This window comes from Carassius carassius, chromosome 3, assembly GCF_963082965.1.
Source record: "Carassius carassius chromosome 3, fCarCar2.1, whole genome shotgun sequence".
Classification (NCBI taxonomy): Eukaryota; Metazoa; Chordata; class Actinopteri; order Cypriniformes; family Cyprinidae; genus Carassius; species Carassius carassius.
In genome coordinates, this window is record NC_081757.1 from 27,322,061 (window position 1) to 27,466,239 (window position 144,179).

The window sequence follows — 144,179 nt, forward strand, 5'->3', positions numbered from 1 at the left end:
AGTTTGCTCTTCTATATGGTTGTATGTTCAGTAAAGTATGCACTGAGGCTGAGCACAGTCCGGTGGAGTCAAAGGTCAGCTCTGGAATCAGGTTGCAAAAACTCCTACTGCACAGTTTGCCACTCTGCAATTTATCCAATGTTTTAGTGTTTTTATTACAACACTTGGACTTAGAAGCTGACATTACTTATGAGCTTTTGTTTGTTGCATAAATTACACGGACAATTAAAAACACAAACTGCACAAAAGCTCAGTTTACAGTAGCAGAGTAATTTAATCTCAGTGTTAAAAAATTTAAGTCGGTCTTGGTTGTGAGCAGAGACTGTATAAAAACAGGTTGTGACTCTATAACCTTTTGCCTTAACTACAAAATACGCAGAGATGAGGGCTTTTGGTGTGGTTTAAGGAAAACTTCGTAACATACTAAATAAAGGTTAATGATATTCTGTTTATCACTAGCTCTGCTTTGCCCTCCAAACGTGGTGCAAAAGGACAGACGCTAACATGATTTCTTGACAGAAGTATCCGGAAGCAGCAGAGCCAATCAGGAAGCTCAACCTGCTCGTTTCACCCAATGAGCGCACAGGAGACCTGTAGGTACGGTCCCACAGTGAGACCAAAAAGGACGCCATAGCGTTCAAATGCAAGTCATTTATTCAGTACACAACACACTAGGTATTATCATATATCCGTTAGTAAAAAGTATCGGATAGCTCTTACCAAGAATTAATTCAGAATACGAAACACAATGCTGAGTTTCTTGACTTATGCGAGATGAAGGTCAGAAGGATGCTGAATGTTTCGTTTGACGGAGATGCGCTGTAACTTACTTGATTTAACTCTGATCCAGTGGCTGCTAGAAATTGGCTTAAAGACGATAAAGATAAAGGCAGTCTCTACTACCGATATCTGTCGACACCTACATGGCTTAATATCATGATGGCTTAATCTGCAGTGTGTCTCTTAACAGCATGACCTCCATGTGAACGGATGTGACTATGTGCGCGCGTGATCGTGAGCACTGATCTCATGGCGTGAACTGCAAGAATGCATTTAGTCCATTAATATTATTCTGACAGTCTGAGGAGGGTCCAAACATGTTTCATTCCACGTGTATTAAAATTCTAATAAAAGTAATTCAGTCTCTTTAAATGTAACATACTGGTCACAGAAAACTAAAGACGGATTATTTGAAGTTCTCTTACCTGGCTCGAATGGGTAGCGAAGCCAAAGACGGTGTCAAACTCCCAACAGAGGATATGAACTTGGACGTCTTGAGGAGAGCCATCGCTGCTGCTGCTGTGTGTCGGCTGAAGCACTGAAGCGAGCAAGAGTGTGTGTGTGTGTGTGTGTGTGTTAATCAAGAAAAATGCCGAGGGACAGCTCCATCTAGAGGGAGGTAGATGATGAATACATTTACATTTACATTTACATACATAGCCATTTAGCAGATGCTTTTATCCAAAGCGACTTACAAATGAGGACAGTGGACGCAATCAAAAACAACAAAAGAGCAATGATATATTAGTGCTATAACAAGTCTCAGTTAGCTTAAACACAGTACACAAAGCAAGGGCTTTTAAATAATATAATAAAAAGAAAACAGAATAGAAAAAGAATAGAGCCAGCTAGTGTTAGAGTTCTTTCTTTTGCTTTTGTTAATTGTATACTAAATGAAAAGAAAACAGACAGAATACAAAAAGATTAGAAAGCTACTTAGATTTTTTTTTTTTTAAGAATAGAATAAGAACAGAGAGTGCTAGAGTTAGAGGGTCAAATAAAGATGGAAGAGATGGGTTTTAAGCCGATTCTTGAAGATGGCTAAGGACTCAGCTGCTCGGATTGAGTTGGGGAGGTCATTCCACCAGGAAGGAACATTTAATTTAAAAGTCCGTAAAAGTGACTTTGCGCTTCTTTGGGATGGCACAATCAAGCAACGTTCACTTGCAAGCTTCTAGAGGGCACATAAGTCTGAAGTAATACATTTAGGTAAATGGGTGCCGACGAGCCAGTGGTGGTTTTGTAGGCAAACATCAATGTCTTGAATTTTATGCGAGCAGCTAATGGCAGCCAGTGCAAATTGATAATCAGAGGTGTTACATGTATTCTTTTTGGCTCATTAAAATTTTTTCTTGCTGGCTGCCTTCTGGATTAATTGTAAAGGTTTGATAGAATTGGCTGGAAGACCTGCCAAGAGAGCATTGCAATAGTCCAGCCTGAACAGAACAAGAGCTTGAACAAGGAGTTGTGCAGCATGTTCCGAAAGAAACGGCCTTCTTGATGTTGAATAAAGCAAATCTGCAGGACCGGACAGTTTTAGCAATGTGGTCTGAGAAAGTTAGCTGATCATCAATCAAAACTCCAAGGTTTCTGGCTGTTTTTATGTTTTTCTGGCTGAGTTATGGTTAATGTGCCTAACTTGATGGTGAAATTGTGATGAAACAATGGGTTTGATGGAATCACAAGCAGTTCTGTCATGGTAAGGTTGAGTTGAAGGTGGGGTCCTTCATCCAGCAAGAAATGTCTGTTAGACAAGCTGAGATGCGAATACCGTCGGATCATCAGGATGGAATGAGAGGTAGAGTTGAGTGTCATCAGCATAGCAGTGGTATGAAAAGTCATGTTTCTGAATGAAAGAACCTAATGATGCCATGTAGACAGAGAAGAGAAGTGTAAGTATTGAAGATTTGGATTCCGCTCTTGTCAGTCTTAGGGCTTCAACAACTGAGAGCAAGGCAGTCTCAGCTGAATGTCCACTTCTGAAGCCAGATTGGTTGCTGTCAAGGAGGTTGTTTTGTGTGAAAAAAGGAAATTATTTTAAATATTTTTATAATTATTTTATAATTATTATTATTTTGAATACAAAATAAAACCATTATTTCTGTTGGTTTTTGACACTAAATTATTGTAGGGTTCACCTTTTAAAAAAATTTTTTTTTACCACCATATAATACTAATTAATACTTAATACTAATACTAATGGTGATTCAATAAATGAAAATTTGACCTATAAAGCACACAAAAAGAGTTAAATGATTTCACACAGTTGTCAATAAATATCAGATATAAACAAAACAAATGTGACTGTCTGTGTTGATTTCACATGTGCATTTTTACTTTGGTTGCAAAAAGTTAAATGTTTAGTTTAACTTTAATGTTTTCATTCAGTGTGTCAAAGCTCCATAAAAAAAACAGTCCATTAAATACGCATTATTTAGACTGTCATGTCTTATTGTTTGTATATAGCAGGTATTATACTAATAGCATGTATTTCAATAATTTGTTTTATTTTGTTAAGATAACGGATAACATTGTGAATTATTTGAAAATCTGGAATCTTAGCGTGCAAAAATTAAATAAATCTAAATATTGAGAAAATTGCTTGTCCTTGGCAATGCATATTAATAATCAAAAATTACGTTTTTATATATTTACGGTAGGAAATGTACAAAATATCTTAATGGAACACGATCTTAATGTCCTAATGATTTTTGGCATAAAAACCAAATTGATAATTTTGACCTACACAATGTATTGTTGGCTATTACTATACCCGTGCTACTTGAGATTAGTTTTGTGCTCCAGGGTCACAAATGTTTGTCAAGATTACCAAAATATTTGATATCCTAAAACACAAGCCACACAGTCTATGTTTTTATATCTTGATTTATAGCCTACCCCTAAAAGGCGACATCCTCTGAGATACAAACATTTAGAGACAGATTGCAAAAAAGTAAGCATTAAATTAGTAAAATTTCAATGTAAACCTAATAAGCTAATGCTGAACAGCTTTTTAAGCAGGTAAGTCCCCCAGTTACACAATGTGTAAATACATCAACTTTTATCGGAGGGTGAGTAGATTTGTGAGCTAAACAAAGAATGTAGAAACTAATAATGTCACCTCACCTAAATATTCACAACAAAATGAAAACAAGAAATAACACCCCTAAACTTTCAGTGCTTCTCCCCATAGCTTCTCAGAGTTTGTACCCCCGAGGCTACTTCGCCCCTTTTAGGGTTAAACAGGTCTCCTGTAAAGACCAAGTCTGCGTCCCAGTGTGATATTAGTAATTTTCCATAGTATTTAAGGCAGATAGGGACGCAGGGGAACTGTGTTCTGCACGCAGGAGCGAAACGTATCGACACGAAATCAACGCCGACGTCAGGTAATTGGGCATGACGTCACACGATTAGCTGCGCCGCAAAAAGGTTGTCACCTTCAGGTCACAGGTGATGTTTAGGTTGAATTCCGGCCGCTGATTGTCTTAGACGATGGTAGCCTTTCAGGTGGCACTCGTCTATACGAGGGGCTGAACATGAAGGCTACCAGCAGTCACACCTGTCTGAGACTCTGTTTGTTTGTGCTGCACATTTCTACGCGCGTGGCCGGAAACATGGCCTCTCCGACCCAGTTTGGCGTCACCAATACAGAAGTTCGCCTAAATCGACACCTCAAACAGAGGAACTCTTATTTTAGACCTTTCAAAGAAAGCCAAACTGAAGACGAAGCTATGCGACTCATGTTACGTCTATACAGGATCGCGGCGGATGCAGATGGACGACCAAAACAGCACAAGTTATTCGGCTCCAACACTGTGAGGCTGCTTCAAGCGTCCACCACTGAAAAACACTTTGTCCCGACCTCAAGCGGTAAATAACTCCGTCTTTATCTCATACACATCCTTCACAAGTACATCTAGAACACATTATGCCTTAGGTTAGAAGAAATGCTTAATCTTTTTGTTCACATTTAAAATAAAAGTTCTAATGTTCCATGAAGAACCTTTTACATCTATGGATGTTATTATTGCACAAATATAGTGGACCAATCTGTTTCGGATGGTTAAAATATTCTTCACACTCAAACTGTTCACTGAAAGGTTCCTTTGGGAGCCTGAAATGGTTCTTTTATAGCATTTATGCATTAAAACTCTTATTGTAATGTTTATTTTTAAGTTGTGTTGAGCAGTGTAGCCCTTACATTATTAAAACATTTAGGCCTATTGTCTGATTATTTGTTTTCTTTGTCTCTCTTCTATCTGTAACCCCTACTGGACTAGACCTTCAGTATACCTACACAGTGAAATATGAACTGGAAAACCTCTCGTTGGACAAATTGGTGAGGGCGTCTTTTATGCACCTAAGGTCGCCTGTGTCATCGCATCTTTCTTTTATCTGTGAGGCAAGAGTCACGTCACTTCAAGATCTTCCTACAGGAGAACGTGTCATCATGGGTCCTCGAAGCCTGTGGACCGAATCTGATGTCACAAGACACGTGTCCGAGTCGAAAGATGGCCATGTGTCCCTCTTTGCCCATTATCGATGCACACAACAAGAACACGCCAGGTCCATTACACGACGGAAACACTTCCCACCTCAACACCATCTTCGAGCTCCAGTTTTGCTGCTCTTCTTGGAGGAGAACAAGCAGCCTGTGGAATGGGGGAAGCACTTCACTCCCCTTTCTCGCCCCAGGACCCGTCGGTCCAAGGAAGCTGGGAGCATCGTCTCTGACATCCCCAACTACAAGCAAGGGCTGAACAGTGTGGCCAAAAACCAGTGCAAGCTGCACTCCTACCCTGTGGCCTTCAAAGATTTGGGATGGGACCACTGGATCATTGCACCCCCCAAGTACAATCCTCGTTACTGTATGGGAGACTGTCCTCGTATCCTGCATTACGGCTACAATTCACCCAACCACGCGATCATGCAGACATTAATCAGCGAGCTTGGTGCAGCAGATATCCCGTTGCCCTCTTGTGTTCCTTACAAATACAAACCTGTCAGTGTGCTGATGATGGAGAGGAACGGAAACATAGTTTATAAAGAATATGAAGACATGATTGCAGACTCCTGCACCTGCAGATGACTTTGGGCTCAAGGTCAGTCAAGGACAAGAACTAAATGGTCCTAATGGACAATGTGAATTTCTACTAGCACAGTTGGAAAAAGAATGGCTATGTTGGGTTTGATTTGCCTGTTGCCATTTCTCGTGCAGTACTAACAGCATTCACACAGAGATGTTTCTGTAAGACTTGAATTGTGGAGAGTGACCAATTCAGTCTCATCTCTCGCAGTACCCAACTGTTTGGGGATGTAGGGATGAACAAATGGATTCTGATTGGTAAATGAATGAGCTAATATAATGCGTTTTTTTTTCTATTTACTCTTTGTCTATGTATGTTTATTGTTTTCCGTCTTGTGTGTATTAATGTTGAATCTTTCATTATGTATTTATGCAGGGGAATGGAGATGGAAAATGTTGGCACTTTATTAAAGACACTGTACTGAAAAGTCTGTCTAAAGAAAATCGGAAAATGTAGAAGAAGAAAAAAAAAAAATGAAGCATGAGAGAGCCCTGTCTGTTGAATTCTAGGCTTTAATGCTGTTGTGTCTCTTGCATTTGTATTCTCTTTCTGAAAGCAAAGGGCACGGCATTCAAAAGCAAGCGGAGAAAAGGCGCAAATGCCAATTTTGCACTACCTCAAAGAAGACATCCATTAAAGTATATGAAAGAGAGACTTTCATAGATTCATTTCTTAGAGGAGAAACTAAAGTCCATGCACTTAAATGAATGTTTTAATCCCATGATGAAAGATGTTGAAATAAAATGGTTGTTTTGTATAAAAAAAGAAAGCAAACTTACATATACCTGTTGTGTGGTCATTTCTCTCTCTTTTGTTTATGTTAATATTTGGTCAGTAGAGTACGCTCTTTTCCCCAGCTGTGCTTCAGCTTTATTAAATCTCAGAAGTCTGCAGGAATGCTGGTCTGAACTGGCTTCTTTGATGTTATAGAAGTGATGTAACTGTGGGTGAAAGGGCATTCAGAACCTTATGCGAGAGTTTAGCCTCTGCAATATCAGGACAAGATGTTGATGTATCGGAAGAAGGTTTTGAACATTGTCTTTATGCTATAATACCTATGAAATTGTATACCAAAAAAACACGTTTACACAAATGCAGAATACTAGCAACGTTTGCTCTGTGGCATTTTGGACATAAGAAATCAATTCAGCAGCTCAACAGCGCCACACAGCGTCTCACTTGTAGAACTGACCATCACAACCACAGAAACGGTAACAGTCAGAGGCCAATTGAAACATTTCTGTCTGAAGTGGCCGATCAGATAAAGGCTTGAAGACATTACAGAAACTTAAAAGGTTGTGTACTGTCCTCAACAAGTTGAGCAGGTAGAAATCATTAACTAAAACCTGTTAATATAGAGCAGCTCTTACTGTTTACAGTTCTCCAAAAAATATACGTTCTGTCATGATATTCGTCTTCATGTTATTCCAAACACTTTGAGAAGTGCGATCAGAAATATGGATTATGGTCTGTGGACATTGTAGAGAAGGTCTGGGATCTCAAGCCAGAAATAAAGGAAACCATAGTGTCTTACAACAAAACATCACTTAAATTTCCTATAAGAACGGAAAAGTCAAAAGTCTCTATTCCATTTGTTCCAAAAAAGCTGACTTCTCTGTACATTACATTTATGTCTACTGTTTTTTTTTCTTTCTCTGTGGTCTGTTTGTTTTTGTCTGCTTGTGTCGTCTGAAGTGCATTTAGATTAGTTTTACTTCCTTTAACACATTTTACCGATTGTGTTTTAATAATGAGTTTTCTAAAATTTAGAGGCATTTTTTCTTTCTGCTCTATAAACTTGAATCTAAAGACCTTAGATTTAATCTTCATACTTTGTCATAATATTTTTTTTAATATTCTGCTTTATGATAAGGCCAATTTAAGCTTTATCTACTCACACAAAAAACCTTATTGGTAATTTTGTGTTGGTCAGAAGGTCTGGCTCACCTTTATATAACCTTGATGTTATTAATTAGAGAAGCCTATCAACAAAGGTGTCTGGCTATGATGTGATTGACCTTCCAATTTTTCTGTCACAGAGGAGCAGAGAAGTTAGAACTGAATTACATGAGTCACAGTTAAACTCCTTTTCTACAGATGCACAGACATAAGTACAGGAATATTCTATAAACCAAATAAAACTGGATGAATCTGCCAAGGCCCTTTTCTCCTCTTTGGCAACTGATAATTGTTTCACTTCCCAGCGGGATGGTGTACTTGGTCTGAAATCTTTTGACTAAGTGCCAAAACGGACAAACATGCCAAACAGGGACAGCGATCGCTGTCCTTGACCCCGGAGCACTGAAGGAACACCCTGATGAATTGTCTTCATTTGATATAGATCGTTAGTATAATGGATATATATAGAAGTTCTTCCCCTGCAGCTGAATTCCTCAGAAGTTTTCTTAAGGTTACTGATGGAAGAAATTTAGTCTCTTATCAAATGATAGAATGTTCCAGTATTGCTCCATAATCTGTTGTTCAGTTCACAGAATTATCTCCACAAAACCCTCAGGGTTTATTCATCGAATCTATGTAAAGTGAATTCATTTGCATTTTAAACTGCTAGTTTGTGTGATACTAACAGTGACCTGAGAGGAGTCACGTCTGTGCAGGTAGAGCTAGATACAGATCTCCTGGAAGAACTGCACAGAAAAGTTTCCTGATCATTATAAACACATGACTGGTGGTTTTCTGTTTATTAATGCTGATTATTGAACCCTGCTAAATGTTTCAAAGGTTATTTTTGTCAAGCTAGATTTACATTTCAAATGCTGCAACTTATATGTTTTCAGTGACATGAATCACACACCTTATGTCACAAGTTTGACTTTACAAGTAATATCAGGATTTCTGACTTTGTGAATAAAAAAAGAATTCAGATTTATTAACTATACACTGCTGTACAAAGTTTGGGGTCAGTAAGACTTTATATATATATATATATAGGGAAAAAACTTAATATTGTGAAATATGATTACAATTTAAAATAGCTGTTCTCTATTTGTACATATTTTAAAATGTAATTTATTCCTGTGTTGGCAAAGCTGAAATTACAGCGTCATTACTCCAGTCTTCAGTGTCACACAATCCACCAGAAATGTATTTGGTGTTTTACTTTTATGTATTAATATGAGTATTTATTTATTTTATTATTATGCATTACTATCCAGCATCGTCTGTTTGTTGTTTTTCTCCCCCTTGCATCATAAACATAAATATAATTAAATAATGTAAAATAAATTATTTTAAACATTATTTATATGATTTATATATTTATATATAAAGTTTTAATGAAGAAAACTGTTGCACTGCTTCATATTTTTGTGAAGAGCACGGTACATTTTTTTTTTTTAGGATTCTTTGATGAACACAAAGCTAAAAAAAGCATTTACTTGAAATATAAAACTTTTGTAACATTTATAAATGTTTTTACTGTCACCTTTGATCAATTTAACTTGTCATTTCTGAATAAAAGTATTAATTACTTAAAATCCAAAAATGTTTGAACGAAGTGTAAACACCACAAGCATAAAGAAGAAAAGCAAGTCCTAAAAGTGTAGTAGTCAGGAGCCCAGTATGCTGAGCTTGACCTCAATAAACACTTAACCAATATAGATTTAGATGCAACCTTGATCTGAACAAATCATGTTTGCGTCTTTCTCAAGAAGTAACTCACAGAACTTTGAAATTCCAATCTTGAGCTCTATCACAATATTATGAGCAATACAGCGAGCATGCTAGAAATATGTAAAACAAGGCCACCAGCTTATGAAACAGTGCTGGGTATTATTTACGTGCCAATCCCAAGATGATAAGCAGCACCATTTCCAGTAAACACCATGAGTCAGTGCGGAACCTTTGTGATGAGCTGGATCAGTGGTTCGACTCATGTCTGCCATTTTTGCGGCGACTTTTTTTTCCATTGTGTTTTTTGTCCATTTGTTATTCCTCCTTAAAACACAGCAGATCTTCTAATCATCATTGTTCTTTTTCAAGGCCCCTGCGCATGTATATATGATAAAAGGGAGACAGAAGAATTATGTGAAAGGAACTTTGAAGAAACAGGGTGGCCTTAGAATCATATATATATCATCTCAACTACATATTTAAACCTGTTTTTATATTTGTAAACACCACTGCATAGCTGTCTAAAATGTACAGTTCAATAAACTCTGGTAAAACATCACTGAACTCTAAAATGCTGACAAGCACATGTCCAAAATATGACTGATTTTTGTTCTTGTCCCTCATTCCTCTTGTTCTTTCTTATCCCTTGCTTCTCTCAACTCTGGCTGCATTCTCACCCAGAGCCCCAGAGGACAGCTTATCCAAATCAAAAACATTAAGCAAACATGTGCCACATCTGATAATGAAAAAGCAGAGAGACAGATGCAGAGAAAGAGAGAGAGAGAAAGGGATGAGGGAGAGTCTCTCTTCAGCTGATTGGAGGGTATATAAGACAGTATATCGTCTCTTTGGTCAGTGTTACAGCAACTGAAACATTTCTCATCCAGCATGCAGGATCACAATCACAGAGGGGCTCTTCTCGCCTGCTGCCTGGTGTGTTTGGTGCTTGTCCAGCAGGTAATTGTGATAACTTTTTATTTTTCATTTTCTTATTTTTTATAATTGAAAAATGTATTTGTTCACAGCTCTGTAAACGGTTGACTTATGATATTTATGTTATTGTGTTCACTTGGAATTGAAAAAAAAAAATACTGTAGATGACCTAAAATACTACGATAATAAATTATATTAAGTATTATCATTTTTATATTATTGCTTTTTTTATATTATATTTTAGAGTGGAACTATTTTAAAGGAGCCACAAAGCGGTCAAATATAATTTTGTTTTAGTTCTACTTGTATTCATTTAGATTTTGTTGAGAAAATAAAATGACTAATACTCAAAGCATACAGTTGTACAATTTGATCTCTTTTATGAAACAGATATAGCATTTTATTAGTGTGTGTGTTTCAGGTGACCTGCAGTCCTGTGCCAAAGTCGGACACACCTTCAACTTCTGTGCAGGAAGTTCAGAGGTCACTGAAGAGAACAGCTCGAACGACCCCGTTATGGAGGATCATGGGTACTAAACCTCACGGTGCCTACTGCCAGAACAACTATGAGTGCTCGACAGCAATATGCAGGTGAATGTATTTCTGTCCTGCTAACAATACTTTAAAAAATATGTTTTAAAAATGTAAGAACCGATTCTCAAGTTTTATTCTGTTCCACAGGAAAGGCCACTGTTCCTACACCCAACCGATTAATTCCTAAAATGAAGACTCCTTCCTTCTCTGATCTGACGTTTCGACACCATCATGCATGACGAGAGCTTGATTCAGTGAGCAGCAGGAGGCAACCGAATGTGCAATGCAGTTAATCATCACTTAGACATAATTATAAGCCACAAATGAGGCAATAGGTAATGTTCAGCAAGATTATGACTCTTTTGAGAGAGAAGCATAAACCTCATAATCCACAGTGGTATTGTTATATACAAGAAGCATTATGAGTGGAATTTTCAATAGACATATTTCAGGTGGTGCTGGGAAGGTGATACAGTTGTTGGGGCCAGTTTCCCTGAAGCAAATGAAGTCCAGTCCCTGTCCTGGATGTCCACAGAGCAGAGTGTAGCCTTTGGCACTAATTGGCAAGTGTAGGCAAACACATCTGCTAGTGCCTTAGCTCAACCCGAATGTTGTTGAACCAAAGCTAGTCTGGAGAAAAAGGGACAGAGAAAGTGCAAAGGTTACCATTATTGATTGTGCCTAGATGTTATTAACCATTTGCCTCCATCCTTTGCCTTTATCTGTTTGCTCATGTTTGTTTTATTACATTTTAGACTTATTTACCTGTCACTATTTACTGTATGTTGTTGTACACAAGCGTTTCCACCTCATCTAATAGATCAGGATTTACAAGCATCGTTTCAGTATGGGACTACTTATTTATTGTATTTCTCTTTTCATTTTGTATGACTCAACTGTTCATTTAAAGGTCCTTTTGTACGTATCTGACTATGTACGTCTATAAGATTTATATGTTATATTTACTGTACTGTAACTTTATATGTGCATGCCTCATATGAGTGAACTTTAATGTTCTGAAATAAAAAATATTCGAAAAAAGAAAACGGCTTTTATGTCATGAACCATTTATTGCATTTACAGTTTACTGCAGTTCCAGGAAAAAAAATTAATTCTATAGTGCATTTAAAAATGTTAACATTTGTGAATTTAGCCTGAATAGTTGGACATCAATCACTGTTATAAATTTGTCATGCAAGCCTCGGTGGTGTGATCAGGGCTTCTGAGCTGAGACCAGAGACACATGCAGCACACAGCAGTCATTTGGCTGATATGGTAGAGGTTAGCCAAGCATGTGCAGTGCAGACCGGGGACTAAAGTTCAGAGACACATAAATCAGATTCTAAGAAGACAACAAACACAAATGTAAAAGTATACTTTTCAAATGGCAATTCTGGGATTTTTCTGGGATTTAGTCATTGACGATTTTGTTGCCAGACAGATGGATCAAGAGATATTAAGATCACGACACATGAGGTCATATGGTGAAGTATGTAAGATTTTGAGCAGCAGCTCAGCACTCAGCCTCGGTGTGCTGTTCACACACAGTCTGAGTGACAAAGTAATCTGATTTTCACCGAACCCTAGTAATTGATCGGTGTCTTTTCTCCTGACTGGTGTAAATGCTAAACACTAGTAGATGACGCATACCTCATGAAGAGCAGTGAAAATAAACCTCTTTCTACACTGTAAAAAACATCATTGTAATTTTAAAGACTAAAAATGTCACAGCAAACACTTTTAATTGGCTAATGTTAAATTTCCTTATTTTCAGGTAGAGTTTGTTGCAATTTATGTTGTTAAATGAATATTTATTGCATAATTTTAGTGTCATGATGAGTTACCATGATGGTGTTTTGTGTTTGTGTGTATGACACTGTGTACCTTATTTATGTATTTACTTATGTTTGTGGAAATGTGATGGACTTTGATTTGACGTATGGCTTTCTTTTTACCATTTTACGATGATGTATTTATTGCCATGTATGTTTACACATACGAGGAATTTGTTTTCGTGATAGAAGCTCCGCAGTACAACAGAATGACAGCCACAGAACATAAAACACATAATAAAAGAATACAAAATACAAAAAATACAAAAAGTAGGTAAGGAATGACAATATACAAATTGACAATTGTAGGCAGGTATATTACATAAAGCAGTTATTTATGTACAGGTATATATGAGCAAAATTTAAGTGTACAAGGTGTGTAAGGTGGTTTGTTTTGACAGTTTTAAACTGAAAAGTGTACAGGTTGTTCTGTAAATATAGTATACATTGTGCTCTCTCTTTTTTTAAACCACATCTGAATACTTTTTTATGTAAAAAGGCAAGGATTTTAAAAAATGAATCATCTTAAACATCCCAACGTGATTATAACTTTTCAGAAATTAGTATAGGTATACACAACAAACTAACAAGCCAAGATTAGCTGTGATAGTGCAAAGAAAAGACAAAATATCCAACTGTCCAAAAATTATTTGGATACAGATCACCTTACAGAACTAGAGCTGAGAGGGAGTTGTAACATTCTGAGATGATGATGGATGGAGCAGACAGAACAAAATCAAACAGCCTAATTATTCTTGAAACTCAGAGGATACAAGATGAGATGTAAGTAAACAAAGAAATGAACAAATAAACTATTCCTTCAAGCAGGCACGTGCAGGGGGGGGGGGGGGGGGGGGGCGTTGTGTGCTTGAGCACCTGCCCCTTTGCGCCCAAAGTGCCCTTTTGTCAAAGCAAATTTTCCGCAATTTTTTTGTAATAACATGCCCTTTTGTGAATGCTATGTACTATGTATTTTTGCTTAATAATGTTATTGTGCACATTTTATCTCACCAAACATTTCTAATGTGCGATATTATTAAGACGTTTGTCTGTGAAATCTGCGAGATCTCTCATGCGCGCCGCGTCTGTCAGTCACACACACACGCATAAGGGGCCGTTCACATATCGCGTCTTTTGCGCGCTCAAGTTCGTTATTTCAAATGTAGGCGCGCGGTATGCGCGCTCATAATGGAAGCGACGCGGTGCGGTGCGACGAGCTAGTTTTTTTCCAGGCGCTTCCGCACCGCATCAAATTAAAAACATCTCAACTTTTCAGAATGCCGCAAGCGCACCGCAGGTCATATAACTTCCTCACCTTTTCCGTAACAACGCTGAAAGCTCAGCCAAGACGATGGGGGAGACAGCAAAACGTTCCAAAGTGTGGTTATACTTCACTAGAGTTGATGCAGACAACGCTGGTTGTCATAAGTGCAACAAAATTTTTCATGTAAGGGCGGAAACACAAGCAATCTGTCAAAGCATCTTTCAAAAGTGCATTATGTGCAGACAGAGAAATGCAAAGTTTTCGACTGCCTAACACAACACAAAGTAACACAACACAAAGTACCAATAACACAACACAAAGTAACACAACACAAAGTACCAATAACACAACACAAAGTAACACAACACAAAGTACCAATAAGAATACCGTTAAAGTACCGGACCCTTAAGCAGTATCGGTAAGAGTAGTAATACCATTAAAACCTTAACTATACCCTACCCATCCCTACTCAGAATAAGGTTTACCATTTGCATTAAGATTATTTTTATTACCACACTGGCATTTAATTTTGCTTAAGTAAAATGCACTTAATTTAGACCCCCCCCCCCCTCCCCAGGAAACAAGACAAAATTTCCTATATCATTTTCTGATATAGAAAATCAATCTTTATTTTATAATTTTTTTTTATATTTGTACTTGGGCAAAAAAAGAAGAAAAAAAAAACACTTAGCAAGGAGAGCATTTTTCCAGCGTGCATTAATGAAGTGTTTAAAAAGGGGGAGGAGACCTAAATAAACTCTGGGTTTATCGAAGAAAACCTGCTCCCCACCAGGTTAGGTTCATAGTGTAAGTTACCATGGTAACTGACTCTGAGTGTAAGTTACCCTTTCTTTCAGAAACGGGCTTGACTTACCCTGCTTTCTCAGGTTTGACAAATCTCCCATTCTGAAACAGAAAACCTAGAGTTTCCCTCATTTCAGGGTAAACATACTCAGAGTTTTCACTTAACCTCCTTTGTGAAACGGGCCCCAGATGAGGAGATGGAGACAGAGGAAGAAAAAGAGGGAAATGTAGAGGCACAAGTGACAGAAAGGGAGCAGGGAACAGCAAGCCAGGAGACAGAGGCTGGTAAGAAAGAGGAAAATGTAGAGGCACAAGCATTTTCTATAGTTTTTACTATAACAGCTGTTCTTAATTATTCTGTAGAACAGAGAAGAAAAAGACATCAGGTTGGGACAACTTAAGACATTTCAGTTTCTGATCCCAGAGCTATTATTAGGTGGAAAGAATTTTTTTTTTTAACTTTTAAACTTAAAATTCTTTTCTATTTTTTATTTTTCAAAACTGCATCAGAGCATTTGCTGCCATATCAATACATAATCATCCATATCGATACGCGAATCAGCAAGGAATGCATCACAATATATTGCTGTATTGATATTTTGAACAGTGCCATTTAAAGCCTTGTTCCATGTGCCCCTTTTATACTTTGAGCACCTGCCTCTCCAAAGGTCTCTGCACGGCCCTGCCTTCAAGTAGATTTCATGATTGGAAAGCTTTCTCAGACACGTTAAGATGTGACTATACTGCCACTAAGTGGACATGTACGAGACACACATCCTTGTGATTTTACTGATGTTAAAAAGTATATAAAAAGTCTTTTGTGCAAAACCGGTTCATTATGCGTTTTTTTTTTTCAAAACAAGAAAACTATGACAAAGAATTAGACATAGGTCTACTGATGATTTAGAAAGTGTGCTTACTGCTACAATCATAATAGCAAGAAAATAACCAATTATCCCACATCTATTTATAAAGGAGATTATTTAAAACAAATAAGTTGTGAGTGGGATGATTCATTCAAATGAATTAACAAGGGAATTAACAATGGATTTTAATTGCTTTATATATAATTTGTTTTCTTTCTTGCATCAGGTAAATTATTAAACAGAATTTTTAAACTTTAAATCTGTTTGTGAATTTTTAACTCTCGTTCTTAAACGGTATAATAAAAAGCCAAAAAATTATTTTTGTTTGTCCAAATATCATTAGACAGCCTACTCATGTCAATGCAAAAGAAATATGGATACACGGATGCAGATGAATGCAGATGACGTAAGGAACGTGACGTCCTCTCTATTTTAACAAGATGTGTATTATTATTATTCGTTTTTTAGTTTAAAGTTTTTACGCCTTACTCCATCACAGTAAGCTTTTTATGAATAGTTAATAAACGTTTTTCCTTTAAAAAAAAGTTTGTCGCTATGTCGCAGTAGGCTCACAGATATTATTTTGAAAAGTAGGAAGATCCTCCCAGCAGACTGTAACATAATCGCGAGTGTGTACGAGTAATTTACTTTCCTTCCGGAATTTGCCTTTACGTGATCAGGTTTGTTTATATTCATGGAATCTATCCGAGCTTTGTCAGAAAAAGCAGATATTGTAAACACTGCGAGAGAGAGAGAGAGAGAGAGAGAGAGAGAGAAAGAGAGAGAGAGAAAGAGAGAAAGAGAGAGAGACTGCATGTCACAGTGTTTGGTCATGCAGCGCGAGCGTTTCTAAACGACCGTCTGACAACTTGGTTTCATGTTCGTCCAGCAGCTCACCTCCTCTTTTTAATATTCATATTGGTTTATTGCAGGAGGATGTTGGCGGTTTTTGAAGCATAACGATTTTTCGCAAACTTGCTAAGACCTAAAATGAGGAGTCGCAGCAATTCTGGAGTTAAACTTGACAACTACGCGCGGATAGTTCATCAGACTATTCTGCGTCACCAAGTGAGTGTCTGCACTTCTACACGGACTCCTTCACTAAAACATGTCTTCATTCTTTATATGTAGATATTTTTGATCTGGCATAGTTTGATCTGCCATGAATTTTTATTCGTGCAGAGAGAAGAGTAGTGCACTTTAGTGTTTAACGCTGTGTTAAAAACTTACTATTTTTATGTATAAAAATATCAAGTCTACACGTGTATGCTAATGAGGGGCAGAGATTTCGCCAAAAAATATATATAATTACTAATCTATCTTAATTTATTTAATTATAGGGCTGGTTTCACAGACAGGGCTTAGACTAAACCAGGATTAGGCCATAGTTCAATCAGGACATTTAAGTCATATTTTATTTATATATATAAACGTGGTTTGGGGGTAAACATTACTTCTGTGCATCTCTTGAGACAAAACAAAGACACTAGTATATTTTAATATCAGTCTGCAAATTTATTTCAGTTGAAACAGCTCAGACTTGCATTTTGGTCTGGGACTAGGCCTAGTCTGTGAAACCAGGGGTTAGTGTGTTTTATTATTTACTATTTAATTCTAGATTTATTTCAAGTATTTGACTTAAAGGGATAGTTCACCCAATAATCAAAATTATGTCATTAATGACTCACTCTCATGTCGTTCTAAACCCGTAAGACCTCTGTTCATCTTCGGAACAGAGTTTAAGATATTTTATATTTAGTCCGAGAGCTCTCAGTCCCTCCATTGAAACTGTGACTGCGTTTACATGCAGCCAATAACCCGTTCAAAACCGGGATATTAGCAATAACCCGGTCGCGCACGGCCATGTAAACACCGGCAAAAACCCGGATATGCTCATATCCCGGTTTTTTAAAAACCGGGATATTATACCTGGGGTACCCCTTTTCTAACCCGAATATTTGGTCTTGTAAACGCGTTTCGGCATATCCCCATCAAAATGTGTGTTCTGCGCATGTTCCATTCGCAAAGAATCTTGGTCTTTTGAGTAGAGACGGCGCATAAAAAAACCCCGCGTGCAGTATAGAGGCACAGTAGTGTCAAGTGCTGCTGGTGGATCAGTACCAGTGCCAAAGTGCAAACAAAGACTATCGCAATCTGCCCCAAACTATTCATTATCCGCCTGCTGCTGCTGTTGTTGTTGTTGTCTTTGGATACAGGAAGAAGAATCAGAAATGACGCATATTGCGTCTTGTTGTTCGTACGTCCAGACGCTAACCGTGCGTCGCCGTTTACATTGGGATTGGTAACTCTCTCTGCTCACGCATGTAAACGGGTTGTCCCGAATGTTTCAGAAACCCAAATAGTGACCTTAACCCGACCATAACCCGAATTTTAACAGCATGTAAACGTAGTCTGTGTGTACGGTATACTGTCCGTGTCCAGAAAGGTAAGAAAAACATAATCAAAGTAGTCCATGTGACATCAAAGGGTCAGTTCGAATTTTTTGAATCATCGAAAATAAATTTTGGTCCAAAAATAGCAAAAACTACAACTTTATTCAGCATTGTCTTCTCTTCCGTGTCTGTTGTGAGAGAGTTCAAAACAAAGCAGTTTGTGATATCCGGTTCACGAACGAATCATTCGATGTAACCGGATGTTAACTTTTTTTAATGTGGCTGACACTCCCTCTGAGTTCAAACAAACCAATATCCTGGAGTAATTCATTTACTCAAACAGTACACTGACTGAACTGCTGTGAAGAGAGAACTGAAGATGAACACCGAGCCGAGCCAGATAATGACTCGTTCACGAGTCAAGAACCGGTTGCATCGGTTTTCGGATCACCAGTAGTTCTTCACCAGTAGAAGAGAAGACAATGCTGAATAAAGTCGTAGTTTTGCTATTTTTGGACCAAAATGTGTTTTCAATGCTTCAACAAATTCAAACTGACCCTCTGATGTTACATGGACTACTTTGATGATGTTTTTCTTACCTTTCTGGACATGGACAGTATACTGTACACACAGTTTCAATGGAGGGACTGAGAACTCTCGGAATAAATCTAAAATATCTTAAACTGTGTTCAGAAGATGAACGGAGGTCTTACAGGTTTGGAACGACATGAGGGTGAGTTTTTGATTTTTGATTATTGGGTGAACTAACCCTTTAAGTAAAAGACATGTTCCATGTTTTTATGTGGATAAAATAATGTACCTTCACAAGGGAAAACTGCCCATGAATATAAATTCAAACGTAAGTTTTTACACAGGAGTATATACAGTACTATTTAAAAAGTATCTTATGCTCACCAGTGTATTAAGTTGATGAAAACTACAATCATATATATATATATATATGTATATTTATATAGTACATACAGTACAGACCAAAAGTTTGGACACACCTTCTCATTCAAAGAGTTTTCTTTATTTTCATGACTATGAAAATGGTAGATTCACACTGAAGGCATCAAAACTATGAATTAACACATGTGGAATTATATATGGAATTATATACATAACAAAAAAGTGTGAAACAACTGAAAATATGTCATATTCTAGGTTCTTCAAAGTAGCCACCTTTTGCTTTGATTACTGCTTTGCACACTCTTGGCATTCTCTTGATGAGCTTCAAGAGGTAGTCACCTGAAATGGTCTTCCAACAGTCTTGAAGGAGTTCCCCGAGAGATGCTTAGCACTTGTTGGCCCTTTTGCCTTCTGTCTGTGGTCCAGCTCACCCCTAAACCATCTGGATTGGGTTCAGGTCCGGTGACTGTGGAGGACCCCATCACTCTCCTTCTTGGTCAAATAGCCCTTGATGCCTTCAGTGTGACTCTACAATTTTCATAGTCATGAAAATAAAGAAAACTCTTTGAATGAGAAGGTGTGTCCAAACTTTTGGTCTGTACTGTATATTTTATATATATATATATATATATATATATATATATATACAGTATGTATATAGTTATAGTACATATGTGTGTTTGTGTTTATGCTTGCATATTTATTATACATATAGTGCAGTACCTGTAGCACTGGATATTTCTAACTAGCTGTATTGATAACTTGTAGGACCCAGTGACAGGTCTGTTACCAGCAAGTAAAGAGCAGCCTGATGCTTGGGTGAGGGACAATGTCTACAGCATCCTGTCTGTCTGGGCTCTCAGTTTGGCTTACAGGAAGAACGCAGACCGCGATGAAGACAAGGCTAAAGCCTATGAGCTTGAGCAGGTACAAAATGGGATTTATAATTTTTTTGGCAGTGTGTTGGTATTGATTCTGTTGTTACCTGAATGAACTGAATGAGTTCTCCTATTAATCCAGTACAGATTTTACTATATTTGTTCAGTATACGTCTGTTCATGAGAAAAACATATTATACATAATCCTACTAATTATGGTCTGCTGGATGAATATTTGTGATCACATGAGCATGTGTGGCAAATGTTGTTTTATTTGAATGATCTTACATTAAAAGCATACCAAAATATTCACCACTGTAGGGTATTATTTACTTCCAGGCGTGTTTTTTTTTTTTTTTTTTAAGAAAGGTCAGTTGTCTTTTCATGACTGTGTGTATGTGTCAGTGAAGTCTGTTTCTTTACAGTTGCCCTGAAGTGTCTTGTTACTCTTGCCTGTGCTATTAAATAGGAGCTGAAAGGTCACAGTTGAGCATGTGACCAAGTGTTGTTTTTGGTGGCAGTCTGTGTGTCTTGATCTCTTTTTTTCTTCTTTCAGAGTGTGGTGAAGTTAATGAGGGGAATTCTTCAGTGCATCATGCGACAGGTGATGCCCACCATTAACCCTCAGCCTTCACACTATATGCTTAACAAATAAAAAAGAGACAGTAGTAGTAAGAGATACAACAGCCAGACTAGTCTGTACATTGCAAAACATGCATTTATAGCACCTTCCTTTTTTTAGTTGCATTTTATTTACCAATCTGCCTGTAATTTAGGCCATAAGACAGTAAACATGCATACATACATTACCCTTCTGAAGTTTGGGGTCAGTAAGATTTTTTTTTTAAAAGAAATTAATAATTTTATTCTGATTTTCGTCTATTTCAAATAAAATATTTTTTTATTATTATTAAAGAATACTGAAAAAAAAAAAAAAAAATATATATATGTAAATATACTTTCCACAAAAATATTATACAGCTAACTATTTTTAACATTGACAATAAGAAATGTTTCTTGTGCACCAAATCGGCATCGTTTGAAGAATCATGTGAAACTGAAGAGTGGAGTAATGGTGCTGCAAAATTAGCTTCGCCATCACTGAAATATATATTAAATATATAAACTGCATTTGAAAATATATTAAATTATAAAATGGTTATTTTAAATTATAGTACTATTTTACAGTTTTACTGTTTGTACTGTATTTTTTTGGATCAAAGTAATATACAGCCTTGGTGAACATATCAAATTTTTCAGAACAAGCAAAACCTTACATACCCCAAACTTTTGAACTGTAGTGTACATGAAGATGTCCACACAAATATACAAATGTGCGCACATAGTTATGCAATCTGTCAGTCTCATACGCACCCACTTCAGTTGTGTCACTTTGTCTATTACATATTGTCTGAAGTGTTCTTTTGTGCTCTAAAGTGCGCTCTCTCGTCCTCTTACATTTTATCAATGCAGCTGGACAAAGTGGAGAAGTTCAAATACAGTAAGAGCACTTTGGACAGCCTCCACGCCAAGTACAACTCTAAGACCTGTGCCACTGTGGTGGGTGACAAGGAATGGGGGCATCTCCAGCTCGACGCTACCTCAGTCTATCTCCTCTTCCTGGCTCAGATGACTGCCTCAGGTACTCCAGGTCTCACTTTAGAGCTCGCCTCTTAGGGGAACTCACGTCTTCCTCTAAAAGTGTGCAAGTTTTCTTCCTTTTTCCTCTTTTTGTCCACATAATAAAGTATTTAGTAGGCTTGCACAAGTATTATTCATCGAATAAATAATAAAGATTATATAGACTTTGATCAACAGACATACATGGAGCCTATCAAATAAGGTAAACTGAGGCTCAAACTTGCTTGCTCGATACATGAAAACAAGTAAGCACAATGCAATCGAATGAATCCACTCGATTCACATGGATTACTTTTTGGATTAATCAAACAGATTGACAGACAGATGATAGAATTTTTATTTATGAGTTACTTGTATTGTTAATTCTGTCAACGTTTTGTTGTGATTGTACAGCCCTAAACTAATTATGTCTAACTAGTCAGAAATCCTGCTAGGGGAGAAATACTGAAATCTGATTGGACACCGTTAGCTCACTGAGCCTAGCATTAATAGATCTTCTCCCACATATCCTTTGCCTTGTCTTGTGTCCTTCTAGGGCTGCACATTGTGTACACTCAGGATGAAGTGGATGTGGTCCAAAATCTGCTGTTTTATATTGAATCTGCATACAAAGTGGCTGTAAGTCACTTAGTATGGATCACATAGACCTTATTTGTTTGTGTGTTTTAGTCATTTTAGTCTGTAATTGACACTCTGTGTCCCTAACTGGCATTTTCTGCTATGATTATTCAGGACTATGGGATGTGGGAGAGAGGAGACAAAACCAATCAGGGGATCCCCGAGCTTAATGCCAGCTCAATCGGGATGGCTAAAGTGAGTTTAATGAAACAAAATAGACAAAAGAAATGTCATTCTCTTTCTCTCACACACTTCTACTTAATGTAGTCAGTCCTCTTCTGAGCAGCTGTGAATTCTCAGAATGGCATGATGGGAAGGGGGTGTTCATGCCGTGCACTCGTGAACAATGCATATTAATGTGACCCAATGTAACCTCAACATGGCCTCTCTGGTACTAATCTTACTTCCTAGCTTTCCCTGACATCTTGTGTCATCTCTGTTTGTTCCTATTGTGACACTTTGCTCAGAGGAGAAAGGTTCTAGTTGTTTTTTCTCGGTTCTAGAAATCTGAGTACCATTCTAAGATCAGGGAACTAGCCCTTAACCTTGAATTAATACAATATACTGGTTTGAATTGAGAAAAATTCTGTAAGAATTAAATTGTGGCAGCCTCAGTTATGTTAACACTGAACATAAGAGTAAAGGTCATCTCTGGCAGAGAATGTTATGCCTAATTTGTCGTCTGTGGCCCTGGATTTCAGTGCACACTGGATGAATATTGGCTTTGTTGTGACTGTTCAATTGAGATTCTTGCCAGGACAGAATACTGTAACATCCCCTGAATGGACCCTTTGTAACTGCAGGCAGCGCTCGAAGCCCTAGATGACTTGAATCTATTTGGGGCCAAAGGGGGACCTGACTCTGTGGTTCATATCTTAGCAGACGATATCCAACACTGCCAGGTGAGGCTATGGAATTTATAGTGCTCTGAATTTTCCTATGCATGTGTATCATCATCAGTTGACTTGATAAAAAAATATTAAAATGATTACCATCTCCACTCAAGTCCATTCTGAGCTCCATCTTGCCCAGAGCTTCAACATCTAAAGAGGTGGATGCTGGCCTCCTGTCCATCATTTCATATCCAGCTTTTGCTGTGGAAGACATGGAGTTAGTCAATATCACTAAGGAGGAAATTATCTCCAAGCTTCAGGTTAGGACTTGATCTCAGACACGAGGTACTTGTTTATTAACAGCTGTCTGTCTCTCACTGTAGGATGGGGTATATTTGTCACTTGCATCTCTTTTTGTCTGTAGGGAAGATATGGCTGTTGTCGTTTCCTTAGAGATGGTCACAAAACTCCTAAAGAGGTCAGTACATCACACAGTATTTAATACATAGACAGAACTGTATCTAATAAACTAAATTATTCTTTTTAATTGGAAATTACTTTTTTTTTTTTTCTAATAGGACCCCAACAGGCTGTACTATGAATCTGCTGAGCTGAAACTTTTTGAAAACATTGAATGTGAGTGGCCACTTTTCTGGACCTACCTGATCTTGGACGGCATCTTTATCAACAGTCCAGAGCAGGTAATTTCATCCAGACCTTTTAGCCAGTCTGGAAATATGGGTGATGTAAATGTGATGAGATGTTTTCCTAGCAAACCAATTACAATATGTTTTGCATATGTTGTTTGTTTTGATTTGCTTGAACATGAGGCTTAAGATACTAATATCACATAATCACAGAACACATATTGTTTTCATTTGGCTCTGCATGAGTTTACTGTATGATTCAGAGTTTTGTAATAACTCTGAGTCTGTTCAGATAGTAAAACTCGTGTGGTTTAGAATACTGGTGCCTTCTGGCAGCTAGTCTAGAGATTTCAGCAAAGACAAAGCTTGAGAGAGACTTTCTAGAGGTTAAAAATAAGTTTGTGCTGCAGATGCAGGCAGGTTGAATTTCTACATTTCTGTCCTCTCAGGTTCAGGAGTATCGGGAAGCTCTGGAAGGTATCATGATCAAACATAAAGATGGAATATGGCTGCTGCCTGAACTCTATAGTGTTCCTCCAGATAAGGTGAGAGATTCCTAAATAACCAATTAAACTGATCTTTATTCTTTAAAATCTGAATAGCAATGAAGCATTATTGAATTAACGTTTTAAATTATTTCAGGTGAATGAAGAGTATGTTAATCCACACACGGTGGAGAGGATCCCATTGGGAAAGTGCCCTCTGAAGTGGGGCCAGTCCCTATATGTCCTGGGCAATCTTTTAGCCGAGGTGAGAAGTTATAGGTCATGTATTTGCTATACGTCTTGTTTGAAAGCTTTGTACCAAGTTATATTTGTGAAAGTATGTTAAACACCTAAAAATGCTCTTTTTCTTACCATTTCAGGGTTTTTTGGCTCCTGGAGAGATAGACCCTTTAAACCGCAGGTTCTCTACCATCCCTAAACCAGATGTTGTTGTACAAGGTGTGGTTTTTTTTTAAAACCTTTTTTTAACGACTTACACTTGATTCCACGTTATGTATTGCATGTTTGAAATTTACCCTGATGTGTTTGCATTATGTTCTGACAAGTATCCATCCTTGCTGAGAATGAGGATATTAAGGCACTCCTGCAGAAGAATGGGATTTATGTGGAGACAGTGGCAGACATCCACCCTCTCAGAGTGCAACCATCTCGAGTTCTCAGCCATATTTATGCTAGACTAGGTAGGAAATGGTACACCATAAGGTCTCATTTTACACTAGTATGAAAAAATGCAAAACATATATATATATATATATATATATATATATATATATATATATATATATATATATATATATATATATATATATATATATATATATATATATATATATATATATATATATATATATATATATATATTTAAAAAAAAAAATTTTTAAACTCAATGCTGATAAATTATGTTTCTCTAAGGGCGTAATGAGAGACTGGGGCTGACCGGCAGACCTTACCGTAGGATTGGCGTGTTAGGAACCTCCAAGCTTTACATCATCCGCAACACCGTCTTTAGCTTCACACCTCAGGTTCTTCATAATGTGCTGAAATAGGCATTTTGAGGCTTTTGCTGAGGCAGAAAGCCAGAGAAAAATGGTCACAGCTTTTGAAATATATGCTAAATGCCCAATGTTTTTCATATTCTCAGTCTTTACATTATTTGTCCTAATTTCTCTGTTTGTGTTATTTCCCTGTAGTTCATAGATCATCAGCAGTTCTATCTGGCTCTGGACAACAAGATGATCGTGGAAATGTTGCGGACTGACCTGTCCTACCTCTCCTCTCGCTGGAGGATGACCGGCCGTCCTACTGTCACCTTTCCCATTTCCCAGACCATGCTTAGTGAGTGAAAACTGGCACCTCCGATAACGTGGAGTCATCTCAATAAATGTTAAATGTAAGGTGTGAAGTTCTTTTCTTAGTTTTTTGTATGTTACTTCTTAGACCATGAACACACAGACTTGGACCCTGCTGTGCTGGCTACACTTAAGAAACTACAGGATGGGTACTTTGGAGGGGCAAGGTAAGACAATCGGGCTATAAATAAATGTAATGTCATCAACAATACATTTTCAAGGACCGTCACCGCTTACTTGCTTGCTGCTCTCAATTTTGCTAGGATCCAGACCGGCAAGTTATCTGAGTTCCTGACCACGTCTTGTTGCGCTCATCTGAGCTTCCTCGATAGTGGTAAGACACGCTCCAATAGGGGCTGTTATGAAGATGATGATGTTGAGGATGGCTTCTTTAGAGGTGCTGTGCATGACCTGAGCTTCAATGATGGTAAGGAAATAATATCCTAATGAAGAGTTTTTTGATGACTTCTGAATTGGTCAAATACTGATGTTGGTCATTTTGGAGATGAAGTTCTTGATGTAGGTTTGTGATATGAATAGCACACATTGATAAATTCTTAATTCTTTGTGTTTGATATTATATAAGTTATTAGGAATCATTTGCGTTTTCCTCTTTTCACGCATGTTATTTTAATTTTTAGGTACATTTTTAGAGTAAAAGTTCCCAAATTGTATGTATTTTGATCTCTTTGAATCCAGTCTTTAGGGATTCCTTGTAACTAAATGATTTAAACAGGTTGCATAATGAAGAATTTTCTGTAGGAAACATTAACACATCCCTGACTATTCTGTTTTTTTTCTGCCATCATTGCAAGTTGTGTTATCCTTGTGATTGTTTTTTTTTTTTGTGTGTTGATCATTTGCAATGATCACTTGCAGTTTGAAAACAGCATTATGTTGCTCAAAATTATGCATTTCTTCTGCCTTTTATTCAATCCTCATATTCAATCCTCCATTTCATTTAATTTTCTTTTTTTGTGTGTGTTGATCATTTCTGGTGAGTAATGAAATGGAGGATTGATTCGAAATGAACAGTCTGGCTTAACAAGCTTGAATTATTCTCTAAGGAATGCATTTACACTTAACTGTATGCTGTAATGTCACAAAAGCATTTTAGTTGGCTGCATTGCAAAAAATGTCTTGCTGTTTATTGTCGCCTCCAGTCCAACAAACTCTCTTTTTCTCATGTCTCATTTTCTCATTCTCTTTTTTTCAAATCCTGATTCCTAACCATTTTCTCTCAGATACAGATGATCTAGCACAATACCTAGACCAGCTGTTGACTACAGCAGTGCTTCAACAGGGGCTCAGAGTCGAGGCACAGGCAAAAGGACTGAGTCGCTTCAAGGCTGCAGCCACTAAGACGTGTGAGATGGTGTCTCTCTTGAACAAAGCCAAGGAGCTCCAAATCCAAAGTAAGCTGAACCAATATCAACCACTACTGTGCTCAAACTGAAATCATACTTGTTGAGGGCTAATATATATTTAGGGATGCAACAACTTTTTTTAATGGAATTGATCTACAATGAATTGCAAAATTGATTAGCTTTGTCTTTTTGCTTGTATATCACTGTTGTAGTAAAGATGCAAGCATGAGAGGATGTTACATTTAAAATAGTGTAAAAGCTTAACTGTATAGTTTTATGTGTAGAGTGCTTTGCAAATTAGCAGTTCAAGATACCTGATGATTTTTTATCTGTCATCATGTAATTACCATCATGTCATTCAGACAAGACAAGACAAAGCAAAACATTTCTCAAAATATATATATTTTTTTCTACAAAGAAATTTGTACAGGTTTAAAATGACATGATGGTGAGTAACAGACAGAAGACAGAGAGACAGAAATTTTAATTTTGCGTGAAGTGACCCTTTAAAAAAAACATAAGAACTGCATAAGAACAAAGAAACTGTAGATCGATAGCAACACAAAATCAATTAGGCATCTGTCTAACAAGGCAAAGTGTACACCATTTGTCTTTACACAATGTCATCAATTTTTTCCTGTCTTTGTCTGTTTATTGTCTGTTTTCAGATGTGAACATGTATCTTCCCAATAAACTTTTCCACTCCCCTCAGCCTGTGTTTAATCTAAAAGATTTCCCAGGACAACATACAAGTCATGTGTGTATATGCACACACACAAAGGATCTTTTAAAAATGCAAAACTGAGATGACAAAAACCTTTTTAATGTTTCATTGATCTCTGTAGAGTCCCGAGGTGCTTGTGTCCTCTGAGTGTAACCTGCCTCGGGACACTCATGGTGACATTGACTACAGTGGACTAGTCCAGGTGCTGAAAGATACCCAGAGCCTTCATGACCAAGCAGACATCCTCTACATCCTTTTCAAAGACAAGTAAGTTCAAATGCCATATTTAAATCAAAGAAATAAGAGTTGTCTATACTTTTTTTTTATTCAGTCTAATGTGTGTTCTCACAGGGGAATGGACTGGGACACTCAGCTGCATGGTAAAGTCATCACTGTCGAGAGTTTGCTGGTGGAGCTCTATGAGAAGGCGGGAGATCTGCGTTGCTGGGATCTCATCCGTATGATTTCAGGCATGCTCCGCAAGAAAGTGGAGGAACTGGACTGGGTAAAGATCAAAATGCAAGCTTGTGGAAAAGAAACTATAACATCGGCTGATATTTGCATTCCACTTATCCAAGAAATGTTACATATGCTCTTTTTGTTAGATTGGCACAGGATGTGTTAATATTGTATATCCTTCATGAATTGTTCTGTATTTTGCCTGATGGTCATGTTTGTAGGCCTGCTCAGATTTGCTGGCCCATCAAAAGCACTTGACAGTGGGTTTACCACCGGAGCCCAGAGAGAAGACCATTACTGCGTGAGTTTTCATTGTCATTCACAGTGCAGATGACACCAAAATGCTGTACTATGTTGTTAGCATGTGAGTGATGTGGATGTTTCTCTGCAGGCCTTTGCCACCTGACGAACTGGCCTTACTTATTGATCAAGCCAGCGAGAACAACATTACTGTTGCCATCCTCACACAGGTTACTTGAAAACATACAATGATTTTACAATACTGTTCAAAAGTTTGGGGTCAGTAAAATATACTTTTAACAAATTAAGGATGCGTTACATTGATCAGATGTGACAGTAAAGACATTTATGTTCTTACGAAAGATTTCTAGTTCATCGAAATGCATTTAAAAACACACAAAAAACTCTTAACAACCCTAAACTTATGAACAGTACTTTCTGAAAATTATTTGACCGAGCACACATAGAATCTGTAAACTTATTGAGACAAATATGTTCATACGGATGGTGCACAGATTCATCAAATTAGCCAAAATATTTCATAAACATCTCAAATTCAAGTCTCGCTATTAACAAACCATTAACTATGACTTTTTCCTCAAACCCCGAATTTGCTGCTTATTAATAGTTAGTAAGACATTTGTTAAGTTTAGGAACGGGGTAGGATTAGGGATGTAGAATATGGTCATGCAGAATATGTGCTTTATAAGTACTAACAAACAGCCAATATGTTAATAATAGGCATGCTAATAAGCAACTAGTTATTAATGAGAATCGGTCCTTATACTAAAGTATTACCAAATGTCTTTTGATCTTTTAATTTGTGTGAGATCATTATTGTTTTTTTTTATAAGTGTTTGTTTTTGTGCATGCATTAGGAGATCATAGTGTATCTAGCAATGATCATCAGAACACAGCCCAGTTTGTTCAGTGAGATGTTTCGGCTGAGGATTGGCCTCATCATTCAAGTTATGGCAACTGAGCTGGCCCAGTCTCTGAACTGCTCAGGTACTGCATTTATCATTCATGTATTCATAGAGCATTTTAGAATGGGCTTTTCATTTCTAAGCAAAATAATATATGTGTGTCAAAGGTGAGGAGGCAACTGAGAGTCTGATGAAACTGAGTCCCTCCGAGTTGAAGAATCTTCTCCACCACATTTTGAGTGGCAAAGAATTTGGTGTTCAAAGAAGTGGTGAGTATATATAAAAATATAAGTTTAGCATTGATGGCTAATATTCTATGATTGGTTTGGTTGTCTGGATGTGTTCATGCTTGCTGTTCAGTTCGTTCAGTTGAGCCGGGCACCAGTCCTGTTATCTCCATCCACGAGGTCGGCAATGTTGGTGCTACCAAGAGTGAGCGTGCAGGCATCAGCAAACTGAAGAGTGACATGAAGATGGTAGGTGACCGCACATCCGGACTACAGAAACAAAAACATACAGAGGGCAGATGTTACAAAGGCACAATTAAATTAAGTTGTGTGAACATTATAGCGAGCATATATGTCACGACTCTGTGTTTAATAGTTTTTAAATATTTTCAGCTAGAAGAACTTTGACTGTCATGGTCGATACAAAGTAAGGTGATGTGTCTAATGAGCTGGGACTCAGTCTCATGTACGGGTCTAATCTTAAATTAACTTTAGAAACTCAAAAGTCAAGATACAAACTGACATTAGTTGCTTAATTTGGTGGTTAATTATCGCAAAGCTGTGGGAGGAAATCCTTGGTACATCTGAAGCTTGAATCTGTGTTTTACATAAAGGGGAATATAAATGTTTCATGGGGTCAGAAGGTGCATGGCAATGCGTTTAATTCCACAGGTGATGGGAATATAATTGTTGAATGAAGCTTAAAATATTTCTTTGTCCTGTAGGAAGTTCATAAAACTGACCACCCCCATTGGTGTCTGTCTTTTACCTTTGTAGACATTTTTTGGTCAGTCCTTCGACGCTGAGGATGTGGAGTCAGGGGTAAGTTCTCGGTTCTTAAAAGACATTGAACAGGTAAACAGCTGTGATAAATTAATAAAAGGCAGACTAGTAAGTAGATAAATTTACCTGTTCAGCATTGAAAAGGAAAACCTATCGACTTGCTACTAGTCAGCCTTTTATTAGTCCACACATCCTCTGTGTTTATAGTGGCACCCTTGCAAACTATTCTAACTCAAAAGTTCCAACTTCTAGATTTTAAATTAAGATTGAAAGAATTTCGGTCATGTGGCTGTCATGTAGTTCAGTTTTAGTCTATGTTTAGGTTTTTACTCTTGGAAGTTGTATTTAGGTACCAATATTCATAAACGTGAACATAACTTTTGGGTTAGCCTACCAAAATACATAATATCTGTACACATTCTTTGGCCAAGAAACACAAAGTTATTATAATAAACTATATGCTCCACATTCCCACCACATTTCTGTAATGATGTTCCCATATACCAACCAGGATGTTACTTCTTAACTATATTATTAAATCAAGTCAAACTTGGTGTCAGTAAACACCAGAATGAAGTCACATGCCTTCCCAGTCACCACTTTTTTTTTTTTAAACAGATATACATTTTCTTCATGTCTTGAGTAGTGTTCAATACTTGAATTACAAGTTCTGAAGGCAAAGGGGTGTCCTACTTGTAATTTAGTTATTAAGTTAACAGCTGTTTTTATTAATTGCCTAATAGACATAATGTTGTTGTTTGTATGTCTTACTACCAAGCATTTTAAGAAAGAAAAGAAAGAAAAGAAAGTGAAGAAAAAAGAAAGTGAAAAAAAAAGGAAAGTGAAGTGACAATCAGCCAAGTATGGTGACCCATACTCAGAATTTGTGCTCTGCATTTAACCCATCCGAAATGCACACACACAGAGCAGTGAACACACACACACACTGTGAGCACACACCCGGAGCAGTGGGCAGCCATTTATGCTGCGGCGCCCGGGGAGCAGTTGGGGGTTCGATGCCTTGCTCAAGGGCACCCCAGTCGTGGTTTTGAAGGTGGAGAGAGAACTGTACATGCACTCCCCCCACCCACAATTCCTGCCGGCCCGGGACTCGAACTCACAACCTTTCGATTGGGAGTCCGACTCTCTAACCATTAGGCCACGACTTCACAGATTGTTGACCTGTGCTAATAATGTGACTTACAGAGGTACCGGATGCCTTCAATTGATGAATTCGACAGCTCAATCAGTGTTGGTGCGTCTCAGGACAGTCGGCAGGGCCAGTGGCTGCGCAGAAGAAGGCTTGATGGTGCGCTCAACAGAGTTCCTGTAGGCTTCTATCAAAAAGTCTGGAAGATTCTGCAGAAGGTTGGAAGAATTTTAAAGAGGACATTGTTATGCTAATAACATTAAATAGACTGTAAAATTCATAGTATATATTTTTTATGTAGAAGAGTAGACTACTATTAATTTATTTTTTGTTTGTTTTTTTGCTCATAGTGTCACGGCCTGTCAATAGAAGGCTTTGTTCTCCCATCTTCTACTACAAGAGAGGTTTAGGACAATTAAAAGTGTCTTAAAAATAACTTCACCAGTTCCTCTCATTGCTTTCTGTGGCACTGACTGTAATTCTTCTCTCCCTCTCTCCAGATGACCCCGGGTGAGATAAAGTTTGCAGTACATGTGGAAAGGGTGCTGAACCGTGTCCCTCAGCCTGAATATAGGCAGCTACTGGTCGAAGGCATCCTAGTGCTTACAATGCTGGCTGAAGTGGACATTCAAAGCGTAGGCAGTATCATCCACGTAGAGAAGATTGTTCACATTACTAGTGACATGTTCTACAAGGACCAGGTATGGGTATTTATCTCAAATGTGATTTCCCTTGGTATTTCTTATCATCAAATGTCAATTAATTTCCTCTCGCTGCTGCAGAAGGATCTTGGTGCAGAGGACAGTATTTTAGAGAAGGATCCCTCTACGGGCATCTGCCGGCTCCTGTATGACACTGCACCCAGTGGTCGCTTTGGCACCATGACTTACCTCACTAAAGCTGTGGCTACCTACGTCCAGGACTTCCTGCCTAGTGGCGCCTGTGCTGTACAGTGATATCATGAAGTTTTTAAATAGTATAGTTTTTACTGTACAGGGGAAGAGACCACTATTTTAGAGCAGTTTTTAGGTGTTCGTGTGAGTTTGAGTGTGAAAGCAAAATCTGCAACCGTTTTAAACCAGAATAAATGAACTTGTTGTTGACCACATGCTTTGGTAGTTTATGGTTTGATGTTGTCATTCAGAAGTCCTGATATAGGTTTTCCATTGACCTTCGTCAGGGTATCTACGTATTTTATTTTCGACAAGGCTGTGAGGAATGGAAATACAGGAAATGTATTGCAGTGTTGTTTAACAAGTTGTTTGTTGACTGCAAGTTTGTCCTCATACAGGAAAATTTTAGTTAAATTCAGTGTCTATCCTGACTTAGCGCTATTAAGCATGAAACTCCGTTTTTGTTCTTTTTGTTTGTTTGTTTGCCAACGCAAATGAAGAGCTATATTACATAAACTAAGAATGTAGTGTGTTTACATGTGACTACTTGTGGATAGTATTTTACATTAGTGTTTTAGACTTGCATTTGTTGTCTTTACAGCTGTTACCAGCTAGTAGTAGATGTTTGCATGTACTTACGGAAGCCAATATTGTATATTAACTTTTATTTATTTTTCTTAAAATATTACAATTGATTGTAAATAAAAGTGAAATTTAAATAAAATAATTTTACTTATTGAATTACCCAGACATTTGTGGATTTTTATATCAGAAAAGAGCAAAGCCAATACAGCAAACATTATTACAGTATCTTGATGAGAGCAGAGGTCCTTGTTTAAAATCCGGACTTTTATTTTGAAATAACGGACGTTTGTTGTGGCGTTCATCGTCGGGACAGACAGAGGAGCTCACCACAATCTCTATCGGTTTATGAGGTGCTTTGATTTTAATAATTTGATTTTAAATGAGTGATACAAGCGAGAGTAATGATGATAAAAGCAGAAATCGCAGCGTGGTGTATGTGTACAGTCCGGAGTACATCCAGACATGCGACTCGCTGTCTAAAGTGCCAAACCGGGTGAGATGAACTGCACTTTACTTCACACACTCCCAAAACACACATCTGGCTTCATGAAGATAATGAACATTATATGTAGAGACATGAACATGAGAAAGAACCGCGTTTGCTCTAGCTGGTTTGACACTAATGGAAAAATAATGTGTTAGGGACATGTACGTTAACTTACCGTTTGTATAACCCTGGAATTCTTTTAATTATTTTGGAGTATCATATAAATACCATGGTGCAAGAATGTGGTAATCTGCTAATACCATAGAATATATGAAAACACATTCTTGAATGTATTTTCTGAAACCATTATAGTACCTTGGTACTACACAGTATTTTTTTTAACGCATAGCCTAAAGTATACACACGAGTAACTGTTATATGGTTGGTTTTCTTTCCTCTCTCTCTTTCTCTCACAGGCGAGTATGGTGCATTCATTGATTGAGGCGTATGGTTTATTGAAATATATGAGGTGTGTGAAGATATGCGAAATTGTCTCTTTCTCAGTAAATAATGTTAACTGATGTTTATGTTATGTTGAAACTGTTGTGTGTGTGTTTTAGGGTGGTGAAGCCACATGTGGCTTCAATAGAGGAGATGGCCATGTTTCACACAGACTCTTACCTGCAGCACCTGCACAAGATCAGCCAGGATGGGGACAATGATGATCCTCAGTCTGTTGACTTTGGGCTGGGTGAGACCTCAATTCAGATGGTTAGGCGCATGATTATTCTACTACATGGCCAGGAGTATATGGACAACCATTGTTTCTGGCCGCATGAATTAGGACATGAGTATCAATGAGGCACTGATGTTGTTGGCCTGGCTTCAAATGCAACTGCATGCATTTTGTTAAAATTTTCATAAAGCAGGTGTTTTAAATGTTTTGAGTACAGTGCCCCTAAAACACAATAAACCCCTTGCCTCTTTCCTAAAATATAAAAGCAGCTATATAGCTATAAATGTTCATGTAATTTTTTTTTATTAATAATAAACTTGCACTCCATTTACTAACTGCTTGTTTTCTTAATATATATATATATATATATATATATATATATATATATATATATATATATACACTTTAATCTTTTTGTATTCTATCTGTTTTCAAAAAAAGCAAACAAAGGCCTCTATATCTAGTAGTGTTCCTTATTTAATTGCATGCAGTTCCCTCTTGCTTACAGCAGTGGGCAGTATTTTATATAAATCTTTCTCAAACATTTCAGTTATTACAGTCGGTGGTTCATTATTCTACTGGATCACAGCCATGTGTAATTTTAAATGCCTGACAAACTGACACTTCATACTAATCTTCAGGGATAGAGAATAGTGTCATTGTTTTTGAGGTGAAACAAAGCTCTTGCCAAAGGATCTATTTTAATGCAGCTCAGAGTTTATTGTTTATTCTCGCTCTCCCTCTCCATCAGTATCCTTCCTCTCACTTTCCTCTCTACACCCCATCCCATTGTCCCTCTGTGTTATCAACCCCCCTCTTGCCGCTCTCTTTTGTTCAGGTTATGACTGTCCGGTGGTGGAAGGTATTTTTGATTACGCCGCTGCCGTTGGAGGAGCTACTCTGACTGCTGCCCAGAATCTGCTGGATGGAAAGTGTGATGTAGCCATCAACTGGGCCGGAGGGTGGCATCACGCCAAGAAGTAATTTGGCACAATAGGCCTTGTGCCCAACCTCTTGTGTTTCACATCCACATCAATCGTTGAGATGCCAGTGGCATCTTTAACATAAGTACTAAGAAGTTCTGCATGCTTTGCAGTTTAAAAACAAGTTTAAACCAAATTTTGATGTTGCAGTTTGATTGCGGAAGCTTGATATACAAGCTTGTATACTGTAGATGAATGTGTATGTATGTGTCGGACATTGTTCAGTGGGTCACTGGAGCAGCTGATTGAATATGTTTCGTTATACAAGGGACGAGGCATCTGGGTTCTGTTATGTGAATGACGCTGTTCTTGGAATCCTCAAACTGCGCCAGAAGTATGAGAGAGTTCTCTATGTGGATGTGGACCTTCACCATGGAGATGGTAATAACACTTCCATAACAATTACCATAAAAGCCTGTTGTTTTTAATAGCATTTAACATGCGGCTTTTCCACAAGTAGTCCACAAATTGGCTTAAGATTTGTATCTGACTTCCAAATTCACATTAACACCAAGAACAAATGTTAGATGGGTCAGTGACAAGACACTTATTTTTATTAGAAATGTTTAATTAATTTATTAAAAAAGTGCAGTTCATATATACAGTGGTTTCAGTGCACCTTTTCTATGATGAGCGTTTTTTAATTTATTTCTAAATTAAACATCAAACGTAAAAAAGTCAGGTTGCTACAACTGTCCTGATATTGAAATAAGTTCTTGAATGAAAACCTTATCACATAGTATTGCATAATATTTTATTTTTATATCTTAAAAAACAAAGAAATATTGTAACATGTAAAATGCTTCTAAATATTTTAAACATCTTTGTCCACCAAAATAAAATCATGTGATGCAAACAACATTAGGAAAATCTATCATAGAAAGAACAACTGTAGACCCTTATGACTGTGTGTTAAGGTCTTGAAAAATATGATATCATTTTTATTCATAGAAAGGTTTTAAAAAATGTAATACCAGGTAATTTTGTACAATCTTTTCTTCTTTATATACTTTAATTATATCTGTTATCAGTTCTGGTTATTTCTCAAATCCATCAGTGAAAAAGGGCACTTTCTCTAAGCTTTTACTCAGACCTGTTTTAATATCCTTCCCATTGTTTCCTCTCCAGGTGTGGAGGACGCTTTCAGCTTCACCTCTAAAGTCATGACAGTGTCTCTGCACAAGTTCTCCCCTGGCTTCTTCCCAGGTTAGTTCGGCATGCCTCTACGCCTCAGTGAAGACCAGCACTTCTTTTAATTCCCTTAATTGACAGTCATGTTTCAAGCCATGCCAGAGCTGGAGCTGCAGGTTCCACTCCAGCACCCAGAGTCTGATTACTCGGCTGATAACAGAGACTGGAGCTCTGGGGCTTCTTGGAGACTCTAAAATGTCATTTATTCCTGAATTTTCAGTATCCATTACTCCAGTCTTCAGTGTCACATGATCCTTCCGAAATCATTCTAATATGCTGATTTATTGTCTTATTTCTTATTATCAGTGTTGAAACCAGTTGAAAACTGCTCATTGTTTTTGTGGAAACGGTCATACAGGTTGTTTTTTTGTTGTTTTTATTTTTTCTAAAGAACAGCAGTTATTTTGCTATAATGATTTCATGTCAGTTTTGATCCAATTAATGCATAAATTCATGATAAAATGAATTAAAAATGGTCTTACTGACCCCAAACGTTTGAACAATACTGAAAATGACCGCATATTTGCTCAATAAAACTTAATGTAGATAATTGATACTGGCCCATCAGTTCTATCAGTCATATGAATGACCTTTTAAAGAGACCAAATTTAGGTTGTCATTATAATTCTTCATTCTTTAACAGGCACAGGAGATGTGACTGACACTGGGCTGGGCAAAGGACGCTGGTACGCTGTTAACGTCCCCTTCGAGGATGGCATCCGTGATGATCGGTACTGCCAGACCTTCAGTAGGTCTGTAAAGATCCAGTAATTAGCTACTGTATCTAATCAAGTCCTATGCACTGTTTTCTTTGTCCCCATGGTTCAGTGTCATTTAAACAGACATTATTTCTTATTGGGGGTTTTCTCTCAGTGTGATGCAGGAAGTCAAAGCTCTGTTTAACCCTGAAGCAGTTGTGATGCAACTTGGAGCAGACACCATGGCGGGTGATCCCATGTGCTCCTTCAATATGACTCCCATTGGAGTTGGAAAATGTCTGAGCTATATTCTGAACTGGGAGTTACCCACTCTGCTTCTAGGAGGAGGTTTGTGTCATTGTTTTTGTTGAATTGTATTACACTCCCAAATTTTAAAATTCTGTCATCATTTACTCAACCCACATGTCATTTCAAAGACTTTTGTTCACTTTCTGGACAAAAATGAAAATTAGTTTTTCTTTTAATAATACACACATCATTTCTATCCATCCACGCAAATGAATGTTTCAGTCTCACACAGTTTATAAAGAGAACGTAAAAGCAGTTTAGCTGTTTAATCCATGCCATCTGAAGACACATGTTTGGTTTTATGATGAACCGATTTAATTTCTGCTTTTATTCATGCATTGTTCAATGTTAATTGTGAATAAAAGCTGAAATAAAATCTGTTCATTCTCTTTAACCACTTGATTCATACGGATTACGTTTACATTGTCCTTTTGTACTTATTCATGCAAGTTTTGGTTGCATGTACTTTCACTGGATAGGCAAAAATTATTCTGAGATTATCAAATGTATCGTCATTTGCATTTTGAACGATGTGAGTGTGAGTAAATGATGACTGAATTTTCACTTAGGGTCAATTAACATTTCAAAAACACATGTCGATAGATGTATTCAGCAGTGTTGCCTAAGTTTGTTCTCCCTCCATGCCTTAAGACTGACAACTACATCTTCTGTCCTTGTTGCCAGATCTCTGACTCGGCCAAAAAGTTTATTAGTGTGTTGTTACGGCCAGGGGGGGGGGGTTGGGCTGAGAGAAGAAAGTGAACTTTTGTGATTTTAGCCCATTTTGCAATGAGCTCTAAGCTGCAGACCTGCCTAGCCAAGCTCTAGATGAAAGGTAGTAATTACACTAGTACAATGAAGCCCTTTTGCTGACTTGAGTCCCCCTTTCTCGCTCTCTTTCGCTCTCTGCGTATACAAATCTGCCTCTCCCTGTCCTTCTCAGGCGGCTATAACCTTGCCAATACTGCCCGCTGCTGGACCTATCTGACGGGGACCGTCCTAGGACAGACTCTGTCTTCTGAGATCCCAGACCACGAGGTGAGACCCTGCACTCTCTTCTTTCAGCAGCTGTATAAAACTCCACTCTCTCTCCTCCTCTTCCTCTGCCATTCCTGCTGAGTCACCCGGTCTAATCAAAGATGTCCAAGCACCTCTCAATAACAGGGTTTGTTTTCATGTGATTCAGGAGCAGGGAGGGGGGCGTGCGTGTGTGTGTGTGTGTGTGTGTGTGTGTGCACACCAGTGAAGGGGTCTTAACAATACTACTCTGTCCCTCCTGGTTGACTGAGAGGGACTTGTGCTTTTCTTTCCTCAACTGTTTATGCCCCCTCTCTCCTCATTCTCTTTCCTTAGAGAAAGAGAATGTGTGTACCCAATTCTGAGTGAGCCCTTTTAAGAGCTTTTTTTGAGGAGCTTCTGAGGAGAGATGAAGGGCTGGAAAGGCCTTCTGGTTGGTCTGGGAGAGTTTGATATCTCTCTTTTTGTCCAACTCACAAAGAAGGTCTTTTAATGTTTACAGAGAGCGCTTTCACGGTCACCGTAATAAAAGATGCCATTGTTTCAGCTGACATGACCTTCAGCGTCATGTTGACCTTTGACCTCTCCACAAGGCAAGCAACCAAAATAAAGCAGTGTAGATAACCGCCAGGGTGTTGGTTGTGGTGATGATTAATACACAGGAGCTTATAATAAAATAAGATCTCTTGTAAGATTATGAAAGTGTTTACTCTCACTTTTGATCAACTTAAGGGGTTAGTTCATCGAAAAATGAAAATTATGTCATTAATAACTCACCCTCATGTCATTCCATACCTGTAAGACCTCCGTTCATCTTCAGAACACAGTTTAAGATATTTTAGATTTATTCCGAGAGTTCTCAGTCCCTCCATTGAAACTGTGTGTACGGTATACTGTCCATGTCCAGAAAGGTAAGAAAAACATCATCAAAGTAGTCCATGTGACATTAGAGGGTCAGTTAGAATTTTTTGAAGCATCGAAAATACATTTTGATCCAAAAATAGCAAAAACTATGATTTTATTCAGCATTGTCTTCTCTTCCGTGTCTGTTGTGAGCGAGTTCAAAACACTGCAGTGTAGTGATATCCGGTTCACGAACGAGTCACTCGATGTAAACGGATCTTCTTGAACCAGTTCACCAAATCGAACTGAATCGTTTGAAACTGTTTCGCGTCTCCAATAAGCATTAATCCACAAATGACTTAAGTTTTTAACTTTTTTTAATGTGGCTGACACTCCCTCTGAGTTAAAACAAACCAATATCCCGGAGTAATTCATTTACTCAAACAGTACACTGACTGAACTGCTGTGAAGAGAGAACTGAAGATGAACACCGAGCCGAGCCAGATAACGAACGAAAGACTGACTCGTTCTCTATCAAGTTTTGCTGAATAAAAGGATCAGATCAGTTTCTTTAAAAGAAAATCTCACTGACCCCAAACTTTTAAAGAGTGTATGTTTTTCTATGTTTTAATCTTATTGATTCATTGATTGTTGTGAAATAAGTTGGAAAATATACAATAATTACCCAGTGGTTAATACATTATTTTTATGTGCTTTGTAACTTTGTAAATCCTGGTTATAAATTCCTGGTTCTGCTCTCTTCATATTCTTTGGATGATGCAGAGTTCATTCAGGTCTGTTTTTCAGTGTTGGCCAAACTGCTTATTGTCCATTGTGACTCTTATTGAAATCTGTTCACTATTCCTTCCAAGAGGGTTTGTCCAGACTTCACCCAGTTCAGGTCAGATGATCTTTAGTCAGTAACCTACCAAAAATACCTCAGAATCATTGACAAATGGGCAGTAATGATGTATTTTGGTAATGCTTTCACTCTTTCAGCCCCTTTTTGGCAGCCTTTTTAAATTATTTAGTAAAACATTTTATAGTTTAGAACCTTTATAATTAAAACCTTATAACCTTTGGTATTCATAGTTCATTACATTGTAGTCAGTGTACATGGTGTGGTGTGCTTGTGGTCTTTGCCCTGATAATTATACTATTCTATTCTATTTAATAGTGTAAGCATTTATTTGGTTCTAAACATTGTTCTCTATATGATGGCCTTATGAACCGGCCCTTCCTAAGAGCTCTGCCACCACTCCTTCTCCCCCTTCCCCTCATCATCTTCTCATTCTTCTTCTTTCTCTCTATAGCTTCTTTTCCTTTATTGTTCTCTCCATCGGCTTTTCAAAGCATGAAACATTCTCTCCTTCCCTCTTAGAGAGTGGAACCCCATCTCCTTACCAGCGCTGTTATTGTGTGTCCATCCCAGCCAAACAAAACACTATTTAACTGTAGTGTGAGTCCATAAAGACAAAGATGAGAGAGCGAGAGAGAGAGGCAGAGAGCGATAAGGATGTTAAAAGACAGAGGCTGAAACCAATGGGGGTATAAAAAAAGATAGAAGAGTATTGCAGCATAGAAGAAGCTGGGAAAAGAGGTAGAACAAGAAGCACTTTGTACCTGTGCAATCTCGCTCGCGCTCTCTCTCTCTCTCCCCTCGAGCCGGTCCAGCTGCTGAGATTCTGAGGCGGCTCGGTCTGGGTTCTGCCCTGCCAGGACTGCAAACAATGAAGACAGACTGGAGTGGAGGCATACAACGAGCTCATTCAGGCCCTGTCACAGACACAGAGAGATGAAAAAGTGAGGCTAATATAGACAGTCCTCTCACAAGGGAGAGTCCCAGAAAAAAAATGCAGAGCCTTTTATTTAAAGCTGAATTGTTTCTCTTTTAGAAGCTGATGAATTGGAAAAGCTTGTGCTGTGCTTGGGCCAAGACAGCCCTGGTCTAAATAAACGCCATTGTTGGCACTATAAGCACCATTGTCTCCTTTTAATGCAAGACCATGGTCTGTCAATCTAGATACTTTCTGACAACACTTTTGCACCAACTATGCATCTCTCTCCGTTCTCTCAGCTTATTTTGATTTAATCATTGCAAAAACATTGGCAAGATTTAGCCGATTGAGATGTTGTGATAGCATCTCTGGACACACAGTTAGCAACTGAAGCAATGAATTGATTGCCTTTTAGTGTAACTAACATCATGAGACATGCAAGACTCTGAGATGCTGTGGCATTGAAGTTGTTGTGTCACTGGGAAGTATGTAATTAAAGTTGTTGTGTAAAGGTGATGTGTGTAATTTTTGTGCCACTAATAACACCAAATGGAATTCCAGAGAGGTATCCCAAACACGTCTTCTGTTGTGCACTACTGTAATTATTTAATAAATCACCCCAGCCCTAAACTCACAGTATTGATTTAGCTAGAATTATGCATGAGGCATTATGAAAGTTTTCATATCACAACTGCTAAAGCTATCACAGTTTATTATTACTGTACTGAATTACATTACAAATACAGGTTGAGAAGGTAAGCAGACATCAGTGTTGGTCTCATTAAGTTTAAGCACTTTGTTTCAAATACCAAAAAGAACCTTGAACATTTAAATATACAATATTAACTGCACAATATAAATGCCTAAAGTAATGTTTGAAACAGATTAAAGTGCAAAAAAGCACTACTTTAAAGAGCAATGGTGAAGAATCGGAACCCTTTCAACCAGTTTCTTTTAAGGGTTGACCTCTTTTATTCCAGATGAAAATGTAAACATGTATTGGTGTAAAAAAACATTAGCGGTTTATCATACCGCTGTTTGATAAACTGTTTGTTTACAGGGTTTTTGTGATATTTCTACTTTTCTATAACACCTACTCTAAGAGATTGAATTTTACCCTAATGGGTGAACCAGTATCGCAGACTTTCTCAGTGTGACTAAAGCTTTTTTTCTTGTCTAAGAGAAAGAATATTGTAGAGTTGACAACTTAGCATTGTTGTTTACTTGCAAAAATATCTGTTATAAAAAAAAAAGTTAAAGGAAAAGTTTAATAATGAAATCATGAAAATTCATATTGTTCCAAACCTGTATGTCAAGAAAAACCTGTAAAAGAAAACTTTATTTGAAATGTCTTGGTCACACTTTATTTTAAGGTCCAATTCTCAATATTAACAGACCATGTCATAACTATGACTTTTGCCTCAATATACTCCTAATTTGCTGCTTATTAATAGTTAGTAAGATTATTAAGTTTAGGTATTAGGTAGGATTGGGGATATAGAATATCATGCATAATGTGTTTTAAAAGTACTAATAAACAGCCAATATGTTAATAATAGACATGCTAATAAGGAATTAGTTAATACTAAAGTGGTAAGATAGTAATCATCTTTTAAGTAAATGGTCACCAAAACAGCTTGGTTACAAACATTCTTCAAAATATCTTTTAATACAAATTTGCAATGTCAAAAGGTTGAGTAAATGATAACATTTGCAGTTTTGGGTGACCTGTACATTAACATTATCTGTGTTAGTTGAAGGGTTAGTTCACCCAAAAATTAAAATTGTCCTTTGTGACTCACCCTCATGTCGTTCCATGTCGTAAGACCTCCGTTCATCTTCGGAACACAGTTTTAGATATTTTAGATTTAGTCCGAGAGCTCTCAGTCCCTCCATTGAAAATGTATGTATGGTATACTGTCCATGTCCAGAAAGGTAATAAAACATCATCAAAGTAGTCCATGTGACATCAGAGGGTCAGTTAGAATTTGTTGAAACATCAAAAATACATTTTGGTCCAAAAATGACGACTTTATTCAGCATTGTCTTCTCTTCCGGGTCTGTTGTGAGTGAGTTCACGATGCTGTTGACGTAAGACGCTGCTGCCGCCACAGCAGTGTTGTGAACGCGCTCACAGCAGACCCGGAAGAGAAGACAATTCTGAATAAAGTCATAATTTTTGTTATATTTGGAACAAAATGTATTTTCAATGCTTCAACAAATTCTAACTGACCCTCTGATGTCACATGGACTACTTTGATGATGTTTTTCTTACCTTTCTGGACATGGACAGTAGACCGTACACACAGTTTCAATGGAGGGACAGGAAGCTCTCAGACTAAATCTTAAATATCTTAAACTGTGTTCAGAAGATGAATGGGGGTCTTACAGGTTTGGAACGACATGAGGGTATGTCATTAATGACATAATTTTCATTTTTGGGTGAACTAACCCTTTAAGAGGACAGGAAAGTGTTAAATCTACAAAATTCCTGTTGATGGCCAGTTTGGCTAGACTGGGACCGTGTGGCTTTGTTCTGGTCAAATCTTATCAGTGAGTGGTAGGAAATTTGCTGTGTTTTTGTTTGAGTGCTGTCAGGGACTCAGCTCAACCCGCGGGTGGAAACGGCCCTCACTGCTCTGTGGTCAGGCAACATCTGTACATCCTCTCCTTAAAAAAAAAAAAAAAAACACCCTTATTTTCACTTGTTTCTGCCAAGTTATTTTCAGCACAGTCCAATGAAATAACAAACACCCAGAGCTCTGTTTCCCCCCTGCAGCCAGTCAGTCAGCCAGAAAGACGTCTGATCCTCTCTCTCTGGTTCTTCTTTTATTGAACTCCACTACACATGAGAATTCAGAGCGGGGTTACAAAGAATTTACAATCTGCATCACTTCTTCCACTGCCTCTTACAGACAAACTTCAACATACCATTGAGCAAATGAAGTACTCCATCCATGATCTCAAACACTTAGCCACTTAGAGTTTACAGGTGTATCGTTCATTAATGAGCTCAGACAACTAATATGAACACAATCTCAAGATGACAGCTGTGGTTACGCTAGTCAAACAGTGCTAAAGGGATTGTAAGGTCTTCTGTCCTGTCTGAATAACTTGAGGAGGGGATGAAGACCCCACCAGGCACAACAGGAACAGACAGCACAGACCATTTAGAGAACCCGAGTATGGGTGGAGCCATTGTAGATGGGCTAGTTGCCTTGCAAATTGATTTGTATTGAGTCATCATGCACAGCAGGGTAGACCGTCGTCACAGTTCAGCTAGTTACTTGTCTCAATGTTACAGCATTTTAAATCTTTTTTTGATGCACATACACAAGTTCTCATTGGCTGCCAGCTTTTTCACAGCAAGTTCAACAGGATGTTATGGGTGCCAGGAGTGTTATGTTTGCATTGTCTGTAGTTTTGCCCCTTGAACCAGGTCTGGTACTTCACTGTAAAATGCGAGACAGACAGACTGTCAGCACAGGTTTGGTGCAATACTGCCCGCACGTACTGACCAATCTAGAAGGGAAGTGTTTCAGACAGTAGATGCTGTTTGTCCGCCCATGTTATTGACTTAAGATGATACTGAAAACACCTTGTGTTCAAATGATTTAGGGTTTGTTTTTGAGAGCTTATGATTTCTTAAAGCTTTTATCAATATCAATTTGAGACTACAGGTCTGCAGGTGTTCCTTAACTCCTCCAATCTCATTCATCTTGAAGAAAACTTGTGAAGCCACAGCAGTAATAGTTAGTGTGGATTCTGTATCTTCTTCTATGGGTGGGACTGTTTGTGCCGTTGCGTCTAGGAAGTAGCTGGCTCCCAGAATTCCGGAGTGGAATAAATGCTGGAAATGAGCATTGGGGAAGTCCATAATGAATGCTGGGTGGTGTTGATAGTTAAGGGTCAAAGTTCAAAAGGTAAAGAGATGAAACCTAAAGTCACCTTTATGATGGGACACTGAGAGACAATGAAGTGTTGGGTCATATTTTGACTCTGAGAGTGGATCATTATTGTTTTTTCCTTAGTCTGTCCTGTTGAGGAGAGAGCTACTGAGCTTATTCTGTATTGTCTAATTTGATCTGACCGAACTTTATTTGTAATCTATTTACATTATTTTCTCCATCATGGCAAAAGTTAAAGGGATAGTTCACCCAAAATAAATCTTTATGGCCAGTTCAAATGGATTATGTTCTCTATATTTTTATGCATGTATGGATATATGGTAGAATGGACATTTAATGGAGTGACAGAAATCTCTCAGGCTTCATTAAAAATAAACATTTGTGTTTTGACGATAAACAAGTCTCATGGGTTTTGGAACAGCCTGAGTAATTGATGACAGAATTTTCAGTTTTGGGTGAAGTAACCCTTTAAATAAAGAGAGTTTCAACCTGATCTTAGCGTGGTCCAAACCAAACAATCAACAGAGCTGTGGACAGTGCTGTTTCAGATTAGCCTGCTTGGGAAAAGTTGAGTTCATGGGAAAACAAGTGGCATGCTGTGGTGTCCCATCTGTGTGAATGCTTACTAACAGCATAATCAAACTAATTATGTGTGCAAAAAAATTAAATGTCCAAGTGCATCCTATTTCAGCATTACTTAGGCCTGTGTGCATAAAAACGTGAGACTGCACACATTCACAGTCTCATATGTTGTATAATCCCTAACATGTTGGAGCACACTGGGACCGGAGGTAAGCCGGATAAACAAAAGACAAGTAATTGAAAGCAGAGCTGAGCTAATGCATGTAACACACATACAACCAAATCTGATCTCTATCCAATTTAAACAACAGAAACTTTACCAACACAATGCAAAGAGTGTTTTTGAATGCCTGGCTGTCTTTCTGGCCAGTTCATAAAGTTTCCATTTCAAAATCATAATGCAACACTAATTGTAATTCAGATGCAATTCACGATAGGGGAAACTTTAACTGTTTTTTTGGCTTGCCTTCTCAATACAAGGGTCAGAACGCTGTGACAGACTAAGCACAGCTATCCAGCAAGCTGATGTATATTTGTGTGTGTGCGTGTGTGTGTGTGTTTGGAAGAAAGTGGAAGTATGACTAAACCTTTCCAGATTTACTTAAGTATATGCTGCTTCCTAGCTGAGAAACTTATTTTATTGAAGGAAACCTAGGTCACATTAAAAGGTCATTAGTTAAAGTGTTTTTAGCAGATATCTGTTCTAGCTGGAGAAATGTTGGTTTGCCTGCATGCTGGTCATTTGCACTTCTTTTGAGTGCAAGTTATAAGATGTGTGAGTAGCATACACATAATTACACATATTTAATTAAATGGATAGTTTGACCAAAAATAATCATTCTCTCATTATATACACTTGCCCTCCTGTTATCTCAAACTCATAATTCATACATGTAGTAAAAGAAGACTTTTGAAGACATTTAAACTGTGACACTGTGGTGAAAGACAACCTCTTGAACATAAAAAACCTTGTGTTTCATGGATTTGGACAAAAATAAGTGTGCAAATAAATAATTTCTAATAAACGCTTGAGTAAAAAATTGTCACTTTAAGTGAAGGTGACTTTAAGTATGTTTTGCTTATCTCTAATCCAGTACTTCACCGAATACGGGCCGGATTATTCTCTGGAGATCAGCCCGAGCTGCAGACCCGACCGCAACGAGAGCCAGCATCTGGAACGGGTCATCAGCACCATCAAAGGTAATCACCATGACGACAGCCAGAAACTCACCAAACACCAACACCAACCCTGAATATCACCCTCTCTCCACACTTAATCCAATACCATTTCCACAGATGGAATGACTTTTGTCCATTTCAAAGCTGGTTAAAATATTTAAAGTAAGGGTCTGTTTATTTGGAAAACTGTTGATGATGGGTAGGATGGCGTGTGAGTCATTCGTTCATCCAGCTGTCCCTCAGGCCTCCTCAAGAACTTTGTGTCCCACCCCCCTCCAGTGTCCAGAGAGACCTTTAAACCAACCACAGTTGTCCCCTGTGACAGGCTGTCCTCAGCTGTAGAAAAGAGAAACATGTCTGTTTGATGTCCCCGGTCATCAGTAAACAAATAAGCAAAGCATTCTTAGAAACTTGAAGCTGGAGTCTCAAGAGAGCGGCTGGAATGAGAATGAGAACGGGCTAAACTAGGAACATTTGCACACATGTACGTGCAGGATCCCAGACACGCACTTATCCACACATTTATGAGATGTTCTGTGACAAAGTGTCTGGTTTGTTCCTTTGACACAAGGTTTTGTTTTTATGTTCTTCTTGTTGTAAGCCAGAACTTTAGTGTATTTTTATGGCTGCCATTGTGCATGAACTCTGTGTGTGTGTGTGTGTGTGTGTTTGTTTGAGGTTTCAGCAAACTCTTGCCTTTTCACCTTCCCCAGGGACAATAGTCTTAAGACTCAAAACATGTTGCAAAGCTATGCTGAGAACATTTCAGATGCCCATTGGATGTATAAAATCAAGATTTTTCCTTTTGAGCTCATTCTAACATCTGTGTGAATGGGCAAAAACCTGGCAGTGAAAAAGGAAAAGCAGTGTTCCGAATATTAACACATGGGCATTGTTTGTGTCTAAGAACAAATGTATGGGATGAAATTAAACTCAAAATGAATAAAATAGAATCGATTCAGAAGAGACGTGAATGAATGCACGTGCGTCGCCTGATCCACAAATGAACATTTTAATCCCTACATGCACAAATTATGATAATTTGTAATACAAACTATAACATTTGTATTCACAAATATGTCTCTATTTGAACAAAATGCTGCACATTAATGTAATTCTTAACTCTGCAGACACCGGTTGAAAAGCATTTGTTTGTGTAGTGATGCACATTCACAAAATTTTCAAATCGTGTACACGTTAATGAATTGCACTGGGCCTTGTTCGTTAGTAGTTGTGTGTGTGGGGGACGTGAAATGCTGAAAACTGAGATTGAAGTCAATGGGGACCAGCAACTGAAGGTGAACTATCACTTTAAAGTAGCTCATTAGAAAAATACTTCCATAAAAGTATTTATAAGTAACTGATATTAAAACTACAACTGGTTGTATTGTTGGCAGACTAGCTGAGTGCTTGGTTGCTGCAGTCTGTGTTAGGATATAAATATCAGCATTAACAAACGTTAGGGAAATTGCTCACCTAAAAATGAAAGATCTTCATTTCATTATTTCTTGTCATGTTTGTCATTGAAATATTCAGTTTTATATCCAAAAATTGTTATAATACCAATGAATGAATATCTGACAATGATATGTCTGTGTTCATGCAGCCATAAACTCCTAATTGAAAGTAATTTTGACACAAAGTGCATATACTTTACATGACACAATATACAAAATGTGCAAAAGTAAAAATATATGTGACCCTGGACCACAAAACCAGTCATATATGGAAGCATATGGTTAGCATTATTCAATTTGTCAAGACACTTACGATTGCATTTTCATTCAATGTCCCGCAATGAATGTAGCAAAGTTCAATGTGCACATTGAAAATGCATTCCGAGCCGATCACGTGTCCGCCCCCTCGCGCCATGTCAATCACTGCGTGAACAAGGCAGGGCTTGCAGAAGGTCAAGAGACTCAAGACTCAAGAAGAGGATTCAAGTGAGAGAACATTGAATGCGGGACATTGAATGAAAATGCAATCGTAAATGTCTTGACTGTGAGTGTTAATGCAATTAAGTAAAATAGCATTTGAATGATAATTTTGCCACAGTTTTTGCTTGAACATGTTATACATATCTAATCATTTCTGTAATACATTTTCATTTTATTCGTATTCATTTTACAGATTAAAACTAGTGTGTGAAATGGCAAATGAAAATTATGTAATTTATTTTTCATTTTCATTTGGCACCATACGTTGCACAAATGTATTGGAAAATGTAAATGTAAATACAGAGATGCATTGCCATTTTACATATTACATTGTCATTTTGCATATTACATTCCAAATTGAATAATGCTACCCATATGCTTCCATAGTCATAAGGGTCAATTTTAAATCATCTGAATGCTGAATAGATAAGCTTTCCATTGAAGTATGATTTGTTACTATGGCCTAATGGTTAGAGAGCTGCACTAGTTACCAGAAGGTTGCCGGTTCGAGTCTCGGTGCTGGCTGGAGTTGTAGGTAGTGAATGAAAATCACCTTTAAAGTTGTTCAAATTAAGCTCTTATCCATGCATCTTACTAATCAAAAATTAAATTTTGATATATTTATTGTAGGAAATTTAAAAATATTTTAATGGAACATGATCTTTACTTAATATCCTAATGATGTTTGGTATGAAAGAAGAATCGATCATTTTGACCCATACAATGAATTGTTGGCTATTGCTACAAATATACACCAGCGACTTAAGACTGGTTTTGTGCTCCAGAGTCAAATGAATTACCATTACTGTAACATTCTTTAACATAAAAATGCTGTGCTTCTCGAGATTTAGATTCAGATTCATAATTTGGATTTAAAATGCAGTCCGTAACTTGGCGCTCAAGTGGTTAATAAACAGAACTGCATGTGTCTTGCGGAAGAACATTGTAGCCGGAGCTTCTTCTCTCTGTTTATGTCTATGCCAAATCATGCAGGTACTGGGCTATTCTGCAGCTGTACCTACCCGAGCCAGTATAAATAGTCATAATATAAACCCTATTATAGGTGTACCATAGTGATTTCAAGACAAGCCAAAAACACTGTTTTGAAAATGGATTCATGGTGTACTTACTTATTATAGGAATTTTTTTAACACAAAAAAAAGTTACGGACTGCAGCTTTAAGTAATGTTGTGCTTTTGTCATTTTTATTTTTTTTCTGTTTAAATTTCATTTAATTTGTAATTTCAGTACTTGATTTAGATTTATTTATAGTACTTATAAAATAACTTATTTTAATTAATCTTAATTAATTTTCTAATGTAAGTTTTATTTAATATTTTATTTTACATCAGCTTTATTTTAAATAAAGCTTTATTTATTTATTTATTTTTATTTAAGTTTACAATAACAACACTGCTGTGATGTGTTAAGTGAGTAGTACACCCAAAAGGACAAAAGATATTTTATGATATTTTGATAACTCTTTTGGCCATACAGTCAGAGGGGACCAAAACAGCATTGGACCTTCATAGTAGAGATAAAATCTTTTTTTTGTGAATCATGAATGAATAGTAACGGAATCTTCATATTTGTATGAACTATCTGTTTAATGAAATGAGTGTTCATCCCTCTTAACCACCGTTGTTGATGAGAGAGACAAGAGAGGCGGTTTGTGGTCTCCTGTTCTTATCACCTCACTCCTTATGGGATGCAGTTGACTTGTTTAACCACCCTTGACTTTTGTGCACCCAATGAGTTAAAATACTCATGAACAAGCTGAAGAAACAGACAGTCACATCTGCTCCACCTTAGCATCAGTCTACTTAGTGGCGTTTCAATTACGACTAAACATTTCTCCCCCCATTTACATCTCATTGATCTCTCGCTCGGCCCCTGCTCTGCTTAACGTCTTCTCCACTTGCTCGTCTTGAGAACAGGCATCTTTGCTGCTAACCTAAAGGTCCCTCAGAGGTCACCACCTCATCGTACGAGGAAACGGTTAGTACAGTCTGACAACTGACAGCCTCGTTTCTGACCTTCACTTTAACTTAAGGCTGGAATACACTAAATGTCTTTTACAGACTGAACAGATTTAAAACTACTTTCGTCAACTAGTATCAAAATGTCCAGACTGTAAATTGAGGCAAAAATCTAGGCAAAAGTTGTATAGTGTATTATAGCCATGTGTTGCTTTACACATTTAAAGTAACAATCCACTGTTTTTGAAAATAGGCTTATTTTCCAACTCCCCTAGAGTTAAACAGTTATGTTTTACCGTTTTTGAAACCATTCAGCCGATCTCTGGGTCTGGCCGTAGCACTTTTAGCTTAGCTTATCATAGATCATTGAATCTGATTAGACCGTTAGCATCTCGCTCAAAAGTTACCAAAGAGTTTCGATAGTTTTCCTATTTAAAACTTGACTCTTCTGTAGTTATGTCATGTACTAAGACCGACGGAAAATGAAAAGTTGTGATTTTCTAGGCTGATACTCTGGCTAGGAACTATACTCTCATGCAGCAGGCGCAGTGATATTACGCAGCGCCTGAAAATAGTCCCCAGCTAGTTTGTGTAGTTGCAACAATAGCAGAGTTGCTGGGGACTATTTTCAGGCGCTGTGTAATATCACTGTGTCTTAGTACACGATGTAACTACAGAAGAGTCAAGTTCCTTGCACACAGAGTCTGAAATTGTCGGATGCGTTTTTTTGTTTGTTTTTTCGTATTCGTCATCCTTTCCTATCGAAATGCTTGCTACGGATGCAAAAACCCAGAAAATCAAACGTGATCCGAATGTTTTTATGACGGACGAAGGTTTTCAGAGGCAGTGTGTGAACATGATTGACACAACGTGAGGTCGTATTTATTTTTTTACGTGCTAAAAATTTTGACTCAAGTCTGCAATGACTTTAACAGAACTAGATAATGTGATTGTGAATCAGCTTTATCCAGCATGTATGCATAGTAAATGAACTACAACTGTATAAACAGACCAAATTTGAATTTGTTAATTGCTGAAAATAATCCCCTTCCCTATAGCTCTCAAATTTGAGGTGCATTTTGACTGGGCATGTTGCTATCCAGTCATTTAAATGGGAATCTGTGTGATTAGGAGTTTCTTGTGAGGGCGAAAAAAAGTACCCCATGTTGATTTCACTTCTCCCCAAAAGAAGGCTTCTTAGTTTGAAATTGACTGCTTCAAGCGATGCTTCATGCATCATTACATTACACTATATGCAATAGACAGTGGAGCTTTTTCCTGTGAAATTTTACTAAAATGTGGCATATGTGACAATACCTTAAGCTTAAAAGAGATTTAAGAGCTACGGTGCAGTGAAATGTTACCTTTGTATGTCACATATTACAAAATATTTGATATTTCTATAAATTTTTCAGAAGATATATTCATAAACAAAAATTACACTTACTTCTAGAGAGAGTTTTGCTTATTGCTTAAAAAGTACATGACAAATATGCACAAACATGCTTATTTTGTGTGCCTATGCGGCATGGGTAGCATACATGTTTGCTCTGTCCCGCAGCTCTAGGGACTAATTAAAAAGGGCTTAAGGCACAGACTGCTCAACTTCCATTTTAGGGTTTCCACCCATCTCTTAAGACTGCTATATACGACTGCTATATGTGCAAAGCTATCACACATGAGCACAGATTCCAGATCAGTTTGGCTTGTAGGACCTTCTGCTTACAGAGGGTCATAGTGAGTGAAATAGTGTACAGAGGTCAGCTTGTGGAGCCAGGTTAAGTGTTCTGTGCTGCACGCAACACATCACGTCTTTAGTTTTATGAGAACTGACAAACTCCTGTACTTAGATTCTATATGGCTTCTTTAGGTTAACCAGTGTGTTTATATAGGCATGCTTGACTTTTCAGTGGCATCTGTTCTGCCATGTTGAAACACAGGATTTACATGTGGTATGTTAAATGTGCTATGTAAAACCTCTAACTATGTCTCAGATATAATTGTTTTGGGGTATTTTTAGTTTAAAATGTATTTTGATGGTGCAATTATCTGTCTGTAATTTTACTTGTACGTGGCACATCTTATGTAAGGTATCTAGAGTAGGTTCCTGAAATCGAACATGTACAAAGACAAGTTTGTGAATTACAACAGTTCAAAAGTTTGGGGTCAGGTCATATGGGTCATATGATGTGATTAAATTTTTTTCTTTCTCTTTGGAGTGTAACAAGATCTTGGTGCGTAAAGAAGACCTGTAAAGTTGCAAAGACTAAAGTCTCAAATCCAAAGAGATGTTCTTCATTAAAGTTAAGACTCTGCCCTGCCCCCTTAAAGTGGCTCATTCAAACACGCCCCCACGTCTACATCACTATGTGGAAATATTTGCGTAATGCCGCCTAAATGTTCACGCAAAGAAAGAGGTGTGGTTTCAGTAACCACAGTATGCTGTGTGTATCTAGGCGAAAGCAAAAACACTTTATTCGGCCTTACCGAAAGTAGATGCATTAAAGAATCTTTAAGATTACTTACAACAGAACAGCAACGCATTTTATGGACGACCGTTTTGTGAACCTAAGAGAGGAGGTAATTCTGACTTTGCTACGACAGTTTGGCGCTTGTGATTCAGCTATTGTAAGTATGTTTTGTTATTAGATTTACGTATTTGCTATTGACTGTTCAATGCAGAGTTTTGCTCGTTATGTGTGTGTGTGTGTGTGTGTGCGCGCGTGTGTGTGTACGCATGTGTGTCTGTGTGTAAAAGAGAGAGAGACCGGGTCACTGAAGTCACAGTTGAGTCAGCTGTCTTAACCGTCTGTGGCTTGTATTCTGCAAACACATACGAGCTTCATCACTGTGTCTGTCACACGACTGTGCTTCCCTTTCAGGCTTGAACTGATGGTAAAACTAAGGCCATTATTAACAGGTCTTTACATTTATTTTGAAAGATGAAGCTCGCGATTATGGAAAGGGCATTACATTTCCGCTGAGTGCTTGTGATGTTCGGCCAATCACAATGCACTGGGTCAGTTGGCCTGTTGACTGTGCTTGTCTGAAGGAGGGACTTTGTAGAAAACGACTCATTTGAGAGAGGCAGTGTATAGAGGACCTACAACAATGTACAGTATTGGAATTTTTATATTTGATAATGTGTTTTAACATTAAAGCATGTCAACATATTCTGTTACACCAAATAATGTGCATTTTAAATAAATGCTGTTTTTTGAACTTTATATTCAGCAAAGGATCTTTATCAAGTTTTCAATGAAAACAAAAAATTCTTGATCACCAAATCAAAAAAATCTGATTGGTTTCTGATGATTTATTACAATTAAAATGTTGTAATAATTTATAAACAAATTAAAATTAATACATTAATTAGGAATAAATTAAAATTTTAAATATATGAATATAGAAAGCATTTATTTGATCTTAATTTTAAAAATAACACTGCAGAGTTTCAGTTAACGCATCAAAAATGATTAACACAGATGGATTAAATAAACCTTTTAGTCTATTTGTATATCTATATATATATATATATATATATATATATTGTACGTGGATTGAACAATGGAATTAAGTTAGGACAAAATGTATAGTAGGGGTGTAACGGTACGTGTATTCGTACCGGACCGTTTCGGTACAGGGCTTTCGGTACGGTGCACATGTGTACCGAATGACCGAATGCAATATTTTGATTGCGGAACATAGGTACATTTTCGTGTTTCCAAACTAACATATTAAGTGGCAGAAGTCTCCACGTTCAGCGCAAATCCCGCCCTGCAGCTGATTCTAAGGCCGATGACACACTGGCTGCGTGGCGTGAGCATGGCGTTTCTGCTGCGTGTCAGTTGCGTGACGGCTGCTTCACGTTTTCTGTGTCTTTACACACCAGAATGGTGCCTGACGCGGCACTGACGCGCTGCTGCTGCTGTATGTGACATAGAGGGAGGCTGTCGACAGACCAGAATCTTGTCTTCACGACAACAATATCTATTCTTCATGTTGAGCATAAATATAAAGCCTACTGATAAAGGACACCGTCAACAGTATTGACGGCAAAATAGACTATGTTTGACAGGTGCAATATGCCAGTGTGTCACCTGCCTAAGGTTTTCAAAAGGCATCACGCGAGTGTGAATATCACTACAAATAGGAAAAAACTATTGTAATTCAAACGCAGCTCCCGTCGGCATTTAAACAGACTTTACACTTTGGAAGAGTTATATATATTTTTTAAATATGAGCAGGCCTACAAGCTGGGATTGGTAATGCTGCACTGTAATCATAGTTATTTATTTATATTTTTCATTATATTTTATTATATGATATTGGTTTGAGACTGAGAGTATTTTATTTAGTGGAGAACTTTGCAGCAGTATTTTATTTCTTAGTCTTTTTTTATTTTATATATATTTTATTAAAAAGTATTTTAAAAATTTGTAAACCAATTGTTAAAAAAGTTTATAGTAATAAACAACCTGCAGTTGAATTTTTCATTTCTTTCCCTTACTGTACCGAAAATGAACCGAACCGTGACTTTAAAACCGAGGTACGTACCGAACCGTGATTTTTGCGTACCGTTACACCCCTAATGTATAGCAGTTGTGTTGCTTTTGCTCATTTTAATCAAATAAATTGAACAGGAATGAATGAATTAAAAAAAAAAAAAAAAGTTTACTAAACAAATTTCATGAGACATCTATGTGCCAGGTGAATTGTATGTGGTGTTACACTTGGCCAGTGGTTTGGACTAAGCACTATTTGTATGGCAGTTATTTTGTGGTAATTGTAGTTTTTGTTTGGATAGTCAGGTCAGTGGAGCACACTGGTCAATAGACGACAAATGGTTGGGTTTATATTAGGAGGAAGTAATTGTTTGTGATGAGGGTTTTATTAGGCACTAAATTGCACCACTGAAGTGCAGGGTTTTCTAAAGACTCCTGTATTGTTTTTCAGCAAGCTCGCACAGCCCCATGTGCCTCAGCTGAACAGCTCACATCAATGAAACTCTTTAATTAGGATTTTCTGTTGTGCTCTGTGGTTGGATGTATATCACATAAGCGCCGTGTTTATGAGGGAAGGGCAACTGTGCAGATGAGGGATAAGACGAATGCCGACCTGTTTGATGAGAGTTACCTGAAGTCTGTTTGCCTGACCCTCCCAAACAGTCGATGTTCTGACCATACACACAACCATTTCTCTGTGAAGAACTGCGATTGATTAATGCAGGTAATAAATAGAGAGGCTTGCAGTTGTTACACATTACTGGAGTTTTCAAGCACATCTGGGTAACATTTACGACACTCTGCCTTGCGTTATAAAATGCTGAGAAAAAAAGAGACAAAAAGGAGTAAACACCATACATTGTTGTTTTCGGTGGTTCTGATCAGCAAATACTGCAGTTTATCGATCTCATCTTGAAGGCCATATCATTTTAAACAGTGGGTGTTAATAGAGACGTATTGTTTGTGCATATTGTAGCCGACTACAAACAAACTGAACATCTTTGTTGATTCCATCCCTGAAAACAATCCATGATTGAAAAGAGCATGCATATGTAGGCCTGAAAGATGCAGACGGGAGATCATCAGACATCTGCTGAATTCTACATGTAAAGAGATTCATAAACATTTACGGGTTTCCTTAATGTGAAACCACTTGAGTTTTAGGAAAGGAAAAGCCTGCTCCTTTCAAATGAGAATTGAAGGTAATTAGTTCCAAGGGCTTCGGAACCACAACCTTCAAAGTCAAAGAAACATGTTGCATTTAAAAATAGTGTTAAATTGTCACTGTAAATGTATGGCTTCCGATTAAATCACTAAAAATGAGGGAACGCTTTTTGTCCACAGTCATAACTTCATCTACATTTCTTGACAAACTTTGGATTAAAATGTCTATTAAAAGAGATTACATTTTATTTAATGATTATAAAGTGGCTTTGTATATAGTATGGTTTCCTATCGATTCCTTTTTTTTAAACCAGGATTTCCTTTAGTGCCTTAAATTCAAATTCATTGGCCAACCATAATGTTATCAAAACACCAGCTGGTTGGGAACAAAGGGGACGTCCTTTTTCAGCTCAACTGTATAGTGTTCGTGTGAATGGCAGGCACAATTCCAATGCAAATCCATGTAAATTGATTTAGGTTTAGAAATATTTGAATAGCCTGTGCTTCCATAAGAGATGTCATAGGAAATCCTGTCCAAATCAACTCAAATTTGAATTCTCTTTTCTTTGTTTCAGTTTGTGTCATTGTGACATTAAAGTGGGGTAGGTTCATGTTCAGGTGGACATCTTTCGGTTTGTCAGCACTGATTTCATCTGTAAATCTTTCACAGTTACATTCATTAAACCAAATGTCTCCATAACTGTACTAATATTGCTCAATATGTTTTCTGTAATTCATTTCGACCCATTTTTAAAAATTGTCTCTATCTCCTCCCCTGCTTGTTTACAGGGAATCTGAAGAATGTAGTTTAGGAGTGGGCTCCCGGCTCATGTTTCCAAATCAGGCCCAGCTCCTCTAATGAAGACGGTATGTCGGAGCCATCACCAGAGGGGAGCTTGGAAAACATTACTTGAATGTTTCCAGGGGAATTCTTTTTTTTAATGCAGAGATGGGCCACTTTTTAGTCAATGTTGGATCTGGTGCAAACATTTAATGGGTGTACTTTTTTACAGAAATCCAAAGCCATTTTCGGATCAAATGTGAAGCATAAATGCAATATGTTGTGGGTGCAGTATGTCACAAATAACATGCTTTTGTGTCACTCTTGCTGTTTTTTACTATATGGGATCGTTTGAATATGAGATGCTGTCAAAGGGTTGAAAAAGCCTTGTCAAAGAGGCATGGCAAGTCACGGTTTGGCTTCACACTATTAATGAAACTATCTTTTATGACTTTTAACTGCAATATCTTGTCCCGTTATGGACTTGATAAGTGAAATTGAATGGGCAGACTGACCAAATTCCAAGTCATGTTGGCTTCATGAACTTTTTTTTTTTTTTATGTTGCCTATGGCAGGCTTTTTACCACAATGTTTATTTTCTTTTGCTTGATGAGTGAGTCAAAAAAATTGCAAATGTTTTCAAGCTGTCAACTTTTATTTTATTTTTTTATTTTATTTTTTGTATAAATGCTTTTCTGTAATATATTAAAATACAAAAAAATAAATGATGTGGCTTTTTCTTCCAGTGAGTGTTGTCCTTGTGTTTCACTGGGGGCTGCCACATGTGGAAGTCCTGTTCTTTATGGATTTTTTGGTTGCAGAGGTTTTTCTGAATGGCACACCAAGTGTGATTCATTAAGTCCTTTATTAGCTTTGAGAGATGGGGGATATTGCATTTTAGGCCAATAAACTGATCCATGCTACCAAAAGAGCACTGTAAAACTTGCAGAATTAAACAGAGACAGGTCTGATTTTCAGCAGCTCGCCCTATTAAAACCCTAATGCACGTAGAACCAAACAGTCTACTCAATACTTCATGATCCTGCTTTTGATTTCTCCTCTGTGCTTTCTGCAGCAGGTTACTTTTGAAAGAATAAATAAATAAGAGAATGAATAAATTTGTTTTGGGGCTGGGGGGTTGGGGGGTGGGGGGTTGAAACATGACACTCTAGTATACGGTTTCATTTCAAGCTTTAATAGTTTAAAATATGCATGTTGAATACTTGCAGCTGTATTTTGAGTCTAAAATAACATGATACCAGGCTTATCTATTAACTTTTCTGTCCAGATTGATTAGGTTATTTAAATGCATTAAAATGCAATATAAAAAATGACTGGAATACAGCTATCCTACAATGATGTTTTCTTCTTCTTTTTTTTTTTTAAGTAAAATTCAGAATGTTTTTTTTTAATGGGGGGGGGGGGGGGTATTATTCCCCGTAAAAAAAAAAAAAAAAAAAATATATATATATATATATATATAACCTTGAAAAAAATCTTGACATTTCTGAGGAATTGTTTTTAAGAGAAAGATTTAGTCTCAGTGTTAAAGCAGGCTATTTTTTCCCCTTCCACCTTTGTCATGACTCTTAAACTGCAAAGTTGTTGATCATCTTGTACCTGGACTAGTTTACGTTTCTACTGGCATCTGATGTTTGACATCCCAACGAATTTTATGCAAAGTGGCCCCCATGGCTTCCCTGACAACGTGTTCAACTTTCAGTCTGACTGATCTTCTATTCACTCCATTGATCACAAACAGATTTATACTACATCATGTATGTGTGTATACTGTGTATATTTATTGTTTATATAAATACACACACACCGTATATATTTTGAAAATATTTCCATGGTATATATTTATATTAATATTATTGATACGAATATTTTGAACCTATAAACAACATATTTTCTTAAATCTATACATGAATGTTTGTGTATTTATACATACATAAATATACACAGTACACCCACATTTAGGCCTATTCTGTAAACAAAACTTTTATTTGGGATGCGATTAGTCTTTTGACAGAATGAATAAGAGTTTTATATGGAGAGTTTTTGTCAGCAGCAGTGGACTGAAGGATTTGAGGAGTGTGAGCCATTATTCTATACAAAGTGTACTTATTGACATTAGTTCTCGAGTTGTGACAAACAAAGGGCATGCCAAAAACGTTAGTCTTCATTTGCATAACGTTTCCCACAGGGGTGAAGCAAACCCCTGCTCTTTACTCGTCACTTCCCTCCTAATCTACATGTGAAGTGTCTTCATGAATGACGACAGATGCGGCCTTAAACCCGTTAAAACGGAAAAGAAAGCAATTCGTTTTTAATCGATACTGAGTCGAGCAGCTCAAGTTTTCTTAGACGTAGCTTGCGATAGTTTCGGTCGAAACAAAGTTTTTTTAATTGATACAATTTAATTCCTGATTCAGTGAAGAATGACAAAAGTAAAAAATTCCCCTTTTGTCTGTTCGTTATAGATTTTGCAGCAGCTCTTTGCTGCATGTAGCCTACATTTGTTGTCTGATTACCATACTGTGTTTAGAAGATCTGTACGACTCAGCCAGGAATAATTGTCTCGATATAGCGATATTTGTTATTGTATTTTGCATGTCTATGAATCTAATTATTAAGTGAGCAATTATGGCAAAAGTGATTGAGGTGTGTCGTGTGTGGCTGAATAGTGAACGTGATAATTCTGCTCTGTCCGCGCACTTCATGAGCGTGAAATAAAAACACACGGATTAAACTCCACTCCGGCACACGGATCCTATTAATTTATATCCTATACACATCAAACACATTTCACAGTTTCCAATGAAACCGTTAAAGCAAAATGTATATTATTATGTTAATTCAAATTAAATATTCGTCTCAGAAAAAAGCTTTATCACATTGCCTCAGAATACAGTAGCAGGATTAATGTACTGTACTTTTAATGTAATGATTAATGTAATGCTACTTTTTATAGTTGTATGGTGCCAGTAACGTTACAGATTTAGCTTCTGTATCTCAAATAAGAAAAATATGGCTTTGGCGAGTAAATAATTACAGAACATTAATTCAAGTAATCCTTCGTGTGCTGTGATTATAAATTGTCCTCGACTTGACACAGTCCAGTCTCGCAGATGATCCACGCCATGTTTTCGAGCGGACTCAGGTCCCTCTTGAGAGCGTCGAGTGTGTGTATTTAGGCTAATGCCTTTGATTCAGTAACAGTTCATTGAGGGTGCTCTCTCTCCTGCAACAGGACGGGAAACATTTCCGTGAGTTCACGTCCAGAGTCGACTGCGTGTCTGTCTTTGCCAAATACAACAGCGCCATATTTCAACGGCTTTATATTCACGCAGTGCATTCTCAACGCATATAGTCATTTCTGTAAATTATAAAAAAGTCTTGTCCTTTAGTCATACTGGATTCGCAACACGAACCCAAGTTGACCGCTTCTCCTGTAAAGGTAAGTTATCACATAAACAGTTGCATTTGTTAATTTACTGTTGTTGTTGTTTTAAACTTTCATATATTTCCATTCTGTAGCCTAAATTCCAACATTTATTTAACTTTTTAACTTTATTGTTAAAAACCCTTTAAATGTTGTTTATATGACGCAAGAAAATAATTATACAGAATGATGCACATACACTTTTTTATTATTATTTTTGTTCATAGAGCTTACATATTTCTCTTCCTCTCTTGAATAGTAAATATGGATATATTTATTACGCAACACGTTTATCGCTCTGTTTTGGGTCTAATCACTGGTTGTAATTCAGCTGTTTAAATCAGTTAGTTGAGCGTCACCAACTAATGTTTTCATCTTGTTTGTGTCCTAATTGACTGTTTAACTGACACCACTAACCCACATCTCCCTGACTAGTGATAGTAGGAAATGAGAAGTTATCTGTTCTAAACCACACATACTGTGACCCTAAAAAAGGTAATCAATTTGAATGGCAAATATAGAAAAATAATATTTAATGTAACTAGAATAAACATTATGCTTTGTTACATTACATTTTGAAGAGTCCAATTTTAAAGTTGGGCTTCGCAGATAACCACAAAATATGTTTTTTACATTTGTCTTGGTCTAATTAAGTTGTAAAGCTCATCGTGTTTTATGTGACTGCTTCCAGGCCATGAATAATGAATACAATGAGCTAAACACAAAGATCTCGAGATGAATGCCCTACAGCTGTCAGTGTCTGAGATGAGCCTGTGTGCTGCTCGTTGCTGGAGGTCCATTGCAGCTGCATGCCAGCTTTCAGCAATTATGCCTTCACCCAAAAAGAATGGCTTTAAGTGGGGATTGAGGAGAGTGGAGCAGCACATATGATTAAGCGCCTCATTACTTGTCCTCCGTGTGTGCGAGCACATGTGAGACGCAGGAGGATATGGAGTCACAGGACGCTGTCATGTACTCCATAATAACCCCACATCTGAGGGATTATGAATGGCTCATCTCTACAAATAGTCTTGGAACGTCATATGACTTGCTGCCTTTCTGATCCATTGATAAACTCTTGCCTTATGATCTCAGTTAAAGCCATAGTTCACCCAAAAATCACTACACTACAGATTTTTTTGGTCTTAGATTTGCAGTTCAATTCAAGTGGACAGATTTCACAGTAATCCGTGTAGTCTATGATGAACATTGATTGATACAATTTAATTCCTGATTCAGTGAAGAATGACAAAAGTAAAAAATTCCCCTTTTGTCTGTTCGTTATAGATTTTGCAGCAGCTCTTTGCTGCATGTAGCCTACATTTGTTGTCTGATTACCATACTGTGTTTAGAAGATCTGTACGACTCAGCCAGGAATAATTGTCTCGATATAGCGATATTTGTTATTGTATTTTGCATGTCTATGAATCTAATTATTAAGTGAGCAATTATGGCAAAAGTGATTGAGGTGTGTCGTGTGTGGCTGAATAGTGAACGTGATAATTCTGCTCTGTCCGCGCACTTCATGAGCGTGAAATAAAAACACACGGATTAAACTCCACTCCGGCACACGGATCCTATTAATTTATATCCTATACACATCAAACACATTTCACAGTTTCCAATGAAACCGTTAAAGCAAAATGTATATTATTATGTTAATTCAAATTAAATATTCGTCTCAGAAAAAAGCTTTATCACATTGCCTCAGAATACAGTAGCAGGATTAATGTACTGTACTTTTAATGTAATGATTAATGTAATGCTACTTTTTATAGTTGTATGGTGCCAGTAACGTTACAGATTTAGCTTCTGTATCTCAAATAAGAAAAATATGGCTTTGGCGAGTAAATAATTACAGAACATTAATTCAAGTAATCCTTCGTGTGCTGTGATTATAAATTGTCCTCGACTTGACACAGTCCAGTCTCGCAGATGATCCACGCCATGTTTTCGAGCGGACTCAGGTCCCTCTTGAGAGCGTCGAGTGTGTGTATTTAGGCTAATGCCTTTGATTCAGTAACAGTTCATTGAGGGTGCTCTCTCTCCTGCAACAGGACGGGAAACATTTCCGTGAGTTCACGTCCAGAGTCGACTGCGTGTCTGTCTTTGCCAAATACAACAGCGCCATATTTCAACGGCTTTATATTCACGCAGTGCATTCTCAACGCATATAGTCATTTCTGTAAATTATAAAAAAGTCTTGTCCTTTAGTCATACTGGATTCGCAACACGAACCCAAGTTGACCGCTTCTCCTGTAAAGGTAAGTTATCACATAAACAGTTGCATTTGTTAATTTACTGTTGTTGTTGTTTTAAACTTTCATATATTTCCATTCTGTAGCCTAAATTCCAACATTTATTTAACTTTTTAACTTTATTGTTAAAAACCCTTTAAATGTTGTTTATATGACGCAAGAAAATAATTATACAGAATGATGCACATACACTTTTTTATTATTATTTTTGTTCATAGAGCTTACATATTTCTCTTCCTCTCTTGAATAGTAAATATGGATATATTTATTACGCAACACGTTTATCGCTCTGTTTTGGGTCTAATCACTGGTTGTAATTCAGCTGTTTAAATCAGTTAGTTGAGCGTCACCAACTAATGTTTTCATCTTGTTTGTGTCCTAATTGACTGTTTAACTGACACCACTAACCCACATCTCCCTGACTAGTGATAGTAGGAAATGAGAAGTTATCTGTTCTAAACCACACATACTGTGACCCTAAAAAAGGTAATCAATTTGAATGGCAAATATAGAAAAATAATATTTAATGTAACTAGAATAAACATTATGCTTTGTTACATTACATTTTGAAGAGTCCAATTTTAAAGTTGGGCTTCGCAGATAACCACAAAATATGTTTTTTACATTTGTCTTGGTCTAATTAAGTTGTAAAGCTCATCGTGTTTTATGTGACTGCTTCCAGGCCATGAATAATGAATACAATGAGCTAAACACAAAGATCTCGAGATGAATGCCCTACAGCTGTCAGTGTCTGAGATGAGCCTGTGTGCTGCTCGTTGCTGGAGGTCCATTGCAGCTGCATGCCAGCTTTCAGCAATTATGCCTTCACCCAAAAAGAATGGCTTTAAGTGGGGATTGAGGAGAGTGGAGCAGCACATATGATTAAGCGCCTCATTACTTGTCCTCCGTGTGTGCGAGCACATGTGAGACGCAGGAGGATATGGAGTCACAGGACGCTGTCATGTACTCCATAATAACCCCACATCTGAGGGATTATGAATGGCTCATCTCTACAAATAGTCTTGGAACGTCATATGACTTGCTGCCTTTCTGATCCATTGATAAACTCTTGCCTTATGATCTCAGTTAAAGCCATAGTTCACCCAAAAATCACTACACTACAGATTTTTTTGGTCTTAGATTTGCAGTTCAATTCAAGTGGACAGATTTCACAGTAATCCGTGTAGTGTATGATGAACACAGATGTTTTTCTAGCTTCAGACTGTGAATCCGTAGAGTCCGATGATATCAAACATGTGTTATCATTTGAGCTGATTTCAAAACACATTGTTTTCATTTGGCATCCGACTCCTTGCAATGAGGCACACATTTCTGTATGAGTTTGCTGTGTTCACGATGACTTAAAAGCCTCGGTCGTGTGTGATGTCTAGTTCTTCTCTGGAAACATTTAATGAAATGTATAATGCAAAATATTAGAAATCTGTACCAATTCTAAAAGTCATGTAGTGTATTCAAGCCGTCATTCCGAACATTCTGCTGTGATGTTTTGAAGAGACTTTCATGTTATCGTCGTCTTTTCCTTCAGGTGTTTCCGTCCAATGAGCCTCCTGCGTTCTAGTGCCACCATGAAGGATCGTGACTCTCTCTCTCTCCTGCACTACTCTGGTTCAGGCAAGACGAGCCCTCAGTTCTCCTCCGCTGCCCTCCATCCCAGCTCCCCCGTGTTGGGAAAACCCCAGACGTTCTGCCTGCAGTCCGGCCAACATCTTATAGCCTCCATGCAGCTCCAGAAACTCAACAGCCACTATCAGAATCTGTCCTCTGCAACCACAGCCGGACCCGGTAGAGGGTACGGAGCCACCATGCTGGCCCCAGGACAGATCCCCTCCCCTGGGGCTTCACAGGCACCTGGGATCATTGATTCTGATCCGGTCGATGAGGAGGTTCTGATGTCACTTGTGGTGGAGCTGGGTTTGGACCGTGCCAATGAGCTTCCGGAGCTATGGCTGGGTCAGAACGAGTTTGACTTCATTGCGGATGTGCCGGCTGGCTGCTGACCCTCTCAGGTGCTTCCAAATAACCCCTCGGGCTTCAAAGTCAAAGTGTCCAAATAATGGCAATTAGATATGCCTATGAAGAGAAAATGTAACCGTCAGATATGAACTGTCAAGGACTGTTATTTACAGTTTTGGAGGGCAGACTAATGTTATGTGAGCTGTAGACTTCTGTTTATTGGAGGAGAAGTCAGAGGACTAAGCCACAGACTAAAATGGCAATCCTTTCCCCCTGCCTTTAATATGTCTATATTTCAAAAATTCAAATTCACACCCTAATAAAATCCACATCATGATATGTGGAATGGATTTGAAAAGTCACCTCACTGTGAGGTTAATGGAAGAAGAGATATACAGCAAATATGGTTAATAGATAAAGGTTTTCGGCGTCCCTCGCCTGCTGGCTACCGGTTGCTCTGACTTTGAGCCCCTATTTGGACTAACGGTCGGATGGTGTTACACGTGTGTAATGGAAGGTGGTTGTGAAATTGGTGCGCTCAGCGGAGCCCCTCCATCATTCAAGAGATTCCCTCGAGGAGCCGTGTCATCGCAAGCTTCGCTGGTCACAGAGGAACTCGACCTGGCCGAACGTTTTCCATGGTTAAATATATTAATGAGACGTCTCTGTTTACCCCACAATTTAGGCTGCATGGTCTGATAGTCTTATTTTTATGTTAGGTTGTTTTTTTTCTAGAGATAATTGGTTCATAAACTTAAAAGTTAGTTAATTAAAAAAAAAAAAAGAAAGTATTGCCTACTGTCTTTTTTTTTCCTCTAAATTTTAATGTACTAATTCATTTCTGTTCTCTCTTTTTGTTTTTGGGTCTTGTAGGCTGTACGAATAAAACAAGTTTATTGTAATGTAGATCTGTGCTGGTCTTCTCTAAAATCCAGAAATATGTTAGACATTTTACATGCTTAAAATGCATCCAATTTACCCATTGAAAGAGGACTTTGTCAGATATTCTGTCATTTTTATTTTTTTTAATTTGCTGTCTTTGAAATTTGTGATTTACTGAAGCTTAATCAAAGATTTTTCATTTAGCACTTTTCTTCCATTCATTTATTTTTCTACATAAGAGAGTTGTTCTATTTAAGTGTGTACTTTTCAGTTTTTTCCTGAATGTGAGAAAATAAAGTTACAAAGCACAAGTGTTTGTCTTTTTCTTTCCAATATAAAGACTTTAACAGAATGAAAAACATAAAACGATGATTTCAGGTGAACAAGTGCTGACCAAATAAATGCAAAATCTCAATATAAAAGCTAAGTAGCCTATTTACTATTAAAATATAATTTAAAATTGGTAACAAATAAGCTAATATAACCTGGGTTGTATAAACCTGTTGCTGGCAAAGCTAAAACCGGAAAAAAAGTTTTTTATTTTTTGTTTGTCTTTTTAATCATGTAATTGTAACCAGTGATCAGTTAGTCAGACCCTACGCTGGACAGTGAAAGATAACTAACTGGTTAGTACTGCCACCTAGTGGCCAATTTTATTTAATACACCATCCCGTCTAGCTAATGTAGAAATATCTTCAGATCCGTTTATTTTCAGTTTAATACAAAACCTATGCTTGGAATGCGTTACTCGAGATATAAATGCACATTTATTTAGACTCAAAATGCTACAGAAAAGGCTAGATAAGGCAGTTCAGGTTTGTCTGGTGATGATCTGGTGACCAGTGAATGACTGGCTCTACATCTGCTTATAACACAACCCTGAAATTATCAAGGACTTTTCCCTATTTTAAACAATGAAAGATAATTAGTTTTTTTATGGACTTTCCCCTACAGACACTGTTTTCCCTTTGGCAAACAAGTACAACAACTTAAAAGATGAAAAAAAATGTTCATTGTTGATTTTGATGAAAATGAAGCCAAACTTAATACCACAAAAAATTATATAATTTATTAAATCCATTGCAAATTCTGTCATTCATGCCATTCAAGGAACTGACTGAAAAAAGGGAAAAATTGGGGGCACCTGAAAAAAAATTATAAAACATATTTAATGGCAAATAATATTGGCAAACGTGTTTAATAGGAAACATTTTGATTACATAGAGGGGACAAAAGAACTAGCTTTTACATTTTGCGTGCATAGCACCCAAGTAGTAAAATTAGTTAAAAATCACCCTGATGTTCACTCAATTGTGACATTGTTATAATAGAATACAAACTATGATTTGACTATCTTTAAAATTGTAAGCTGAACTTTTTTCAACAGGCTAAATAGCAATGTGGCAATATGACAATGCTCGCACCAGGACTGACTCCCGTTCATGTAGAAGAATACACTTCTACGTTAAAAGAAATAGAAGAAGCCTTAAGACATCCAGTGAATGAGCACATGATGATCTCAAGCGATGTTTTGAGGTGTGATTACAGTCCTCCCCACTCGATGGCAGACGCTCGCAGAAGCGTCGATTGTCCCTCGTCGGCGCCGGTAGTTGAGCTTATCTTCCGCTGACAGGAAGTGGCTGGTCCTTTTCCGCAGACTCCAACATGGTGAGTGCCTTTCAGTCGCGGTAGCCTCCCAAAATAATCCACAATCATCAACGTTTTAAAGAGCAGAGTCTTCCATTAATGTATAAAATAATGCTCTCTTGCCCCATTAAAGATGAACAACGTGCACATTGTCACGAAACAGCGCAGATGTAATGTTATAAAGGTTAACGGAACATGTTTAGCTCAACCGCCTAGCGGTAAAGAGCACTCGCTGGGTTGTGACGGTGTAATGTAAGTTTTTGAGCTAGTTCTAGAGTTTTAATAGGTTTTTTTTATGAATGTGAAATGGAATTTATAATAGGCTTACGGTTGGTTAATTTTCGTGTTCTATGTATTTTAATAACACGAAGCAATCTAAAGGCCTTGCTTTGGGCGAGCTGGTGCACTTGGTGCAGAACACTATACAGTGCATGTGTACACGCTTCGGCTGCACGATATTAATTTCTATTGTCGAGTTGAATTATTTCTGTTCTTATTCAGGCCCGAGGACCGAAGAAGCATCTGAAGCGTGTCGCAGCTCCTAAACACTGGATGCTGGACAAACTCACTGGAGTGTTTGTAAGTGGATCTTTTTTAAAGATGCTCTGTAAGAGTTTTAGATAATAAAAAAATTAACCGCTTTTTTGAGAGAAATCTGTAGAATCTGCCAAGGGTTTGTGGGAAGCCATGTTGACCTGTTCAGTGTAAAGTCTTGTGTGCTTTAACCAAGTTATGTTACCTCTGCTAACAATTATGCTTAAAACAATAAACCAAGTAATGTGATGTTGTATGGAAGTGAATTGATTTGTTGTTTTGATTTCTATAGGCTCCTCGTCCGTCCACCGGTCCCCACAAACTGAGGGAGTGCCTGCCCCTCATCATCTTCCTGAGGAACCGTCTCAAGTACGCTCTGACCGGAGATGAGGTCAAGAAGATCTGCATGCAGAGGTTCATCAAGATCGATGGCAAGGTCCGCACTGATGTCACCTACCCCACTGGCTTCATGGGTGAGTCCTGCTGCACTCGGCTCCAGTGATTCATTCACTGTGCTCTGGTGTTTTAGCAGTCATCTACAAACCTACAGATTAAAGCAAGATGGATACATTAGCATCCTGTATGAAACTCAAATTTTATAGTAAGATGACAGCAGTTATCTTCAAATGCAAGTGGAAAAACTGCAGGAAGACCTTTAAGTTTGAGTGTTTCTCATTACAAATCCAATGAAATTATGCAATCATCTGTCCACAAATTGTGACAAATGAGTATCTGTGAACCGTGATGCTGAGAACGTTGGCTCGGGAGCTGGGTGCATGTAAATGAACGCAGTGCCAAGCTTCATTGTGGCGCACGCAGCTCAACAGACTGTGTACTAAATTTCAAATTGCAGTAAGCCATACCAAGATTTCAGATTTAGCTCAAAGTGTAGATTAGCTACAGCACTGGTTCTCAACCGGTGGGGCGCGCCCTCCCGGGGGGGCGTGAGTAGGCTACAGGATAGGAGGGGAAAAAAACTTGAAAAAAAAAAAAAAATTTGCAAATTTTTTTTTTTTTATTCACTAAACTACTGTCATAAAATTTTGTATATACATACCTCCTGAATAAAAATGAAAATGTGTTTGGACTGATTTAAAAAAAAAGAAGTTTTGAACAAATTTGATTGGTTTGTTGATAGTGAGCGCAAATGCAGCTGGTTTTATTAATCGAGTCATTGAGTCGTTCATTTTAAACTATTCGTTCAAACGGCCGATTCATCAAGAATGAGACATGTTTATGAATGGGTCATTGAATCTTTGACTCAAATGATTTGTTCAAAACACTGAATCATTCAAAACACGATTGAGAGTGTTTCTGTGAGATGCGCTATGTTGTGTTCTTTGTTTGGATTCATCGGATCTATTTTCGCTGCGAAAATAGACCAAAACAGTCATTATTTAGTCTAAAATGAAAGTGACTTAATAGTATTAACTTGTTTGTTGAACTGTCATATCAGTGTCACGTTTTCAATCGCGAGGTGATGGTAAATTAAGTGATGGTCAGTTGTCAGCTCTCTTGGTCATCAGGCCGTGTGATGTATATTGCTGAACTGTATTCAAATGTTATAAATATAAAAACACCACATTTTGAAATTTAACTGCAGTATGTCAATTTAGTTTATTTGTGTGTGCTGCGCTCATAGACTTTAGAAAACGGCGCTCATTTGTTTGATTTCTCCTCGAGAAGCTGCGCAAGCCTCAAAAGTTTAAGGTCCTTGCACCCTGGCTGAGTCCAAAATTGTTGTATTCGTTTGTTCATATTCGTCATTTGGTGGCTCTCAATGGTCAAAAACACCCCTCAAAATATTTGCTACGGATGCGAAAAATGCAGAAAATCGAAACATCCGAATTAATTTTTTTGACGGACGGAAGTGTCAGTGGCTGCAAACGTATAAAACAGGAGGTCGTATTTAGTTTTTTATATATATATATATATATATATATGTATATACACATATATATATGAATATATATATATATATATATATATATATATATATATATATATATATATATATATATATATATATATATATATATATATATATATATATATGAATATATATATATATATATGAATATATATATGAATATATATATATATGAATATATATATATATATGGGAATATGATTATGATGGGGTCAGGGCACGATCAGCTGCTTCTGCACACTGAAGTTCGCTGGCTCTCCAGGGGGCGGGTGTTACAGCGGTTGTATGAGCTGCGAGAGGAGGTGAAGTGGTTTTTGACAGAAATCAAATCAGATCTGGCGAAGCATCTGGATGACACCGTGGCTTGAGTCTCTGTCCTATTTGGTCGATATATTTGACCGCTTGAATGGCCTCAACCTGTCTTTGGCCGCGAAACTCATATTTTGCTCCTTGCAGACAAAGTGCACGCCTTCACACAAAAACTCGACCTCTGGCATGGCCGCATCAGTCGAGGGAACTGCAACATGTTCCCCAGCCTCGCAGACTTTATCACTGATGCAGGCACGTCACACGATTTCTCCTCCCTATTTCAATCAGCGTCTGAGCACTTGTCAGCAATGAGAAAACAATTTGCGACATACTTTAGAGAGGATTATTGCTCTTTTGCGTGGGTTCGAGATCCGTTTGTGTGCACAGCAAACGAGCTATCAATTGATATGCAGGAACAGCTTATTGAGCTGAAGAGTGACAGTAGACTGAAGGAACTCTTTAGCTCCTGCCCTCTTTCGTCATTCTGGGCAGCATTGATGCAGGAATACCCTCAACTCAGTGATGTTGCCTTGAAGATTCTCCGTCCTTTCGGGTCAACATACTTGTGTGAGGCAGGATTCTCAAAAATGACTGCACTCAAAACGAAATACCGCAATCGAGAAATTGAGGATGATTTGAGGCTATGTTTATCAAACATTGAGCCAAGAATTGAGGATCTTTGCCAGGCAAAGCAGGCTCAGATCTGACATTAACCCTTTCGAGTCGATTAACGCGGATACGCGTTTTGAGTCATTTTCTCCTGATAACCCCGAAAAGACCTTAAATTACACTTTCAGTTTTAATCGTACAGATAAGAGCAATACATCAATCAAATCTGTAAAGGGTCTACTTTTTTTTGGATACAGACATAATGACAACAAAACTTTGTGCACTTATAAAATAAAGATAACAAACAAGGTGTGCTGTCTGCAGCCTTTGTCTGCGCTTATCTTCATTTACAAACAAGTCATTAAAATGAACTGTAACTCCGTGAATACTCAACGAAAATACATGGGGGAGATATCTATAGAAAGCTTGACATGTCTATTTTTAAACTAAACAAGTGCCGCCGAAAACAGATATTCTGTGATAAAGTAATCCATATGAAAACAACGCGATGTCTGTTTTTCAAGTCTCCCTTCATTATATCTAATGTGACCACGCCCCCTGCGCTGAACGCGCTATTCAGATTCAAACTGAAGTGCGTGGCTTGAATACGCCCATAACAGAAGAAAAAGCAGCGAGCCTGTTCTTCAAGTGTTTATTTTACTGTTTGCTTCGCGATGAGAGGAATAAGACATAATTCACCCCAAAAAGATGTCATGTGGTTGAGGATTTGAGAAATGGATTTCCTCAGAAAAAAAGAATGCAGCACTTTATTCAGCAGAGATCATAAACATGAGTAAGTCTCTTTTTATTTATTTATATACTTGTACTAGTTTTCACATAACGTGTAAACATTTTACTAGTTAGACTTTTTCCAAACTATAATTCCTGACTAAATGTATAGTAATCAAGTGAAACATTATGAAGTTTCAATAACAATATACAATACTATACCATTCAAAAGCTTGATGTAAATAATATAAATGTAACAAATAGATAACTGTCACAAATGTAAAAACATGCTTTTCTTTCAATTTATTCCCCCTAAAAACCCAGAAAAATATTCTCAGCTCTTTTCAACATTAATAATAATGATAATAATAATAACAATAAATGTTTTTTTTTGTAGAAAATAAGATTGTTAAAAGGATTCTGAAGGATTGTGTGACTGGAGTAAGGATGCCAAACAATTTGTTTGAAAGTCAGCTTTGATTGTTTCTAATAAACTGTTTAACTGCACCCCCAAGTGGATATTAAATTATGTTGTGGGATAATTAAATATATTCTTAATAAACTACAAACATAAAATTATATAGATTTATTTTGTTCTTGCATTCTCTCTTGTAACTCCTCACTCACAGTGGCACAGATGACTGAATGGCTCATTATGCAGCTCATTATGCAGGCCTTTGTCTTCTCAGGTGTAAATCACAATGATAATCATGGTAGTTGACGCCTACTCGCATATGACTTTTACCAACAAAAAGTGTCTTAGAAAATTTAAATCAATATATTGTTCTCTGTGAGTGAGTAAACAAGATGATTTTCACATCATTTAGAAAGAAAAATTCTAGGCTACAAGCTCCAGTTCTCAAAAATCCCGGGAACCATTGTTCTTTGTGTTTTTTTGCCTTATTCAAGTGTTTTAACATTTTTAGTTTTTCACTAACCACGCATAATATTTTTTTCTCAAAAACACAATCATGTACATACATGCATTTCACATATTATTATAGCCCAGTTTGTGCTGATTACAGTGAGATTAGACTTTACCCATTTAGATATTTATAAGAAACTGAAAAAAGCACAAATGTCAGGGCATGACAAAACTTCTCCAGGCCCCAAAAATACCCTTAGACTCCAGAGGGTTAACATCACCTACCTGCAAGCTTCTGTAAAAAATGCAGATGATGCCCACTATTAGGCCTAGTAATAATTATAATAAAGCATAAATTAATAGAGGTCTGGTGCAATTCCCCAATTATAGCAATAGCCTAGTAATGATAACAGGCCTACTGATGATAATAATAATAATAATAACAACAATAATAATAAAGCATGTAACCTCATATAATTATATAGCAATAGCCTACAGTCGTGGCCAAAAGTTTTGAGAATTACATAAATATTAGTTTTCAAAAAGTTTGCTGCTAAACTGCTTTTAGATCTTTGTTTCTGTTGTTTCTGTGATGTACTGAAATATAATTACAAGCACTTCATACGTTTCAAAGGCTTTTATCGACAATTACATCATGACATTTATGCAAAGAGTCAGTATTGGCTGTGTTGGCCCTTTTTCAGGACCTCAGCAATTCGACTGGGCATGCTCTCAATCAACTTCTGAGCCAAATCCTGACTGATAGCAACCCATTCTTTCATAATCACTTCTTGGAGTTTGTCAGAATTAGTGGGTTTTTGTTTGTCCACCCGCCTCTTGAGGATTGACCACAAGTTCTCAACGGGATTAAGATCTGGGGAGTTTCCAGGCCATGGACCCAAAATTTCAACATTCTGGTCCCCGAACCACTTAGTTATCACTTTTGCCTTATGGCACGGTGCTCCATCGTGCTGGAAAATGCATTGTTCTTCACCAAACTGTTGTTGGATTGTTGGAAGAAGTTGCTGTTGGAGGGTGTTTTGGTACCATTCTTTATTCATGGCTGTGTTTTTGGGCAGAATTGTGAGTGAGCCCACTCCCTTGGATGAGAAGCAACCCCACACATGAATGGTGTCAGGATGCTTTGCTGTTGGCATGGCACAGGACTGATGGTAGCGCTCGCCTTTTCTTCTCCGGACAAGCCTTTTTCCAGATGGCAAGTCTGCCATTCTAACCCAATCAGCCTGACATAATGATCTCCAGCCTTGTGCTCATCAACATTCTCACCTGAGTTAACAAGACGATTACTGAAATGATCTCAGCAGGTCCTTTAATCACAGCAATGAAATGCAGTGGAAAGGTTTTTTGGGATTAAGTTAATTTTCATTTTCATGGGGCTAGGGCCCCAACTGCAATGAACCAGCTTTGGGGGGGCCCAACTTCCAAAAGGTTGAGAACCCCCGAGCTACAACAATGCTTCCAAACTGTGTTAACCCTCTGGAGTTGATATACTCGTTATGAGGCATTTTCTCCTGATAACCCCAAAAAGAAATTACACTTTCAGTTTTGATCGTACAGATAAGAGCAATAAATCAATAATCTGTAAAGGGTCTACTTTTTTGTATACAGACATAAAACTTTGTGCACTTAATAAAATAAAGATAACAAACAAGGTGTGCTGTCTGCAGCCTTTGTCTGCGCTGATCTTCATTTACAAACATGTCATTAAAATGAACTGTAACTTGACATATCTACTTTTAAACTAAAAAAGCTGCCGAAAACAAATATTCTGTCATCAAGTAATCCATATGAAACCAACGCGATGTCCGTTTTTCACGTCTCCCTTTATTATATCAAACGCGCTGAACGCACTTACTGTTTGCTTCACGATGAGAGGAATAAGACAATTCACCCCAAAAAGATGTGATGTGGATTACCTCAGGATTTGAGATTTGGATTTACTCAGATAAAAGAATGAAGCGCTTTATTAAGAAGAGATCATAAACATGAGTAATGAGAAACATGAGTCTCTTATTTATATACTTGTATTAGGTTTCACATTGTGTAAACATTTTACTAGTTAAGACTTTTTCCAAACTGTAATTCCTGACTAAATGTATAATCAAGTGAAATATTATATAGTTTTAGTAATGCACACTACACCATATAAAAGCTTGATGTAAATAATATAAATGTAACAAATAAATGTAACTAACAAATGTAACAAACAATGCTGTTCTTTCAATTTATCAAAAAAAAAACCCTGGAAAAAATATTCTCAGCTCTTTTCCACGTTATTAATTATATTAGTAATGTACATGCTGCTCACATATTATTATTATTATAGCCCAGTTTGTGCTGATTACAGCGAGATTAGACTTTAGCCATTTAGATGTTTATAAGCAACTGAAAAAAGCACAAATGTCAGGGTATGACAAAACTTCTCCAGGTCCCCAAAAATACCCTTAGATCTCATAGGGTTAAAGACATTATGGGAAGTGTAAAAGGTATTTTGTGGTGAAACTGATTAGACTGGTGGGCTGATAATTAATGGGAAACACATTATCAGGAGCATGTGGGCATCTTTTAGAGCTAAATATTCAAGAATGGCATTTTGTATGATGAAACTGTATATCTGAACCTTTAATCAGTGATGCTGTGCTGTTCAAGTCCTCCAGAGCATTCCTATTCCCCGAGTGCCCCAGCTGCATAATACTGAGATGCTTCACAAACAACTTTGTTGCGCCTGAGCTTGTTTAACGTTTTTTTTTTTTTTTTACTTTCTACTTTCAACAATCTCAGCTAATTGCCTAATTTCAGCTACAGCCCTGTGTACATGTTTAGGTCTTTGGCATATAGCAGTGTCTCAGTATTGAGGCATTGGGTTGATGTTTAAGTTAGTCAGTGTTTTGGATGTGGAAACTTGAATGTTCCAGTCTATGAATACCATTTTTTTTTTTAAAAATTTTATATCTGTAATGTCAAATTCTGCTTCATCACGCATGCCATTGTAATGATTAGAAATGTGTGGTTTATTATTAGTCACACTCTTAAATGTCAGTCACATGGTTAATGCCGAGTGTATTGCATTCAATACAATAAGACGTTCTAGTCTTTCCAAGTCTCTGCACTGGCACTCACAATTGAGCCTGTGAGAGCTAAATCTTACCAGATGGTTGGTCTGCAATCATCTCATTGATTCTTATCCCTCAGTGTTGTTATAACACTCTCCTTCTCATAGCGTTTCCACTGTGCACCAATACTTGCCTGGTAGGTGCCAACGTGATATTAATCTGCTGTGACTGATTTTCCATCTCAGGGGATGCGGCAGGCTGTTTATCAGGATGTGATAAAACATAAGCTGAGGTGGCAATCTGATGGTCAAGTGTTAATGAAATGTTGTGCTGTCATTCCTTCAGATGTGGTCAGCATTGAGAAGACCAGTGAGAACTTTAGGCTGATCTATGATGTCAAGGGACGCTTCACAGTTCACCGCATCACAAACGAGGAGGCCAAGGTGAGCTTAATGTTCTTGTAAAATAATGGATGGTTTGACAGGATTATATCAGTTTAATTTGAGACTGCAGATTTTTTTTGAGCTAATCCTTTTGTCCTGTTTTAGTACAAATTGTGCAAGGTGAGGAAAATCCTCATCGGCACAAAGGGAATCCCACATCTGGTGACCCATGACGCCCGCACCATCCGTTACCCTGATCCTATGATCAAGGTCAACGACACCGTCCGCATTGACCTGGACAGTGGCAAAATTACAGATTTCATCAAATTTGAGACAGGTTGGTGAGCATATTGTCTTAAACTTTCACATTTTTCTTTTGTGTTGTTGCACATCACTTATTGACTTTTCTTTCTGCGTGTCAATAGGCAACATGTGCATGGTGACCGGAGGTGCTAACTTGGGGCGTATTGGTGTGATCACCAATAGAGAGAAGCATCCTGGATCTTTTGATGTGGTGCATGTTAAAGACAGCACTGGCAACAGCTTTGCCACCAGGCTCTCCAACATCTTCGTCATCGGCAAGGTGAGCACATTTAAGACTTTTAAATGTTACTACCTGGTGTTTAATATGGGCTGTTAGCAAGCAGTTGACTGCTTATCTGCTCAGAATGAAAACTTGTGACTTTGAACTTTACACTTATTGGGCGGCACGTTCCTACAGATTTAGAAAAAAAACTTATTTTAGAGTATTTTAAGGGAATCGTTGTGCTAATACGATGTCTCTGTCATCAGGGTAATAAGCCATGGGTGTCCCTGCCTCGTGGAAAGGGTATCCGTCTGACCATTGCTGAGGAGAGAGACAAGAGACTGGCTGCCAAACAGAGCAGCAGCTAAATCAACAGACTAGCAAACGCCTTGGTTTCAAATAAAAGGTTATTTACAACTACAGCGAATCTTGTCTTTTGTTGAAACATGAAGTGAATAGACGAAGTGTGTTTTGTTGCAAATGCAGGTGCTCTGAAATATAAATGGTGGTCAGGTTTTTTTTTTTTTTAGCAATTCAAATAGTAATATATTAGACTTGTACCCAGACTTGTGCTCTTGACAGTGTGTGTATGTGACAAGTGTGCAAGACTGTCCCAGATCCAATAAATGCCAGAGCTAAAAGCACACTAAATCCACACTATCACTAATACTGCTTCATAGTGCTGTTTGAGGTCCAGTATATCCAATCATTCATCATTTTCAGGAACTCTGGTGCTCTGGAGTTGCGTAATGTTAAGGAAAACTTTTCCAATATTAATTTAATTTGATATCCCATAATCTGGGCGTCAAGTGTTGAATTTTTTTTATTGGTTCAGAGATGGGTTTAGTAAAACTTTGGCAATTCCCTTTTAGCACCTTAATTTAAAGCATCACAAATACAAAATTTAGTAATCTGTAACATAGTACTGAACAGACATTTGTAAGTACTGAAAATCTAGAAGGGTTCAGGTCATGTTTGTACACGTGTAAAAGGTGTTGGGATAGGCTCTTAGTTTAAGGAAGTATATTATAAAGTATTTTTTATTGTCATTAGGGAGAAATTTATCTTGGGCTTAGAAGAGGCCCCTGCATCACATAACTCACAATTAACACAAATGCATGGTCACAAAAATTCCTTGAGTTCCTACTTAAGTTCCACACACACCTGCGTTCTTCATGCACAATTGAACTCTTGGGCCAAATACAGGACATATGTTGAGTAGGAAAGCAGTACTTCTTTAGCAGGTTCAGTTGTGGGCTGGAACTGAACTTTGTTGGAGGATACATCTCCAGGAACAGGATTGGGCACCGCTGTTGGAATTTAATATTTAGTTTAAAATGTATTGGGAACATAGATGAGGAAAACCTGGATCTGAGTAGTTGCTTTAAAACTGGAAGGAACTTCATCTTCGATTAAAGATGAGCTTGCACATGCTCATTAGATTTATCTAAATTAAATAAGCAGGACGGTTTCAGCTCGGCAGTAAACATCAGCTGAACTCATTTCTTAGCTTTGGCAATGTTTGAATGAGTGGGTGTTTATAAACTCAAGGAAATATTTGTATATATGAGTCTGCCTTTGGATTTGTTGATTCTATGGTATGATAAGATTGGAACACACCTGTTTGTATGTTTTCCTCTTGTGCCACATAGCTGAGGCTCATCTCCAGAAGGCCATATGGGTCCTGCTGAGCTCCAGCCTGTTCCTCCTGCAGCCTTTGGCCTGCTGGTCCACAGCAGCACAGCACGGCTCACCTCAACACACATTGCAGGGGCTGTCTGCCAGAACGCAATACAAACTAAAAACACACAGGCTCTGGTGTCCTTGAGATTAAACATTCTGCTGCATTTGAAAACATAATCATCCTCAAACTGCTCACCCGCCTCCCTGTCCTGATGGACTTCTGCTAGATATTTCTGTAAATGGAAGTCTGTTTCTACAAAAAAATATTTGGTAAGTCATAACAATGCCATAAAGGGTAAAAGTTATGAGATAAAAAGTCACTATTATCACACAAGTCAAATGACAAAACAATGAAGTTCCAAATGTCCGGGAGGAGCATAATCATTCAGTCCTGTCAATCATTATGAGCCTCTCATTACACCATCCTAGTGTCAATTCTTTCAGCATCCCTCCACTTCCCCATCTCCTCTCTTTCTCTTATTCTCCCTCTAGGTGGTACCACAATATGTGGCTGAACTCGAGCCGAGTCTCCGGTTCAGACCTTCAACAGCAGCCACATTCGTTTACCATTAACCATCAGCACTGGATGGGCATGGCGAACTCGTGAATTAGAAATGAGAAGTCTATAATCATATAAAACTTTGACTTTTTGACTTGGTATCACATCATCTTGACCTGTAATTTTGACTTAGTATGTCATATTTTTTCATCATAATTATGACGACATAATTTTGACTTTTTATGCCAAAATTATGATTTACCAGAGTGTGATTTTTTCACTTTGCGGCAGAAATAGGCTTCTGTCATCATCACTCATTCAAAGATAGAAATACAATTATTAGCTACATAAAGTCAAAATTATGACAAAAAGTTTAAATAATGAGTTAAAAAGTCAATTATGACACGAAATTTAAAGGTCCTGTTCTTTGTGATCCCATGTTTTAAACTTTAGTTAGTGTGTAATGTTGTTGTTAGAGTATAAATAATATCTGTAAAATTCTAAAGCTCAAAGTTCAATGCCAAGAGAGATATTTTATTTAACAGAATTCGCCTACAACAAACGACCCGTTTGGACTACATCCCTCTAGTTCCTGTAGTAATGACGTCACTAAAACAGTTTTTTGACTAACCTCGGCCCACATGAATACACAAAAAAGGGGCGTGGCTTTGTTGCGCTCCGACAGAGAAGAGGAAGAGTTGCGTTTGTGTTTGTCGCCATGTCGTCGAAATGCTGTTATTTTCATCTCGGAGTCCAATCATCTTTGTTTGGCCTTCCCAGGGACGCTGTACTTGGAGATTAATGGTTACAATTTATGTTTAACTCGGTTCCCGAAAATTATAATCCACATGTAAAACTATGTGCAGCACATTTTGCTGAGGACAGCTTCCTCAATCTCAATCAGTTTAATGCTGGATTCGCACAAAGATTATTATTGAAAGATGGAGCAGTTCCCTCTATGTCTGGAGAAGGCGTTGTTTATGGACCACAACCGGTAAGTGTATTTTATTATTTAAGTTGGTGTGTTTAACAGTTTTTGTAACTTATTACACAAAGGGCAACACTGTTTAGCTTTGTTAACTAGATGTTAGGGCTGTGCAAAAAAATCGAATGCGATTTTCATGCGCATCTCGTCAGTAAAAACCTCCCTGTGATTATAAGTACATCTCCAGCACGTGCGTTCTTTTACTGTCTATGGTTCAGATCAGGATTGCCGGGTTTTCAAAACAAATCCTTCCCACTTGCTTCTCAAAACTAGCCCAATCGCGTTTCCAGGAGGGCCGCGTGCTCTAAGCTGGTGTCGAATCACAACACAGGAACCGCTGGCACAATCACAACTCATTACGTATTTCTGAAGGAGGGACTTTATAGAACAAGGAAGTCAACAACCCGTTTTTATGACAGTGAAAACAGCGGTATACAGATAGGTGAATTGTGTGAAAAATGCTGTTTTTTTTACACGCGAAACATGAACACGTTATATTGCACACTGTAAACACAATCAAAGCTTCAAAAAAGCACGAAAAACGAGTCCTTTAAACGTTGTTACTTGTTATTGTGACTTATTATCTAATGATTTTCAATTTTATCTCATAACTGACATCCAATGTCACATTGTTGACATTTCATAACTTTTTGGGCTTCCATAGTCATCACACAAACATAGTCATTACATCAAACTTTAGGTCAGATTTTAAGCATTTCCTCATTTATCACTCATTATCTGATCCGCTATCATGAGCTAATAAGAGTCTGGCTACCGCTATCCCATGGATCTGATTTCAAAAATATTATATTATGAAAATGAAATGTGAGCCTTGCCAGGCCACCTCACTCCCTCAACTCAAACTTGGCAGAAACAGTCTATTGCAGGAGACATGAAAAGAAACCAGGAACAGAAGAGCAGAAAGTAGTCCTTTCAACAAAACGAGGGGGAGGAGGTTTGCCGTGAAGAAAAGGTCCACCAGGAGTGGTTCCTGTCATGCACTTGGGCCATGTGGAGTAGGGTGGGGAACCAGGAACAATGAAAACAGTCATACAGTGAGGCAAAACAAGACCCAGATGTTTCCAATCAATTCCCCGTATGAGATAAGGTTTCAAATGAAGCCATGGAGAAACATGCCTGATAAGATTATAAAACATGGAGGACTCTCAGCCTCTCTCTGCCCTCCGCTCCTCATCATTTTGACTTCACTGTGACTGTACGCTCTCTTTTGCCGTCCAGTGTGGAAAGACTGGATGAACAAAACATCTAGGTGAGCCAAGTTCTGGTTCAGGGTGGGGGAGCGCGTGCACACACACTCACACACACACACACACACACACACACACACACACACACACACACACACACACACACACACACACACACGCACGCACGCACGCACGCACGCACACACACACACACAAACACACACACACACACACACAGATGTGTGTTTATACACTGTAAAAACAAACCTATAGAATCTACTCAATAAAAGTGAGGTAACAATTTGCACTCATTTTGTTTGGGTAGATTTCATCCTATATTTTTGAGTAAGGAGTACCTGACTTTAACAGCTATGATATACTAAACGAAATTAGGTAAAATCTACCTAATATTTCTCAATACATTACACAGCTAATTACTTATAAAAATTGAGTAATAATTACTCTATTATTAGCAGAAAACAGTTAATCTACTTAATTATTAATAATAAGCAGTAAATATAAATATTTTAACATTACTTTTTCAGAGATGGTTAAATTTACCTAAAAATGGCCAGACATGGGACACAGTAATTTATTGGTCAAATTACTCTTTATTGACCAAATATTATGGATTAAAACATTTAATTTAATAAAATATTAAAGGTATAGTTCATCCAAAATGAAAATTATGTAATCATTTACTCACCCTCATGTTGTTCCAAACCTGTATGAGTTTCTCTGTTCTATTGAACACAAAAGATGATATTTTGAACAATGTTGGTAATGAAACAGTTGATGGTACTCATTGATTTACATAGTATTTTTTCCTACTATGGAAGTCAATGGCTACCATCACTGTTTGGTTACCAACATTGTTCAAAATATCATCTTTTGTGTTCAATAGAACAGACAAACTCATACAGGTTTGGAACAACATGAGGGTGAGTAAATGATTACATAATTTTCATTTTGGATTAACTATACCTTTAATGCATAAGGTACATTTCACTTCAAAAGACATAACAAATCACTAACAACTTCTTAACTTCTAATTAAAAAATAAACTGGTTTCCAGGGGATGAAACAGTCTTTGCCAGTACAACTCATTTCATTAATTTCAATTGACAACAAATAATTTACAATTCTTAAAACTAATACAAAAAACAAAAAAAACAAAGACAAATCTGTTGACCAACTGTGGTCGTTCTGCTGATGGTCTGAGACTCTTATTAATCATGGTCTTCAAAATCATGCAAATAAAGAACCCTTACTTGTCTTCACACATTCTCACTCCCCCACTTTAACAGCAGACACGAACTGCAGCCTTGAGTCTGTAAACTTTGTTTGAACCACTGCAGAGGGAACGCAAGGCCACACCTTAAAAGTGAAACCGAAAATTGGGAAAAATAGAATTCCCACCAAAAAGAGGAATCATGCCTAAATCACTAACAACTTTAAACTTCTAATTATAAACAGGTCTCCATGGGATGAAACAGTCTGTGTCAGTACAACAGCTCATTCCATTAATTTGCACTTGAGGCTTTGAACCTTTTTGAGTGGTTTTGCTGCATCAAGTTCCAAAAAAAGTTTTTGGAACACGTCAAAAGTGTATTTAAGGGTTTTGGGGTACTCCAGGTTGAGGGCATACATCAGCCCCATCAACAGAATGCATGCTGTGGTTTTATTTCCACATCCAGTCAGTACTTTGTTGCCCTCTATAACAACCCACACATCTGATGGGTCCTCCTCGGCTGTGGGATTATGAATCACCAAAACTTTCATTATTTGGTTTGTGTTGCCCTCAAGTTCGTCCTCCTGTTAAAAAGAAAAAGAAAATAATTTTTTCAAGTTAATTTAAGCATATTAACCACATTTTGTTCCAAAACAGTTTTCTTTTTGGTCACGTCATTTATTTCAAGACAAAGCAGGGTTTCAAATCAGCACTTCAATTTCAACAGGTAAAAAAATAAAAAAAATAAATATCGAAAGCAATACTTGAATTCTTGACCCCAGTATCCCATAATAAAACAATTACCAATCTAATCCTTTACTTTAGATGGAATTATCTTGTAAGGATTGGAATAGATGGTCATCCTGGAACATTCAGGAAATAAATGTCACCATAGAACAAAGGGATAACAGAGTTGCTACTACCTGATTATATAGGTGAACATTTAGATTTTCATAATTAAATGTCCCTTATCTGTATCTTTCATGAACAAACATTAACTTGCCAATGTTCCAGATAAAATGTGAAATGCTTAATATTAAACAATTATACAAGTAAAAACTTGTGAAATGCTTAATATTAAACAATTATACAAGTTGAGACAATAATGGGAGAATTGGAACATACTGGAAGGTTCTTTTCCTGCTACTATCAAGTATGTACTCAACTGGCTCAGTAAGTGAGAGATGCTCCTTTATAAATTGTTCTCTCCTATAGTTTGTGCTTAAAGGCCCATCCACCCCTAAAGCTGCACAGAATGGGTTAAGCTGGCAAAGGTCTTCCACCAGTTCTGAAATCACAGAATCTTCAAAAGTACAGCCATGCCTCCTCAAAGTGCTCAGTATAATGTTTTTAATAACTGGGCCGGATGCAGATGATGTAAGGAAATTAAGTTCCTCTAGTAGTTCATTTATGCATGAATTGGACACATTGAAAATGCATTCCAATTTAAGGATGAGCAACCCCAGTCTTTTGATAATAGTTTTGCTCAAGTACACACCATGCATGTGAAGGAAAGAAGCTGGCCTGGTTTAGTTGTCTGTGGATGAAACCTGGACAAATGTGTCCGTAATGCACCCCATGTCCTAAAGGTGCAAGGGCAATCAGAATGGAGACAGGGTATGGACTGGTTTCGACTAAAATGCCCATGTTGTAATCTATAGTGTTTTAATAGGTCTAATCTTCTTGATGTTTTGAAGTTGCATATTTTGCACAGCCAATTCATTTCCCAGAAGGTAAAACATCCATAAGATTCCTCAGTTTTAGGTCTCGACTCATTGTTCAGTTCAGTTACCTGAATTAGGTGAAAACTGCTGCAATTCTTCTTTCGTGCTCTTCAAATGTTTCATAAAGATTTTTCTGTGGAAGAGAAAGTCAGAATTATTAATAATGTTATTATTTACCACAAATTTTAATAGGATTATTAGGCTAAATAATATTATTATTTCAAAAAGTGCTACCACATTAAGATTAAGTCAGGAATTGCATTATGTCTTAAATCACAGTAAGCCACATCTTGAAAAATAAAACTGCTATTGCATGATGCATAAATACAATTCAAAAGAGAAGAGCAGCAGGTAAAGCTATGTGACGTGTTTTTTCCCTTCACTTTAATGCACACTCTTCTCAGAGACAGAGAGGTATAATTTAACTACATGTCAGTTTGTTTTTTTTGTTTTTGAGGTTGTAGTTTGCAGTGGTGTAGAACTGGACATTATTACATACATGAATCCCATATTCATGAACATTAGACACCTTTAAATATAATTTATAACACCACATTTGTATACTGACTATTTAATAATTTACTACAACCTGATTTTAATATTGCACATAATTTATATTCATATATGTTGCATTTACATAAACGCAAATGATATAAGTTTAAAATTCCCTTAAAGTTTAATCCACATATTTTGGAAAATAATTACAATAACTACACTTGTGCAATCTACAAACCGAAGTTCACTAAAAAAAACATAGCCTAAGCCTAACATAACTCAATTAAAGTGAATTGGCACAAAATAGACTAAAATCATAGAATTTATATATTAATGATCACAAAAGGAACATAAAAACATTACATGTGTTCTATCTTTTACTTTTTGTCGGTGTGACAAAAACACATGCTCATCACTGCACTTTCATGCTAGTGTGATATAGGCTATTTTAATACTTACTCATGTGCTCTCACGCCACACCATGTTCTCACTCAGTGAGAAATACATCGCATATCAAAGAGGAGACTGACAACACGCTGACAGACAGGACAGACCAGGTTACTTTTCGGTTACTTTTGATATTAAACATAGTAAACAAAGTCTCACCTGTCAAATTTGGTCATTTTTTAAAAGAAATTTAAACGATTTATACCGTTTTGTGGCTCTTAAATGTGTCTGACATATCGCTGTAGTAGACCATCAGTTAAAGCTGCTCGTGAACCGATCATCTCTTCCTTCTAGTTCATTTATAGCATCAAATAAACATGAATGAACATAAGAAGGAAGGTTTTAAACCGCGGAAAGGCGTCAGTACATTCCGTTTTTCAAGTTCAAATCCTCCCATCTGCTATCTCTCCTGACTGCGTTGTCGGAAAAAATGGGGGATGGCGGATTATGATTGGTTAGATCGCCTGTCAATCAAGCTCCCTGCGAAGGCATACGAAAACACGCATAAACGCCCAAATATATAACTCATGATTTGTAAAATAATGTCCATTATAAAACCCAAACCAGTTTTAACATACATTACATTAATGAACCCCACATAAATGGACAGATTAATATAAATCCGTAATAATAACAATAATAAAATTAGGACAACTTTATGATTTGATCCCTTCTAACACAGAACACTGCAGATCATTATATAAATGCAAGAAAATGTAACATTAATTATCCAGCCTGCCTTATTAACAGCTTTACTGCTATTGTTTTTACTTTCTCGGCCTTGATCACCTCAGGACATCGTCGACGTCAACCGTGTCTCAAATAAAAACGCCGTTGGCCTGAACAAATCACACAGTCACATGCGCTGCACCTTCGCTAAGCTGTTCACTAATTTCAGCAATGTACATGAAACTAATGGCAGCTAATATTTTAATTAGCAATATAGAATTTTACTCGCATTTGCCGGTATAAGACCCAGTGTGTAGGCCACTATCAGTAAGCTAAATCGACCAACCTCAAATTCCAACCTGTCAGCTTGGCTGTAGCACCGACAATATAACAGAAGCGAGCAAATTACAAATCTTTTGATGAGTTAATATTTGGGTTATATGATATCAACATGATAAACAACAACAAAAAAAATCTTACCTGGAGCTCAACACTTCGTGGTCCCTCTGGAAGACGTTAAATTTGAAATCCGCGATTCCCGCCTGGATGTTGAAGTTGACGCATGCGCAATTTGCAATGACTGAACTAATATATTGGGGTATTTTTTACTCATTTTTTAATGATGCAGATATTACTGTTAACAAATAGGTAGTGCAGTTAAAATGTACCCATTTTTATATATTTTACTTACTAACTAATATACTTAAGTAAAATATAACTGATTTGCACAGGTTGTATTTAACACCCCCCTGCATAATTTTTTACAGTGTAGGGATGGGCAAACGCAAGGTTAAAATATGGGTTTTTATCACTCTCATTGTTCTCAGTCCTGTTGGAGTCACTTTTAAAACCTTATTTTGTGAGCATGGGCAGAGCAAGGCTGCTTTCTGAACGCACAGTTGAGCTTTCGTGAAAGATTCAGCTCATATGGTCTTGTTGCGCGAGTGGGTGAGGTCTCTCAGACGCAGTTCATGGGAGTCTGGAGCTGTGATTTGCAGTGATCTAGTGTGAACTGGAGCGCTGCAGAGCTCCTCACAGTGGACAGTCAATTATAATGCATAAAATGCCTTCACTGTACGCGCAATCCCGAGCAAGAGTCTCCGCCAACACTCCTCAGCACTGGCGAAACACGCACTTTTAAAGGGAGTTTACCGTAACAGCAGAAACGATGCCCTTCTGCAAGAGGACCATAGTCCCTAAAGATGTGTGCAAGAGCGGCGGCAAGAGTCGCGGTGCGATGTTCACGGATCTGGTGGATGTGTGCGGCTTGACTCTGTGCGCGGTGCTCCGGCAGCTGTCGGATTTATCCCGTCAGTCGGTGAGCATCCTGGAGGAGCTGGAGGGAGAGCTCGCTTCCATCTGCTACCGCTCCGGAGCCCTGGAGAGTAAACTTATCAGCCTGCAGAAGCACATCTCAGCACTGGCCACCAAACCGCCTGCTAAAAGTAGGAACTTTTCAGTACTTTACCCGCTCTTGCTGACTTACAGATGTGTGTGGTTGACTTGTTTACTCACTTTGCTAATTGTCAAGTTCAAGGTCTTCTTTACTCGTGTTTACGTTCGGTAAACAACATCGCGCGCATTTTGCAACTATGTAAACAAACATCACTTGACTTTCATTCTTGGGCTACTGAGCATATTTCGAGGACAATAACGTCTTTAATAATTCTATAGATATTGTGTTCAGTCTCTAAATGTAGTTGTTTCTTGTTTCTGTTTTCTTGTTCCAAAAATGGTCCTTTTGAAAAGAACAAATGTCCTTTTGTTTAAAACATGAAGCTAGTTTTAAAGTGCAAAGTCACTAAATAATAACAATCAGGAATTTTATCATTGTGGTTTCTGCAAATATAGCCTACTACCATATTTACTACATTTATTGTTTGTTCTAGGGGTCAAATTTGACCTATATTGAAAACTATTTAACAGGTCAACAGGTGTGTTTTTATTTGGTGCCAAGGAATGTGATATGATATGCTATTAAAACATGATTTCATTATCAAATATTGATGGAGTCAGTAACACCATTTGACAAATAAGAGGCTGAAATGTTAAAGAATTTTGGAACAATTTCTGCAAAAGGTGTCAGGTTTCCTGGTTAGTCACTTTTAGTATTTCATAATGTCTCACATATTTTATATCAGCTTATTATTTAGCTATTATAACATTGTATACAGAGCTGCAGCTTTATGTGCTTTTTATGAATTAACCTCCATTGTAACTCAATCAATCACTAATTAAGCAAAATAAATAAATAAATAAATAAATAAATAAATAAATAAATAAATAAATAAATAAATAAATCCATTCGGTTTGTTGCAGTGCTGCAGGTGTTTAGAAAAGTGCTGGAGTCGCTTTTATTAATTTTTTGTCAGTGTTTTAGGAGAAAATTACAGCTCCATTGTATCCCATCATAAAGAATAATATATCATAATGTGTCACATTCTTAAAAAAAATAAAAAATGAATAATAATTATATATATATATATATATATATATATATATATTAATTTTATTAAGCATTTTTAATTGCTTTAATTGTGTTGTATTGTTTTGCAGATTTTGTTTAATGTAGGTTTATGATTATTAATAGGTTATTACTAACAATAACTTGTAACTGTGGAGTTTGGGAAACTATGGTTACCATGATGCATTTATGTATGAGAACAGAATCAGCTCTAGTATCTTTTTGTAGATTCATTTGTGACGTGTGTTGTCAGTTTTGACTATTATTACTGCCACTGTATCTAGGCTGCATTGGCAAGAGAGAGAGAGAGAGATGGCGTAAAATTGCTATTGCCACAAACATATAGTGAACAAACAAGAGATGGTCTTGTTTAAACAGAACAAATCAGTGTCAGTAGAAGTCATTTGACAGCTATTCAAGTATCAGCACAACGACCAACACTTTCACTTCTTAATGAACAGTAAACAAATGCATTGTCCATTCCACAAAGACTGTTTATTACCAACGCATTCGCACTTGGCTTCGTGTTTAACTTTCACATTATAATCTGTTGTTTTTAAATCTTTTCCCATTTGCATTTGAGACACATTTGGCATCTACTCCCCCTTACACCTCCCACACTGCTCGGTGCACTGAAACTAGATAAACCCTGCCAACTTTCACCATCTGAAGATGTGCAGAATATTTCCTCCATCCATTTCCTTTGTCTTATCAGAGAAAGCCTCTGTTATTGTTTAGCTTAACCCTGAGCCCGGCACGTTTGGCAGGAGTTTGGCTTCTTTTCCTCTGTCCTTATCATTTTACAGTGGCAGACCACAGTAGAAACAAAGAGTGGAGATTATCCTCTAAGTTCATGAGGAGATCACTGGTACTGTATTTGTTTAATACCGTAATCGTGAAGCATTAGCAGCTTGAACATCCGCCATGTTTTGACATGTGGAAGATAAATGATGTGGATCTCTGTATTCAGCGGTTTCTTTGGCTGAGAACTCTTCTCCACTGCGGTGTGGGGAGTGAGGTCAGGTCCCTCTGGAGACTGTTTGATGGGCACAGGAGGTGAAGGAGCAGACTGGTGGCTTGTTTTTACAGTGACTGAACCAGGGACAGTTTTGCAGTTGCATTAAAACTGACAGTTGATTCAGCTCTTCCTGAATGTCAGTCAACTCCAGCGATTACTGCCTCATTCCTCAGGCATTCACGTGAAAGTCACAAGTGTGATTAGGCAGAAGACAGAAGGATCAAGTGATTTATTTAAGGAGTTCTGATCCTTAAACCTTTTCTCTCTCTCTCTTTAGCTCAGTTTTAGGGCTTAATTTGATAGGACAGCTGAGGAGAGATTGGGATCGGGAAAAGACGGAAGTCCTGGGACTCAAACTTGTGTTGCCTGGAGGCTATGGCTCCAGCTCTTTAACACTTTCTTTTCTTCATTGTGGTGTATATACGCTTTATCTCTGAGTTTCTATTTTAGAGATGCATAATGAATTGGGAATTCTAATCTATCAGTACTGGCTGATGTTGGACATTTGATTGTGTTTGCTCTTTCTCTCAGTTTTCCATTTTGATTACATTTGCCATCATCTAACTCTCACTTAAATCTAAAAAATAAAATAAAAATAATAATAATTTAAAAACACAATCAAATGTAGTCTTAAGGAAATCAAGTTAAATAAGTGATGTACGTTTTCATACTGTATTTATTTTATTGCATAGTTATTTTCTGTAATTTTCTGTGATTCATTGGCCACTCAAGTGTTTGTGATTCTGAAAATGTAAAATTAAAAATGTAAGCTGATAATGTAGTGTCCATTAATAGACTGTTCTTCCCAAGCACAGCCAAAAAAGCAATTCAGAAATTCTCAAAATGTACTCTTAAATGAATATACTTGATCTTTTTGAGTTCGTCTCCCTTTGCTGAGAGTTTCATATATCTGTTAACGGTTATGTGCAGAGTGTCATGAATCTGGTGCAGATTATGGATGTAAATCTTGAAATGACTTTCATATTAATGTTTGAAGATTTATATAGAGAGAATATCCCTGACTTTTAGAGGCAAAGTGTGAAGAATGCTCTGAACTAAGTGCAGCCATTGTTTTTTTCAGTGGCGTTTATAGTGTGCAAGATTAACTGGAATTTTAATAAGAGTGTGTGAGAGAGCAAGAGAGGATAGATGGAATGAGTCAGAAGATCAGAGAAACAGAGGATTCAAGGAGAAAATGAGTGGGCCAGTGTCTTCAAGGACAGAGTGGCAAATATGTATTCAACTGAATGGAGAAGAAACAAATTGTCTTATTTTTGGCCTCTTTTGCTCCTGCAGCTCTTCTGGTCTGGGCTCCTGAGTTGCCATAGTAATGGTCATATTTTTTTATATGGCTATAAACCCATTCAGACCTTTTCATTGCTTAAACCCAACCATAGTTTCAAGAATGTGTCACTTCTTATGTTATAGTATGACAAAATACAATGCCATGTTCCTATCTCAAGTTGTATTATTTCTCACTTTGACTTTTTTACCAAAGACAAAAAGGAATGAAGTCGTTTGAAATTAAATGCTACAGTTGCGCAACAAGTCCAAGAGCTTCCACCTCCAGGAACTCTATTTTTTTCCACCTTTAATGTGCTTATTTTTTGGGCATAGCTGCTAAGAAGGGTTGACACATAAATTCTATAACATTGTGCGTCTGTCTGCCAGATGCCTACAGACATATCTGGAGAGAAACTCAGCTCCAACACACTCTCTCATGCCAAAGTTGTGCTGTGCAGACGTTTTGTGTGTGTTTTTATGTTGAACATATGTAAGTCACTGCTCGCCCTTCCCTGTCTTGGCGTCCAATCTCTAGGCAGTTGTGCAACTCTTGGCAAGAAAGGGTTTAGCTGTGAGACTAGAACGAGTGTGTGTGTAATACACTACAGTCCATCCAGCACTTACAATGACACAATAGTGCTGTAATGTAGCAGAGGTCGACATGCTTTTTGCCCCCAGACACACTGAAACATTACTAAAACAGATACAGGTTTGCTTAAAGGAACAGTTCACCCCAAAATGAAAATTTGCTGGAAATGTACTCACACCTCAGGCTATATGAGATGTAGATGAGTGTGCTTCTTCATCCGAACATTTGAAGAAATGAATATAGCCTTACTGTCACGGTGTCTGGTCTGTGTTTCCCTGGGTGTCCACTAGTGGTCTCACTTCTCCATAGTCACCCCACCGCAGGCACTACATTTCCCACATAGCTTTGTCCCTTCATCACGGTTAATTGCACTCCTGTTATTGCACTCAGCTGTCTCCACTTCCTTCGTTATCATGTCTATATAAACCGGTCTGTTTTCTGTCTGTGTCATGGAGTCCTTATTTTCCATCACCCGGTTTTCTTGCGTTCCCTAGTGTTTTCTAGTTCTTGTTTCTGGACTGCCCTTCTTGTTATTGACCTCTTGCCTGTTTTTGTTTTGGATTACCCCTTTAAACGCACTGCAATTGGATCTCTCATTTCCTGTGATCAATCGTAACACTTACATCACTAGCTAACCAGTGGTTCTTCTCCAGAGAATGGAGTATGCTGATTTAATGAGTTCAAGGAAAAGCATAAAAATATGAATCACAATAATCCACAAGGAACAGCATCTTTCCCTGTAGAGGATCCATTGCTGAGCAAGTGATGTAATACTTAATTCTCCAAATCTAAAGGAGAGTGTTCTAGTATGTTACAAAATGCATAGGCATAATTTATTTTAACATTTTAAAATAAAAATAAATAGTAAAATTAAATAAAATAAAAGACTATTTGAGCTTACGCGTCCATGACTATCTAAACACACTTTAGCAGATTTTGTAAATTCAAATAATGTAAAGTATTACTTTACAGTACATTTTAAATCATTTTGTGTTAATAATCTATTGTTTTGATTTAAAAAGCACACTCATTTTGATATGCTGACTAACACAATAAAGCACACGTAAAGCACTTTTAATTTTAACTGCAGTGTCATTATTGCATTTAATGTAAATATATTTTAAATGAACTAAATAACAACTTCATTTTAATTACATCATTCACAATAACAGTGTGGTTACAAATATATTTAAATACATGACTCAAGTTTTAATAGAAACTACTTTGGATTTTAGTTTACCATAAATGTTTGTCAGGTGGTATCACTGTTTAGTTCCTGTTTCCTTTTGTGTCTTATGTTCTTAAGTATATCCCTATAAGTATATTCCCTATCCCTGATTTGAGTCAGCCTGTATATTTTTAGCTTCTTGTTTAGTGTTGTGCATATATATATATATGTGTGTGTGTGTGTGTGTGTGTGTGTGTGTATTCTTGTTTTTATATGGATGACAGTACGGCCCTGACAGTACTTAAGACCCAAGTATTTTAAGTTGAACTAATTGCATTTAAATGTAACTTATAATATATTTCATTTTATGATAAATAACATCCAAGTGTATGATAACATTAAAATTAATTATTCTTTAAAATACTTACAAATATTATTTCCAAATAAGTACTGTAATAAGTTTACTTATTTTTCACAAGAGTACACGGTTTAGGTATGCCTTTATTCTAATTCTACATATTTATAAAAAAAGAAATCATTCTTGACTTTAATATGTTTTGAAATATGGCTGGGAAATGCCTGGCATTTTCACACACTATGTGAATCCCATTATGTGTTTACTTGGTCTGCTCCTTTAAGATTCCTATCGAGAGAGAGAGAGAGAGAGAGAGAGAGGGGAGGAACTACATTTCCTCTGGGCCCTGACAAACACACACACACACACACACACACACACACACACACACACACACACACACACACAAACACACACACACACACACACACACACACACACACACACACACACACACACACACACATCCCACAGACTTAGACCAGCCACTGACGTTTGAAAAGTGTTTGTGTGCAGTTCAGCAGCTGTGTACAGTTGCATCATACTGTAATGTGTTTCATCATCATCTTCCTCCTCATCTTTTAGCATGATTAAACCTAACTATTGTGAACAGCTGTGCTAAAGCAGCTGTTTATGTGAAGGTAGCTGGAGATGCACCAGAAATATCCATACCTCTATCTCAAAAACCATTCACAAGCAGACTGAAACTATTATCCACTTGTTACCATGGCAACCAGACAACAGGTCTTCTTTCATGAGTACTGAGCATTAGCTTTGACTGAAGTGACCTCATGTTACCTCAAAGGGGGAATAATTCTGGGTAATGGGACCTGTGAGAGATCCATGTAGCAGCTGCAGATTTCATACTGGGACCTGATTGGTGGAATATGGTAGGATCTTTCCAAGCAATGCTGCTTTACATGTTGTGCACTTTAAGTCTCAGTCTCTGTTCATGGTCTGAGTGCCAGGCAGCCACAGAAAACAAAATCCCTCTGCTTATATTGTATGGACTTCAACTGACTAACCACTCACAGCCATAAGATAATGAGAATTAATAAACAGAGCAGCACTCCAAACGTTACGTTGCCTTTTAACTCAACAACTCTATTTTGTCTACATCTACACCTGATACTGGTACTGAAGTGTTTTATCATTACACAATTACTTAGCAATAAAAGAATCAATATTTAGTTGGAGAATGGCTCCTTGTCAAGATCAACAAATGGCCTGAGTCTGGCAGCGTTGTAATAGATGAGAAATGATTTCCAGATGTTGGAGAGCAAGTGAAGTGGCTTATAGTGGAGGGAAACATGGAAGTGCAGAAAAGGAACGAAATCAAGAGAAGAGCTGTTGGATCTATATTTATTCAAGATTTGTTTTACACATATTACTGCTGTACAGTACACTGCTGTAAATCCCAACAAGTTTAATAAAATGCTCAGATAATTTGAGTCCATTCATTTTCCTTTGGTAGCTTACTGTGTAATTAGGGTTGTCGTTGTGGTAATGAGTAAAGTCTGTGGTTAGGTCAGAAACAAGGCTGTTAGTAAATGAAAGGTGTTGTTATGTAACTTGTTATAGTATATGTTACAAAATGCATAGGCATAAAAGTATTTTTTTTAATGTTAAAATAAATATTAAATATTAATATTAATGTGTGGTGTCATAAGAAATTGGGGCCTCCTCTGAAATTGACTACTGTCTTTAGTGCCTGATTACAATTCCTCCAAAATCATGTCATGACATGATGTATGTTACAATGACCATAGTTAGCTTATGTACTTGTGTAGCATATAATAACACGATTAGGTTTGAAAACTGTTTATCAAGTGAAATTATATATAGTGTCCAATATACACTATGCCCAACATGATTTAGAAGGAGGACCCGGTTTCTTATTTCTTTTGAAGTGGTTCTTTTCAGTGAAACACCTGTTTGGTTTGCCAAACTACACTGAATCAGTTCATACAGGTCTCCAGTAAACACTGTTAACAACTTACTCAATCATCTAAACAGTTTTACAGATATATTTAAGAGTTGGACTCAAAATCTAATTCTAAAACTTGAGATATGTGCTTTTGCAAACACTCCTTTGCAATGAAACACTCTGACGAGTTAAAAAGATTTGCGAAGTAGCGGGCCTTGAGGTAATAGTGTACTGACTTTATGATCACATGCATCATGGTAGTGACATGAACGCATGTCGAAGACTGTCACGGAGGAGATGAATGGTTGAATAAAGTTGTTAATTTTGTTTTCTTTGCACACAAAAACGTATTCTCACAGCTTCATAAAATTAAAGGGATAGTTCAACCAAAATGAAAATTTTGTCATTAATTACCCTCATGTTGTTCCAACCCCGTAAGACCTTTGTTCATCTTCGGAATACAAATCAAGAAAAAATGTTGTGCAATCTGAGAGCTTTCTGGCCCTTTTAGACAGCAACTGAACTACCACGGTCAAGGCCCAGAAAAGTATTCTTGGAGGATCATAAAATTTCGGTTGAACCACTCATGTCACATGGACTATTTTAATGATGTCCTTACAACTTTTCTGGGCCTTGAACTTGGTAGTTGCATTGCTGTCTATGCAGGGTCAGAAAGCTCTCGGATTTCATTAAAAACATCTAATTTGTGTTCTGGAGATGAACAAAGGTCTTACAGGTTTGGAACAACATAAAGGGTGTGTAATTAATTACAGAATTTTCTTTCTTTGGATGATCTATCCCTTTAGAAGTGGATCTGCTTTGCTTTCAACTCTGGAGCATGAACTTTTGGACTAGTGTTAGTACCACTTTGAAGTCAGAAGTGTACAATGCAAATTAAATTGACCCATAACAATTTAAATTATAAAAGCCCATAATTGTGTGCAAAAACTAGAGTTTTCTTAATGTTGTCTTCTTGGGAGTTACTCCTAATATCTCAACACTGTGCAGGCAGGTTGATCAGTCTCTTCTGGAGCAGAGAGGTGTTAGAGTGCAGTACAAGAACAGACAGTACCAGTACTGAGGCTCACACTGAGTTTTAATTCTGGTGCCATAATGAGGACCGTATGTGTGAACGCACCCCTGTGGTGTGCAGCGCTACACGGCTCGAGCTCCACCCAGTCCACACACACACACACACACACACACACACACACACACACACACACACACACACACACACACACACACACACACACACACACACACACACACACACACACCTGCCTGTTCATACTGTGAATACACACAAACATGTGTGAACATTTCAAGGAATATCTTTTAATTATACACTCATCACAGCATGACAGTAGCCGAGCCATCTGATAAATGCATCAAAAATACACTACATGTTGAGTGCAATGATATTGTTTAGTGGTTTTTATTCCACATAGCCAAATCACCGACCCCACATTCCTCTGGTGGGTCCAGCATGTTTCTTGTAAGCGGGTTCCACTGGCCACTAATTTCCAGTCTTTAGAGAACTTCCGACCACAACACAAACACGGGGAAAATAGACAAATGCCATCAGATAACTCCAGGTGTAAAATTCTGCTGTGGATGTTGAGTGAAACAGAGTAGCTTGCTCTTTACTTTAGCCAGACACCATGTCCTAAACGTCTAGAGGGGTAAACCAGCTTTGATTGTAAATGTTTTGTGTGACGTTAGGTTCCCTCAACATCCATTGACCTTTGGACTATTGTAGATTTTTGGATAATATGTGTCCAACAAAAATGTATGATTCTTACAGGTTTTGTCCATAAAGATTACCTTCACAAATGAACACAACTTTTATGAATCCTAAATACAAGAGATCAAAATAAAAATCTAAACTTAGGCTATAAACAAACTACAGCACAGTCGCTCAGTTTCACAGTCACCACAGCTAAGGGTGATGATACATAAGGCAACATTGCATGGCCACTTTTCCAATGAGAATGGCTAACAAATTTCTGTTTGGATATTTTATATCCGTCGTGGGCTCTGTGTCTCACCTGGTTGACCGTTGTGATGGCAACATTTCCCAAAGTTGCTCAAAATGTTGCCCAGATTATCATCAGCCTAAACATTCAACAGATCATTGAAATGATTTCAAATCTATAAGTTTGAGTAGAATAGTTTGCAAAAGCGAGAGTAACAAGTGTGTAAAAGTAGACTAGTGAGTGTACCTGTTTGGTCTGATGACTTTCTCCAAAAAACATAAAAAAAACCATCAACTTCAAAATGATGGATCCTCGGAAAGCAAAAATGTAAACTCATTCCTGGGTTGAGTTTCTGCAGCACATTTTGATCTTCTGCTGATGTTTACTTTGTGGGCTGTAACTGCACTTTTTCCAAGTGTCTAGTCTAACTTTGGACACATGATAATTCATGTTTCTTTATGTGCAGTAGATGATATTGATCAATGATTCTCAACTGGTGGGTCACAATGAAAATGGATCACAGGTCTAGTCCAATACAATCAAACAATGCAGCAAAACTATTTCAAAGTGGAAATAATAAAATGTAACTTACCATAATTAGGATAATAAATCAATAGCCAATGGGAATATAACAGGTCTATATTTTATTGCTGTTAATGTCAAATCTGTCTGAACAGTCAAGCTCCACAGATTTGAATAGTTTAGTTTGTCTGTTACTTCGTAGAATTAGCAGAATTAGGTAGTAGGTGAAATATTGCCAGAATGGACAGATTGCATGATATTCTACCCCTATGAAAAAACGGCACTGTATTGCATCACCAAAGTGAAATCTTTCCCTGAAACAAAACCAGTTGAGAACCACTAATATAGATGCGTAGATCCATCAGGAAGTGATGTGAGAACAGCGGGTGTTTCATACCGGTGATACAGTGTGAATGTGCTGGTTCTAATTTTCAACAGTGTTGCCTTGTTTGTGTGTGTGTGTGTGTGTGTGTAAGCTGTGATTTGAGGCTGATGCTGCAGGATTTGCTGCAGCGAGGATGGAAAGACACAGAACTGATGAGAGAGTGCGAGAGGGAGAAAGTGTGAAAGGAAAAGCAGCTGCATCCTCTCGTCCTGACTCTCTGTGAACTCCTGTGTTAGGTGTGTGTCTGTGTGTGTGTGTGTGTGCTCAGAGTATGACGCTGTTCACGAGGGAGAATGCACATTCCTGACTTGTCATTTATTCAGCACAGTCAACTTTAGGAACAGAGGATCGGCAGAAAGGGTGTGTGTGTTATCGGACTGTACAGTGATGCGTTGGAGGAGGCGGAGGTCTCTGGGACAGGGCGGGCAGGGGGAAGCGAGGGGATCGGAGGCAGTGTTCACCATGCCCTTCTTCAGAGGTAACAGAGATTTACTGTGCTCATCTATGCGCTGCTCTTTAACACTGTTAGGGGAAGGTGTGTGCCTTCTGTGCATGATTTGTAACGTTCAGTATGTTTGTATGTCTTGTATTTTATAGTGCTGTGTATGATGTGCTGCTGTCTCAGGTATTCACTGGTCACTCATTCATCATTCTCTCTATTCCATCACACACACTGATTGCACACTTCTTCAGTGTGCTTACACAGTTCACTCTTCTGCAAAAAAAGTTAGCTGTAAAAAAGTTTAAGTATGAGGAATAACATAAAATAATGTAATCATATTACCTTTTTACATAAAAGTTTATTTGAATCATACAGTTATAATTATATTATATGTGACCCTGGACCACAAAACCAGTCATAAGTAGCACGCGTATATTTGTAGCAACAGCCAAAAATACATTGAATGGGTCAAAATTATTGATATTTCTGTTATGCCAAAAGTCAGGAGGATAATGTCCTACTGAAAATATATCACAATTAAATTTGTGATTAGTAATATGCATTGCTAAGAACATCACATGAACAACTTTAAATGTGATTTTCTTAATATTTTCTAAATTTTCTTTGCACCCTCAGATTCCAGATTTTCTAATAGTTGTATATCGGTCAAATATTGTCTTATCCTAACAAACCACACATCAATAGAAAGATTGTTTATTCAGCTTTCATATGTTGTATAAGTCTCAAAAAATTCAAAACATTTTTTTTGACCCTTATGACTCTTTATACCCCCCCAGGGGCCCAGTAAATGTTAACACATTTAATTGCATGTGTTATCAAATGTGGAATGGTAGTGATTTTCTGGCATCTTTTCTCCGTCTCTTACGTATTCTAACTAGTGAATGAGGACTGATATGTTGGTCTTATGACTGCAGTATCAGTTTACTATTTATCAACTAGCCAGGCCTCAGATTTCTGCTCACTGACTCAACATCTGCAATTCTTTTCATACTTGCTTTGTGGATTTAAACAGATAGAAAGCAGCAGAATAAAGCCGAGCATTGAGCTGTACCCTCTGGGCATGGGGCATAGAGACCTTCAGCTCCAATCATCATATGACACTATCAGATGGGAGCGACTTTTACCTCATTGCAGCCAAACCAGATTTTTTGTTTTACATGTGTGCGTTCAGTAAAGGACTGAAGGTTTCATACTGGCATTCATCTATGGTGTTTAATCCATTTACAAGTGAGTATATTTGTTTTAAGCCTTAATAGAAGGTCTGTGAAAAGTGACCTAATCGGTTTAGTTGTTTGTGTTTTCATTTTTGGTACTAAGAGAAGTTTTTGGCTTTCTGGGTGAGATTCTTGCATATCATTTGATCCCTATTTCATGAAATGTGTTTCTCAAACTCTTCTGATTCTTGTCCAGGCAACAGGTCCAGAATGTTGAGGAGCTGAGATGCTCTTTTATTCTTTCAGTTCGTGTTGCTGGATGAGATTAAAAGAGATCTTTCACAACTGGTTAGTGCTGTATTGATTCATTTTTAACTCAAAACAGACAGCTTCATGATTGGTGGTTTCTACACGGACCCTTTTTATACACTGATTGGATGTTTTTAATAAAAATATATTGGACAGGTTTCATTTTAATTTATAGGTTATTACCTTTTGAGTCTCTTCCTGTCATTTGGATTCTTGACCACATAACCACAATTGACTACCCATGGACCACAATAGAGAGCAGTCAGATGTACACTACTGCTCAAATGTCAAAGAATCCTAAATGGAAGTATCATGATTTCCAGAAAAAAAAAAATGTTTTCCACAGTGGTAATATAAAGTGTTTCTTGAGCACCAAAACAGCTCATTAGAATGATTTCGGAAGGATCATGTGACACTGAAGACTGGAGTAATAACTGCTGAAAAGTCAGGTTTGCCATAGAAATAAATTAAATGGTAAAATATATTACAAAAATAACTATTATTTTAAATTGAAATAAGATTTTATGTTCACGCTTTATTTTAAGCTCCAGTTCTTGCTATTTACAAACCATAAACTATGACTTTTGCCTCAATACACTCCTAATTTGCTGCTTATTAATAGTTATAGTTAATAATAAGGTAGTTGTTAAGTTGAGGCATTGGGTAGGATTAGGGATGTAGAATATGGAATCGCAGAATATATGCTTTAGAAGTACTATTAAACAGCCAATATGTAATTAATAGGCATGCTAATAAGCAACTAATAATACTAATATTGAGAATTGGTGCCCATACTAAAGGGTTACAGATTTTGCAGTATTGCTGATTTCACTGTATCAAATTCAAGTAAACAGATTTTGGCTTCACTGAGTTTTGCAGGGAAAGTAGGTTATGTAGTCTGGGACCACTTCTTTACTCAGTTAAAGTCTTTATAAACACTGAGGTCTGGCCAGATCTGTGGTAATGCTTTAAAAGGGTTTTACAGAGAATAACAGTGTTTTCAATCTCTAAATGTTTCTGGTAGTATTTCAATTAGGGAAATAACTAGGGGTGGTTTGGCATTAGATTGAATATGTGGTCCAGGAATTGCGGTTGTTCAACTTCTTGAATTCCTCCTGGTTTGCTGAGGTAACATAGAAGTTGCATTTGTCTTTTTTTGCCCTCTTGACTAATGCCATTAGCTCATATTTGGCTGATGCAACTCAGCGCAAACCCCAGCGCTTGTTGTTGTCATTGTTGTTTATTTTTAGAGGAAACCGCTGTGAGTCTTCTGCCATGCTACGACATTCACGGGCATGCAGGGATAGCCAAATCCCCAGGCCCGCTGACAAGTCTCAATAGTATGTGCCCAGTGTGGGTCTTACAGCAGATTTGTGGATTCTGTTACATGATTAATATTTAGATAAGAAAAACATCCTAACAGGAAGGCAGATCTGAAAACAGAGAGTCTGAATCATCTGCTCTTTGTTGAAAGTTTGGTCAGCTAATCATCACCATGGAAACAGACAGAATGACTTTCAAAAAGTCAGTAGGATGGGAGCCTGATGTGAAACCACCTGATGTGAAAAAGTTTTAGATGCATAATGTCCCCGTGTTGTCTAATTTCATTAACAACCGTCAGGAGCCAACTTGTGAGCTGATGCTCAACACTCATCCTTGTAATTAAATCATCTTGCACTTTAAAGCACTTTTATCTCCGTCCCTCTTCCTTTCCCCTCCATTCACAATGATGTCATCCTCTCCATTTGTTTGCATTGGTTTTACATTCCTCAATGAGTTAGGGCTGATCACGTATCTGGTTGAATAAGTGTGCAGATGGCATGCTTATGTTTTACTTTATTCTAGTGCTGTTAAATAAAATAACTTCCGCTTGACTTTCTGAAATCTGGGGGGATGGGAGTGAAGGTATAGAACGAGACTCAAGAAATGGTGCGGACGGCCAGGCCCCGCTTTCCAAGCAGGAAATGAGCACCGTGTGGATTGTGTAAATGTGAGCGTGCGTTTTGCACGTGTGTTTGTGAGGCTCCAAGGTGCAAGAGGTGCATGGGCGTCCCCCAACGGCTCGTAATGCTGAGCAGATGTTTTCCACTTTCTATATTCATATTAATCCAGTTATGTGGACAACAAAGAAGCAACCTTTTCCAATACAGCGCTTTCTTTTCCAGCACAAAACAACCCATTGCTCCGTTCTCTCAGCCCTGATAGTTATCTCAGCTAGGCGGCCATTCCAGAGCAAAAGCGTTCTCTCCATATTTCTCTCTCACTCTCTTTCTTCCCTACGTGCCTGCACTCCATTGTTCAATTTTCTTAAATATAAGCCTGTTCCAGCTATTGAGTAGTTATTGAAGTTTACACAGTTGTGAATTACGGGTATTTCTTCTTTAATAACAAGTCAGTTAGGTTCTTCACTGTTTGTTTTGTTTACATTCTCCAAGAGGCTTGAGGCAGAGGGCATCGAATTGCTTTTTCCGCTAAACCCTTTTCATTAAATGCTATTCAAAGATCAGTTTTGTTTATTTTGAGAGATTTTCAGGGTTGCAAGGAGAGAGCTGACCACCCAGTTCCAGGGGGGAGACTATGGAAACGTTTTCTTCACGCTCTAGGGGATTTGGCCCGGATTGGACACGTGTCATTGTCTTAACACCATTCATTCTTTCAAATGTTTTCGTCTTTGTGAAGGAATGAATTCATAACCTGTGTTTTTTGCTTCACTACATGCCTTTCATTCCGCTTGTCCTTTGAGTCTGAATCTTCGTGTTGGCTGCTTGTCCTGGCACACGCAAACTCATCTTGGATGCTGCAGGCCCACATTAGGAGCTTTTCCCTGACCACACACACCTCCCAATGGTGCAGTGAAGCCACGGCCCTATTCTCTTTTGCTGGTTAACCCAGCTCCACTTCTTATACTGCGGAAAATATCTTTTCACGGTTTCAGGCAAACAATGGCATCACTCAGTGAGTCAGTGCATTTAAAAGCACTGTGAAATGTCTATTTATTTGTGCACATACACACACACACACACACACACACACACACACACACACACACACACACACACACACACACACAGGTTTTAAATGTTTTTGTCTCTTATATGCATCAATACTGCATATTTTACTTTAATCAAAAATACAGTAAACACAATAAAAGTTTTATTTTAGTTTTTATTTTATTGTATTTATTCAGCAAAGTAGAATTTTCAGCATCATTGCTCCAGTCTTCCATGTCACATGATCCTTCAGAAATCATTCTAATATGCTGATTTGGTCCTCAAGAAACGTTTCGTTTTTTATTATCAACCTTTTTTTTAGACCTTTGATAAATGTTTTCACTATCACGCTTCTGATCAATTTTATGCATCCTGAAAAGTTCTTTATAAAATCTTACTGACCTAAAAAACTGATTGGTAAAGAAAGTGCAGAGAGCAGAGAGATATAGTTATGACAACCACCAGCAGGGGCTATAGAACTGTCTGAACCCTTTATAGAAGATGGTTGTTAGAGCTCTTCTTTGACTAGATCAAGAAGGTACAGGTTAAGACACATTATTTTTTTAAAGTTAGACAAGCTCCGAGTGTGAAATGAGTGTTGTGTGTATTTGTGTCACTCTTGCGTGTGTGCAATGTCACTGTCTCAATTATATCCTTTTTGTGGAATTTCTGACTCACTCACACACACACGCCAATCAGTGTCAGATTTAATGGTGGTGACAGAGGGTTATGTGAGTGGGTGTATGGGAAGGGAAGGCCTTTGTCAGTATGCCTTCTGGCCGGTTTGAGGGAGACACACACAATAAGGTCTAGAGCATCACTCAGCATGCGCTCCATTAGCTGCAGCTCTGAGTGAAGTGTTTAGTATCATAACATAATCAGTATGGATTGTGTGTGTGTGTATATGGGCCCATGAGGAATTGTCTTGTCTACCTTCTTAAATTCCCCAGAATTCATCTCACAGTTATGAGCTCAATCTCTGTCTGCACTCAGTTTTAGACACAAAACACATCCTTTCTCTGTCCCTTCTTTCCTGGTATCGTCTAGTCATTGACTGATAAATGTATAGAGCACATTTTCTTTATCCCCTCTAAATATTTTAAGTATAGAAATGAGTAAATATTGTGTAAATTAATATTAAATCATATTAAAAGGGGTGGTTCATCCAAAACATATTCTGAAAAAATTCTGTCATCATTTACTCACCCTCAAACCTGTATGAATTTATTTATTTTCTTCTGCAGAACACAAAATAAGTTATTCTTAAGAACACTGAGAGCCAAACAACATTAGAGCCCAATGACATCTATATGTTTTTTTAAATATATATATTCCACAGACTAAAGAAGGTAATACAGTTGTGGAATTACATGTGCAATGACAGAATGTAAATTATTTATATATAGTATATATACACACACACACACACACACACACACACACACACACACACACACACAGACACACAACAATATTTGAAGACTTACTACATTAAATTTAGAAAAATTGTTTCCATTGATTAAAACAAGTAACTGAAATAGATACAATTGAAATTCAAATAATTAAATGGTTGAATTCCAGAAGTTAGGTCATAGTTTTTGGGGGTTCTAGTTGTTTTAGTTCGTTTAAACACTTATTTTGTCTTATTTCAAAACATTTTAAGCTATTTTGAGGCCCATTTGGAAATTTGCTGAGGCCCCCTAGTGGACCCCGACCCCTGGTTGAGAACTAGAAAGAGTTATCTAGAAAGAGTTTGACCCAGTCCTGCTTAAATACTGGGTTATTTCACTCACATGCCTCTGTGTTCAAAATGTGTCCCAAATGTATCAGTGTTTGAATTTTTGCAAACAGCTGACTAAAATTTCCTCACTCTGTCTGCACTTGTCATAATCACTAAAATCAGTGTTTCTGAGACCAGATATTACAGATGATAAAACTGAAGAAAAAAAATCATTCTGAAGAGCACAGAGATGTTAATCAGATTATGGGTGGGTTTGCTTCTATGGGTTTGGTGGGCAAAGAAAAGAAAATTGGGAGGTTGGGAGATGGATATAGGAGGAGGGAGGGTGTCAGACAGACTTAATTGAGTTTATAGGCAGTTGAGAGTGGAGATAGTGGTATCTTTATATACTGGAGAACAGATCAGCCCAGTGCTTAACTGAAAGACAGGCCAGCTGGGAGCCTATGCACAGCTCAGTCAAAGAGTCACACTACCTCAGAGTGTGTGTGTGTGTGTGTGTGTGGAGGCCTAACTCCTCCTCCTCCTCTCTGTAATTCAGTGTGTGTGTGTGTATGCTGGCCTCAGTTTCTATATCTGTTTAATATACCATTGGACTGTTTGTTTAGCCGTCTTTTGATCCTTGTGAAAAGGTTAGTACATTTGCTCGCAAATTTGATATATGCGTATACATTTGCATGTTTGTGTATTCCTTCACTTTCTTCTCTGCAGTATATGGACTCATGCCGCGTTGCAGTTCTGATTTGCTAAGATGTGTGAAAGCAGAATGCAGACACAAATACGCACACTTGGGTGTTCTATTAAGATTGTGTGATGTTCATCCAAGGGTCATTGATTTTGATGATTTTGAGTTAAACATGGTTTTAGGTTGAGGTGTTGTATAAGTGATGGATTAATTGCTGTTTAACTGTTTTTGGTTTGTTGTTTCTTCAGTGCAGTTTACTAAATTTGACAGTCTGTTTGGGTGGGATAAGCACACACCTCTAGAGGCAAAGGACAATGGGCACGTAAACAGCAGGTGTGTGTGTATATGTGTCTAAGGGCTGAACACCTTTAAACGGTTGATAAGTGTTTTTAAATGACCTACTCTGTTGTTCTCCTACATTTACTTCCCATTTTGCCCCCCATCCTTTTTGTGTGACCCCGTTAATCATGGCTGTTTGTCAGTTAGTTTACAGAATAAATGCACTTTCTCCACTGTCTTTGCTGAAAGCAGCATCCCGACACTTAACTCTCTGTAAAGCCCTTCAGAATTTACGAATACTGTCTTGTGTGTTTCTGACTTTCTAGAAAAAAAGGTTCAATTTGAAATGGAGTGACTCTTGGCATATGAACAACTTTATTCATTAGAGAAATGGACTAATGTGTTTAATAAATGGCCAGTAGAACTGTCATATTGTTTCTTCGGTTGGATGTACTCTTGTCTCACAAAAAATGTAATCTTTGTTTCTTCCTTCTCTACTGAAAGTCCAGTATGCACATAATGGGATTTTTGTTTCAAAATTGCTGGCTTTTGCACATTCATCTCTTAGTAAATGTTTCACAGGTGTCCTCCTCATAACAATTGCTTGATTAATAAGAGATTACATTTTCTAGCATGCATCGTTTATACTATGTCTTCCAATACAAGCTTAAAACCTTGAAAAGAATATTTTCAGGAACATTTTGCATAGAAAATGTTATTAAAATATTTACACAAGAATTGACATCATTGTGAACAGATTTCCTGGAATTAATTAAAATAAGCATAAACTGTACCTGAAAATCTGATAGATATATATATATATATATTTTTTTTTTAACTGCGGCAGCATGTGTAGTTCCATTCACATCCACAAGAGGGAATAACAACACTATTCATCACTGCCTTGAAGTGTGATTTTCCTCTTAACTTTGTCCTCTTAACTTTGTTATGGTCTTTATTTTAAATCTTGGCACAATTAAGCACCTAGATATCCGATGGATGGTTCACCCTCCCACATTTGTAAAAGCTGTTATGTACAGAGAGATCGGGGAACAGCAGAATCAGTGGCCCCAGGCCTTGGAGAGAATCCTCTTCTTTTTTTTTTTCTGAGAGAGATTATGTTGTCTACACTGCTGTTTACATTATGAAGAGGAAGACAGAGAGAGAGAGAGAGAGAGAGAGAGAGAGAGGCACATGATTATGTATATGCACACTTGAAAAAACGTGTCTGCAAGCATGCATTCATGTTTTGATACCAATAACATTACAGGAGATGAGAGAGATTATGCTGCTTTTGTTCCTTCTTCTGTTTCCTCTATTACGACTCTTGGGATCTGGAAAGATAAGACGCAGTTCTACAACAAATGCTGTCCAAGATGCAGCTCCGCCTCCAACTTTTCATTATAACTGTTGTGCTGTTTGTGTTTGTCTCTGCAAACCAGTGGTGTGCAGTAGTGTTCTGAAATGAGGATGAAAAGTCACATTTTTTAACGTCAATTCATGTTCCCGTTACACTTAAGGTTGACACATTATTCAGGTTAAATAAACTACTTACTACTTACACATATCAAGAAAATAAGATCAACAACAATCAATATAATTATTGCATTTTTTCCATGCAATCTAGTTATTGTTCTATTTAATAATTATTATTTATCACAATGAAGTATATTTTAAGCTGTTTTATGTTTATTCCAAAATAATAACTATAAGAATGCAGTAACAAGTTTCACATTTAATTATATATAAAGTATATATATATATATACAGTCGTGGCCAAAAGTTTTGAGAATTACATAAATATTGGAAATTGGAAAAGTTGCTGCTTAAGTTTTTATAATAGCAATTTGCATATACTCCAGAATGTTATGAAGAGTGATCAGATGAATTGCATAGTCCTTCTTTGCCATGAAAATTAACTTAATCCCAAAAAAACCTTTACACTGCATTTCATTGCTGTCATTAAAGGACCTGCTGAGATCATTTCAGTAATCGTCTTGTTAACTCAGGTGAGAATGTTGACGAGCACAAGGCTGGAGATCATTATGTCAGGCTGATTGGGTTAGAATGGCAGACTTGACATGTTAAAAGGAGGGTGATGCTTGAAATCATTGTTCTTCCATTGTTAACCATGGTGACCTGCAAAGAAATGCTTGCAGCCATCATTGCGTTGCATAAAAATGGCTTCACAGGCAAGGATATTGTGGCTACTAAGATTGCACCTAAATCAACAATTTATAGGATCATCAAGAACTTCAAGGAAAGAGGTTCAATTCTTGTAAAGAAGGCTTCAGGGCGTCCAAGAAAGTCCAGCAAGCGCCAGGATCGTCTCCTAAAGAGGATTCAGCTGAGGGATCGGAGTGCCACCAGTGCAGAGCTTGCTCAGGAATGGCAGCAGGCAGGTGTGAGCACATCTACACGCACAGTGAGGCCAAGACTTTTGGAAGATGGCCTGGTGTCAAGAAGGGCAGCAAAGAAGCCACTTCTCTCCAAAAAAAACATCAGGGACAGATTGATCTTCTGCAGAAAGTATAGTGAATGGACTCCTGAGGACTGGGGCAAAGTCATATTCTCCGATGAAGCCCCTTTCCGATTGTTTGGGGCATCTGGAAAAAGGCTTGTCCGGAGAAGAAAAGGCGAGCGCTACCATCAGTCCTGTGTCATGCCAACAGTAAAGCATCCTGACACCATTCATGTGTGGGGTTGCTTCTCATCCAAGGGAGTGGGCTCACTCACAATTCTGCCCAAAAACACAGCCATGAATAAAGAATGGTACCAAAACACCCTCCAACAGCAACTTCTTCCAACAATCCAACAACAGTTTGGTGAAGAACAATGCATTTTCCAGCACGATGGAGCACCGTGCCATAAGGCAAAAGTGATAAATAAGTGGCTCGGGGACCAGAATGTTGAAATTTTGGGTCCATGGCCTGGAAACTCCCCAGATCTTAATCCCGTTGAGAACTTGTGGTCAATCATCAAAAGGTGGGTGGACAAACAAAAACCCACTAATTCTGACAAACTCCAAGAAGTGATTATGAAAGAATGGGTTGCTATCAGTCAGGATTTGGCTCAGAAGTTGATTGAGAGCATGCCCAGTCGAATTGCTGAGGTCCTGAAAAAGGGCCAACACAGCCAATACTGACTCTTTGCATAAATGTCATGATGTAATTGTCGATAAAAGCCTTTGAAACGTATGAAGCGCTTGTAATTATATTTCAGTACATCACAGAAACAACTGAAACAAAGATCTCAAAGCAGTTTAGCAGCAAACTTTTTGAAAACTAATATTTATGTAATTCTCAAAACTTTTGGCCACGACTGTACATATATAGAGAGAGAGAGAAAGAGAAAGAGAAAGAGAAAGAGATAGATAGATAGATAGATAGATAGATAGATAGATAGATAGATAGATAGATAGATAGATAGATAGATAGATAGATAGGTATATGTTGTTAACTGATGTTCAGCTATTTCTTTTTAATGGTCAAATGATGTAATTATGTACCTTTCATTTCACCAAACTGATTATGCAGTAGAGATACCCTCACAGATTATGTTTTCAAGTCATTTCAAGTTTCAATGTGACATGATATATGTTGGTGATATCTAAGTGGGTGTGTTGTTTATGTATGTATAATTAGTTTTCCCTTTAACCATTATTTATTAATTCAGATCAATTTGCAGATGACATTTCCTCATTCATTCTCAATTACCCCCTGCCAAATCTAAGACTCAACAGGCTCAGGGGAGGCAAGAGAGACGCTGCCTCCTGCTGTAACTTTAACTGCAGGTGTTGCTGTGGGACAGTGTCACTTTAGAAAAATCAAGTGATTTATACTGTTTAATGTCATGTTTTGTGATAATTGCATTGTTTTATTTTTATGCTGTGGAGGAGGCACTGCCTCCCTTGCCTCCTTGGAGGAAAGTGCAAACTCCGAAAAAAAGAAATCAGATTGAAACTTTTAAAATGTTGAACAAAACAAGATCATCCCACTTTAAACAACTACACACTTAAACTGTAAATGGCTTTAGTTTTTGTTTGTGAGATTTTTAATGACTCTTTCAACAGGTTACATCGTTACACCATTAGGTGCCAACAAGTATCTTTCTTATGAGTGAGTCACTGAATCTTTCATTTAGTCATTTGTTTTGTTCACAACATTGGCTTCATTTTAAAGCTGAAAAATACTGCATCCAAAGAGAGGTAGGATGCTAACAAGGGACATATGAATCCCATTCTGTTGACTGAAATAACTTCATCTGATCATACTTTTTTTGAATGGAGCATAGCTGTATCCTTCGCTGCTAATAATATCCCACTATTCTGTGTATTCAATTCCATGGCAGTTGGAGTACTAAAGCTGAAAATATTAGTTACTCAATAATAGTGGATTTTTCAATGACCTTTATACAAGTCACATCATTATACCAGTAGGTGGCTACAAGTGACTTAAAGGGGTGGTTGATTGGATTCAACTGGAGCACATTCATTGTCCGTGTGATGTCACACAGCCAAGAAGCTGAGAAAAGCTTGATCTGAGAAAGGGATAAAGATTTTAGTAGAAAAAAAAATGGGTGGATTTGTACTATTTTAGGGTGGTTGTGTACACACACTGCCAACACTCATTTATGTTTAAACAACTTGTAAAAGTGCATCCGATGACCCCTTTAAAAACATAACCAATATATATGTTGCTTGCAAAACAATTTTAGTCAGATTGCCCAACACAGGATCATCTCGTTTTAGAGGAAGGGGTGTAAAAGTGAAGGAGGTGTGAAGCGATCGTATGAGAAAGAGAAGTTCTGTCTTTAACCTCTAGAGCAGTTCTAATCCTCTCAGATGGCTAAATTGAGGGCATTTTTTCTTTGGGTTCATTCATCCCTCTCTTTTCTCCTCTCATGTTATTCTGTTTCTTCCTGCCTACTGAGAAACTGAGAGGCTGGTTGAAGGGCCAGGTGCTGTTGCTGTAGGAAAGTTGTACAGTATAAAGTCACCCTGATTGCTTCTGTACCCACCGTGCCCACCCAGGACGCTAGTGGCAGCGCTCACAAAGTTGCTGTAATCAGATCACACGTGCTGCTTTCAGACTGATCTGATATTTTAGTCACAAACACATTCAGAATCAATGCACTAGTCTTGAACTAATTCCCAGCCTTACATTCTCCTTTCAAATGTGTTTTTTATCTTTCTTCCCACCTTTTCCCATTCCTCCTTCCTGAGCCATACGATTCACTCGGAGGTCATCTTTTTTTTCTGCTGCGTTATGCTGTGTTTATGTTTTGCCTCCAGATGGTGTAGGCATGTTTGTGTGTCTAAGGTTAATGTGTGTGTGTGTGTGAATCAGAGGTCTTCAGAGTTTTGCCAATCCTGCGCTCATATCTATAAACGCTCTTTCTCATCCATCATCTCTGCTGCACGTGCATCTGTTTCTGCTTAAAATACATTGTGCATTTTCAGATCTGTTTTAAGTTTCTATGGTTTTCGCCTCCTCTCATGACACCACCCCGTTCAAACAATATTATTTTAAGACTTAAAGCTACAAAACTGCAACCTCCTCCGTGTTGGTAATGCGAATGACTGTAGATGTAAGGAGTGAATTATTTATTTACTGCAAACTAATCTTCCAGTAGCTAGCTACATATAGTTTCTTTGCGAAGTCTGGTCCTCCATATTCTTTCTTTCTTTTCTTCAATAACATCTATGTGGTGAGGAGCTTTGGAGGCCTCAACCCCCTCCCCACTAATCTCTCCACAATATTGTTGGAAATGGCTCCAAAGGATGGAGTGGAATAGGAGGGAGTGAAACCAGGATAGGCGTTCCCTCCTCCAAGGGTTGGTTCATGGGGTTTTCACAAAGTTTGTCATGAGTTAAAAAAGAATGGGGGCTCTCTCTCTCTCCTGTTTCTCCTTTCATTTCTCTCTTCACTCCACCCTCTTTCCCTCCTCTCTCTCTAAGCCCCCTAAACATGACCGCGTTCTTCTGCACCCCTCACCCTCTCTGTTGCTGTAGAGCAGAACAGCACAAGCTAGTGTCCTTTTCCATTCCCCTTTTCTTTTGTCTTGTAGGAATTGGTCAGGTTGCTCCTGGTCTGTAATCCAGGTGAGTGGTGAACAGGTAAACTTTGTTTTTTATACGCTTCTGAGCCAATGTCACTCGAACTTGCTTGTTAGAATGAGATAATACAGTCTAAAAGTTTCAGTGACCATTTTTGTTTTGTTGGCTTGACAATGCAACTTGCAAAAGCTGCGTGCTGAGTCCTGGCAAGTAGTTTCACAGACTGGCAAATCAGATATTGATGGAGTCTCTGGGATTTGAGCTGTTTATTACAATTACTGATGAGGCTATGACAGTGAGAGAGAAGCATCGATTTACAGTTATGTTTTTATGACTAATGGCTGGCTAGCGACAGAAAATTCCCAGCATCTAGGCCTTTGGAGACGTTTGTGCATGGAGCTGATGATTGACAGCCAGCGTACTGTAAGAGCCAGAGGGATGTCGTGAGAGATCTCACAAGCTGTTGGAGTAATGAAACCTGCTGTGCTATCAGAGTTTCTCCTCCCTTTACTGTTTCTGTTTCCCATGTAGGAATGAAGTAATGTTTTTTGAGCAACTCTGCAGGTTTGGCAGAAGGTGCTGAAACTAAAGATGCTGACACAGCTTTTGCAATGATTGAGGGAGCAGAATATGTTATGGTCAAAAGACAACTGTAAAGAAGAGCTAAACTTATTGATACCGTTGATATACTGATATACAGTTTTGTCTCATGGGGAAAATCCAATCATTTTCCTTTTTTTTCAGCACAGTTCTGCTGGAGGTATAATCACAGAGACAAATACACATACAGATGTTCCCTGAAGCATTTTACTCTTTAACTGCATTTCACTCACTGTTAGTGTCAATGTCAGTCAAGCATTTATATGACGATTAACAATATTGCTGTTGTCACATTTAATCGTGGTAACTGCTGTTTGATGTAGTGAAGTGACATTCAGCCAAGTATGGTGACCCATACTCAGAATTTGTGCTCTGCATTTAACCCATCCGAAATGCACACACACAGAGCAGTGAACACACACACACACACACACTGTGAGCACACACCCGGAGCAGTGGGCAGCCATTTATGCTGCGGCGCCCGGGGAGCAGTTGGGGGTTCGATGCCTTGCTCAAGGGCACCTAAGTCGTGGTATTGAAGGTGGAGAGAGAACTGTACATGCACTCCCCCCACCCACAATTCCTGCCGGCCCGGGACTCGAACTCACAACCTTTCGATTGGGAGTCCAACTCTCTAACCATTAGGCCACGACTTCCCCTGTGCTACACAGGGTCACATTGTAGCTGCAGTCACCGCTGTGAGGCTGTTATGATGGCTTTTGCTTTTGCTTATGGTTCAGGTTCAGTTTCTTATTATACCTTGTTGAATACCTAGCCTTAGTATTAATATAGAAATAAAGACAATGGATGTTTCCTTAACTATTGGCATTCTTGGAAAATTAAGTATCTTAAAGTGATAGATCATCAAAAATTAAAACATAGATGATTCAAAAGGTTCATAAATCCATAGTAAATGTAATCCAAATGAGTCAAGCAGTTTTATCCAAGTCTTCTGAAGAGACACATTCACTTTATATCAGACTTCTAGCTGAGGGACATTTGTGTTTTGAAGATTGACAAGTCTTTAAACATACTTTTCACACTATTTCTAGTTCATTTGCTGTAATTAGTATACAAACAATATACAGTAGTGGATCTTGCAACATCTTTTTTTTCCATTTTTTATGAAATGTATAATATTTCTCACCACAGTGAGAAATGTTTTTACCATATTCAAAATGATGTTTGGTGTTTTAGCACTGTGATGCAATGTTAAAAAATGAAATTTTAAGCATGTTTAAAACTACCATCAATTCCATTTATGGAATTACATATTTGATGGGTATTTATACAAAGACTGGGACATGAGTAACATGAGTAAAAATGCAAGTACAACTGTAAAAAATGATAGGCTAAGTGATGTGTAAACATTAGTTTGTGGCAGCTCTATATGTTTTCAAACAATGGAAGGAAGAGGTTGTTGGAGTTTCTTTGAACAATAATTATTTTGGCAATTACATTTTGTACTGCTAGTGGCACAGAACAATTATTGTTGAAATGTTTACAGTTTAGAAAGCTTTTTGGCATTGCGGTTCACACTCATTTCACAGTTAAAAAAGCTCAAGCCTCAAGACACAGCCTAAATAATTACTGTAAATATTTATAGATTTAATGAGTGTAAATGAGCTTTACTTTTGTAGAGGCAATACCAAACATACACAGCAGAGCTATGACTTGCAGAAATTAAGAAGACAGTATTCCTGTAAAATTAGCTACACACACATACACACACACACACACACACACACACACACACACACACACACACCTGCTCAAACCCAGGGAACTTAAGCCTGCAAGCTGACTGACAAACTCTTTTATGAGGCTTTTTTATATGTATACTGTAGATGCAGCATTTGGTTTCTCTCAGTTGCTGAACATTGTGTCTTTTGTTAATGGTTAGATTCTTTTTACGAACTCTTGTATTTAACAATGTATGTGTGTGTGTCTCTGACTCACACATACAGAGAGCGAGAGTGTTTCTGTGAGAGTATATGTCATTCTCTGAGTATAGATCACACTTACACAAGGGTATAGTTGAGAAAGCAAAGACATTTCTCAGCACTCTGTCACCAACAGGCTTAAGTAATGGAGTACTGTATGTGAGTTTGCGAGCTGAGGGGACAGATCCGGGGGTTCCTTTACATAACTAAATGACCCCAGTGATTGTGCCAGGAGCTTCTAGTAGCACACAGATGATCATGTCTGAGCTCAATTCAGATTGGTGAAGAGGAATCATCCCAACAAAAGATCTGGATCAGAGGTTTTCACACTGGTGTCTGGGAAACCTTGGGTGGCTGCAAGTGAATAAAGTAAATTAAATAAGAGCAACAGTGTTCTGGTAGCTCAGACATCTGGACATGGGTTTGATTTCCATGGAATGAATGAACTGATTTGGTTAAAATCATATACCAAATGTCAAATTTAGTACAGTTTAATTCTGTTTTATTATTTTTATTTCATTAAACATTTAGTAGTTATTTCATATATCATAAGATATAGAGAACATATATCTTTATTTATACTATAATCCAAAGACTTGAAATATGTTTTTGAAAGATGTCTATCTTGCTCACAAATGGTGTATTTATTTGATCAAAAATACAGTAAAAACAGTAATCATTTCTGTAACACTTTACCTAAAGCCTTTATGCATAATGCATTATAAAGGTTATTATAGGGTAAAAGGCATTATAATTAATTATAAAATGCATTGTATAAATGAGCCTTTTGCACATTTATAAATGAGCCTTTAAGGGTATCATCATATTTGGGGTCTGTGGCATAAAAACTTTGAGAATCGCTAATCTAGATAATTGCACTCTAAAAAACACTGGGTTAAAAACAACACAATATGGGTTGTTATTAACCCAAGGGCTGGGCAAATATAGAACAGAACCCATCTTGGGTTAATTTTACCCAGCAAACTAGGTTGTTTATTTAACCCACCATAAGGGGTTTATTTAACCCAGATAAAGTTTATAAATTTTTACTATATTACTTGCTTAATTTTTACTTCATACATTAAATAATGTTTACAGTTTAACGTAAAACCTCTAAACTTTTCTAAAATAATCCACACAACCACTGGTTTGCATGTTAACTTCCTTTATTTTCCTTTAATTATCATTTACAGCATTGCTTATATCGTTTTTAATAGGCTATACATATTGCCCATATTTAAACTTGTTTAACAAACAGTAAAACTCAAAAATAACTCAACCGCTGGGTTAAGTCTGACCCAGGATCTGAGTAAAACTAAAACTACCCAAACATTGGGTTGTTACATTTGACCCAGGAGCTGCAAAACAACCAAAGTCCTTTCAGGCAAGTCGTGCCACTCGGCCGCCATCTTGGCAACGCCAAGATATACCTTTACTACGCATGCGCAAGGGGTACCTCAACTGTGCGCATACGTCAGTGGAACCAGACGATAGGCTTAAATGTTTCCCGGCTTGACTGTTAAAAGCAGATGATTGGCTTTCCGGCGGGAGGGGCGGGACATGTGCACACAACCGCCATCTTTGCCGTTACGTGTTTTCCTTATATAGTTGTATTGAGGATTGAGGAAGTGGCATGTCTCTTATAAACTGTCTCTGAAAACAACCCAAACACTGGGTTGTTACGTTTGAGCCAGGAGCTGGGTAACACAAAAACTACCCAAACACTGAAAAAATAACCCCAAAAAATTACCCAAAAGGCTCAACCCAGCATTTGGGTTAAAAAAAAATAACCCCGGAATTTTTAGAGTGTGTTTTTCTGGGAAGAACTCCTTTTTCCAACCATCTGCATTAATTATCATTCTTGCTGATGGATCTGCTTTATAAAATTTGTGGTCTGTATCCCCCATTTGCCTATAAACAATAGTCAGTCACTCAGCCAATCAATCCACACAGTTGCTGTGTTGTCTGCTGTTTTTGCTTGCAAGAAGCAAATTGTCCTATGCTTCCGTCTCTGGCAGCAGGTCAGCCGTCCTCATTTGCACAGAGACTTTGGCTGCAGGATTTGAGCTGCTCCACCCCGCTCTCTCCATCCTATCATAGCGCCAGCTGACAGACAAACCCAATGTCCCTTTAAACCTCCCCTGCTCTGCATGCAGAACCCACTCTGCCTTCTCATTCAGATCAACTGAGCTGTTTAGCTGGAATTACAATCCCCTAATCCAGCGCTGCATGGAGGAGTTTAAAAAGAGATGAAAGAATGCACAGAATAATCAAATGAAATGAACAGAATGAAATGAGAGTTTGAAATACATAAATAGATGAAAGAGAGTCTGAAAACCAGATTAAGGCACTAAAGTACGTTTTTATAGACGATTGTCGAGAACAGAGGAGAAGTGCTGTTGAAGCACTAGAGGTGTGTGTGTAATCCGGTGGGTGGATGGACAGTTAGGGCTTGTAATCTGCCATGTTCTTGCTGCTCTTTGCTGCCAGCAGTTGAGTCGAATTATTAATCCACAACCAATTATTCCAAATCTCAATCTGCAGCCAGATGTCCAGTGCTCCAGATTCAGCTTCCTGATGATAAAACATGGACTGTCACACAAACATACACACCTCTCAGTGACAGTAGGACATCTGATTTCATGCTGTAAAACAGGAACTAGGATTGGTGCTGAATGATAGTGTGGATTGACGGTGCTGATCTTCACTAAGGTACTGTAAACCCCGATTTATCCCCTTTGTTCTGTTTTCTGGTGCCATCAGCCAGCGTTTTCCACTATCTGCTTCCAGCACTGTGTCTGTGATTCAATTAGTGTGGAGAGAGCCACCAATCTAAATATAGTAAGACAGTAGTTTATTTGTTCTGTGGAGTATATAGGCCTGATTTGGTTAGCTCATTTCAGTTGATGGCAGAGGTGCTCGCACACACCGATGGACTTTATGTGCTGAATACATGTTCTAGAGAGGAAATGTGACGCCATGCACATCCGCTGACAGACCCCAGGGGCCGCTTTTTTCATTTTTATTAACTCCTATGAAAACAAAACACCACAGCAGATGATTTCAGAGTTTAGAGGTACAGTATGAGAGGAAACGCTCAGTAGAAGAGATATTTAGCAGGTTTTGTGCAGTGTTATTTTAGTGTTATTTATTTATATAATGTTATAGTATTTATTATTTCCAAAGAGCTTTTATTTGTATATGTAACAATATAAAAACTTCATAATCACGGGAAGAAGGAGGCGGGAACCGGCGGACATTTAAATCAAAACTTTAATGATAAAATAAACCCAAAACAGCGCGACAGCCCCTCACGGACGACTGCCACGCACAAACAAAAACCAAACACAAAATAAAGCCAAGGCCTGGTCCTCTCTCGTGCTTCACTCTCGTCGCTCCTCTTTTGTATCCTTCCGATATCCTCCGTGGGACTCGAGACCGGCGAGTGGAGCTGGTGTCACTCATTTCCCAATCACTCCACCGGCCTCGTTCTGTTCCCACGGCTGTCGGCCCCATCCCACTCGTCACAGTATATTTTAATAATACATTTTTTATCAATTTTTGTAACTTTTTTATACATTATGTATTTCAGGTTTAGTCATTTTAGTACATCAACTTCAGCACTGTTAGACTTTTTATTGCATTTTTGCGGTAAGTAACTGTAAATGTAAAAGTCTAACAGCGAGGTTTGAAAGGTTTTGTTATTTGGCATGGCAACGTTTTTAAGTTTTAAAGTTTTTAGGGTTTTCATCTAATGTTTATATTGTATTCTATTTTATTTCAGCTCAAGTCAATAAATGAACATACCCCTAGTTTTAGTTCACAATGACAATCCTTGATTTCTGACTGTTACAGTGAAAGTGCATATTTCGCATGGGTCCCTCTACAATGTGTGTGGTCTGAAAAAAGGACAAGGAGAGATGGCAGCAGCAGCAGTAGAGCGGCGCTGATCTCGTCTTACTCTCACACTCTCTCCAGTCCAGCACCAGATGAAAAACAATAGGATCAGTGCAGCTGTGAAGCCAGCTGTCACTTTCAGCTCGAGAGCAGGACAACCCCCTGTAGTACAGTGAGAAGACATAGACAGCTGTTACTGTATCAGCTCTAATCATCCTTAATGTTTCTCAGCATCTTTATAAGATATCAGCCTTGTTTTCCCTCTTCTTATATAAGTATTTGTCCACTTGCACATAAAAAGAGTTTTGACTTCTGACATCGAATGATTTTGATCCTTTTTAAAATGTTGTTCATTTGCATATCTTTGTATTCAGAAATTAATCTGCTTTCATGTGATGTAATGAGGTGAAAAGATCAGAGGACGAGAGCTGTGATCAGTAAGATGAGAAAGCGTGTTTTTGTGTGATGTTTTAGCTTCACTTGAGTTGAGAGATGGAGGTGCAAGGCTTCTGGTAGCAGTCAGATGTGCTGATTAATGTTGCAGGTACTGCAGTTAGTGTTGAGTTATTCCAATTTAGTCACATCACTGCACACACAAAACTATTTGTTTGTGCGTTTTAAAGGGATAGTTCACATAAAATTGAAAGTTCTGTTATCATTTTGTGACGATCGCTATCCAGTGAAACACAGGGAGAGAGATCCAAGTGCAGGTATGTCTTTATTAGGGTAATCCAAAACGTAATCCAAAACAAGCCAGGGTCAAAACCAGAATGCAGTCCAAAAACAAACAAACAAAGAGGCAACAGGAACGGGAACTCGGAATACGAGGAACTCGGGAGACGAGAAAACTGGATACAAAAGGAAAGGACTCCATACAGACAACAGGAAAGGACTGGTCAATATAGGGAGGCTAATGACAATTAAGTGAAGGCACCTGGTGCAATAGCAGGAGTGCAATTACTGTGATGAAGGGACAAAGCTAGTGGTAATTTTAGTGCCTACGGTGAAGTGCCTAAGGGGAAGTGAGCCCACTAGTGGACACCCAGGGAAACAGAGACTAGACAGCATGACATTACTCCCTCCTCCACGGAGCAGCTGCCAGATGCTCCACCCAAACCCAAGAAGAGACCAAAGACACAAAGAGACCAGGAGGGAGGTGGAGCGGCGGAGGACCAGGGGGAGGGACGGAGGGGCCAGGTAAAATGGGGAATCAGAGACAAGAGGACCAGGTAAAATGGCGAAACAGAGACAAGAGGACCAGGTAAAAGGGGGAAACAGCGACAAGAGAACCAAGTAAAATGGGGAAACAGAGACAAGAAGTGCAAACACAAAAACAAGGAGCCCAGGAGGGAGGTGGACCGGCGGAGGATCAGGGGGAGGGACGGAGGGCCAGGTCCTTAGAGGGAAACAAAGAGAAAGACAAAGACAAGGAACCCAGGAGGGAGGTGGACCGGCGGAGGATCAGGGGGAGGGACGGAGGGCCAGGTCCATAGATGGAAAACAGACAGAAGAGCAAAACAAAACAACCACAAAACACAAGTCCAGGAAGGACATAACGTGACGCCAACCAGGGCGGAGCAGAAGACCACCACATCCATGCAGTCGAGACAGAAGCCCACCAGGGCAGAGCAGATGACCACCACATCCCTGTGGTCGAGACAGAAACCCCCCAGGGCGGCGCAGAAGACCACCACATCCGTGCGGTCGAGACAGAAGCCCACCAGGGCGGCGCAGAAGACCACCGCATCCCTGCGGTCGGGACAGAAGCCCCCCAGGGTGGCGCAGAAGACCACCACATACGTGCGGTCGGGACAGAAGCCCCCCAGGGCGGCGCAGAAGACCACCACATCCGTGCGGTCGAGACAGAAGCCCCCCAGGGCGGAGTAGAAGACCACCACATCCGTGCGGTCGAGACAGAAGCCCCCCAGGGCGGAGTAGAAGACCACCACATCCGTGTGGTCGAGACAGAAGCCCAACAGGGCGGCAAGAAGACCACCACATCCGTGCGTTCGAGACAGAAACCCCCCAGGGCGGAGTAGAAGACCACCCCAGTGGGATCGAATTAACCGGAGAGCAAGTCTGGTTAGGCAAGTCTGAAACAGAGAACATGAACAAGTTAAGGGTAGCCTCCGTGGCCACGACTGAATCAGTCGAGCGCTCAGAGAGTTCGGCTGAGACGTGACGAGGCTCTGGAAGTTCCGCAGAGGCGAGGAGAGACTCTGGTAGTTCAGCCGAGACGAGGAGAGGCTCTAGTAGTTCAGCCGAGACGAGGAGAGGCTCTAGTAGTTCAGCAGAGACGTGGAGAGGCTCTGGTAGTTCAGCAGAGACATGGAAAGGCTCTGTTAGTGCAGCAGAGACGTGGGGAGGCTCTGGTAGTTCCACAGAGACGTGGAGAGACTCTGGTAATCCCATGGTGTTTAGACTGGATTCCAGAAGATCAATGCTGACTTGACTCTGCTCATGAAGATCATTAGTGGCCTGACTCTGCTCATTAAGATCTTTGGTGATTTGCATTTGTTCATGAAGATCAATGGTGACTTGCCTTTGTTCATGAAGATCATTGGTGACTTGCATTTGTTCATGAAGATCAATGGTGACTTGGCTTGACTCCGGAAGGTCAATGGTGACTAGCCCTGACTCCGGAAGGTCAACGGTGAATAGCCCTGACTCCGGAGGGTCAACGGTGACTAGCCCTGACTCTGGAAGATCAACGGGGAACCTGACTCGACTGTGGAGGGTCAACGGGAACCTGACTCGACTCTGGAGGGTCAACGGGAACCTGACTCGACTCTGGAGGGTCAACGGGAACCTGACCCGACTCTGGAAGGTCAACGGGAACCTGACTCAACTCTGGAAGGTCAACGGGAACCTGAATCGACTCTGGAAGGTCAACGGGAACCTGACTCGACTCTGGAGGGTCAACGGGAACCTGACTCGACTCTGGAGGGTCAACGGGAACCTGACCCGACTCTGGAAGGTCAACGGGAATCTGACTCAACTCTGGAAGGTCAACAGGAACCTGAATCGACTCTGGAAGGTCAACGGGAACCTGACTCGACTTTGGAAGGTCAACGGGAACCTGACTCGACTCTGGAGGGTCAACGGGAACCTGACTCGACTCTGGAGGGTCAACGGGAACCTGACTCGACTCTGGAAGGTCAACGGGAACCTGACTCAACTCTGGAAGGTCAACGGGAACCTGATTCAACTATGGAAGGTCAACGGGAACCTGACTCGACTCTGGAAGGTCAACTGTGGCTGTCATTTGGTGCAGAGGCGCTGGGCAAGCAGCCATCATGTGCCATGACTCTGGACCGGCGGCCATCTTGGGCAGTGGCAATGGGCCGGCGGCCATCTTGGGCAGTGGCGATGGGCCGGTGGCCATCTTGGGCAGTGGCGCTGGGCTGACGACCACCTTGTGCTGTGACGCTGGGTTGGCAGACTTCTTGTGTAGTGGCGCTGAGCTGGCGGCCATCCCACCGGAAGAGACAGGAGTGGCTGGGGCATCCCACGGAAGCCGATGCTGCAAGTAGCACACGAATTCCCAGAACCCAAATGTGGCTAACTGAGCCATTTCCTTTTGAGGAACCGGGTCATCCAGCCCGCTATTAAAATAGTCTTTTAGGGCCACATCATTATATCCCATGCCCTCGGCCAGGGACCAGAACACCTGTGCCATGGCACCCACCTCATTGCCCTCTTGGCGGAAGGTAGTTAATTTGAAATATTTAGCCCTCCGCTCCACCATACTGGCTGGGGAGGAAACATGAAAAGACATACCGCTGGATCTAAACTAATGGAGTCCTTCTGTGATGATCGCTATCCAGTGAAACACAGGGAGAGAGATCCAAGTGCAGGTATGTCTTTATTAGGGTAATCCAAAACGTAATCCAAAACAAGCCAGGGTCAAAACCAGAATGCAGTCCAAAAACAAACAAACAAAGAGGGAACAGGAACGGGAACTCGGAATACGAGGAACTCGGGAGACGAGAAAACTGGATACGAAAGCAAAGGACTCCATACAGACAACAGGAAAGGACTGGTAAATATAGGGAGGCTAATGACAATTAAGTGAAGGCACCTGGTGCAATAGCAGGAGTGCAATTACTGTGATGAAGGGACAAAGCTAGTGGGAATTGTAGTGCCTATGGTGAAGTGCCTAAGGGGAAGTGAGCCCACTAGTGGACACCCAGGGAACTAGAGACTAGACAGCGCGACACATTTACTCATCCTCATTTAGTTTCAATGACTTTCTGCTACTAAACCAAAATAAAGCCATTTTCAAACATCCGGTTATGTATTTTTCCTCTGTTATTTACTTCCACTTAGCAAAATAGTCTGCTCATAAGCTCCACCAAGCCTTTGTTTTATGTAACAGCACAGGCTCTGGGCATGTGACCAAAAGCTTGAATCTCGTTGGTTGACCAGCTTTATTCATAGTGCAAAGGAAAAAAGATTAAAACCCTCTCCATAGAGGCCTGAACAGACAAATCAACAGCTGTTCATTCAAATGAAAATGTTTATCAGACCACATTTTTGCACTGAATCTTCTTCTTGTGTGAACAAACCTTAGTACTGTATTTTTGTAACATGTAAAATATGATATACTGGATATCACTCAGTGTGGTCTCAGAAGTGAAAAGTAAAATTGATATAAACGGGTCGATATCACCTTGAGTGCCTTTCAAACTTCACAATACAAAAAAAAAATAATAATTTTAATTTCCCATTCGCTTTATGTCATATCATAAATAATAGACACTCAAGTACTATAGAAACATAATTTATAATTTATTTAAATAAATTTATAATTTATGAAAGGTATGATGTCCCTTTCCTAAATAGGGTTATTATAAAAAATAATATAATAATAAAAAATAATATAATTACATCCTCAATCACATTGATACCCCCCCCCACCACTCATAATCATTTTATTTTTTTAGCAATATTATCCACAAATGAATGGTATGTCCACCCTGTCATGTTTATGTCCACTCTGTCGAGTCTAAGTGGCCAACAGAGACATTTTTAGCTTTAATTAGCATATTAACTTAATTAATATGCATATTAACTGGTTATTGAAGAAAATTTGGTACTGTATATTGAAACTTACAAGTTTTTTTATACCGACAGGGTGGACATGTTAAGCTTTGGCAAAGCAAGGAACCAAACTCAGACAAAGAAAATTTGTCAATAAAAAAAAAAGTCTCCAACTTATTCACCTCAGCCGCTGAAATTCCCGCCACTGAAGATGTCAATAAAGGGGATGAATCCCCAATACGACGGTGGACAACCATTCAAGGGACATGGACAATCTCTTCTTTTTTGTTAAATAAAAATATAGCCTTTATTACCAAATGATCAATACACTCAAGTTGAGTCTTATTTAACAAAATATTAATAAGATATTTTTTTATTTTATTTTATGATTTGACAATCTACTATCATTCAGATTAAATGTGCAGTGCATGGGACATGTGTGGGGACAAAATAACATGCATCCTCTTATACAAAACAAATAAACAAACATAAAATTTGAAAATGTATCTAAAGAGCCAAGTAATGCTTTTGTCATGAATATAAAACAAAAAACTTAGCCAAATATAACACCCTTTCATTTCATTTTTATGTTAAGTTATCATGGCAAATGAGTTACAGGACACCAAAATGCACCCTACAGTCATACTGACCCAAACATTTGTTGTTTGTCTTTTATTTGTCCCTCTTTTGCTTTAATGGCAGCAGCACTCAAGCTGCATGAACTCCAAAGGTTAGTGTCAAATCTGATGATCATGTGTCTCCAGCATGATCCAAAAAGCATCTTAACCTTTTTGACTGTATGTGACAAAGAGTCACAAGATCAATGTGATTTGATTATTTGATTAGTTGTCTGGAAATGTGTGAATGAGAAGTATGTGACCCTGGAACACAAAATCAGTAATTTTTTTCTAAATTGTGATTTTATACATCTGAAGCTGAATAAATAAGCTTTCCAAAGATATATGGTTTGTTATGATAGGACAGCATTTGCCTGAGATACAACTTTTTGAAAATCTGGAATCTAAGGGTTCAAAAAAACAAACAAACAAACAAAAAAACAACACATATTCCAAATATTGAGAAAATTGCCTTTAAAGTTGTTCAAATTAAGTTCTTAGCAATGCATATTACTAATCAAAAATTAAGTTTTGATATATTTATGGTAGGAGTTTTAGGAGATATTTACAAAATATCTTCATGGAACATGATCTTTACTTAATATCCTATAATTTTTTACCCATACAATGTATTTTTGGCCATTGCTACAAATATACCTGTGCTACTTAAGACTGGTTTCAAGATCCATGGTCACATATTTCCTAGTCATTTGTTTCATGTTTCGTAGTTTTAAATTCTAAAACCTTCTGTCGAATTCCAGGCTCAAATTAGAATCACAGATTTTCAATGTGGTCTCAGTCTTTTGAACTCCACTGTATAACAGCAACATAAGTATTCATGAGTGGGTATGAATGTGCATGAATAGTACATGAACAGACTTTTGTGTGTGTAATTGTGCAGTGTGTTTACTCAGGTAATGGTTTGTCAGTGTGTGTGTTTGACCTCAGATTGCCCTGTGCAGAGCTCTCAACAACTGAGCCAAGTCTTTGCCTGAGCACTTCCTCTGCCCCTTCCTTCCTCACTCTCCTGTTTTTAAAGGAAGGCTGTTTGATCACTACAGAGGGTCCTGGAAACACTGACATAGTATTTCTATTTGAGGTGAAAGAGTAAACCCTGTCTGTGTTTGAGGGGGAGAGTGCCTACAGGTATGAGTGAGTGTTTTATAAAATGTCTGAGATTTGAATGTTGAATTCAGTGGAAGTGTATTAGATATTGTCGTTTAAATGGCCTCTGCAGTGGAAAAGTGAGCTCCACAAATGCCATATCTTAATTTATCTTAATTTTAAATTTGATTACGTTTTAAAGACCCTCGTTAAATGTACACACATGGTTTTTCGATATCTTAATGTTCAACTTGATCTCCTCTGCAGTATCTATCACTGACGCTATATCCCACCCCTCACTAAGTGCAAGTTAATAAATAGGAATTGTGTTGTGATTGGCTACTGTGAGTAGTCTACTCTTGTGTATCAGAAGACTACTAGCTCTATCACTCAGCAAATAAAGAAATTATAGCTGAAATGGACTGTCCTGAGACGCCAAGTCACCCCTGCTGTCTCAAGTTGGTCATATTCACTGTGTGCTATATGAAAATTTAGCTTTGCCTGGTACACAGTTCAAATGTTTGCTTCCTTTTATTTATGTCTTTGTTTTGGAAAACACCATAATAGGATGTTTTAGAAGTAGTAGAAATTTTCTAACTTGATCATTTTCTAATTATTTATTTTCAATTATTCTAGTAGATATTATGTAAAATAAAAACAAAAGTAATGACAATAAGTACTATGCTTGTGTTATTTATTATCTTTTAAAAAACTTAAATTGGTCAACCACTAGATACTACAAATTAAATGTAACTGAATTCACCTTTTAATATACCACAAATTTGTCATTTACAATTGATTTAAATGCAGTGTAGAATGTCACACTGCTAGCTAAACATGTCAATACCTGTGTGTGTGTGTGTGTACAATAGGCCTGCACAATAATGACAAAAATCGATTGTCGATTATTCCCTTGAAATTGTGATGATTAATTACGATTATCACTATTTACATTGAATGATGTTTATACCATTGTTTGATGCAACTGCAATATCGTATATTTATATGAAAATAAACAAGCTGAAAACACTCTAACGGAAAAACCTTTAGTGCTTTTCTATAGTATTTAGCCTCAAATGTCAACTATACTTCGGATTGATTTCTTCTAAAACTAAAATAAAATAATGGGAAAACCCTTAAGATAACACGAAGAAAGAAAAAAACATATCTTAAGTGTGCAGAATAACATAAGTGGACTTTGAACGATTAATTGCCGCTTTGAACAATTATGTAATTATGGCATATATAATTGTAATCACGATTAGAAATTCAATTAATTGTGTAGCCCTAGTGTACAGGTTTGGTTATACTATCAAGGGGCAAATGGCCTCACTAATACAGTAAAATATAATCAAATACCCTGAATATTATGTTGCAAATGCTCATAAATTAGCTGAATCATATTTATATTTCGGTTTGATTATGTTAGGTTTAAGAGTAGGGGTTAGGAGATAGAAATATCATTTAACCTGATATATAAACAATAAATGTAAAAACGTGTGTGTGTGTATTATCAACATGTACAAGGCAGGTTCTGGTCACTGGAGTGTGTGCTCTGCTGATTAATCATTGTGCTGTGTGCAGTTTGTGAGGGAGAGAGAGAGAGGGATGTGTGTGTGTCTTTTTATTTTATAAATGTATGTGTAGATTAACACTGTGTTATTTCACAGTATACATGATGTTGTATGTGATGTTCTTATAAATATATGTTCTTAAAAGTTATTCACTCCCTATGGTCTTAAATATATCTTGCAAGAAGGCATTTGCATCTGTGTGTATGTATTTGTGTGTGGTAAAATGTGCAAGTATGACGTCATGAGAGTGTGTATCGATCTCACTGCATCTTTTGGTCTGTGAGAGCAGGTGAGTGTACACATATACAGATGTGACCTCTGTGTGAGTGTCTGTGTGAAGGGACGGGGCATGTGATGTTTACCAGACAGATGTCTGTGATGAATTGATAATGGAGAACAGTGGTGTGGCTTTGAATGTTAAACCTCCAGTCTGCAGTAGAGGGAGGGACCTGCCCTCTCCACTGCAGTGTGTGTGTGTGTGTGTGTGTGTGTGTGTGCAGCCCGTCAGCAGCTCGGACAGCAAGCTGCTCTCACAAGCAGCCTTGGCTCATAACAGGATTTTACACTTGTTTATTATCCTCCGCTATTTATTACTCTATCCCTCAGTTCCTAACTCATCCTTTTCAGGAAAATGTGGGCTGACAGTCATCTGTCCTTGGGAAGCATCCTTCCTCTACCAATCACAAATTTTTCCAGTAAACACACACACACACACACACACACACACAAACACACACACACGTACTAGCTCCTATGTAGCAGAACTCTGCGTTTGTGTGTTTGTATTTAGTGGTGAACTATCACTGCTGTCGCCTTACATCACCTTTCTCACCAAGAGACACCCTTTTTCTCTATTTGCCTTTCTCGCCTATAGCGTCTGTTTTTACTTACCGCGTCTGCTCTCTCTCCTTCCAACTCCCCTCCTCTCAATATTCCTCTCCAGCTCTCTGCCTCCTGTGATTCTCATCTCTCGCTCCCTCTCTTTTCCCTCACTCTCTCCCTGTTTGCCGCATCTTTGCTCCTTGCTCTGTCCTCCTCTATCATGCCCACCGTCATCTCTCACTCTCTCAGTCTTTATTGGCATGACTGTGGTACAGTGTTGCAAAAGCATGGAAATTCACCCTTTTTCTTAAATGCATACTATTGATTTTATTGTGAACGATTCATCCATGCACAATGCATACGTTTGTTAATTTTTTTTAGTCTATGTTCTGCTGAAACAACAGTCTTCTCTCTGGTGATGTATGCCAGACCTCTCCAATCATTTAGTCCAGTAAAACCCCATTTATTTCCTGTCTCTTTGCAGGATGGCATTTAGATCTGCCTCCATCCAATGAATCCATTTTCAGTATCATTTAGCAAGTCATTCGGGTCATACAGCGGTTCCATTTTTGGGTGAACTATTCTTTTTTCCTTTTTTGTGACTCAGTTTTGTTTAGTTTGGTTGCCATACAATGTGGTATTATTTTTTTTTATTCTTGGGAAGAAAACATTGAATGGTTTGATGATGGTCACAGTACAGAATGTGAAAATGTTCTTCATGTGCACCGAGTCTCTCCTCAGTCGCCCCTCTCTCTATCTGTTTTTTTCCCCCCTTCAACCGCAGCGGCTCCACCTCTCCTCAGAATCACTCAGCGCTGATAAAGCATCCACCTCCCTCCTCTATCTACACCCTCCCTCTTTTTCTCTCCCTCTCCTCATTTTGGTATTCCCTACATCCATATATTCCCAAGCTCTCAATGAAATGAACGCAGACCCTGTACTCTGACTGGCTGGAATCGAACTGGATTGGGCGCATGCTCTCTCTCTCTCTTTCACACACTCACACACACACACACGCATGCACCCTCACACACTCACGTTCACGCAAACAAACAGACTCAGTCTCGCCGACTGCTCCGTGTCAGGTGGGCACATGCATGCGCTGCCGTGCTCACACACATAGACGTACCAACACACTCTCAGTCATTGTCAACCCGGTGGCTTCAACCTTGGGATGAGGTGATGTTTTGGGACAGGAAACACGGAGCAATGGGCAATTCCCAACGCCGGGCCAAAGGGAGGCACAAAACCAAGGGGGCAACAGGTAAAGTGCACACATATGTACCTATGTCACACCTAGACGTGTGCACGGATTTATCACATGCGCATTCTTGCACTACATCACACTTCACAATTCCTAGCTCTTATTTTACCATCACTTCAGGGGCTGTACATGTCATCTTATGTGTGTGTGTGTGTGTGTGTGTGTGTGTGTATGTGCACGTGTGAGAGAACATCAATCTCAGTGACTGGTTTCATTTGGTTAATCAGGGTTGCTACTGTAGTCAGGGTCACTGCTTGGTTTAAAATCACGGTTCGGTCTCTCGTTATAGCTGTGAGCTCTTTGAAACTTCTTGCGCTTTCTTCCCTTTATCCAAAAAGAGAGAAAAGGAATGGACCAAAGAAGTGACAAGCCTTTAGAAGCGTGTACCCACACAGACACAGAAGACAGCCGGAGTCAGAGAGGATCAGAGAGAGTGAGGAACAAAATAAAAGATGAGAGGAAAGAGGGGAAAGGGGTGGTGGGAAATGGATTGGGAGGAGAGAGGTTTAAGACAGACGAGGAGTGATGGCAGTTGGAGAAGACGATCAGGATGGGGAGATGAGAGAGACAGAGGAGGAGGGAAGTGTTGAGATGGGGAGCTGTCACTCTGTCTCTTATCTGTGAATTAGAGAGGACACACACATGCACACTAAACGGGTACAAGAAAACATACGTCTTATTTAACACAATCACACTCTCCAGGATCTCCTAAGATATAAGAATGCAGATAAATTCCAGTGCTTTAGAGACACAAAAGCGTACAGGTCTTAAGTAGAGATGAACCTATTCATGGCAACAGAGCTCAGCTGAGCCTGTATGGTGTTTAAAACAAGGCAGCTTCATGGTATTTTTACAGAGCAGAATCAAGCACACGTCTCTTTGTCTTCTAGTGTTGATTTGTTAAATGCTGCTTGGCTCTCATTCAGAATCCACTGTGCAATGTATTGTGACGGTTTCCTGAATCTGTTTGGTTTTACGAATCATGTCTGATTCTGTTTCTTATTTCTGATTCTGAATCCAACATTCAGTTAGGCATATATTTTAGTAGATGGTTTCAAATCGGTTTAGAGTCAGAGTGAAGTGATACTGTTTGGGATTCTTATTCTAAATCTTATTGTTTTCTGATTCTAATTCTGATTCTGAATCCAGTGTTTGCTGCACAGTGTATTTTTTGAAGATTCTGAATCAGTGAATCAGATACTAACTTCTGGTTCTGGATCCAGATTATTTCTTTGTGCGGTGTGTTTTGAACCAGTGATTCAGAATAAAGTGATTTTTATTCTTTGTTATTTGATTTTTGATCCCAATTCATACTCTGATTCTGGATCCAGTGTTTGTTGTAAAGTGTATTTTTTCAGTGTGCTTAAAGGGATAGTTCAAAAATTATGTCATTAATGACTCACCCTCATGTCGTTCCAAACCTGTAAGACCTCCGTTCATCTTCAGAACAGAGTTTAAGATATTTTAGATTTAGTCTGAGAGCTCTTAGGCCGGTGACACACTGGCTGCGTGGCGTTTTTGCTGCGTGTCAGTTGCGTGGCGGCTGCTTCGCGTTTTCTGTGTCTTTACACACCAGAACCGTGCCTGACACGGCACGGCGCGCTGCTGCTGCTGTAGGTGACATAGAGGGAGGCCGCCGACAGACCAGGATCTTGTCTTCATGACAACAATATCAACTTTTTTTTACACACCTACACCTACGCCTACTGATAAAGGACACCGTCAACAGTATTGACGGCAAAATAGACTATGTTTGACAGGTGCAATATTTGAAAATCTATAATTATTTATTTATTTTTTAAATTACATTTATATCTGAATTTATGTCAACCTATAGACTTTCAAATATCAAAATGTCATGAATTAATATGTATTTGTGTACAAAATTACATATAAACATATTTTCCTATTATATTTTGCCTGGAAACGCTTCCAACACTTGCGCGTGTCGCGTGAAAAATAGGCGTCGGTTCTATTTCTAGCATGCACGCGTTTTCCGCGCTGCTCGAGCCGTGCCTGAGACGCGCGTCTCACGCAGGCAGTCTGCAAGCTCAAACCTGTTAACATGTGAGCCGAATTAAAAGCGGACACGCCACGCAGCTGAGACGCTTGCGCCATGCATCCAGTGTGTCGCCGGCCTCAGTCCCTCCATTGAAACTGTGTGTACGGTATACTGTCCATGTCCAGAAATGTAAGAAAAACATCATCAAAGTAGTCCATTTGACATCAGAGGGTCAGTTAGAATTTGTTGAAGCATCGAAAATATATTTTGGTCCAAAAAATAACAAAAAACTACGACTTTATTCAGCATTGTCTTCTCTTCTGGGTCTGTTGTGAGTGCGTTCACTGCAGTGTAGTGGTATCCGGTTCGCGAACGAATCATTCGATTTAACCGGTTCTTCTTAGTGAACCGGTTGAACCAGTTCACCAAATCGAACTGAATCATTTGAAAAAGTTTGCGTCTCCAATAAGCATTAATCCACAAATGACTTAAGCTGTTAACTTTTTTAATGTGGCTGACACTCCCTCTGAGTTCAAACAAACCAATATCCCGGAGTAATTCATTTACTCAAACAGTACACTGACTGAACTGCTGTGAAGAGAGAACTGAAGATGAACACCGAGCCGAGCCAGATAACGAATGAACGATTGACTTGTTCTCGAGTCAAGAACCGAATTATTCGTTCGCAAACCGGACATTACTACACTGCAGTGAATGCGCTCACAACAGACCCTCTATCTTTTTTTCAGTGTACTGGAATGATCTGAATCTGAATCACTGGAAGATTCCGGATCACATCTCTGTCATGCAGTGTATTTCAGTAATGTGGAATAAAGTGGTTGTATTATAATTCTGATTCGTATTTCTGATTCTGATTCATGTCACTAGCTCCGAGTGTGCAGATTGCTGTTTTAGATCAAGTTATTGATTGTAGAGCACAGCTTTAGCCCTCGAATATTGCATCTGGTGATGTATGTGTGTGTTTGTGTATTGTCTGGAGTGCACAGTGCTCTGCACACAGATTGCTTTCTATACACACATTGTTTTCATTCATACTTTTCTCTCCCAGTCTGACGTCATGCTCTCGGAGAAGGGCTGTACCCTGACATAAACAGAAAGAGAGAGAGCTGTGTGTTGCTGTGTGAGACCGGGCAGCTGTTGTCATGGCAACGTACAGGTGGTATTGCCAGTCAATTGAAAGCCTGTTCGATGCTGCCTGTGCGCGCTTTTTTGTGTGCGGTGTGTACCTGTGTCAACCTATGAGATGTCTTAGTTCTCTGTACCTCATAGAAATGCATGTAAGTGATATATAAACAGAAATTGACAACATTCAAGCAGATGATCAGTAAGACACACCTGGTGTTCCTAACAGAAGTGTGTGAAAATACTTGAAACCTGTATTTGACCAGTACAACATGTGCCGTACTTAAAAGAGTTTTTCTCTCACCAGTGGTTCAGTGGCTCTGATTGTTTTGTACCAAAACACAGCTATATCTCGTTTGAGTATTTGTGTTTTGTGTATGTGAGATTGTGGTCCTAATCTGTGTGTCTTTAACCTTGGATATCACGAGCCGTTTGGACACATAAATTCAGCTGTTGGTTAAATGGCAGTCATAGAATGAAAATGTCTGTGTAATGTTATGTATTAGTTATCTATTTATGTGTATTTATGTTGTATCTGTATTTTTGTGAATAAAATTGCACTCTTTTATTTTGCTGAAATCATAATATGTTCAGGATCTAAAATTCTCTTCACATTGCTACAACTGCCAATGCAGAATGAACTGCGAAGATTTACCCCCTACACAATTGTTTTTTATTAAAAAAATATACACTAAATTTTGTCTTTTTTTAAATCATATTATTTAGCTGTCTCCATCTCTTAGTTGAGCAAAAGACACATCATGATTCTGCTCTTACAGATTTTTGTTTTGGTAGCAAGATGTGAGAAATATATCACATTCACTATTGTATTATAATCTATGGTCCACAAGGTTGTGATTATTACATTTTAAAATACCCATTTTTTATTATTTTTCTTTTTTTAAAGTAATTTACTCCTGTGATGGAAAAGTTGAATTTTCACCATCGCTTACTCCAGTCTGATGTGTCAGATGATCCTTCAGAAATCAATATAATATGCTGTATTAGTGCTTATTATCAGTGTTGAAAACAGTAATGACTAATATTTTTGTGGAAACCATAATACATAAAACAAGATTCAAATATTTATAGAAAGAATTCATTTGATTTTTGTTTACTTTACCTTTGATCCTTTAGCCTTTTGATTTAAAAAAGACCCCAAACTTTTGAACAGTAGTGTAAATGTCACCACACTCAATTTAGACATTTAATTTTCTTTAAATATCCTACATAAACTTTTTATTTATTAATTAGTTTTTTTAGATAAAGTCCTTAAAAGATGGATGTTCCACCACAGATGTATATTACAGGTATGTATATTTTATCTTAGGTTTTAAGGGATGGTTCACCCAAAAATGAATATTTTTCATAATTTACTCACCCTCATGTCGTTCCAAACCTCTATAAGTTTCTTTCATATGTTGAACACAAAAGAAAATATTTTGAAAATTTTTTGAAGAACCAAGTTGTTGGTCCACATTGACTTCCATATTAGGGATCGAAATACTATGGAAGTCAATGGGAACCATCAACTGTTTGATTACCAGCAAACTTCAAAATATCTTATTCTATGTTCAACATAAGAAAGAACCATACATTTGGAATGAAAAGGGGGTGATTAAATTGTGAATTTTATATATATATATTTTTTGAGTGAACTATCCCTTTAATTGCATTTCTTTATAAAGTTAACATCCATGGGCACTGAACTCACCAGTTGATGCTGGGCAAATGTTAATTTTGGACACTGGTAAGTGTTTTGCTTGAGCAGTTGGTTAATGTTCAGTGTGGCTGTGTTCTGTTGGACTTTGTGGTCTTTATGACTGCAGTGATCTCCTGTGAGTTTTTCCAGACGTCTCATTGGTTGTTTTGCTGTCACCTCCAGCAGGACAGGAAGGCACTCGCGAGCATGGGAAGGAAAAAGCAGTGCTGCCTTGACAATAGAGTAGGGAGGGGGACAAGCTAAAACACTGAGTGCTCATTTATCCTGCCTCTTTCTCTTCTTCCCTCCCTCTCTTGCCCAGTGTCTCACTCCCACCTCAGATTTTTTGGTAACTCTAGGTCTGTGCCTCTAGAGCATTTCCTTCTCTAACTCTCCCTTCATCTGGGGAAGTTATTATGGAGAGGCTAGATGTCTTCAGAGGAAAAACAGGTAGGGTTAGCGATCCTGTGTGTTCTGAATGTTCTGTGTAGACCTTAAGAGCCATGACTGGAACAGAGTGCGTAATCGGATTGTTTCTTAAATATTTTAAACTCAGAGACCCACCGTGACTGCTGGAAGTATAAAGACACTCTATAGAGAGACATTGAGGTCAGACAGTAATGCAGGAGGACGTCTGTCAGAGGGTTTCTTTGAGATGGGAGATCATCTTCTCTCCTGAAGCAGGATTTGCGAGCTTACGCTGTCAACATTTGTGTTGTAAAGGTTGTAGTCTGTCATATTTAATAATGAGTTTGAGATTTGAGACTGTATGCTTTTAGACTGCACTGAATAAGTCTGTTGATGATTTAAAAATAATATGTTTTTGTTGAAAAAGTTAATGGGATTGATGTAATATGAGTGCTGCATGTAAATGTACCGTTTTGTGTGCCATTGTATGTGTGTGCGTGCAGCAGTGTGTGTTTACCTTGCTCATGGAATCATAACACACCTCTGTGAAAGTGTTCCTGGGTCACAGAGATTCATAACAGTCTCACACACACAAAACATGCTTGAGCTCAAGACATGGGACTGCTGCCCATTTGCCATTCCAGTTTTCACTCTCCCTTGAGTTCATATTTCATCACTGAATTCCAGCTTAAAGTCCCACAAACTCGGAATAATAACATTGACAAACTTACTGTAATTTACACACAGACACACACATAAGGCCAGTTCGAATTTAGACCTGCAAATGTGCTGAAGCTGTGCAGTCTCATCACATATATTCATGACAACACACACTTTCTCTGCTCATACATTACACCCACACTCTTACGGAAGGCTTCTAGAGCTCACAGGATAATTATGCATGTAAAATGAATGGGAGAGAAAATTAAGCCTCATCGAATTTTTATGCAAACGAGTTTCTAAATGAAGCCTTTGAGTCCAGGCGGCCACACAGTTGACTGACAGTCTAAATGCCTGAGAGGAAAGAGCTGCAGCGAGGGTTAAACCAGTGACTGTATGTGTGTGTGTGCAGCACTTATGTTTTCCAGTGTGGTCACACATTTTTTTTTTTTGTTGAGACTTCTGCCAAACCTCTGTCTTTATCAGTCATCTATTGATCTTGCCACTGACAGATATGTTCCAGCAAAAGCCAGCTGCTCACAAACACAAACTCCTTCTCTCTTTCCATCCAGTTACACTTTCACACAAACGCAATCTTTTTTTTATTTGTGATTTTCGCACTGCACTTTTTGCACATATCTTGTCTTGCACACGATCTTTCCATTTCTGTCTCTCATTGCCCTTTCCCTCTGTCCTGAGCCTGTATATCGTGCTGGAAATTAACCATATTTGAGCAGGCACAAGTTTTTAAATTATACTTGTAGAGTGACAGAAAAGAAAAGTTCTTAATAAGAAGACAAATTAAACTAGGCGTTAACCAATTATCGGCAACGAAATTAAGCAGTTTAATGGTATCGGTATCGGTCATTTTCAAAACCAATTTGTCTATAAAATAATTTAAAAGAATTTAAAGAATGTTTTATTTATTTATTTATTTTTGTTGCAAGAGCCATTGTTATTCTTAATTTAAATATTAAATTTAAATTAAATTTATGCATTTATCAGACACTTTTATCCAAAGTGCATTCAGGCTATAAATTTTTACCTATCATGTGTTCCCGGGGAATCGAACCCCCAACCTTGTACTTACTTGCTTGCTAACGCAATGCTCTACCACTTGAGCTACAGGAACACTATATTAGACTATATACTATATTAATTTTCATTTTTACATCAGACATATATCGGTTCAAAATATTGGTTATTGGTCGAATTGATTTGTAATAATCGGTATCATGGAAAACACATATCGGTCAACCCCTAAATTAAGCTTTTACAAAAACAACACTGCCAGTTCTGCAGATATAGACCTGTAATAAAAAAAAAAATTAAACCAGTATTCACTATCAATGATCTATCAATGATCCAGGTAACACTTTAGATTTAGAAACACATTTTCACTGTTAAATATTAACTATCACTATTAACTTTTCCATTTATAAACTCCAAATTTACTTTCATATTTAGAAAGGTAGTGGTTTTAGTAGTTATGTTTAGGTACGGGTGCATATATGTGTATAGTGTTACTGAGATTGGGTCACATATTATTTTAGTGTCCAATTCTCGATTGCTCGATTACCGATATGCTGGTAATATGCATGTGAAGTAATAATGAGAATTAGTTCTTAAAATGTGTCCACAAGAGATTGTGTCTCTTTTATAAGACTTGGATTAACCTCTCATTTTTCACATATTGACTAATTTTACAACGTCTTGATAGAAACCATAGTAGAAAACCCATTGGAATTATCATGAGAATGCCATGATACTGTACTTCTTTCCCCAAAGTCACAGACTTTCTTCATAACCCTCTCTCTGTCTGTCTTTCTCTAAAGGAGGTCAGATCCACTTAATTCACCCTTATGTGTTTCTTCCTGGGCAGGAAGGAGCTCTGAAGAAGTCCCTTCTTTCTTTAACCTTTACTGAGGGTTCATTTATTTACCCCTCAGTAGGTTAGTGTAGCCTTTTGTGTTGGACAAACTTTAGATGCCTAAATCCTGATGTCAGCACATTAGAGCAACGTCCTCCAGACTTTGTCTTCTTTTGACCTCTGTGTTCATGCCCATGAGAGTCATTCCCTGAGGAATGAGCTGACAGCTCACTGCCTCCGTATCCACTTCTCCTGTTACGTTCATTCATCTACACCTTCAAAGATCTCTTTTCATCACACAGTCTGTATGCTGTGACAGGAAGGGGATGAAGTGCTGTTTCCTGTCAGTAATGTTGTTGAGACAATAGAACCTGGAAGTTATCTAAAGAGCATTAGTGTCTACTCTTCTTGATTGTGTGTGTATAAACTGGAGGTCGAAGCATTAGCAGTGATTATTACACAGCTCGCTGGAATACTTTACTTTAATTGGTCAATTGTGGCATACTGGGGTTGAATATTTTTGTATAATTATTATTAAACTGACCGTTAATTAACTGTTGTCCCAGGCAACCAATTTGCAACATAGTTGTGCTAGCTTCATATCTCTCATATCACTCTGTGGTCTCTTTCTTCTCACATAATGAAATCATTTAAACTCAAATTATTGTGTTTAATTTATTTCATTCCATTTTTTTATTTATTTGGTAAGTAATAAGTGTAAAAATATAGTCAGCTTGTCATTAGCGCCCCTTACTTGTATTATCCCTTACTTATGTGTCTACATACTTAATCATGTTTTTGGGGACAAATTTGACAAACTTGACAAAATCTCCAAAAACCTCCCTTTGGGGATGTCCTCATTTGTGAAACTGGTATAAAAATACAGTAAACAAAGTTTTTTTTTAATTGTAAAAGTGCAGAAAGCTTCCTATGATGGGTAAGGCTAGGATTAGTTTCCAAAATCCATAACTATCTGTATATAAAACAGAAGTCTGTGTAGTGTCCTCATTTAGATGGCTAAGTAAATATGTGTGTGTGTGTGTGTGTGTGTACAGTACATTGTAATTTTATTTAAATGTTTACTCCTTTATCTCAATGTTCCCAGAAAATGACATTTTTAATGTGTTTAAATTTGACAGTTGACTTTGGATTTTTGTAATTTAGCCTGTACCATCATAAATTATTTCAGTTTATCTCTGTTCTGCTGAAAATTTCTTTAATCACTGATTCTTGAGATATGGGACAAAACGTGTCCAACAATTGTAACTGCTATGAGGTTTTAATAGGGGTTAATGATATAATGTATTTCACACAATTATCCCCTTCAATTTAATTTTATCATTATTATATCAAATCTATGCTACTATAGCCTTCTCACTACATCAAAGGGAAGGGTTCAATCATTCACATGCTAAAAAATGCATTCAATGTTTTTTAATGATGAAAAAGAGCTTGTTTTATCAAAAGCAACACTTAATAATATCTCACCAAAGCAAGTTTGTTTTTCATGGACACTTGTGTTTCACAAGGTTTCAAAGTTGAGTTTTTATCCACACCGTCAGACATTCATTAAAATATAATAAAATCAGGGAATATCAGGGGCAGCTGTTACTCTAAAGGACCCCACATTCCACCTCTGCAGAGTACATCAATGTCAGACAGGCTCTGGTAATATATATATATATATATATATATATATATATGTATATATATATATATATATATGTATATATATATAGTTTTTATAGTTTTAGAATATTTTTTATTCTAATGTTAATATTTCCTGTCACAATCATATGTCAACACCATCTACCAATTTCTGAGGAAATTATTTGAAATGTTTAGATCATTTTATTCTCCTGAAGCAGGTTCATATTCATTTGTTTCATTCCAGTGTAAGAAATGTGTGGCTATAAGATCTGATTTAAGGATGAAGGGTTATTATATTATATTATTATTATTTTTTTTTAAAAAATGCTTTTCTGCACAGATTAATTTGAGGATGACTGATAGTATCTGCTGCCTTAATAGCTGGACCTCTTTTCCCTGTTTACGGACATGATGTAAACACAAAAAGACACATGACATGAACTGAAACTTCCCACCAAATCCAACCCAGTCCAAAATCAGTCATTATATCGTAGAATTAGAACTATTATTAAAATATTATAGTTATCATTATGATATTTTATATTTGTTGTGGAATTGTTGGTCACATATGAAAGTGTAATCTGTCTGCTAGCATGACTGAGAATGGGTTTTGAAATGTTAAAAGCATAAATTGTTAAAGATAAAGTTAAAACTGTATATACATAGTCCAAGGTATAAAGTTGGAAGTTTGAATCAAAGCATAGCTCAGTAGCTTAGTACATATAAGATACATTAATCTAGTTTCATTTGTCTGAGTACAAGGTTTTACTTTTTTCAATATGCACCATGTTTTGTCCCACCTCTCAAGAATCCATGAAATACTCTGTCTTTGCATGAACATGATATCAAAACTTATTTTAGATGCTTCTATTGTGTGGTTTATTCAAGCTTCCTATACACACGTTTGCCATAGAGATCATTTTTGACATGTGGCATAGAAAACATATGTGCTGTCAGAAAAAATGTGAGCAGTGTGCCAATATAGTGCTGTTGTGCTTGGGTATCCTAAATTTAAGCCACAAAAAGTACATTTAAAAAAATAAATAAATCAAGAAAAGAAAAAATTTGCATTTCAAACAACTTGCCACTGGGGCGGTACCCTTTAAAGGAAAATCTTTGTACCTTTTCAACCCCTAAAAGGTGCCTAATAGTAACCTACTATTATAAACCTTTTAAGGTTAAATAAGGCACAAAGTTGTCCTGATAGAGAGGTACTGCAGTAGCAAGCCTAATGGTGCAATTTTTTGTAATTATGTCTAAGAGTGCACACAAACACTCTGAGTCATATTCACATATGAATTTTGATCCTACTGTAAATGAAAATGTGCTTAAATGTGGTGCCTGTGAAAGCTCAAAGAAGCCTGGGATTTTTTGCCCAGTTTGAAGTCAGGTTGAGTGGATACCACGGACCCGGAGCCAAAATAAACCAGGGCAACAAATGACATCATAATAATGCTTTCCTGTGGGATTGTTCTGGATTTTTGTGTCAACACAGCAAGGGACGGAAAATAGAGCTCACCTCAGCCAATCACAACAATCAAAATGTCGATTAGACTCATAGTCTACAACCCTGACTGACTGCTTTATAAAAGCAGGCATGACATTTTACATGTTTTTCATACGATGCAAGGTTCTGATTTCACATGCACTGAAAAAAAAAATGTTTCATTCATCCATTTAAAAAAAATTTGGGTAACGACCCTTAAGGAAAGATATTTATTTGTCATTGGCTAAACTTAATAAATATAGATGTGAATCATTACCCTAAAATGTTTTAATTGGATGAATTAAAAAAAAATTCAGTGTGGGTCTGTATCACTTTTTTAGACTTTAAAGTTCTCTTAGCTGAGAAGTGTTTTCTCCATCAGATCTGCTTGTAGTGTGATTCATGACATCATTTGAAAGCTTCACTAAATGAGTGTAATGGTGCTAACTACTATAAGCAGCAGATTAAGCTTTTGCTCTGACACCACAGTACGACTGTACCACATTAATCCCCATCAGCCACCACCAAACACGCATAAAACCGGAAATTGGACAAAAGTTCACAGCATTTGTAGCATGAGCTTATTTTGTTTTTCGAGGAAAAATGGCTCTTGCCCTTCCTTTTGATTGAGTCATTTCTAGCCCACTCATGCTTGGACACCAACTATCTGCTGTAGATCAGTGGATTTTCTGTGGGGACTTTAAAACATTGTGTCAGCTCAGCTTGTATACGCTCTGTATATCTGCTTCATCCTTCTATCAGCTTTCTTAGATGATATCCCATTTCCTATACACAGGCTGTCAGAGCTTGTACTGTTTGTTCTTTAAATTCATTTTAGTTAGTGACACAGCTTTTGCCTTAAAATGAATTTCTCATCTCCATTTAGCATGTTTCCCCTGAGAAATGGACCTGTTAGTGACACATTATCCCACTTTCTGTGCATGTGTGATCTGATTCCACTACAGTGCCATTAGACTATTTACAAGGTAAAGACATTTAACACCAAACACTGCACAGAAATCATATGGGACAGTAAATTTGTCTATCATCCCTCCAGTCTTTACTGAAACAGTACTATTCATTTGTTTCATTCCAGTGTAAGAAATGTGTGGCTATAAGATCTGATTTAAGGATGAAGGGTTATTATTACTATACGTTTTTTAAATGCTTTTCTGCACAGATTAATTTGAGGATGACTGATAGTATCTGCTGCCTTAATAGCTGGACCTCTTTTCCCTGTTTACGGACATGATGTAAACACAAAAAGACACATGACATGAACTGAAACTTCCCACCAATTCCAACCCAGTCCAAAATCAGTCATTATATTGTAGAATTAGAACTATTATTAAAAATGTATTAAATTGAAAACACTTTGACTATTTCGAAAACAGTCATTATATTTGCATATATATTTTACTGTCGTTTTTAATAAAGTTCAGGCCATAAAATAATTAACGCATATTATTCTGTCAATAAATGCAGTAACAGCATCGCTGTAGCCTCTTGTCCGTGTGTTTTGTAATGCTGTCTAATCTTCACTCTTATGAATAATGTAACCACATTTGGGACTCATCTGCAGGATAGTTTGTACTTCGGAAATCTTTGTCTTCAGTGGAACATGAGTAGATGGATAAGGCCGAAGGGAATATGAGGTAAAGATTATTGTAGAGGATGAGAAGAGGACAAGCGGAAGATTAACTCCAGAAGGCCAGTGTTCAGATTTCCTGTCCTCCACACACTTCCTCTATGGGAAGTGTCCAAGCATGTGCGTGTTTGTTTATCAGACATACTGACACATATACACACTTTCACTAATAGTCTGTCTTTCAACACTTGTCATTCACACACGCTCACTGGCACCAGAGGAAACATACGGGGAGGGGTGAAGCAGTGCAGAACGGGCCGTGAGAAAGTGGCAGTCACTACAGTCAGCACTGCTGGGACCAACACTGCAGCATATGAAAACACATCACAGACTCACCAACACTCAGTGCCATGTTTCCGTGGAAAACATGTGGAATGGAGGAGGTGTCATAGAATCTGTGTGTCCTACTGCTAACTCGTGCGACTGGGAAAGAGGAGACTGTGGTCGTGAGAGAAATAATGCCACTAATGTGTGCATGTATGTGTGTGTGTGTGTGTGTGTGTGTGTGTGTGTGTGTGTGAGAGTAAGAATAACTAAAGTCTGCACAATGGACATAATTTATTTACTCTCAGGTTGACGTATATTGCACACTGTTCTATTCTATATCCAATATATAGGCCCCATGATATCAAAATTGGTGTTTTGTGTCTTTTAGTTAATGTCTTTCACTTTATATTGTTTCATAATTTATGAAATTTGCAGAATCAACAGTGATATTGATATGAATTAATCAACATTGACTTGAACTGTATAATAGTAACACTATAGCCTTCTGTAGAGCTGCTTATAGCTGAATTGAATTTGGACATTTCAGAATTTATAAAATGTACTTATTTACAACACTAAAGTGACTTCATCTCTTGTTTGAAAAAGTTAACATTAGGCCTATTGATTCTGTTGGTTTACATGTTGATCTTTTTATAGATTTTCCAGTTTCTGTGAAGCTTCTTTGAAACAATCTGTATTGTATAATTGTATTGACCAAATTTAGCTGATTATCTTTTAAGCCTAAAATGCACAGTCTTAGGGCCCATACAAACAGAAAGATTTTGCATTTCACTGCACTTTTCCATTGTTTTTCAATGTACAGTTTTGTGTTTTGCAAAGTTTGCTGCTCCAGTATTTGTAGATTATTTTTATAGTGAAAAACAATGATAAGTATATCATAGGTTTTAAATACTTTTATTGGCAAGAAAATATAATCAGAGTCAGTATTTAGAGTGTTCATAAACTTTAGAGTGTTCATAAAAACTGGATATTAGCTTCTGGGCCAAATCCTGGCTGATTGTGATCCATTCTTGTCTTAATTGTTGTAAGAGTTGATCACAATTTCTGGGCTTCTGCTTGTCCACTCGCCTTTTGAGGACTGACCACAGGTCCTCTGTGGGACTGAGATCCGGGGAGCTGCCTGGCCACGGATCCAAAATTTCAGTGTCATGATCTTCAAGGCACTTCTTTATCACTCTTGCTTTGTGACATGGTGCTCCATCATGCTGGAAAATGCACGGATCAAATTGCTCATGGATCGTTGGAAGAAGTCACTCTTGCAGGATGTTTTGATACCATTCTTTATTTCTGGCAGTGTTTTTGGGCAGAATTATGATAGAGCCCACTCATGGATGATCTCAGGATGCTTCACTGCTGGCACAACACAGGACTCATGGTAGCGCTCACCTTTTCTTCTCCAAACAATTTATTTTCCAGATGTCCAATCCTTGTACTTTCTGCAGAATTTCAGTCTGTCCTTGACGTTTTTCTTCGAGAGAAATGGCTTCTTTGCTGCACCTCTTGACACCAGGCCTTTGTCCAAAAATCTTAGCCTCGCTGTGCATGCAGAAGATCTCACACCAACCTGCTTTCATTCCTGAGCAAGCTCTGCACTGCTTGTGATACGATTCTGTAGCTGACTCCTCAGGAGGAGAAAGTCCTGGTGCTTACTGGACACTCCGGGACATCCTGAAGACTTCTTCACTGCAGTGATGCCTCTCTCCTTGAAGTTCTTGATGATCTGGTAAATGGTTCTTCAGGTGCAATATTCTTTGTAGCAATTTCCTTGCATGTGAGGCCATTTTGATGCAAAGCGAGGATGGCTGCATGTGTTTCTTTGAAGGTAACCACTAACAAGAACACAATGATTGGAAGCACTTCTTCCCTCCTTTTATAGCAATCAGTCTGCTCTTACAATCTATTGTAACTCATGCTAAAAGAATATCAGCTTTTAATAGGTCATGAAATGCCTTTTTAATTATTTTGTACTGTTCTCTGAGGTCCACTTATTATTATGTTATCAATATTTTTCGTCAAAAAACAATTTAAAAGTAATAAGCTATTGTCTGTCCTGTTTTGACTTCCCTCATCAGAACGCTCTGTTTGAATAGGCATGATGGATTGTCAGAAGTAAACGCCCACTGCTATGATTGGCTAACACTTATGTATGTTTGACAGCCTACGTCCTTCACAGATGGACGCTGCTGTGATTTAATACTCAAGTCGAGTCAAAATGTATTTCTATAGCACATTTAAAATGAACAGAAGTGTGCCAAAGTGCTGTCCAACAAAACACAGTACATAATAGGAAACATTCATCATATGAAAATAAACACATTAAAATAGAATGAGAGCAAACTGACATCAAAACCTTAAACTGACATTAATCAAAAGCCAGAGAAAACAAATAAGATTTGAGAACAGACTTAAAACTGGCTAGTGAAGGAGCAAATCTCACATTTATAGGCAAACTATTCCAAAGTTTAGGAGCTGCAGCTGAAAAAGACCGACCACCCTTGGTTTTACAGCGACAATGTGGGACAGTTAAGAGAAGCTGATTACTAGACCTAAGTGCTCTTTATGGAGAGTGAGGAACCAGAAGGTCACTGATGTGTTTTGGTGCAAGACCAGATAAAGCCTTGTACACATAGACAACTCTTTTAAAATCAATTGTAAACTTTACGCTAAAATTGGAGCAATGTGATCCCTCTTTTTAGTTCCAGTAAGAAGCCTCACTGCAGCATTTTGGACAATTTGCTGACGAGAAATCGCCATTTGAGGCAGGCCGCAGTAAAGAGAATTACAGTAATCCAGGCGTGATGTTATGAAAGCATGGATTACAGTCTCCAAATCTTTGTGGGGCAAAATCTGTTTCAGTTTAGCAATTGATCTCAGATGGAAGAAGCTGCCCTTTACCACTGTGCTAATTTGTTTCTCAAAGGTGAGTAATGAATCAAATGTAACCCCAAGATTTCTTACATAGGGTTGAACACTGGCAGAGAGGAAAACCTAAATTAAAAACAGATGAAGTCCAAGAGTGGTCTAAAATCAGAATTTTGCTTTTGCTTTCGTTTAATTGCAAAAAATTATTAGCCATCCATCATTTTATCGTGTATCGTGTCGTAGAGCACATCCAAAGAATCGCTGCTGTAATTTTTTGCTGGAAGTAGAACTGTGTATCGTCAGCATAGCAGTGGTAGGAAATCCTATATTTCTTAAAAATGTCACCCAAGGGAAGCATGTAAAGTGAAAAAAGAAGACGGCTTAAAATGGACCCTTGGGGCACACCACATGACAAAGGAGATGACGAAGAAGAAAATCAGTACATATCAAACAATCTGTAATAACAGACAAAGAGTGATCATGTTATAAAAAAAAATTACTCATACTTTATTGGTGGGATGTTACTGTCAGATCCAATATTTTAAGCACAGCATCGTCTTTTAGTTTCAGTCTTTCTGAAAATCCTGTGTTGAATTGTGCTTGAGTTCTTACTGACACTGTCTGGAAAATCACTAAAGATAAAGTTCCATCCACACTTTCCTAATGTTTTCCAAATGTTTTCGGATCCATCCTTATTGTTTGATTTCTGCGTAGACCTTCTCCTCTTTCATTATTTACACTACATGCACAAATAGGTGGGTGGGGCTAAACAGGCAGCAATGTAGAAGCTGGAGTGGATCTTCTTCTGCGGAGGCAGCGTTTAGCCACACTATTACATCATAGAGTAGAACATTCCTCAAGCTGTCATTTTGGCAGACTGGCTTCATTTTAAGCTAATTTTAGACTAACAAGAATGTTTTGAATTCTGAAACTTACAGGATGCTTTTATAGTATGATGACCTTTATAGTATGATGACCTGATGACCATATGATAGACATTTTGATTTCTCAGTTCACCATGACCGCTTTAAAGGCTAATTCACACTACACTGACAGATGTCACCCAATGATGACAATTACTAGCTTACATTACATCACTTCTAAGACATTCCACAACAAATTATGACTGAACATGCACCAACCAACAGCAACAGAAACACACTACAAAATCCAACAAAACCCAACTAACACTGGACATCATCTTTCAATGCAATGTAAATTAGCCCTTAAAAAAAATTTTTT

The 144,179-nt window shown here is 38.0% G+C and overlaps 8 protein-coding genes across 15 annotated transcripts in view; 7 read left to right on the top strand and 1 right to left on the bottom strand.

Annotated features, from left to right (window-relative positions):
• got2b (glutamic-oxaloacetic transaminase 2b, mitochondrial) overlaps positions 1–1,337 on the bottom strand; it is a 5,676-nt gene extending 4,339 nt beyond the window's left edge. The window contains exon 1 of the mRNA XM_059535216.1: positions 1,206–1,337. Within this exon, the coding sequence (XP_059391199.1) occupies positions 1,206–1,288 (83 nt within the window). The 5' untranslated portion in view covers positions 1,289–1,337. The remainder of the gene's footprint in view (positions 1–1,205) is intronic.
• Positions 1,338–4,097: 2,760 nt separating this feature from the next.
• LOC132124276 (bone morphogenetic protein 15-like) lies at positions 4,098–6,651 on the top strand. The gene is made up of 2 exons (XM_059535228.1): positions 4,098–4,650; positions 5,061–6,651. Exons 1-2 carry the CDS (start codon positions 4,317–4,319, stop codon positions 5,867–5,869), a joined length of 1,143 nt encoding a protein of 380 aa, XP_059391211.1. The 5' UTR covers positions 4,098–4,316; the 3' UTR covers positions 5,870–6,651.
• A 3,538-nt stretch (positions 6,652–10,189) lies between these two features.
• leap2 (liver-expressed antimicrobial peptide 2) lies at positions 10,190–11,317 on the top strand. Its single transcript, XM_059523139.1, has 3 exons — positions 10,190–10,454; positions 10,852–11,021; positions 11,112–11,317. The coding sequence occupies exons 1-3, from the start codon at positions 10,386–10,388 to the stop codon at positions 11,149–11,151; spliced, it is 279 nt and encodes a 92-aa protein (XP_059379122.1). The 5' UTR covers positions 10,190–10,385; the 3' UTR covers positions 11,152–11,317.
• Positions 11,318–16,282: 4,965 nt separating this feature from the next.
• Positions 16,283–32,491, top strand: LOC132124375 (phosphorylase b kinase regulatory subunit alpha, skeletal muscle isoform-like). Of its 3 annotated transcripts, XM_059535399.1 has the most exons (33): positions 16,284–16,410; positions 16,663–16,798; positions 19,804–19,962; positions 20,470–20,517; positions 21,387–21,555; positions 22,090–22,172; positions 22,287–22,367; positions 22,976–23,074; positions 23,179–23,325; positions 23,430–23,483; positions 23,584–23,706; positions 24,102–24,197; positions 24,295–24,402; positions 24,518–24,596; positions 24,704–24,838; positions 25,071–25,180; positions 25,349–25,493; positions 25,596–25,674; positions 25,771–25,934; positions 26,752–26,922; positions 27,543–27,631; positions 27,720–27,865; positions 27,950–28,103; positions 28,279–28,358; positions 28,449–28,527; positions 29,176–29,305; positions 29,391–29,492; positions 29,584–29,699; positions 30,228–30,272; positions 31,440–31,601; positions 31,734–31,787; positions 31,884–32,084; positions 32,166–32,491. In XM_059535399.1, exons 2-33 carry the CDS (start codon positions 16,721–16,723, stop codon positions 32,337–32,339), a joined length of 3,660 nt encoding a protein of 1,219 aa, XP_059391382.1. In that variant the 5' UTR covers positions 16,284–16,410; positions 16,663–16,720; the 3' UTR covers positions 32,340–32,491. The 3 variants fall into 3 exon arrangements, with proteins under 3 accessions (XP_059391387.1, XP_059391386.1, XP_059391382.1); XM_059535404.1 differs by lacking the exons at positions 31,440–31,601; positions 31,734–31,787; positions 31,884–32,084; positions 32,166–32,491 and adding an exon at positions 29,844–29,882 and having other exon boundaries at positions 16,283–16,410; positions 30,228–30,262; XM_059535403.1 differs by lacking the exons at positions 30,228–30,272; positions 31,440–31,601; positions 31,734–31,787; positions 31,884–32,084; positions 32,166–32,491 and adding an exon at positions 29,844–30,130 and having other exon boundaries at positions 16,283–16,410.
• A 646-nt stretch (positions 32,492–33,137) lies between these two features.
• On the top strand, positions 33,138–64,292 carry hdac8 (histone deacetylase 8). Of its 2 annotated transcripts, none has more exons than XM_059535408.1 (11): positions 33,138–33,354; positions 33,765–33,817; positions 33,909–34,039; positions 34,863–35,004; positions 35,276–35,388; positions 36,136–36,213; positions 36,842–36,950; positions 37,072–37,244; positions 38,149–38,243; positions 46,428–46,533; positions 64,131–64,292. In XM_059535408.1, the coding sequence occupies exons 1-11, from the start codon at positions 33,241–33,243 to the stop codon at positions 64,145–64,147; spliced, it is 1,131 nt and encodes a 376-aa protein (XP_059391391.1). In that variant the 5' UTR covers positions 33,138–33,240; the 3' UTR covers positions 64,148–64,292. The 2 variants fall into 2 exon arrangements, with proteins under 2 accessions (XP_059391391.1, XP_059391388.1); XM_059535405.1 differs by lacking the exon at positions 64,131–64,292 and adding an exon at positions 56,887–57,274 and having other exon boundaries at positions 33,139–33,354.
• cited1 (Cbp/p300-interacting transactivator, with Glu/Asp-rich carboxy-terminal domain, 1) lies at positions 64,171–64,602 on the top strand. The gene has a single exon (XM_059520858.1). It carries the CDS (start codon positions 64,171–64,173, stop codon positions 64,600–64,602), a length of 432 nt encoding a protein of 143 aa, XP_059376841.1.
• Positions 64,603–67,063: 2,461 nt separating this feature from the next.
• On the top strand, positions 67,064–76,466 carry LOC132124286 (small ribosomal subunit protein eS4-like). The gene is made up of 7 exons (XM_059535238.1): positions 67,064–67,108; positions 67,589–67,666; positions 67,914–68,094; positions 75,483–75,580; positions 75,686–75,857; positions 75,946–76,103; positions 76,313–76,466. Exons 1-7 carry the CDS (start codon positions 67,106–67,108, stop codon positions 76,412–76,414), a joined length of 792 nt encoding a protein of 263 aa, XP_059391221.1. The 5' UTR covers positions 67,064–67,105; the 3' UTR covers positions 76,415–76,466.
• A 9,321-nt stretch (positions 76,467–85,787) lies between these two features.
• Positions 85,788–144,179, top strand: part of nhsl2 (NHS-like 2) — an 85,351-nt gene continuing 26,959 nt past the window's right edge. For 2 of the 5 annotated variants that reach the window (XM_059535251.1, XM_059535260.1), the window contains exon 1: positions 85,788–86,432. In XM_059535251.1, the coding sequence (XP_059391234.1) occupies positions 86,156–86,432 (277 nt within the window). In that variant the 5' untranslated portion in view covers positions 85,788–86,155. Of the gene's footprint in view, positions 86,433–96,783; positions 97,157–126,876; positions 127,219–132,381; positions 132,516–144,179 lie in introns of those variants that run through there. The other 3 variants (XM_059535270.1, XM_059535279.1, XM_059535288.1) reach the window with 3 other exon arrangements.

Excerpts from the sequence above, each read along its gene's own strand:
- hdac8 (XM_059535405.1), top strand. The coding sequence starts at position 33,241 with ATGAGTGATACAAGCGAGAGTAATGATGATAAAAGCAGAAATCGCAGC. Across the intron at positions 33,818-33,908 it reads GGTTTATTGAAATATATGAG|GGTGGTGAAGCCACATGTGG; the intron begins GTGTGTGAAGAT and ends TGTGTGTTTTAG. Across the intron at positions 37,245-38,148 it reads CACTCTGCTTCTAGGAGGAG|GCGGCTATAACCTTGCCAAT; the intron begins GTTTGTGTCATT and ends TGTCCTTCTCAG.
- cited1 (XM_059520858.1), top strand. The coding sequence starts at position 64,171 with ATGAAGGATCGTGACTCTCTCTCTCTCCTGCACTACTCTGGTTCAGGC.
- LOC132124276 (XM_059535228.1), top strand. The coding sequence starts at position 4,317 with ATGAAGGCTACCAGCAGTCACACCTGTCTGAGACTCTGTTTGTTTGTG. Across the intron at positions 4,651-5,060 it reads CTTTGTCCCGACCTCAAGCG|ACCTTCAGTATACCTACACA; the intron begins GTAAATAACTCC and ends CTACTGGACTAG.
- LOC132124286 (XM_059535238.1), top strand. Across the intron at positions 68,095-75,482 it reads CTACCCCACTGGCTTCATGG|ATGTGGTCAGCATTGAGAAG; the intron begins GTGAGTCCTGCT and ends TCATTCCTTCAG. Across the intron at positions 75,858-75,945 it reads TTTCATCAAATTTGAGACAG|GCAACATGTGCATGGTGACC; the intron begins GTTGGTGAGCAT and ends GCGTGTCAATAG.
- LOC132124375 (XM_059535399.1), top strand. The coding sequence starts at position 16,721 with ATGAGGAGTCGCAGCAATTCTGGAGTTAAACTTGACAACTACGCGCGG. Across the intron at positions 20,518-21,386 it reads TTCAGTGCATCATGCGACAG|CTGGACAAAGTGGAGAAGTT; the intron begins GTGATGCCCACC and ends TTATCAATGCAG. Across the intron at positions 32,085-32,165 it reads ACATGTTCTACAAGGACCAG|AAGGATCTTGGTGCAGAGGA; the intron begins GTATGGGTATTT and ends TCGCTGCTGCAG.
- leap2 (XM_059523139.1), top strand. The coding sequence starts at position 10,386 with ATGCAGGATCACAATCACAGAGGGGCTCTTCTCGCCTGCTGCCTGGTG. Across the intron at positions 10,455-10,851 it reads GTTTGGTGCTTGTCCAGCAG|GTGACCTGCAGTCCTGTGCC; the intron begins GTAATTGTGATA and ends TGTGTGTTTCAG. Across the intron at positions 11,022-11,111 it reads TGCTCGACAGCAATATGCAG|GAAAGGCCACTGTTCCTACA; the intron begins GTGAATGTATTT and ends TCTGTTCCACAG.